Source organism: Taurulus bubalis (genome assembly GCF_910589615.1).
Source record: "Taurulus bubalis genome assembly, chromosome: 12".
Lineage (NCBI taxonomy): Eukaryota > Metazoa > Chordata > Actinopteri > Perciformes > Cottidae > Taurulus > Taurulus bubalis.
In genome coordinates this window covers 11,471,544-11,615,722 of record NC_136600.1, presented here as the reverse complement: position 1 = coordinate 11,615,722, position 144,179 = coordinate 11,471,544, and the positions used below count along the sequence as shown (strand labels likewise).

General features: G+C 42.1%; 4 protein-coding genes across 4 annotated transcripts; 3 read left to right on the top strand and 1 right to left on the bottom strand.

Moving 5' to 3' along the window:
* Window positions 1–5,288: 5,288 nt before the first annotated feature.
* Window positions 5,289–13,936, top strand: tap1 (transporter 1, ATP-binding cassette, sub-family B (MDR/TAP); the record flags this gene model as incomplete). Its single annotated transcript, XM_079226921.1, has 12 exons — window positions 5,289–5,609; window positions 6,192–6,444; window positions 7,429–7,543; window positions 8,211–8,341; window positions 8,974–9,179; window positions 9,609–9,806; window positions 10,291–10,419; window positions 10,549–10,728; window positions 10,842–11,015; window positions 11,862–12,021; window positions 12,715–12,851; window positions 12,939–13,936. The coding sequence occupies 12 exons, from the start codon at window positions 5,289–5,291 to the stop codon at window positions 13,167–13,169; spliced, it is 2,235 nt and encodes a 744-aa protein (XP_079083047.1). The 3' UTR covers window positions 13,170–13,936.
* A 7,329-nt stretch (window positions 13,937–21,265) lies between these two features.
* brd2b (bromodomain containing 2b) lies at window positions 21,266–31,853 on the top strand (the record flags this gene model as incomplete). Its single annotated transcript, XM_079227600.1, has 12 exons — window positions 21,266–21,377; window positions 24,217–24,505; window positions 25,196–25,333; window positions 26,111–26,255; window positions 26,532–26,692; window positions 27,546–28,043; window positions 28,315–28,443; window positions 28,565–28,813; window positions 28,902–29,155; window positions 29,336–29,652; window positions 31,024–31,158; window positions 31,723–31,853. Exons 1-12 carry the CDS (start codon window positions 21,346–21,348, stop codon window positions 31,851–31,853), a joined length of 2,478 nt encoding a protein of 825 aa, XP_079083726.1. The 5' UTR covers window positions 21,266–21,345.
* Window positions 31,854–42,385: 10,532 nt separating this feature from the next.
* LOC306745148 (vitelline membrane outer layer protein 1-like) lies at window positions 42,386–46,093 on the top strand (the record flags this gene model as incomplete). The annotated part of the gene is made up of 4 exons (XM_079227893.1): window positions 42,386–42,595; window positions 44,214–44,326; window positions 44,930–45,236; window positions 46,005–46,093. 4 exons carry the CDS (start codon window positions 42,386–42,388, stop codon window positions 46,023–46,025), a joined length of 651 nt encoding a protein of 216 aa, XP_079084019.1. The 3' UTR covers window positions 46,026–46,093.
* Window positions 46,094–54,744: 8,651 nt separating this feature from the next.
* On the bottom strand, window positions 54,745–136,388 carry rftn1b (raftlin, lipid raft linker 1b; the record flags this gene model as incomplete). Its single annotated transcript, XM_079228007.1, has 9 exons — window positions 54,745–55,401; window positions 56,149–56,224; window positions 60,820–60,923; window positions 73,560–73,678; window positions 82,490–82,693; window positions 90,306–90,783; window positions 94,668–94,776; window positions 103,732–103,909; window positions 136,241–136,388. The coding sequence occupies 9 exons, from the start codon at window positions 136,386–136,388 to the stop codon at window positions 54,745–54,747; spliced, it is 2,073 nt and encodes a 690-aa protein (XP_079084133.1).
* Between the last annotated feature and the right edge of the window lie 7,791 nt (window positions 136,389–144,179).

Genomic DNA, 144,179 nt, shown 5'->3' with positions numbered 1-144,179 from the left:
TTCCACGTTAGCGGCTTGGCGACTCTGGATTTCTTCCTGACTGTCCCCTCTGGCTCCGGTGGCCGGTCTTTGTCTTTGTCAGTGGCATTCACTTGCTCTGCAAAAACAAGGGAAATTATTATGAGAAATTTTTTAACTAGCAGCTATACCCCAAAAGGCAATCAACGTATAATGATAAATACCATAATTAAAGCATAAAATCCACACGTTTGAGGCATTTTCCCTCGATAAACTGATTATCACGTTGCAGCAGCTGCAGTCTCACAGCTTTCTTCAGTAAGTAGCTGACACTCACCCAGGTTCACATCAACAGTCGTACCTGCTGTGGAGGAAGCAAGGTTTTGTTGTGCACACTGAGGGACAGCCGGCCTCTTCTCTAATCGGGGTTCCTTTGACTCGTTCGTTGTTGTCTCTCCTTTCTGCGTCCAGTTGAGCACAGACCACTCTCCGACCCCCAGAGTGGACAGGAAAGTTTTTTTACACACCTGTTTCCTCTCGCCGTCCACCATCAAGTGATAACGGAGGGAAACGGACCTCCTCGACTGCGATCCTACCGCCCGGGATCTTTCCACATCGTCGCGGTCCACCTGTTTGGCTACATACAGTTTTCTCTGAGCCCAGTTCATGCGCTGCCAGAAATTGTCAAACACTTTCTTCCGGGCCTCCTCGTCGATCTCATTACAGAGGCGGTTCAATGCCTTCTTGCATGCGTTCGAGGTGCACTTCGGTCCGATGGCTCTTGGATGTTTTGTCACAACCTCGCCGTCTTTCTTGCGTTTGCTCATGTACGCTTTTCCCTCCATCCTCAGCTGTTTCTGCTTGTTCTGCTTCCACTTTGATGGATCTCCCAATCTGGCTTTGGGTTTTTTCCTTCCATTCCCGAACTTGTCCATATTAGTGTTTCCATTTTTGGCAGCTCTATTAAGGAGCACTGAAGAAAAAAATACACAAAAACGTTCTTAATTATTAAAGGTTCTTAAAAATTAAAAACTATGCTTAGTTGGACATTATATATTTGGTTTATCAAACAGAAAATTATGGTTAGGAATGGCAAGAGCCTGCAGAAATACAGGACATGTGGATCTACAGACTAAAAATGTTTTTTTTCTCATGATCACCTGTTTTCTTTTCTGCTTGTGATATATAAAATAATACTCTGTTGTGCACATACATGTGGTGAATCGACACATTTATCATATAAAAATATAGTGACATTGGTACATACTAATCATAAGCTATGTAGTTCACTTTTTTATAGGTTAACTTAATAAGGATCAAGATTATAAGATACAACTTTATTTATACCAAGTGGAATTGCTGTGCAGCATTTGAAGTATAATAATGCCAGATAACAATAACAATACGGTGCAAATCCAAATTATAAACAATACACACAATGCCAAAATCAGGTTAACGGTATGGATCATGAAACAATATACACAGGTTAATGGCAGAGGTTAGTCCATATAGGTGGAATTTACATTTCTGTGAGAGGATTTATTGTAATAATGTGTAAAAAAGCTAAAACAAATTATAATATTATGTTTCAACAGGTAAGCTATAGCATTCACAAAACACACACCTGGCAACAGTTTACAGTTACAACAGGATCAGCTTTAGTCTTTTACAAAAATGACGGTGCAGTTGTTAAAACCCTCTGTGTCTACGCTGCACTGGTGCACGCGGAGGACCAACACTCAGCGGAGGAAACTGGGGCACCATCTGCGGTTCTATCATCACAGAGAGGGACCTTCTTTTGGACGGCCCATCTTTGTGCAAGTCATCCAGATGTTCTGGATGAATCAGCACACACAAGCTTGTGAAGACATACTCCTTTACAGAGATGCTCATACTTAATGCACTTAAGAGAACAGTAATGTACAGAGCCATCGCATACAGGAATGTGCTCCCCTCATATCTGACTCAAACAAGAAATAAATGTGATTTTAAAAGGAAACTTATCAATAATCAGAAAGGAAATTAGTGTAGATTAGGTTACTTTAGGTATTTAGGCATTTTTATTATTTTCTTTTAATGTAAATGTTGTTCCTAAGTCTGTGTTTTTGTTTGATTGATCAGGCTGTACTGCATTTTATGATTTGTATTGTAATGCTTTTGCCTGGACCCCAGGAAGAATAGTCTCCACTACGGTGTAGACTAATGGGGATGCTTAATAAATAAATACACACCTGGCGGGGTGGGGTTTAGCCCAAACATCTCAGTGCCTGTGGGTCTGTGAACAGGGGGGTCATTGATGGGTTTGGGATGGAGACCAATATCCTCCATTGCTGCAATGGCTAAAAAACACACAAGAAGCAGGTTGTTAGTCTTTGCATCAAGCAAAAAAACACAATGCATGCCTTCTTTTTTATTTTTACATTCAGTGATTAGCACTTGTTTGTCCAGTCGACCCTTACAAAAAAAGCAATGCTCATGCATAAAGGTAGACAACAGAGCCATGTGTCTCAATCTGGATATTTTAGTAGCTCACGTAGAAGTAGGCGTTGCAGGCCTGACGTTCACAGAGAAGGGTGAGTCGAAACGTACTGTCACGGTGGTCATAGTGATATAGTCTTATTGTTATTACTATTTAACTTATTGTGCACCATACGCCGAGTCTAACTCTTCTTGCATGCTTGAACTTCGACAAAAGAATCCTTTAAAATTGACCCATCGGTGTCGGCTTTGCTCACAGTGTTATGCATCTGAAGACGTCTCGGAGAGCTGTCGGTTCCATCCAGAGCGGATCTCCGGCGGTTCACTCCGGCATGGCTCCGACAGCGAGACGCAAACATCTGTCAGCTCGGTTCGCTCCGGTTTGCCCACGTTTTATTTTGCTAAATATCTTCACTGACGGAACGGCGGAGTCTTCCTCCACTGGCAGCTGCCATGTCTGAGCATGCGCACTGGCTTTTAAGGCACAAATAGGAAGTTTGTGTTCTGAATGGATCAAATAAATACATAAATACCGTCACACAACAAAGACAACAACAATAATGATGATAATAATAATAATATTAATAATGATTGTTTTTTCCTAATGCAATTATTTCAGATGCGGTACTTCTTGTGTGTATCTTTTTTTGTGCTAATCTTTTTTTTTTAGAGATAGTTTGACCTAGTTGGGCCTCATACATTTATTCAAATTAAACCATTTGAGAAGTTTACGGAGGAAATCCTCGTTTTGTGAAACTACTAACAGCTTAAATTAATCTGAAACGTGAAAACGGCATCAACTACAACCTCCAGACTCCTTTTTTGTACGAAGTCACAAGCCAAGAGGGCCTCGAACCACTCTTTTCATCTTTAACAATGCATTGTATATTATAAACTAACTAACCAACACAATTTACTGATTACAAATCAGAGTTATGAGAACCTTTTCATGACAAACTTTACACTCAAATACTTTTCCGAGGGAAAGATCATACCGCAACTTGTAGAGCTACTATTTTGCAGATTAAGATTTTACACAAAAATGTAGTTCCATGTTGATCGACTGCAACTGTAAACGGCTACATATTTTTTCACATTAATAATAGTGAGGCCATAAAGCCTATTTTTATTAGGCTGGGCACTAAACATAGGGTGTATAAATAAAACAGGCTTACCTTCTATTAATCTGTCAACAATGTATGTTGTATTTTTTAAATATACAGGAAACATGTTCAAAGAGCAAGTGATGTATGACAGTTTCACACAGGCTGCTTAAAACAGTGAGAACGGATATAGCTTTGCTCATCCCATCCTACATACATGAAAGCAAAGGAAAGGAAGGAAGCTATCTGGGAGTTCAACGTTTCTGTTGGGGGTTTCTTTCCTAGTCGTCTTAACTGGGCAAAACCGCCAACCGTGTAAAGGAATGTGACCCACAAGAAACTCAGTGTGGAATTCAGCCACTATTCATTTTATTATTTAGACCAGTACTTTTCCTACTGTTATATATTAAATGTCTTCAATAAAAAAGGCATATCGGTTAGAGTCTAAACAACAAATGTTTGCCCCAAGGCGCAAGAAATATAGTAGGCCTATACTTACCATATACTATACTTTACTGTTCTATAGTCTACTATAAAGTAGTACAAATTGTACCGGCCTGATGAGGGATTGTTTGGCCCAAAAACCTTGAACAATGTTCATCTAACATATATAGACAAACAGAAAAATGTCCATGACAAAACAGGCAAGGAAAATTAGAAATACACCTATAATTCCTCAACCCATTAATAGAATAAAGGGGGCAATTGAATGTGTGGCACATAACGCTTGCAGTTCTATCTTCTCGTCGCATGGTGTTGCTGCTGGATTGTTTATAAATGGCACAGGTATATAATATCACCACCACGTGACTGTATTACGTGCAACAAACTCTTTTTTTAATTAAACTAAAGTTGATAAACTAAAGTTTATAAAAAGCAGGGCTAAATACGTCAACGTTATTTTTGTATTTCTTTGTCTCCTTCCGCCATTGTGGCAGACGTAAAAAAAAAGGGTCTTTCCAATGAGAGAGAGCGTCAATGACGAGTATAACTTTCGCTTTCAGTTTGACGCTTTGCAAATCGGTCGACGTATGAACGAGCAGCCGGTTAAGAACGTTTGTTCGGTAAACACGTCAACGTCGCTTTACTCAACCGACCCAATACACTTCGGCCTGTCGAAAAGGAAACGTAAGTTGAATTTAAGCAACTGTAATGCCACAAGCTAAGCTCGTGCTCAGTGCAGCACGTAGTTGTAAGTTGATCTCGCGCACATTTAGACTGAACGGTCATAACGCGGAGTGGTAATAATGTATATATATATATATACATTATTACCACTCCGCGTTATGTATCTATTTTGGGTGTTGCGTTAATTCGCTGGTATTTCTGTGGGTGTTTCTGTATTTGGCTCGCTTTCAAACCCGTTTCAAAGAAATCAGCTGTGGAGATGAAAACGAAAGTAATGCGGAAAAACGTCCGCAGCTAGTTCAAATAAAACAATTTAAGTAACAAGATACTTATTGGTTTATTTTATGTAGTTACAAGGGGATACGTTTGTGCTCTCCATGTTTCTGTCAACAGTTGATCAACATCTTTACATCAATGAAACCTGTCCGTGTGCTTTGACCCTAAAGCCATCTGCAGCAAGTTAAAGTAAAATTGTGTCTCTGTGTTTCTGCCAACAGTTAATGTCCATCTTTACTGTTTTGCAGGCTTCTGTGAGTCCCATCGATGAAACCTGACTGTGTGCTGAGACTTGATCCCCACTGACCCTCTCTGTCCCTTTTTATTCTGCAGAACCTGTGCGTGATGCAGAAGATGAGCTCCTTCTCCCCCCTGCTCTTCGTGTGCCTGGATATGTGCGTGGTGCACGCAGTCCGCTTGGCCCAGCTCTCGCCCGTCCTCCTCCGCCATCCGTTTCTCGCCCTCTGGGTGGGAGGGCTGACCAGGGCTGGCCTGCTCGCCCTCCTGGCCCTCGCCTCCCCGACAAGACTGCCGTGGATGAGCGGCTTCCAGGTGCTGCAGGGCCTGGGGGTCCTTTGCTTTCACGTCCCGGTGTACGCCACTCTGCTCTGCGCGCTGGGGACGCCCGCCACAGAGGAACTGTGGGGGTGGCACTCCTGGGAACGGGTGGGTGGCTGAGTTGTTTATGCTGATGTGTTTGAAAGTGATCTAGTTGCAGTGTGGATTCCATTGATATAATAGCAGGGACTTTTCTTAACACGGTTTTATACTTCAGAGCAGCTTCTTTCCTCTTTAATTCTTCCTCCACCCTCAAAATATGTTTTTCTTACGTAGCAAATGGGACTACAAATCTGCATTTTGTGGTACAACCATGTTGTACAATGACAGTACATAACCCTTGTGACCTTGGTATGTTAGAATAAGTATCTGGGTGGACATTTCAGAAGGATATATCTGCTGTCAAATCTGTACTAATGATAACATGTTATACAGTAAAACACTGACAGGGTCATTCTGCTGCGTAACAAATACTTTCACTTTTGATACTTCAAGTATATATTTTGTTGTCGTTTGTTTTTGTAATTGAGCTGTTGAGCTTGGAACAAGAACCAGAAACCAAAGCAAGACCAGTCTGACGAAAATGAGAAATCCACTATTTTAGAAATGGAATAATTTGAAGCAATGAAATATTTATTCCATTTTTTATTTTTCTATTTTGTGGTATTAAACCTGTGATTTGTCTTGCAGGTGTTACAAGGTTATGTTGTGACGGTAGTGGCGGGGCTCTACTGGAACCGATATGTGTCATCTTTTTTGCTCTCCTTGGGTCGATACATCTCATCTCTGCTGACGGGGACGTCCTCTGAGGAGCCCAAGGAGGAGCCCAAAAAGGAGTCCAAAGAGGACACCGGTGCCTCTCTGAAGAGGCTGATGGGATACATGCAGCCCTATCTCGGGCGCTTTGTTTCTGTGCTGTTTCTCGTGTTTCTGTCTTCTTACGGTAAGTGAGACAACAACTTAATTAATTTCTATGTCGTGTTCTTACGCAACTGCAAAGGTTTAGATTCATCCCCTGCAGCTCTTGATGTGTTGTTTGCAGCTTCACTCCCAAAGCAGATGGCGTTGATTTAGAATAACTGTTTGCCTCAGACATGAGATGAGCCACTTTACAAGCAGCACTCGGGGCTCAACACTTCTGGTTGCCATTTTATGGGCCTTATATTCTGAGAAATTAAGATTCTATTTAGCTAAAACGTCCGCTTAATAATACAAACCTTGCAAATGGCGGTGTTCATCGGCCTGTCAGCTCTTGCAGCCTTCACCTCATTGTGCCGCGGAGCTGCCCGCTCGTGTTGCTTGGCGCTCCAGGGCTTATCCAGTGAACTTGATGTGTCACTTATCTAGGGGGCGAACAAGCTTTGCAGTGTAATTTTCCATCCAGCTCAAATATGCTGGGATACAAATGTATTTAGTGTTTTTCATTGAGGTTCATCTGGTTCTTTGTCAGTTTAATCAAAGTGTACATTCGTTGAGGATGTTGACGAATTAGTGGAACTTTTCACCTCAGTCGCAACTTAATTGCTTTGCCATTGTCTCTTTTAGCGATGCCTCTGCATATGTGAGTAAATGCATCGAACCAAGTGCAACGGGACTGTAACAGCAATATTTAAATATCACTAATGCAACAAATATTAGAAAACATTTTTTATTTGGGATGCACGTTTTGCTATTTGCTATCCCTATTTTTAATCTAAAAAAAGTACTAAGGACACCCTAAGGCCAAGAATTGGATGCCAATTTCTCAAACGGGTTGCTAGTAGCAAGCTGGCAAATGCTTTCTGTCAAGCTCTTGAACTGTGATGATGCTCCTGTCTTTCAAGTAAAAGTGGAGTGTTTTGAAGCGTGGAAAGACCACAATTCATATTTTAGATTCACAGTTTTGTCTCCTCAAATATATTGTGATAGTGTGAACCTCTGACCTCAGGTGAAATGGCTATTCCTCAGTACACTGGTCGTGTGGCTGACTGGATCACAAATGAAGACGCGCCTGATGCATTCACAGAGGCCATCAGCATCATGACTCTGATGACTATTGCCAGGTAATGTCACCTTTTATAACAGCAAGACGAGGCAAGTTTATTTTTATTCAGCAACAGGGAAAGATAAGCACTTAACATAAAACATCAAACGTGTCAAGACAAAGGGGAAAATAAACACATTTTACATTCTTTTTAAAATACAAATGAAAACAGTCATTAAAAACTCAGAATGAAATAAAAAAATTGAATAAGACGGGTATAAACATGTTTATTGATGCAGCTCTCCAGTTGCTTTTGGAGGCAAACCTGTAAAGACACTGTTACAGTAGTAAAGTCTACTGGGGATAAATGTGTGGACACAAGTGCGGTTGTGCGAGGTAGTTATCATTAACAAAAGTGTGTCACCTACTGTAGAAAACCTACTGAAACCTCTTGAAAAGCCAACACAAAACAAGCGATAATGGAAATACTTTCACCAGTTAATCTTGCCGTTTACTGAAAGTAAAACGTATCTAAACGCTCTTCAAACCCACCAGACTCCATTAACAAAAACAGTTTACATAAGTTTTACTTTCAGTTTAGTTCCCCGTCGTAAAACATCCATAAACTTTCACTTTTACTTAATTTGAATGCAAGACTTTACTTGTAACAGAGTATTTCTTCACTGTGGTTTTACTACTTTTATTCAAGTAAACAATCTGAGTACTTTCTCCCCCTCTGGTTTCAGTGCTGTGCTTGAGTTAGTATGCGACCTCATGTACAACGTCACCATGAGCCGCATCCACACCTCGGTGCAGGGAGCCGTCTTCCAGGCCGTGCTGAAACAGGAGATCGCTTTCTTCGACGACACTAAGACAGGTAACTCATGTGAAAAAAGTGCATGTGACTGACTCAACAGCTATCTTTTTAGGAAAGAGTACTGATAATAGAGTCGGTCATCATAAAATCATGAATCATAAACCTACTTTTATCCTTTCACTTACGGCACACACTTTTTTTTTTTTTTTATCAAGGCAAAGCTCAGTTTTCTACAACGCAGTATTGGGGCCATTGTAGGTAAAACAAATTATAAATTGGGTGGCAATATTCTGAAGAAAAAAAAAAATTCTATTCAAATAACAAAACAAATTCACACATCTACACAAAATAAATCACGGATTTGCCAGATTATAAAGTCATACATTTACAAAAGGAAAACTTGGAAAATAGTATATTTATACTATTTTTCCAACTGTGTTTCTTGTAAATTCTCTACTTTAATATCAGGGAATGTCAGATTTCTTCTTTTATGTGAATTAATTACTTCTATGAAGTTCTTGGAAAGAGACACCCTTCCACTGGCTCATAATTATTTTTTAAATCTACATTTGCCCCATTTTGCTGTCCTAGTTTCCTTATGGCAATGAACTTCCAAACAGATATACTTGACATAATTTTTGGGGGCTGATAAAAAAACAACATATACGTCAACTGCACTACTCTTTTCTCAGGTGAACTGGTGTCCCGTGTTACCACGGATACCAACGAAATGAGCGAGGCGCTGAGTGAGAAGTTGAGTCTTCTGATGTGGTATACGGGACGATTTGGCTTCCTCTTGTTCTTCATGCTGAGTCAGTCTTGGAAAATGACCCTGCTCACTTGCATGGGACTGCCCATCATATGGGTCATACCTGAGCTCACTGGAGGCTTCCATAAGGTAAAGAGGACTTCCCCAAATGTCCCATCATCTTTAAAGCTGCTGGGGGTGTAATGTCCACCAGGACTGAGATGAAGATGAACTGATTCGATTTTGCCGGTCAAAGGTCACTCTGACTTCACATCGGTCCCATTCTTGTAAACGTGGCATCTCAAGAAACCCTTTGGCACAAATATCCACATTATACACTTAGATTTATTTTGTAGCAGTAATTAAATTAATTCTCGTGTGAGTTATATTCTTTATTCCTGATTTGCACGTTTAAGGAACCCCATCCCTCCAGGCGCTGGACGCTGTTGTACCTTCTACAATGTAACAACCTCATGTCAAGATATTTCCAGTGCAACTAAGATCACGGCCCATGTCCATCCGTCATGTTTGTAAAATATTTAAATAGTTTTTTTTAATTCATTTGCATCCGTGTTTCAGAACATTGCTGTAGAGGTTCAGGAGGCACTGGCTAAGGCCAACCAGGTGGCCACAGAGACTTTCTCCTGCATGAAGACAGTGAGGAGCTTTGCCAACGAGGAGGGCGAGACGGAGAGGTACAGTCGGCGGCTGGAGGACATTTACACCCTGAACAAAAAGGAAGCGGCAGCTTATGCAGCCTCGACCTGGGCGAACAGCGTGAGTTGAATCCAGATCTCGATTATTAAGTGTGCAATGATTTCTTAGCAAATGTAAGTCTGTGAGTGTGAGCCGGTGGGAGGGAACCTGAAGAATAAAGCAAAACATGCACGCAGTGTCTGCGATGTCACAGAGAGGTTGCCGACAGGACTTTTAACGCCTGAAGATTTGTTTATCAATCTCAATTTTTTTTTTACAGAAAAGAAAATGTAATAAAATACAGACAGAAAAGTAACGGGGCCAGAATTTAAGTTGGGCACACATACCCATGCTTATGCCAAAGGTTCCTCCAAATTAAGTACATTAGGATAATTTACATTTTCAATTGAGGCCATAAGATCTTGAGAAATAAAACCGAGAAATACACTAATAACCATAGTTAGTTTGCACCATGCCATGTCCAGTGATTTGGATGAAGAGCTGGGAATGAATGTTGAATATTATTTAATGCATTTCTTTAAATTTGTAAACCATTACTTCCCAGATGACCACCATGGCCCTGAAGGTGTGTATTCTGTACTATGGAGGAACTCTGGTGACCAGAGGGGACGTCAGCAGTGGAGACTTGGTGTCATTTGTCCTCTATGAGCTGCAGTTTGCCTCTGCTGTGGAGGTGAGTCACATGCCGAGGTGAAGGGTAGAAGCTTGAATATATTGCCCCAGAGGCAGGATTGCAAGCGGTTGATGTTTTGTTCAAAATCGAATAAGTAATTTAGCCCACATTCCACCACCTCTCTTCCAGACTGTCATGCGTTATTACCCGGAGGTGAAGAAAGCAATTGGGGCCTCTGAGAAGATTTTTGAATATTTGGAACGCAAACCGAAAATACCCCCAAATGGCTCTTTGGCCCCTAAAACTCTTGAGGGACACATTCAATTCAAAAACATTACATTTTCCTATTCTGGCAAACTTGTGCTTAAGGTATGTATGTTTTTTTTAATCTCCTGTGCATTTGTCGTATTTACAATTGAAATCTTTTTTTAGCGAATACAACTCTTTACTGGTTCACCCTTTTTATTCCTGTCTCCTACCAGGACGTGTCTCTGGAGATGAAGCCGGGCCAAGTCACTGCCATCGTGGGGCCTAACAGATCAGGGAAGTCCACCTGTGTCAAGCTGCTGGAGAGATTTTACCAGCCCCAAGACGGGGAGATCCTACTGGACGGGAAACCACTGCAAAGATACCAAGACCAGTACCTACATGACAAGGTGGGTGTTTTTATATTTAGTATTTGAATATTTTAAGCGTTTAGCTGACTAATTTGACTTGAAATCAGTCCTTCTAGCACAATGTTTCTATGAGTGGGTTCACATTTTATTTGTGTTTTGCACGAGGATGTGCAAGCACAAAGGCAACGCTATGTATTTTGGTGAGAGACACTGAATGTAAGAATAACTTTCACGTTTTAAAACATATATATTTGATAAGAAAACGCCACAGGGCACCTTTAACACTGCATTATGTGATTTTTGGCCACTAGATAGTAGAAGGGTTTACAAACAAAGTCACAGAAAAGGTCCACATATGCAGCTAAACTGTTGTCTAAAAGCACATCCTCAGTTGCAAGATAAAATAAAATACATTTATATCGCTAATAGATCAATTTGCCACCATGAAAAACAGCACATTATAAGTAAAAAATCCTGAATTGATATGAACAAAACCCAAAACATTATAGACTGCTAGGAGCTTTTTAGACTTTCAAGACATTTCCTTTGGGATGCTGAGGTTGAAGAAGCTTTAGCACGGCACACTTTATTTGGACTGAGTGAGTAAGTTACTGAAAGGGTTTCAGTTATTGTACCAAACAAATTGACTAAAATTCGAGATGTGAATTCTGCAGCTGAGACCATAAAACAAAAATTAAATTAAAGTAGCTGTATGATGATGATATAAGGATGGTGAATCCTCCTTTGCTCCTGTTTTATCTTCATCACAGGGGTGTTGTATTGACACCGACTAGCTATCCTTGCCTCATTGGAAACCATTCTCAAGAGTCAGCTGTGACAGTCACACGGCCGCTGATGTGTCCTCTTCACCCTCTTTCTTTATAGATTGCTGTCGTGAGCCAAGATTGTGTGCTGTTTGCTCGCTCCGTACGAGAGAACATCAAGTACGGCTACGAGGAGGCCTCTGATGAGGAGATGCACACGGCTGCCAAGCGGGCAAGTGCCCACGAGTTCATCATGCAGCTGTCGAGTGGCTACGACACAGGTTCGACCCACAAACCCAACCCATCGGAATGAATCCTAAAGTGGTGCTTCACATGGTTGCTTGCATTCTGCGGCACCAAACTGCATAATATGTTGTGTGGCCAGTTACAGCTGCATGCTCGAGGACCTTCTCTAGGGAAAAATAATTTGACGGGAATCCTAAATAAACAAGTCGTGGTTACGTGCGTGAGACAGAGCCAATCGTGGGTTGTAAGACTATAGACCATAAAATTTAGTTTGCTAAAATAAACACCTTAGACAGTATTGAAAAGTCTTCAAATTAACTTACAAGAGACTTCAATACCATCACTGCCAGCTAGAGTAGCAGGAAGCTCAGAGTAAATGTATTTAACATTATTAATGTGCTAATCCATCCATCTATTTTATATTTTTGTTACATGCTGCTGGCAAGTATTGAACAAATGTGATTCAGAAGCAAATATTGTCCCTCCTGGTTTTCCGTCATACTTTGTGAAACATACATTAAATTGCATTTTATGCATATATAAATAGAAAAAAAGAATCTGAAATTTAACCCTGCAAACCCCTGCTGACAGTAGTGAACGTGCAGGTGGATTTGATTAAGTGCTTTTGAAACAAACCACTTTGGCCTCGTGATGAAAAAAAAAAAACAGCTAATCATTCCCCAGAAATGTCCATAAAGTCAATAACAGTGTGTCCTTCTGTTGGACAGATGCTGGGGAGAAGGGAGGCCAGGTGGCTGGAGGCCAGAAGCAGCGCATTGCCATCGCGAGAGCTTTAATCCGACAACCTAAAATCCTGATACTTGACAACGCCACCAGTGACTTGGACTCTGAGAATGAATATCAGGTCGGTTATTCTGTTTGCGCTTCTCATATTTTGCTAATGACTTATTTCTGTATTCCGCATGTGACAGTCATAATTGTACTCAAACAGGTTCACCAAGCTTTGTTAAACCAAACCAACAACTGCTCCGTGCTGCTGATATCCAACAAGATGAATGTTGTAGAGAAGGCCGACCACATAGTTTACCTCAAGGAAGGGATGCTGATGGAGGAGGGCAGTCATGAGGAGCTGTTGCAGAAAGGCGGTCATTATGCCACAATGGTGAATAGGCAGAAAATGGGCTTTCACCATCAAGAAGAGGAGATCAACGATACACACTGATACAGGAGTTGCCCTAAAGGCCAGAGAAGCAGCTGAGTTGCTAGTTAAAAGGGTTAACATTTCCCACCATGGTCCACAACCAGAGATCCGGTATATAAAGGATAATCCCATGGTAGAAATGATATGGCAAAATCTCTGACAGTTGAAACATTTTAATCATTCCATGGTAATTAACATCAAATCACCCGACTAGCTCCCATATGCCGATAGATGTGAAGAGAGTTTATGAGAATGATCCACTATAATGCTTTATATACTTTGCAAACATAGATGTAGAAGAGTTCAGTCAGATAGATCAGTGGTTCTCAACCTTTTTCAGTGATGTACACTGGAAAGCATTTTTGGGGTGGAAAAAAGATGTAATACACAGCGCTGTGCCATCAGTGTCTGATTTAGAATATAAACAATTCAGTTTATGAACTTACACTTATATTTTATTGAATATTTATTAAGTAACTATTTTGAAAGGGTTTTTTTTAATGGATGCTCATTTTAAATATATATAAAAAAGGGGTGCACGTAACCCCATTAGAGAACCACTGCGATAGATTATAGATATTTTATTTTCAAATGTTTAAGATGAGTGTTTCAAAATGATCCGAGTGTATACATTTTTTTCACACTTGTCTTTGTATTATTGTTACTGTACTTTTTTCCTGTATTGATTCTTCTTTACAACCTCTTAGCAGCAAAACAGCAATGCTTTTCAGCGCTACTCTGTGTGAATTTCAAATGATGGAAAAACTCTTGTTTTCATGTACTGCAAGTTGTTTCAGGTGAGGTGATTGTTGGTTTGTTTCCACCTTTATTAAATTTGTTTTCTTTTTATTTAACGTTGTTTGTTATTTAAAGGTGTTTGTATTAACATTTGTTAGATTTTGTTTGCACTTAATTTCCCAAAGTTTGAAAGGGGAGTCTCAGTTTGGGCTTGAAACTCAAAATGTGTAATACACGGAGTCTCCCAGCTTTATGTGGTACAGTAATACGTTACTGGAGTGCTCCTTTAAATACTGTGACCTGCACCACATTACTACATTGTCAAAAGGGTATTTCCTGATAGCTTATCCCTGCAATACTTTTCAGGAGATGAAAGCTGTTGTATGGAAGCCCGTTTCCGCCACTGTGATACAAAACATTAAGATCCTGTAAGTCAACTTACTATCTCATAATTTGATAATAATGATGAGATACTATCTCATAATTTCGACTTAGATACTGACTAAGGGTGGGGCGTAACAAAGCAGAGCAGGGAAGCTATGGTGAAGAAACAGTGAACCAGGTGAAGAATAGTTACGGTTTGAGTTAACAGCAACTACTTGTCACTGTACCTGCAATACAACCTTCGCAGGTAAAAGCCAAAGAGAGGAGGCTAACGGCCGCTCAACAACATGTAGAATAGCGTCATTTTTACGCTTATTTGACCGCATTTTCGCTTCTGGCCTCCTGTCGCTGGTGCATTTCGCACCAGCGACAGGGAACAATGGCGCAGGAGAAAACACACATCAGAAAGTTGACATTTTCTGAATAGTACTATTGTTGAGTCACGAGAGAGAAAGGTTACAACGTAAGGATTTCCCATAACATTAAATATTTCCAGACTACATTGAGCAAGAATCAAAGTTTAAAATAGAAATAATGACAGCATATCCATAACAACAAAAATAAACAACAACAGAAAACACACAGGTGGCTGTGCCTTTAAACATTTAACAGTACCGTTTTGCCTCGGTTAGTTTAAACAAATGAGGGAATCAGAATCAATTAATGCTGCCTCTATGTGACACTTAATGATAAACATTGCTGTTATTACATTTTATTGAAAAAAACGTTTTCACAAAGATGGACATTTTGACTATATATATATATATATATGTGTATATGTATGAATGAGAGAGAGAGAGAGAGATTCCAATGCCAATAATTATTATTATTGGCAATATTGATATTGTCAACAGTATTATTTGTATATGTCCCAAACAACAATGTAGCGTTCATATTTAACAAGCTTAAATCTTGAATTGCGCAGACCAGTGCCCTATTTCTTGTACCTGGCTCAACAAAGTCGAGTAAATGTCCTATTATCCAGCTTAAATTAGCGAGATGATTGACGTCAGCAAATATATCAGAAAAGTTAAATGTGTCAGTGTTGGGAAAATGTATCGGCTAATTTTAAGTGCTTCATCACCCAAATCAATCAGTTTATATTCATTTAAATGCATCTGCTGGCAGTAGTATACAAATTAATATATACTTAAGGCGATATATGTACTGTATGTGCATATGTATCATGTACTATATATGTGTATATACATGTATGTGTAGATTACCATATAACTAGGAGTTTGAATATGTGTATGGGCGGATCAGTATGTATGTATTATTCATAATCAGAAATTCAATCAATTGAAGCAGTGAAAATAAATTGTGTGTGATTCTCTGTATTCTTATCACGATCACCTTAATCATGTTCTACAATAATGATATGTATGGTGTACTAATAACACTGTCATATAATTATGAGTGCTTTCAACACATCCATAAGTTACTTAAGAGCTAAATAAACTTAAGAACAGCATTGCATGCAGCAGGTGAGAGTCTCTGTCTGTGAGACGGGCAATCGATTGCTTCGAGAAACTGAAAAGCCAGACCTACGTCATCTTATCCTGAAAATTAGCCCGCTAAATCGCGTTGAGTGGCGTCCCCCTTTTTTTCACGAATTTACATATTTATCCAGTTTTAGCCCTATTCTTGTTCACATCCTGTTCCATGTCTTAACTTGCCGTATGGTGCTAGCCGGCACTGCATGAGACCAGCTGTCCCCACCCGGTTTAGTGCCACGGACTGGCCTTCAATGTGTGGGGGATTAATATGACGAAATAAAATGATACCGGCATAAAAAACAATATAAAGTGCATACAAAATACAACTTACCATTATGGTGAATTATCGCCATATTATGCAGAACGGGCATGGCGCGTGAGAAGCACCTGTAGCGATAAACACATATTTTAAGAAGGACTTCTGATATTGTCTTTGAAATTTCTTTTTCTTGGAAGATGACGGCTCTTCTTCATCTTCTGTCTCCTCATTGCGCCTTTCCCCATTTCCGAAGAAGCTCTCCAAAGTGACTGTTTGTTAATAATCTTTGCTAGCTTGATGTTTGGGTTAACGTATCACGTGACCGAGACGAGCACCTTGACATGTGTCAAGAGGCACAGACGCACAGACGGATGTATCTGGTCATTTAACAAAATAAAACATCTGTCAGACCTTGATAATCAAGCAAATATTTGTTTAATTCATTCTTTCTGTGCGGTCTTTTCTCTCTCTCTGTGTGTGTGTGTGTGTGTGTGTGTGTGTGTGTGTGTGTGTGTGTGTGTGTGTTTATGCTTAATTTGAGCTGGCAAAGTTACAGATAAGGTGTGCTCAATAAATGAATGTCACTAAAGTTTCAACCGTATGATCAGCATTTCCTGTGGAAACTGAGCTTATATTAACACACAGAGTAGGATAACTTTACTTACATAGACTTATACTCATAGAAAAAGAATAACAGGTATTAAAGGAACTTTTTAACGCAATATAACCTTACATAATTGCGGAGGTTGGGCCACATTTACAACACCTTGCAAAACATATATTAGTTAGTGCAAGTGTGGGGAAAAAAGCATTTTTGAATTTCTGGCACTGAAGTTGAAACTAAAATACAATTATCGAATTATTCATTTTGTCAAGGAAGATTGTTAATTGTTAGTGACCAACAAGTAACCTGGGGGACCTAAAGCCCTGTTGCTCAGTTTTACAGGAACAGCAAATTACCTCTATTCATATTTTGTTATTTATATAATCAGAATCAGTGTTATATATTAACGTGTCGTATACTAACTTATACGATCATTTTTATCAATATTACTTTATTAGAATGTTTGCTAAAACCTGTCCGGACCAGAACACAATTTTGTTCCACCGATCATGTGTACAGACACAAACTCCATCATGAGACTCAGCTGTTAAAGCCGACTGACAGCTGATCCAGATGTGATCAGCAGCCGCAGTCATCTGAAACCGATGTCGCTTCACGTGACGCTTCAGAAAAAGGACGTCTCATGTCTCTTAAAACATATATCCTTGTGTCCTCTCTCCTCGCTTGGAAATGATGCAAGTGAGGGAAACAGGGAGAAATTATTACCAAGCAAAGAATAATTCAATTTGAGCAAAGAATAATTCAATTTGAGCAAACAACAAGCCTTTCCATCCTTTTTGATCATTCACATTAGCATACCATAATAATCTGTCTCACTCTTTTGCCCTCTCAACCAACAATAAAAAACATTTAAATTACATTTCTGTTGATAATACTACCACAGGCCGAAGTAGCGCTGCCCTGCAACATAAGAACAACGCCGCTTCTTTATTTCCAGGTCTTGTGAGGATGCTAACTTTTTGATACTTTTTATGTGGCTTTAGCCTCAGACTTTGTGATTTCATATTTGTGTATCGGTGACGACTAGAACAGCAACATCTGTTTTGATTTCATAGTAGCTTTAATGATAATTAGCTAGCATGCTACAGTTTACAGTTCACAGTGATAAGTAATGCTCACTGAATTTGGTTTAAAAAGTCAGTACTTTCAATCACAAAGAAGCATTTTTTTCTCTGGAACATATAGCTTCACAAATTCAGAGGAAAAATGTTGACTGTTTTAACTGTAACTGAGTAAAACATTATATTGGGATTATTAGAAAAGGTCACCAAATTAGAAGGACCTGTAATGAAAATGTTTCCAGAAAGACCTCACATTCCATTTCCTTTAACAAACACGACACAAAATTATCTTAGGCCCGATCCAAATGTGCCCCCTAAAGCCTAAAACCCTGAACCCTCATGGACTTACTGACGTCACCTGTAAAAATGGTTGAGTGTGAGAGACTGTAGGGCACAAAATGGGTTTATTTGTAGATATATTTTGTGGGAGGAAACCGGATCATCCAGAGTAAACCCACGAATAGAATAATGATTTTAGCTAAATTAATTTAGCGGGAGGAAACCGGAGTACCCGGAGAAAACCCATGAACCGGAAAATGATCTAACCATGATCTAACCTGACATTTTGCGGACATCCATTGTGTTCTGTCACAGCATCGATGAAGTAACCTGCGATAATACGAGGGCTATTGTTGGTTTTGTATGCTTCTAGCCATATCATTTTTCTTGAGCAGCCATCAAAGCAACCATTTGGTTCCGGTAAGCTTGGTCTCATCCATTTGCTTCTGTTGCTTTGGCTCATATGAGGAAACAACACACATGCCTATGAAACGTTTCTCAATATTATGAGAGGTGATTTGCTGCTAGCTTAACCAGCGCTGTGGTAAAGCAAAACTTACAGAGACACTGCGGTCAAAATAGCGGAAAAATAACGCTATTCTTCATGTTGTTGAGCGACCGTTAGCCTCCTCTCTTGGGCTTTTACCTGCGAAGGTTATATTGGAGGTACAGTAGTTGCTGTTAACTCAAACCCTAACTTTACTTCACCTGGTTCAGTTTCTTTACCATAGCTTCCCTGCTCTGCTATGTTACGCCCCACCCCCAGTAGCAGAGGTGTCAAGTAACGAAGTACAAATACTTCGTTACCTTACTTAAGTAGAAATTTTGGGTATCTATACTTTACTGGAGTATTTATTTTTCAGACGACTTTTTACTTCTACTCCTTACATTTTCACGCAAATATCTGTACATTCTACTCCCTACATTTTAAAATTACCCTCGTTACTATTTCATTTTGGTTTGTTTTCATTCCGGCTTGTCATCGTTCAAAAACACACACAAAAAACCTCTCCGCCCCATTGCCCACAGATACGTGCGCGCGCACACAGGTGAGCACTGAGCACACACACCAGCAGACAGAGAGCGTCGAAAAATATGTCGCGTGAAAAGTAGACCGCTATATCTGCGTTTAAACGCTCCCAGGGTGAAGATGCAACAGCAGCTCTCATGTGAGGAGCACCGGAGTTCTCCTCGCACCGGAGCGGCTCTCTAAACCCGGAGCAGCTCTCTGAACCCGGAGCAGCTCTCTGCTCCAGGTGAAACGAGCCACGGTGCTCGTGTCTTCTACCAACAATGAGCTGCTGGCTTCACATATTACAAAAGTACAAAGTACACGGATATAAAACTAAGTCATTAATAAATACATGGACAAATGCCTGTACTTTCGGGTCAATGGTTATGGTACGCCGTTAACAGGTTACGCTTGCGCATGCGCGATTTGACGCGACGCCGTGAGCTCCGTGAGCTCGTCTTTTCCTGCTGTTGCGTTTCTCAAAATAAAAAAACAGATCTAAGCTCAATATTGAGCATGAATTGAGAGAGGCCGTATCAAATCTACAACCCCGTTTATAACATATGTGTTGAGGAAAGCAGTTCACTGCAGCCACTAATACTGATACAACGTGATGGTTCACATATCTGCACTCATTCTGTTTTGTTTGGCAAAAAAAATTAAAAGCTTATTGTTTTCCACAATGAGCTATTTAGTAGTAACTAAATATGAGTAATTTTTTGCACAGATAGAACTTACACAAAACATGGTCTGATGGGGCAATCTGATTTACTTGAAAGTGATTGCAATTTTCTTTATTCTGTTATTTATAAAAGCACAGATGAGTCACACAATTATGTTATTTACAGAAAAAGTTTGAGAACCACAGCTTTAAGTGTTTGTGTCGGAGTCGCCTCCGCCGCCGCCTATTTTGCACTATTACAATACTTATAGGCAACTAGTTATCATGTCTTCCGCTCCATGAAACGCATGTTAATGCTCAGTAGTATACATATGATACTTTAATGTATTTGCATTGTAATAAAATGTGATCATTTTAAATGGGCATATATGCAGCTGAAACGGGTAGCCTAGTGCATCCCACATTTCTCAACATAACATTTTAAAATATTATAGTCATTATGACCTTTATAAAAATGATTGTTTTGGGGGGAGGTGGGGTAGTGCACTATAGGCCCCTGACATGCGGCTTAAGAGTTTGTCCTTAATGGAAAAAAAACATTCCCCTTACATTACTTTTACTTTTATACTTTTAAGTAGTTTTTAAACCAGTACTTTTACACTTTTACTTAAGTAAAAAGCTTGAGTTGATACTTCAACTTTTACAGAAGTATTTTTAAACCCTAGTATCTATACTTCTACTTGAGTAATGAATGTGAATACTTTTGACACCTCTGCCCAGTAGTATCTAAATCGAAATGAAAGAGATAGTATCTCATAATTATGAGACAGTAAGTGGTAATTATGAGAAAGTTAAGTCATAATTATGAGACAGTTAAGTGGTAATTATGAGATAGTTAAGTCACAATTATGAGATAGTTAAGTCATAATAATGAGATAGTAAGTCGAAATGATGAGATAGTATCTCATAATTATGACTTACAATTTTTTTTTAATCACAGTGGCAGAAACGGGCTTCTAACATGCATGGTTAAAAGAGCCGTGGGGGTTCCTGCTGGCAGCTTGAGGAAAGTGTTGCTTTAAATACAGAATCTCAGTTTAAAAGCCTGAAATAAAAAAAAACCTCATGTATGTCTATTAGCATGCCACATAAAAGCACGTCCAGCTAAATGATTGCCCACACTCATATTCCAGGCCAAAACAATAATTAGTATTTTGTATAATCTCCTTACAAATGACGTTATATTTACCGCCAATGCAAATCCGAAATTGTTGTTTTTTGCAGAGGACCTACATCAGCAACCCCAGTTACTGCAGACAACATACAACAAAACATAATTCCCTGCAGACAGAAGGACGTGTGTCTGTAAAAGGAAAGCCGTAATTATGAATTCGTTGAAGCCCAAATCTAAAAACTGAATAAATCCATTGTTTTCAAACATGGCAGAGGACAATATGTACTGACCAGGGAGGTGCCGGGCGTGTGCTTAGTTTGACTGACGCGTGTTCGCAGCCTATAAGAGCGCAGAATCACCCCTCACGTAACCGGAACTACGCGTCACTGCCACGTTCCGGGTTTATATAGCGTCAGGCGGAAGCGGGTAGGCGCCATTTCACTGCGGAGTTGCACAGCGGTCTTTCGGTGGAAGTGCAGCGTCAACAGTCGTGGGACAAGAAAAAAAAAAAATCGGATTGTAATAACACCCCGCCTTCTGCCCGATGGAAGCGGCTGTCAACATGCATCACGACAGGTAAAGCCCGCCTGCCATTTTGCTCAATGCCCCCGATGAACTGACTACATTCGTTATCCGCGGAGACGGACCAACGTTAAATGTCATCCCAAAAACGTTAGCTAACGTGAGTTACCGTTAGCCGAACGGAAGATTTGTCTCGGAACACAGGCGTAGCTACACAGTGGTGTAGCTAACGGTAGCTTAACGCAGCAGTCACTCAGCATGCCTTGTTAGCTAAACTGACCGTCCAGGAAATTGCAGCTAAATGCGTAGCTTAGATTAGTAAGACTCGTAGCTTTTCGAGTGAGCCGATTCAACGGGAGGCACATGACAGTCGCTGCCCTACCGGCTGTTTCCCCGCCGGCTTTCTGTCATCGCTCCGCTAACCTCGAAGCTCGCGCGACTATCTCGCAAGGTAGGTAGCTAGCTAGCTAACTGGTAATAACTAGCTAGTTAACTAACTAACTTAGTGCCCTAGCGTGCTTATACACACAGAGTGTGCTATTAAAAATAAAAGCGGCTCTGAATGAACTGATTTAGTCGGTTATTGTTGCAGTCCGGTGACGCTGATTGTTAGAATAGCGTCAAGGCTACTGTGCCGGTGATTAACGCTAAACGTTGAACTAAATTGGCAGTTTGACCTTTTTTCCAAAAGCTAAATCGTTGACTAAAGATGTCTTGTTTTTGCTTTGTTTTGATATATCTAAAGATCTCTTTCCGTTATAGTGTCCGTCATTGTGAGGCAGTGTTTACAAACAGTGAAGGCGGGGCCTCCGAAACCACGCGATCACCGGCTATAGGGGTTAAAAATCCAAGACTTTTCTTTAGTTGTTTTCACTAAATTATAAAGAAGTCGCGTAGTCTCCGCTAAATGAGTAGCTAATTACGTCAATGCATCTTTTGTAGAAGTAGGACGTCGATTCAGTGCAGATTTCACACAACAAAGAGTCACATCAACACTTGCAAGTGTTAATAACGCAACGGGAGGTTAAGTAATAAAAAGAGTGCATTTCATCAATTTTGACAATTTAAAGACTTTATATTTCATTGAACATTATAGATATTCATAATTTCACAGTGTCATGTTTAAAAAATGTGTTGCATGTGCTTTTACGACTCTGTAGATGTTTGCCAGAGCGTGTTTCTTATCATCATGTTTATTTTGTTATTGTCGTGCTTAAGCCACATTGGTGACCTCTGTGGCTCAAAAGTAAAACTCCTTTTTTGTTTTGGCATATTGTGGTAAAAAAGTAATATAGAGTTACTACCTTTCTGTCTGGTGAACTGTCATCTGTATCTAATGATGATGGCTGTTTTGGACTTTGTTCGACTAAACATCTAAATCATGCATATCAGATCCTATGCCTTGGTGCACGAGCCAATGTTAACCTGTTTCAAAACAAACAAATGTATATAGTGTGTTTTGTGCTACAGGTGCATACTTATAGGGATCAAGATTTAGGGCATTTACAGTAAAATATCACAAAACATATAAGTTCCTATTATTTCTGTTAATTTGCAGCTACGTTACTTGATAAGTATTCCAAAAGGTTTAAGTAACTGGTCTTCAACTATATTTGTATGTAAGTTGATACTGAACTGTATTCACTGTGCGATGAGTCCAGATATTTGCTAAATACTGATGCAGTTCTGACGTTCTTTGTGTCGCTGGGATTCTGACCGATGTAGAAAATCAGCTCACAGGCTTTGCCAGCGTTTGTGTGTCAGTGGGACAAGTGTGTGTCCTAAACTCTGAGGTGAGATTTAACTCCTTCTGGTCCCTGTGTTTTGCTTAGAAGGAGCTGAAGTCGGGAGGACAGGGTTTATGGTGACATGGTGGCCTCACCAGACTTCAGACAGCAAAGACTGAAGATGCCAGTGAGTCGCAGAGCATTCTGAGATCTTTCTTTTCTTTTACTTAACTTTAGTAATTCATATTCTGAAATGTGTCCCTTTTTATTTGAAACAGTCCTTAATAGTAACTGTAGGAGTACTGGGAAGATGTACTGCAAAGGGACCAACTCCAATTTTGAGACCACAGTGCCTCAGTCAAGGGTATTTGCAGGAGCATCCCTGACATTCATTTCTTTGGAAATAGTTGGACATCAGAGCTCACAAATGTCATACATAAGAGAGCAAAGCAGAGTTGAGATTTCAACCCAGTTGCTCCATGCTTATCAGGCCCTGTCATTTAGTATTTGTGTATTAGTTATGAATTTTTAAGTGTTTATTTATTAGCACCATAGTTTTGATTATGTGTTTTTGCTGGTAGAAGCCATGCAATGGTGGTTCCCATGACTGTGCTAAATGTAGCAGCCTATTGATGGAATCCTTGTTTCCTAGATGACGGTTTTGCCGACTGGGAAGGCAGAACCATATTTTCACAGGTCAGGGGATGACGCATGTATAGCCTGGGCCTTTTAACATTAGCAGATTTCCACGAGTGTGTGCAGTCATGGGAGCGGGTGGAAGTTCGGTGAATCGGTGGTGGCATCAAAGGTGCAGGAAAAGGTCATACAGCACAGCACAGTCGACTTAGACTTGAGTGCCATTTTCTTTACCCGCGTGCGTGCGTGCGTGCGTGCGTGCGTGCGTGCGTGCGTGCGTGCGTGCGTGCGTGTGTGTGGACCTGGTGTTTTTAGACTTTCTTCCCTCACCAAAATGTGGTCACTGTTGTTTTTTTATGAATCTTTTATCATATAGTGTAAATAAGTGATTTGTTGTTTGTACTTTCATTCTCACCACTTTTATCGTGAGGTAGCGTTTCAGTTCCTGGAGTTTGTCTTTATCAATTCATGTCATATTTTCCCCATCCTCTCTCTGTCTCCTTCCCTCCTCTCTGTTTCCTCGCCTCCAGCTCCCTGGTCGGCTTGTCCGGTGGTGGAATGGACCAACACAGTAGTTCAGGCAAACGCATTCGCAAGCCCTCCCTGCTTTACGAGGACTTTGAGAGCCCGTCTCTGCCGCACGCGATGCCCCAGGGCCCTCCTGTCCCACCACAGCCCCCAGTGAAGGATGCCAGCCGGCCGGGCCGCATGACCAACCAGCTGCAGTTTCTCCAGAGGACCCTGATGAAGTACCTGTGGAGGCATCAGTTCTCCTGGCCTTTCCGTGAGCCAGTAGATGCCTACAGGCTTAATCTACCGGTGCGTTACAATAGGAAAAACGTTCACTTTCCACGTTCACTTTAATTTTTTGTTTGAGTTATGTTTCTGCAACTCATTGTTGTGCCTGTAGTTCCTTCCCTACTCCCCTGTATTATTCACTATACACAAGCAATAAATCCTTCTAAAGTGTGCCGACCACAACATTGGATGCAGTAAACAAAATAACTGCTCTTTCAAGTGGACCAGGCCTATGTGTTACGATGAAATAAGATGAAGTGATATAATTAATATATATTTATTTAGCTATTGAGTTGTAAAACCTTTTAATACCTCACAGTATAATTTTATAACTTTTAACTTCAAGCCTTCAAGGTGTTGAGGAGCTGCAGTGTTGATTCATGGACTAACTGAAAAGCTACACTGTACATTTACCGCTTGACAGCTTTACCTTTTGAATTCTAATCTGCACCGATCGCCACCAGCTGGCTGCTCTGAACGTCTCTCTGTCTGTCTCTGTCTCTTCTTGTCTCTCTAAACAAAAAAAACGTTCCTTATTGTGGCTTTTGCAATTTATAAATTGCATTTGCCACCATCACAATGTCGAATTGAATACAGTCAATAGCTCAGCCTGAGTTCAACATGCTCCACAAGTCATGGTTTCATTAAAATAAAAATAAAAAAGGATCTTCACATGTTTCACTTCTGTCTATTGTTCTGCATTTCTTTCAGGATTACCATAAAATAATCAAACAACCCATGGACATGGGGACCATCAAAAAGCGTCTGGAGAACAACTTCTACCGCAGTGCTTGTGAGTGCATACAGGACTTCAACACAATGTTCACCAACTGCTACATCTACAACAAGGTATGTTAAAAGGTAAAAAACAGATCTTTATCCATCGTGTTTTTGTCCCCTTTCAGTCCCCCTCCCGCTGCAACCTTAAACAGAAGGGACCACTCTAATGATTTCATTTCAGGTCGACCTCTCTCACAGCAGGAGTTATTCAGGGTTATGTAAAGCTCAAGGCTCTCGGGGCAGATCCAGACCCAGGTGTTCTCTCAGGGATTTTGTTAACATTGTGAGAGAGGGAAAAAAATGTCCACCTTTTCTTGATTGCCCACGAGAAAAAGGTCATTCAACACTTTGCAAACTGAAACTTGCCGGGGGATTCTACCTGGGAATGTTATCTCACGTATCAATAACAAAAGAGGGAAAATGAAAGTGCTGCCGTTGCAGATTTAGTGGAGATCCATTACCAAATATTTTTTTACAAATCGGGCAATATCTCTGGAGATGTAAATCAAGGTGTTTTTGGTCAATGGTAGTTGATTCTATCTTAGCATCAAGACATCGAAGATCATTTTCACCATAAGCTTCATCCATACATCACTGTTTTTACTTTTGTTATTCATTTAATTTGTAATATATCAGAAGCTATGACAGGCTGCAAGTATTTGTCAAATTTTGTCGAGCAAGGCATAACTATTGCTGTTTTCTCTCTGCTACTGAATTCATCAGCTAATCATCAAAACTAATAAAAGTATATTGAAATGAAATCAAATGAATGTCAAAAGAACTGTTTTTTATTTAGTATAATGGCATCTTTGCAGTGTGCTAATGTTTTTTTCTTTTCTTTACTAGCCAACGGATGACATTGTGCTGATGGCTCAGCCCTTAGAGAAGATCTTTCTCCAGAAGGTGGCCCAGATGCCCGAGGACGAAGTTGAGCTGCCTCCTCCAGTTCCTCGAAGCAAGAACAGCAGGGGACGAGGTCGCAAATCTCACTGTAAGTTGCAGAATCTGAATGAAGCTGTTTCTATATTTGTTGTTGTAGTTGTTATTTTTTGTTCACTAAGAAACCTTTTGTCGGACTTCCAGCCTCCCTATACAGCTCAGCGGTTCTACTAAATGTCTTCTTTTTGCAGAGAAGCATCATGCAAAAGTAACGTTTATAGTGGAAGCCACACAGAAAGCCATGTCTCCAGTGATTGACAGAACTTTTGTCACCTGTCATTCTGTAGCTGAATTCCATCACTAATGTTGAATATTCATCTCTCACCAGCGAGGGCTCAGCAGGTGCCAGCCGTGTCCCAGTCAGCTTACTCCCCGTCTTCCTCGGACACTGGGGAGTCCATGCTGGCCAACTCTCCCCAGACCGTGCTGACCAAAAGCCTGCCTCCGGCCAACATCATGGGCCTGCCCCCTACACAGCCCACAACCAAGGTAGATAGAACAGTCTAGTGCTGCACTGAATAGTTTGAAGCTTCATCCATAATGTTCACATTCGAATACTGCGCAGCTTCTTTTTTCTTTTTTTTTTTTTCTACAATTTATTTTATTCCCCCCCCCTTCTGTCTATTCATTCATTCATTCATTCTGCATCTAGTTGTTTTTATGTTGGCAAAACTGACGGATTTTATTCATTAAAGAAAGTTGATTTTGAAAAAAATAATAAAATAAAGACTATTTATTTTGTTGAGTCATTTTTTTCAAATTGAGGATTTCGTTCGAGGATTTTTTTTTAAAGGGTGATGATGTAATTATGACGACAGATATTCAAAGCTTCATTCGGAAACCTCAATAAAAGCTTTGTATGTAAAAAAAAAAGTAAAAGTAAAAAAAAAAGATGTTCGGTACAACCCCACAAAAAAAACATGATAATTTGCATAATTAGTGAAGCAATGTCTGAGCTGGATGTGTGTGTGTATGTATGTATGTATGTATGTATGTATGTATGTGTGTATATATATATGTTTTATATATATGTGTGTGTATGTATATATATATATATACACACACACATATATATGTGTATATATATATATATGTGTGTGTCAAACAAGACTAAGTGAGGATTTAGTATATTCAATTCATTTTGTTTAGAAAAACACATGTCTGGAAAGATTTAGGCATCTTGAAAAGCAGAATTAATACAGATTTGAGTGCCTATTGCAAAATATGTCCGCGTATTCACCATTTTTGTTGTAAGAAACAATGTGTTGAACTACAAAGTAAAGTGATTGGAATAAAGCCACAATATTGAGTTTATTGTGACTGCCAACCTCTTTATTTGAAGAAAAAAGGTGTAAAACGTAAGGCAGACACCACCACCCCCTCCACCATGGGCTTGACTGTGGGCATGTCGGGACCAACGCACATGGTGGGCTTGGGGAAAGGAGGCCACGGGGGCCAGGTCCACGACACCTCCATGCACACCATCTCCTCCATGGGGAACATGGGCTTGGAGACTCCACCTGGGATGGGCCTGGTCAGGAGCCCCGGAGGTCCTGTCCTGCTCCAGCCAATGATGGCAGGCGGCGGACGCCGAGTGGGCAGCGGACGCCCCATCAAACCCCCAAAGAAGGACTTGCCTGACTCTGTCCAGGCTCAGCCGTCTAAGAAGGGCAAGCTAAGCCCTCAGCTGAGGTACTGCAGTGGGTTGCTGAAGGACATGTTGTCAAAGAAACACGCTGCGTATGCCTGGCCTTTCTACACACCTGTGGACGCCGCTGCGCTGGGACTTCATGACTATCACGACATTATTAAGTGTCCCATGGACCTCAACAACATCAAGGTGACTCCTCATATGCTTCTAACTTGTGGAAAGAGTAGTAGACCATTGTTATAGCTCCTATTGTGTTGCTGATTACGCAGTAACGTTATGTTGTTTCAGATCTTTTAATGTCCTTTAAAATAATAATCTAACGCACTGCGATGAACACGAAGACATTGGGGCTGAAGATATGCAACGTATTGCAAATTATATACAAAAAATAAAACCCTTCTAAAACCTCCTAAAGGTGCGATTGAAGCTCTAAAATTGTCTCCTCCTATCTCTCTATCAGAGGAAGATGGACTGTCGTGAATACAGGGACGCTCAACAGTTTGCTAGCGACATCAGACTCATGTTCTCTAACTGCTACAAGTACAACCCACCTGACCACGATGTCGTGGGCATGGCACGAAAGCTGCAGGTGAGCCCAGCTGTCCAATCCTACTGAAACAAAAGTGCAGCAGACTGAAGAGACTCTTTTCTGTGACTGTTGATTTCTCTTTGATTTGGGCTTTTTTTCTTTGCGTCTGTGTGTGTCCCAGGATGTGTTTGAGTTCCGTTTTGCCAAGATGCCGGATGTACCACACATGGATCACACGGCCATGTCACTGAGTGGCCATCCAACATCCTCCTCGTCCTCTTCCTCCTCCTCCTCCTCCTCATCGTCCTCGTCCACCTCCGAGAGCGAGCCCAGCAGTGAGAGTGAGGAGAGCGAGAGCAGCCCCAACTCGGACAGCGAGGAAGAGCGAGCACATCGCCTGGCTGAGTTACAGGACCAGGTGTGCACACAAGTAAGTCCCCCGGTGCTTTTTATTCATCCAGGTCTCCAAAAAAAATTTCCCCCACAATGATCATCAATTAATTAATTTTTCCAAACAGCTCAGAGTCATGCACGAGCAGCTGGCGGCCCTCTCTAAAGGCCCCATCATCAAGGCCAAAAAGAAGAAAGAGAAGAAGGAGAAAAAGGAAAAGAAGAAAAAGAAGAAGCTGGAGAAGCGAAGTCGAGATGTCAAAAGCAGAGCTGACTCTGAGGAATGGAAGATGCCCGGCAAGATCCTGAAAACAAAGTCTGCCAGAGCAGGAGGCTTGCAACCCAAGAAGAGCCAGGGGAAGAAGAGTAACAAGAACAGCAAGTTAGTAGTAAAGCAGTTACCCAAAATCACCATCAAACTGTTTCTCCTCTTCACATCGAGAGTTTTTAAAGCTTCTCAATGTAAAATAACACGCAAACATAGTTGTTTATCTTTAATAGGAATATATAAAGCAGCCGACATTAATGGTCTTTTTCTTATCACTTCCTCTTGATTCTGCAGGGACGCAAAGAAGCCGTTCTACCCTCCTCCGCCCACCTCCATGCTGCCGCACTACGACTCCGAGGAAGAGGAGGAGATCGTGCCCATGTCTTACGACGAGAAGCGCCAGCTGAGCCTCGACATCAACAAGCTGCCGGGGGAGAAGCTGGGTCGCGTGGTCCACATCATTCAGTCCAGGGAGCCGTCGCTGCGGGACACCAACCCCGAGGAGATTGAGATTGACTTTGAAACGCTCAAGCCGTCGACACTGAAGGAGCTGGAGCGCTACGCGATGACCTGCCTGAGGAAGAAGCCCCGTAAGCCGTACACCGAACAAGGTGTGTTGCTTTGCTGCCATTGACGAGCTATTAGCATTGCTGCCATTTAAATCAATATCTAGCATGTGATGCAGCTGTGCTTTAGGCCGGTTTGGAGGGAAGACATTAACTTGGGTGCAGACTTTTGCAGCTAAAATGAATTCCTCTGCGATTGATTACCTTGTTTCGACCGTTGGAATGAAGTTAGCACCTTTCGTCTGCCAAATCCAGCATAAACATTGGCTGAGGCAGGTAAAGATTTCAGGTCACTTCAGGTCAGATATGTTCTCCTTATATTAATTCCACTGACTGAGTGTTCACAGTTCTAAAGTGTTCTACGTAGATTTCAGAAGTGAGTGGCCGATAGAAATGTTCAGTGACCCTTTCAGACCCTGGTTGCAACACAACATGGACGTTTGGTTCAGCTCAAGCAACAATGCAAATCAAAGCAGCGTTGTACGGTCATAGCTGTAAGACGCACAATAATGATCGACGCTTGGCTTTTGTTTGTTGGTTTACACAGAGCTCAGAGCTTTCCAACTATTTAGTTATTAATTCCAATCTCATGAAGGAAAATGTGGTCATGATTATGTAAAAGGATCATTCATAAATAACAACGTGACTATTTCATAATCAAAGAATAGGTCTACATTTAATAATCAGGACCCTCTCATAAGAACGTGGCACTACTCGATATATTTTTAATTTATCAACCATTCTCTAAAAGTCAGCCGGGGGAGGCGCAAAGGATGAGCAGACGGGAAGCCAAACGTAAGAGACAGAGGAGGCGAACATGCAACGGCTTGGCATGAAGGCAGCTCTGGTTACATGCAAAGGATATGCACTTTGATAAAAATGTTTGAATGTTTTTTTCTTCTTAAAAAAAACAAACGCCATTAGTGTTACAACAAATTGACAGGCATGCAATGTTTGTTTTTTGTCAGCCAGTTAATGCACCTGACTTGGTTTCCTCTGTGCATCTCAGTGACACACAGAAGGGAGAGAAGGAATGATTTTCCTCCTGAGTAAACACTGCTGGATAAGCTCCTTGAGGCAATACAGCGATGTGGAAAGTTGATTATGCATTTGCTAAGTCGGCATGTAGAGTATGGAGCACATCGCTCGATGCGCGAAGCGGTTAATGAATGACATGTCTGGGAGGTTGCTGTGATTTGGCGACTTGAACTCGGTGCTCTCTGAGGTTTGTTAAATCCAACGAGCAAGTGTTTGTCTGCTGTTTTTTCTTCTTCTTTTTTTCTGTACTTTATTATTGTCTGACAAATCTAATTTTAGTATATATGTTTAATGTTAATATATTTCAATTAATATAAATGTAAGTGAAAAAAAAAAGAAAAATTCCAACAAGCAACTGCATGACCGTCATCTTTTCAGGCGGGGCAGGAAAGAAAGGCGGTGCTGGGAAGTCCAAAGAGGAGCTGACTCTGGAGAAGAGGAGGGAGCTGGAGAAGAGGCTGCAAGATGTCAGCGGGCAACTCAATTCTGTCAAGAAACCTACGAAACCTAAAGGTGAGCCCATCCATCCTTATTCTTCTCATGCGCACCACATGCACCTTCAATGTCACTTTTTAGATGTCATTTATGTTGATTATTGTTTGTCGAATTATAAAATAGAAGAGAAAAAAAAGTCACTTTCTTTTGAGGATTACATTTTTGCAAAAATTAAAAAATATTTCATATTTTTACAAAACATGTTGCCAAGTGCCTCAAGTGTTAGCGATACTGAATAAAATGGACACTCCTCATGCTACACATATTGAACTATTTACATTTATACAAATTCTACTTAGAAATTCTCTCGTCCTCTCCTCTCCTCTCGGCAGCCTGCAGCTCAGTCGAAGTTTCACTGATTCTTTGTCACGTGACCATTGTTATCCGCAGAGTCATTCACGGCTTTCCAGTTGCGCTTGAGGAGTGCAGAATGTTTTATAGGATGTGGGTTGTGCATAAAATATAAATGCTTGCCTTTCTTACCTGCTGGGGATCACAGGGGTAATAGTTATATTCCTTTTTTTTTAATCTCTACCTGGTGTATGCGTATTTATTTACTCTTAGTTGTTGTTCTGTCCTCAGTGGAGAAGCCGAGCGCTGTGGAGACTCACACCCAGCCCTCGCGCCTCAGCGGCAGCAGCTCCAGCTCCGACTCCTCTTCCTCCTCGTCCTCCTCCTCGTCCTCAGACACCAGTGATTCAGACTCCGGTTGAGATCCTCACCACTAGCTAAGAGAGAACACACTAATATCTCAGGGACTTGGGCTGGCCCAGGACACAACACACCCTGCAACAATAGTGGGCTGAGATATTAGATGCCGTGGCGAAAAAAATACACTCCAAGTGGACTCGTAAACATTTTTGAATGTGGGACTGAGGGATGTGAAACCACATCTCTGTGGATAATTTAAGAAAAAAAAACACTAAATGCCTTGGTTTCCCCCTCCTCCCCTTTTGTAAATACGTGTACATATTTATGTTTCTTTTATAAAGAAGAATTTTATGGTGATCCCCCAAAGAGGGAAGCGAAAAAAAAAAAAAAAGGATATGGAAAGACGGGCCTTACTGCAGATCGGATTTGGCTGGCCTTACGCTGTGTCCTCTGTGGTGAGCGAAAGGAAGAGTGTGTATTTATTTTTGTTCTTCACCAACATTTCCTCGGACGTTACTGGAGTTTGAACCAGCAACCTTTTTGGTCACAAGCCTTGCTTTTCTATCATCTGGCCTCCTGCCACGCTTCATTTTTAGATCCACCCCTAAACTCGGCCTTAATCTTCCGGATTGTTGATAAGGGTTAGATTATTTGAAAAAATAATTTCAAGAAAAAAAAAAGAAGCCATTTAGAAAAGCAAACCTCTGGTATTTGCCATCTTCAGGTCAAAGTTTGAAGTCTGTTACAGTTTGAGTTCTGGATCATTCCTCTTTTTCTGTTTACACATGTTCTTGCAGTTAAATCTCAGTTTGAGCTTCATTCTGTTTTTACAGCATGTAGTTCTTGTGGTTTTGAAAACAAAGTGGGTTCATAGTACAGTATAGACGGCTTTACGTACTGTAATTATAAAGTTTGCAATGACGTAACATAATCATTCAGTTTGTAATGATTTGGTCGGCTGCACTGATCTTTAGAAGTCCAACAGCCAATCTTATAAATGTGACACTATTTGCAAGTCTTCAGTATTTTGAAATCAGCTCTGTACTGTTCAACTTGGATATTGCTCTCCACATTTTTCTTTAATATGTTGGACTGTAACTGAAGTGTGCGTTTGTTTCATGAGCGCTGAACACTTCTGGGCTTCTAAATGTTAGCAGATTGTCTTGCAGGGTTTTCTAATTTCCACATTAATCTTCTGATGGTGTGTCGTGTTGCATCTGTAGCACTTAGAAAACTCGGTGACGGTTGCTTGAGGAAATCTCTCGGCTGCTCTGCACTCACTGGAACAGATGGTGTCGACGGAGTAGCGCCACAAGTTTCCCCACAAAGAGACGACTGAGTCCTCTTAGCCCCATGCATAGTTGAAGCTATTGTTGAATGTTCAGTGAAAGAATATATGCTTGTATATACTTAAACTGTATTTGCTGTTGCACAAACTATTGTATTTCTGCTGTTCAGGCTTTTCTTTCCTCTTTCAATTCTCTTGTTTGCTTTTCTTTTCTCTTTTTTTTTTACACTTCTCATTCCAGTTTACTGTCTCTCAAGCATACCTTTCATTTGACAAGTGTGTTAATTAAAATATTCTCTTCTGTAGAAACCATTGGATTTTTGTCTGGCTGAAATGTGAAGATAATCTGGTTATATTTTTTGTTCACCTCTAATTTGAATATTTCCTTTTTTTTTCCTGAAAAGATGTGATTAATTGAAGAAAAATGTAAAGTTTGAAAAACTAATTTCTTTAATTCGACTGCTAAAAAAGAAAAAGTATTGCATGGCAATTACATGGTATGATATGACATAATTAACAAGGCTTGGATGCGTTTTGTAAAAAAGATGCACCCAACTTTTCTCCAGACAGGTGCACATATTGTGACTTTAGTTTCCCTCCACTAGATGGCAGCAGTTACTCGTGTCCTAAAGTCAGAGTTCGAAACATTGTTGTGACTGAGTGACACGCATTGATTGGCATGTGTTGTCAGGAAGTCATCTCAGCATGTGAATCCGGTCGATTTAATGTTTGGTAGGGAACCAGCTCTAACCGGCTCACTTTGGTGTTTGGAGGAACTGAAAGGCAACATGGCGATGGATCTGTTCCCAGAGCTGCTGCTTATTTGTCTCCCACAATACAGCCAAGGTAAGCTTTTATTAAAGACACTTTAGTTTCTAAATATCAAGCAAAGTGAGTTCACTACTACGTTGAGGATGCAGTATGTTATGAGAATAGTTTATAAAACTGTCTGCCTCTACATTATAAATCTCACGATTTTCTTCCAATATAGGAACTTTAGTTCACAATATAAATCCTCAGGGTCGGTCACCTGCCAGCTGATGGAGACATGGCCAACATATTGGGAGCAGCTTGGAGGACGTCTGGTGTTTATTATCTAAAGACACCAGGTTTTTATCATGTCGCATGTTTTCGATCAATTCCCACAAACTGCAGGAAACACCTGCTTCGCTTTCCCACCTTCTGTCAAAGGAACCTGATGGGATTAGTATGCTATTGAGTACGACTGCGATCAGCTCCTCTACGTTGACCCCACCCGCCACCTTTGAGACAGTTCAGCGTCCGCCAGTTTGCGGAGCAGTGGGTCCAGGGACTGGGTCCAAACGCGTACAACATCAGCTGCCAGTACAACATCCCGAGGGCCATGAAGGAAAAAAATGACCCTGAAGAGGTCATACCGTAGGTGAAGGGTGTTGAAACTGATTGTATGAGTGCCGAAAGGGATGTTAGAGCCTCATGCTGCGTTCACACTAAACGCGTTGCGAATTTCGTGCCGCGTTTACCGCGTCAGTTTCTTCGCTCGACAAAAAAGCTATGTTCACACCAAACGCGTTGCGAATGTTACTTGCGCCTGAAAGGAGGCGTGGCTTATCTCCGTGGCTTATCGCTGTAAAAACAGTTACCGTTTCCGCCATTCACCATGGAAATAACCACTAGTTCTGCTTTATACTTGGGTACTGTCTGGGTTCATAATATTATCCGTAGTCCCACAACAGCATCTGAATGACGGTCGCTACCAGCACTATTTCAGACGGACTCAGCGTCATGCGATTTTTTTTCGCCAGAGTTGGAAAATTTCAACTCGCGCAAATTCGCGCCGCATCAAATGCGTCATTCGCACTGCCCGGTGGAAAATTCGCTTTTTCGCAACATATCGCATCTGTACATTGACTTTGCATGTAATCTACTCCCGTCAAATTCGTGCCGCGTTTGGTGTGTACGCAGCGTAAGTAATACAATTTATTCAATTAAGTGAAAGTACCAATACAACTAGATAAATGCAAGAATACTGCATTTCAAATAAACGTCCTGCATTGTAAATCCTACTTATTATTAAATAGAAAAATCTAATCATAGTGTCAAAAATCTAAAAATACAATTTCTTTATAATGTCCCGTCATTGATATATTATCGACGGCAAGATAATGTTAACAATGAAGTGTCAATGTGAGTTTTACAGAATTAACTAATTGATATACTTAATTTCTGCCACACAATTTCATGTTTTCAATTTATATATATTTTTTGAAAATATTGGATAATTTGAGCTGGTTAGGCCCCCAGACAGTTTGATTTAAATGAAACTATGTGATGAGTTTCGCGGGTTAATGTCTCAACAACTCAAAACATCTGAATTGTAGCAAAGGGCCCCAACTTTGCTTTTTCTTGTGAGAGGCCACAAGCAAAGAAGGTTAGAAACCACTGGTTTAATATTTGTGTTTTTGTTCATGTAACATCTTAATCTGAAAAGCAACTAGTAACTGCAGCTATCAACTAAATGTAGGAGGGTAAAAAGTTTCCTTTAACATAAATTAGAAATACGTAAAATAAAAAATACCTCAATCATACTTAATTAAATCCACTTCCTTTAGTTCCTTCACAGGAATATTCAGATGATCTCTGTCTAAGCCTCAGAAGCTGCTAATAAAAGCTGTTAAATGCCAAAAAAACAACAACAAAAAAAGCGGCCAGTAAAGCGTCACTTTGCTGGGTTTGTCTTTCCCAAAAACTAGATCATAGCCTCATCACAAGAACAAAAGTCAGTGAAACAGCAGTAATGGGAGCGACAGTAAGCTGTGTTGTTAAACACAAGTTAATGAGACGAGTGCTCTGGTGTGTGTTCTTAAGAGGAGAACCGGGGAACCAGCAGAGACAATCTCTACGAGGTGCATTTAACCTCTCTGGGTGTTTAATCATGCTTGTATTGTCAGTGCAGGTTAAAGCCATTGTTTATTGTGTCGCTCTGCACTGGGGAGTTTTCCTTAATTAGCATTTCATGACACTGGTGTGTGTATCATGACAAATCTTCCTCCTTTTCAGGATGTAATTACACAAAATGAAAGCAAATGTGTGTATTCCTTTATGTCTATGATTTTAGTTAATTTAAGACTTTGTTGTGGAACAGAAATCCCCCCCCAATAAAATGTGGACCAGGAACGTGCAGCCGGTGGACCCCAGTTCGGTCAGCCGGACTCAGTACTACTCCAACAGCGACTTCAGCTTCCGCATCTCGTCCTGCCTGGACTTCACTCCGCAGGAGAGCGACATCTACTCCTGTAGCGTGGCCACATCAGCCTGCAGGAGCCTCTCACCAAGTTGTGGGGTAGGTCAGTCGTAATGCGACGAGCCAGTGGGTGTAAATAAATATGTATATTTAATAACCACTCCTTTCCATGGGTATTGCAGGTACTGATACTGATCTGTAATGGCTGCTATAGTATATAGATGAAGAAATGTATAGATACATATAGATGAGCACAAACTATGTCAAGTCAAATGTAGAAAAAGAGAAAATTAGAAGAAGAAAAAAAAAGGTCCATCAACGCCATCATCCACACATTTATCCATCCAATCCGTCCACTCATCTATCCAATGAGGAATTCACAAGTCAGAAAAATTACATTATTGGGTTTGTTAAACATCCTTTTACAATTATTCTTCATCTGTAGTAGAAAGTAAGGCTTCAGGTAACAGATGGTAACTTTTGTCGGATATCAAATATCAGTAAGTGATGTGTTGACGACAAGCATTTTTAGTAAAGACTGGAATCAGCTTGCAAGAACTCCCGATCAGTAAAAGTCTTATGCTTTCTGTGTGTGTTTCTTCGTCAGTGGTTAAGCTACACACAGACCAGCAGGGTGTGTGTGTTGGTGGGGTGATCCGGGGGCTGATTGGAGTTGTCACAGGGCTCGGGTTTAGCATAGAAGCTAACAAGTCCTGCCAGACGTGAAGCACATCAACACAAACACCTGATGTACGATGTCAGATGCGTGAATCACCTCGATCTTTCCCACCTTGTGTTTTTCCCCCTGAGAGTGAGATGTTCCCACCCAAATTTGATATGTTGTCTTTGTCCATTTCTGCAAAAACAATTAATCTAAACCTGGGCTAAAAACAGTTAATCAGTTAAATGCAACATTTTGGCTCTCGGGTATCTGTACTGTAAACTAAAGGCTACAATCAGGAGATGGTTAGCTTAGCTTAGCACAAAGACTGGGAACAGGTGCAAACTGCCTCTGTCCAACAGTGACAATCCACTGACCAGCACCTCTAAAACTCTCTAATTAAAAATAAATATTTTGGCACATTACCCCCCATAAAACAGCAAATAGCTGTATTTTTATGCTTTAGTTTTTATTTTGATTAAACAGAAGATATATAAAAGGTTTGTCAGTGAGCTAGTTGTTTATTATATTCCACAGACAGATATTACAGTGGTTTCATTTATTGGCATCAAAGTCTCTGCCACATAGCAAAAGTCCCAAAATGTCAAACTATTCCTTTAAGAAAAAGAAGAATCCATAGTTTAGGCTTCAGACACATTGTCTTTTATTTGAGGTGTCTTTCTAAATATATATACGAAAATGTCGGAGCTCTATCTAATCCCACATCTATCCCACATTGTACAACAAGTATCATGTTTGTAGCTTATTGAAGGGGAAGTTGAAGGTGGCCATTTAAGTGTAACATATTGCGTGTCAAAGTGCACGCAAACCACATTGAAATGAAAGGGAACAATTCTTTCACAGTGTTGCTCATGTGTTCATTAACCCTCCATCACAGCAGCCTGTGTGAGCACTGGCACGCTCACAAAGCCACCATCAATTATCAGCGCACCGCCTCAGCTTTTGGGCATATTGCAGCTCCTGCAGTGCTGCCTGACAGAAATAATCAGTCAATAATGTGTGTCACGTCTGCCTGCTTGTGTGTTAATGCGGACCCAGAGTGGCGACACTCCAAACTGCCTCTCTTTTTTCTCTGCTGGATTTATTTGGCTCGGCCCGGAATCTAATTATTTTCACAGTGATTGATAAGATAGCTGCCACATTATTTTTTCTTTTTTATATCAAAGTGTGTGGAGCTTCTGAAGGATGAATTTGAGACCTCAAAACGCACACAAAAATACTGCCTCTTTGATTTTGCAATAAAAAAAAAAGTATATATTCCGTGGGGAAGAAGCAGTTCATACCTCGGAGTGGAAGTGCTTCTTCATGTTTTACTTATTTAGTTTAGCTTATAGTTATGTATAACGATAATATTTGTAATAGTCACATTCTACTGTAAAACTGACTTGCTTACACTCAGTTCTGTTAAGACAGAAGTTGTCTTATGTTACTGTTAAACTACATTTTACCTTTAAAAACTATGGTGTCGTTGTTGTTGTTATTCAGCAGAAGTTACAGACTGTGGTCGGCTTTAACTCTGTTATGATAATTGTGACTGTCAAATGTGTATTTAAAGCTTAACATTAGTCAATTATTTTGACTCACCTGTATAGCCTCCTGTGTTATTGTGATTTACAGTAGTTAAAAATGAATCATAAAACAAACAAAAAAAGATTACTTGTGCCAAGACATGCTGAGCGCAAATATTAAGAATTAAGAAGGACAATTTCCTCTGTTGGCATAATGTTTCTTATAACCTGCAAAATGTATGTGATCACGTTAAATTGATTAAATGTTAAGATAAATTGTGCTAATGTTACAAGTGGTTTATGGATTATGGACGTTTTTTCCTTTTTTAATGAGAATGTTTTCACGAAATTGGCAGCACAGCAATCAAAGGCCAAGTTTACCAGTTTCTTTCACTAAACTAACTCAACTGGAAGCTATCTCAGCCTAGTTGCTAGCCGGTAAGTTGCTAGCCACTCTTTCCCGCCCGAAGAGACTCTGCTCCTCTCCGCATGCTTTTACCAGATCAGCTGCCCTGCTTGTTCACCTCCATGATGAGGAAATCAGCTCCAGGTGTGTCTCTTCCCACACTGGTGCGTTACTATCGGTGAGTCAAAGTTCACAGAGATTATAATATACTTTGATATAAGTGTAGATGGCATTCAGTGTTGTTTCTCAACCAAACACCAAGACTAAGAGTTTACAGTCTGGGAAGCAACGCAACTAAGCAGGTCTATTGTTTACCTTGATCACCAACTTCCTGTTGTCCTTTGGCATGCCGACGTTTGTTAATTTAGCTCTAAGCACAATGCACAGCAGAGGCTCATGGGAGGCCAATCATTTTGCAGGTATTTGGCCATAAACTAAAGTGTTGGACCTAAGTAGGATTTTGACCTGATGAAGCATGAAAAGTCAGGATCATTGTCACTATGTATTTTAGATGATATATGACTGTACAGTGACAACATCACAAATATGGTCTTCTTTGTGAAAAACCTATTCAACCAGAAGATGAACACCCTGTATATATGGTTGGCTTTGGAGAATACGGCATGAAGAACGCTGACCATTATAACAGCCAGGCTTGGAAAATGAAAGAAAGAAAAAGTAGAGACTCTTTGCAGAAACAACGCAGGATTATTCAGAATGAGCACACTGGATAGATCCGCTAAGCGTTTCTGTGACTCCTACTCTGTCTTTGGAGGAGGTTTTGAAACAGGATATTAAAGCCTAACAGTGCCAATTCATTTGGCTTAATTTCCTTCATTGGAAAACGGAAACAATTGTTCTGTCCCCGTTCTTTAATTAAATGGCCTGAAGAAAACTATTTAGCCCCGGCATCGCTCTCCTGCACTCTGCCTTGAAAGCAGCCTCCACATCCAGCAGGTCATTCAGCTAATCTTTCGCTCTAATCATTTCTACACTCCAGTGCCTCCGGTCGTCAAGGTCCATCCAGCCAAGTCGGCTGACTACGGGAAGCGGTCCGTGCTGGAGAGCAGCATCGTGTTTTTTTCCCCCCGGGAAGTGAGGGTGAGCTGGCGGAGGGACGGGGTCGAGGTCAACGGGGACGTGGACGTGTCGTCCACAGACGCCGTGGCCAACGGGGACTGACCGGAGCTTCCAGCTTCACTCTTACCTGGATCGCACGCATGTGGGATTTGACAATGGACCACAGCAGCCTGAGAACGAGCCTGGAGGTGGACTCCGGTAAGAAAACACAAAGCAGTGATAGCTTTTAGATCCCACAAGGATAGATTAATTTGAAATGAATAACGCTATTTATAGATTTGAGTTTCCTTTGCAAACAATGCAGCATGATGGAAAGAAGATGTAGCACAGCCTCCCCCTCCAGACTCTGGTGGTGGAGAAGAGCCAACAGGTTAAATCTCCTGGAACATCTGAAGATAATGCTGTGTTCATGTCTTATGGGATTACAGATGGGAAAGATTTTCACGTTCACAAAATTACAATACATCCATTCGGGTTTAATTATATTAAACGATAGACTTTGGCTCATGCGCGTTTGCATGGTTTTCAGGCACGACCATATTATTAAGCTCATTTAGAAGCTACATTTAATAACGGGTTCTGTTTTTTTCATATGATCTAACATTTTTACTGACTTGCCCAAAGAATGTCGGTACCAGATTTCAAGACTTTAGACCAATGAGAACAAATGTTTTGTCATTTAGCCTTATTATAGTATAGTACAGTATGTTTACTAAATATTACTCAAGCAGCTTATTGGCCATAAACAGAAATATTGGATTATAAAGCATTTCAACCTTTTTTTTAAAGGTTTCGTCCCTCAGCCTTTCTTTCAGATGGAGATAACTTTATCTTCATGTCACCCGACAACATTTGGCTCTTGAAAGGTATTGTATAAGTAGCTAAATGTGCTTAAATGCTCTGTGAGCAGATTCACTGTCATTATTTCTCTCACTTAGACACCTCTTCACTGGACGCTAAACACCTGAAGATGACCGTGGAGATCATCTTCTTCTTCGTCAAGCTTCACTGCAGCCGCTGGTGGAGCGGCTTACTACTGGTGGAAACAGAGGTGTGTTGACGTCAGTGTCTGTATTATGAAACTTCTCTTTTCTTTGTCAGACTGTCAAAATACCGCAGTGAAGTCGTGAAATGAAACAGGTCTTCAGGCTTTTATGAGACTTTAGTTTCCTGTTCCGGGTTTGACTTAGGCAGACAATGACAAACATCTCCAAGTCGCTCAGAATTATTGACTTTCTAACATAATAAGACATAATAAAGCTCAGCTGAGAACTATGTTTTGTTATAAATTATTGCCTAAAAAAAAGTCCCTCTCAACATGACCTACAGCTGAAGAAAAAAAACGGCATTATGGGAAGATGAAATGCTGTTAGTTTATTCTGGAACTCCCTCCTGACATGGCCGACTTTGACTTTATCACCCTTTATCATCTTTTGTCAACCAAGGACTCAACTGACATGTTATCCTTTACAACAAAAAGTACCATAAATTGTTCCAACGTTGTGTGATGATCATTTTGTAGGATTAAGGTGTCAGATCTGTCACTTACAATGACTGTCTCAGGTTGGGATAAGACTCGTGTGTATGTTATATATGTGTATAACAGGATACATTTTCTTTTATAGGATTAATAAAAAAAATGAAATGTTTAATTGAAAACTCAACTTAAACTCAACAACACAGACATTTAAAGGTACCATATTATAAGAAGCAGGTCCAAGTGCTAAATGAATAGTGTGAAAGTCTCGAAACGCTCAATCAATGGAATGAGCCGTAAAGATTTCTGTACAGTTGTGATGTCTATTCAAAACTGCACATAGACCATTTCTGGATCTACTGGTTGTGTAAACAATTGCTGTTTGCTAACAAGTGCTCCAAATCAAACAGAAAGGTGTTACTGCTGCCCCCAAGTTACCCACGAGCTACAGCCTCGTCAGATTCCAAACCGAGAACATGCACTCATGTGGGCCGCTATGACCCTGTTTGTGTACTGTGTGCTAATCAGAGTCGCATAATTTGTATTATTATCAATTTTTTCTGTATAGATGTATGGATCTCAATCTATAAACTGTTACTCTTGGACAACAGCAGTCTTTGCAACCTCAATTACAAGTGTGTAAGGTTATGTTGTGGCTGAATTTCTATATTTTTTTGTGATGTAGAAATGTTAAATCCCCATTAGATTCACTGCATGTTGTGATGCAACATGTTGTCAGTAGAATAACTTCGGTGAGAATAAACCCCTCTTTTTTTCTCCAACACCAGCTGTTCAATCCCACGCCACTCTGTCAATGATTCAGCCTGATACGAGTGGTCTATTTCCGAATTGACTGGGAGGCTATAAGAGCTTTGAGCCTGAACCCCCTCTGCACTTGTTAGCTGGCATCACTGACTCACTGCTATCAACATGGCGAGTCTCTTCACCGCGTTGGCTGTGCTGGCGGTGCTGTCCGGTGGGCTATGTGAGGAGAAAGTCTTCCTGCAGCGAGCCGGCGAGGCCTTCAGCAGCAGAGAGTACAGATCTCTGCTCACCGTGAGCAACGGAGAGATGTTTGGAAACTGGACCTGGCCCGAGATGTGCCCCGACAAGTTCTTTGCTGTTGGCTTCAGTCTCAGGGTAAAGACACGTATTACACACACACACACACACACACACACACACACACACACACACACACACACACACACACACACACACACACACACACATTGTATTTCAAAGAACAAAGGAGGGAAACGCACTGAAAAGACAGAATGGAGAGTGACACATTCATAACTCCAATGCATTGGTCAGCTGACCAGCATTTTTGCTAACGAGGACCACAATATCCACATAATTAATGGAGATAATGTTTTTCTATTTTCATATACAGGTAAAAGCCAGTGAATTAGAATATTTTGAAAAACTTGATTTATTTCAGTAATTGCATTCAAAAGGTGTAACTTGTACATTATATTTATTCATTGCACACAGACTGATGCATTCAAATGTTTATTTCATTTAATTTTGATGATTTGAAGTGGCAACAAATGAAAATCCAAAATTCCGTGTGTCACAAAATTAGAATATTACTTAAGGCTGATACAAAAAAGGGATTTTTAGAAATGTTGGCCAACTGAAAAGTATGAAAATGAAAAATATGAGCATGTACAATACTCAATACTTGGTTGGAGCTCCTTTTGCCTCAATTACTGCGTTAATGCGGCGTGGCATGGAGTCCATGAGTTTCTGGCACTGCTCAGGTGTTATGAGAGCCCAGGTTGCTCTGATAGTGGCCTTCAACTCTTCTGCGTTTTTGGGTCTGCCCAAAAAATCGCCACTTCAAATCATCAAAATTAAATGAAATAAACATTTGAATGCATCAGTCTGTGTGCAATGAATAAATATAATGTACAAGTTACACCTTTTGAATGCAATTACTGAAATAAATCAAGTTTTTCAAAATATTCTAATTCACTGGCTTTTACCTGTATATATTAGTTCTTGTTTATATACCAATGACTTTCTATCTTGTATATTTTTTCTCATTTCTAATTGTATCGGTCCTTTATTCAAACAGAAAGGTCCCATTAAGTTACAATATCTCTTCTGGGAGTCCTGGTCAAGATGGGCAGCAAGTAAAAAGTTTTAAATGCGAGTACAAACGTGGACAGATAGCATCGCAATGAAAACACTACTAAAATACAACAGACACAAACATATGGGAATAATGGCACTTGTTGAAATATAATATTGTAAATGTGGCTTGTATGATTAGAATTTTACTTTCTTCATTTGACCTTTTTTTTATATTGAATTAATTATTTTGTGTATATAGATTTGTCTTTTGTGAATTCTCTTAATGACTTGACTGTTGATATTTTGACTTTTGCCATGCTTCTGTTTTATTTGCGCTTGTGTTCTTGATAACGTGGATACTGTGATGGGCCGCATGCCTTTATGAACATTAGCTTTCTGTTGCTGCAGTTGTTCCTCCTATCTCTTGCTAAGAAGATTCAGTGTAAGAGATGGTGGTTTACTATTCCCAGTATTTGTTCTGTGCACAAATGCATTCTTGTATCTTCCAAAGTAGTATTCTTTAGAGTGTTTAAGTCCCTCAGCAGAGGCACCAACAGGAACACACACAGCTGGCACATATGAGCCTTCACACCAGATTTGGCAGCAGCTTCACCAGCGTAAGAAAACAAGCTGGTTTGGCCAGAACTGTTCTGGGAACTGTTCTCTGTTTCCCCAGGTGGAATCAAACCAGTACGCGTCGGACGACACCGCTCTGAATGGGATCCGCCTCATCTGCGCCCAGGACGACAAGCGAAGCTTCCTGTACTCAGTTGAATCCCACACGGGCTAGTAAGTAGCTTCTTCTAATGAAGAACCCTTTATAAAGGGCTGATTAATGGTTAAGAAATCATTGGTTAAAGCTTTATAGATCAGTTGTATGACAATAATAAATCCCATTGTTATCCTTTTTTGCGTTCATAAATATTAGGAACCCTTTAATAGATACTTATGGGTTTGTCACATTCTAATAAGCAAATAAGTCATCAGTTATAAATCATTGTTGCAGATTTTTGATCAGAGTCCAGATTATCTGTAGCTCTATTCTATAATAATAATACTACTCTACTAAGATGTTGGTTACAGATGTCTTTAAGCATGCAGCTGTGTGTTGCTGTGGCCAGAACTCTCTTCTTGTGAAAGAGATCCGTGATCCCAGTGGGAACTACCTGGCTGCACTATAATAATAATTCAATAAGAATTAGATAAATAAAGTAGGAAGCTGCTGGCAGTTTCACATCATGATCAGAGGGGAAATGAAAGCCTGGATTGCAAGTTAAGTGTTCAGATGTTGAAATGTCCTGACTTCCCTCCAGCTTTTGGCAGCAGCCATTGGATCTCATCCTGATATTTGTTTTGTCCTCTCCCCCACCGCTCTTCTACTCTCCTGTCCAGCTTCGGTGACTGGACCCAGCCCCAGTACTGCCCGAGTGGCGTGCTCACCTCCTTCCAGGTCCGTGTGGAGCCCCATCAGGGTCTGTTCGGCGATGACACGGCCGTCAACAACATCAAGTTCCGCTGCAGCAGCAACCCGACGCTGGAGGGGCCCGGCACGGACTGGGGGGAGTACGGCCTCTGGAGCCAGGAGTGTCGCAACGGAGGAATCTGTGGCATCGAGACCAAGGTGGAGGAATACCAGTACGGCCTGGACGACTCCAGCCTCAACGATGTGCGCTTCCATTGCTGTGCGAAGCCCCAGCAGGTAAGACAGAGGGTTGTACGTTAAAACAAAACCAAAGCACAGAAGTGGTTGAAGGGATAATGCCACATTCACACAATGAACAGCAGGATTTCTGGGTGGAATTCTTTTTGGTTTATTTGAAGAAGTAAGAACAATTTTGATTCCAGACAGGATTGCCATAACCCAATACTCTTACCCGAACCATAACCTACCGCAAGATGCAAGAATATTCAGCAGTAAAATGTTTTAGTCTGATCCCTTTTAAGGACTTTATGTCCATGTTGGCTTAACGGTTCTCAGGGTTTATTTGGTCATGAACAACCTGGAAAAGTCCTGGAATTTAAAATAGCAATTTCCAGGCCTGTAGAAGTTTGGGAAGAATAAATAAACCTAGAAAGTTTTGGAAAAGTTATGTTTATCTGCACCACAGACACCTATATAATAGATTATAGGTGGTTCAGTTCAGATCAATTTAGAAAAATCTTAAACAACAGATCAGCACTTGACGTTTGGTTGATCTCTGGGAAACGTCAGACGCCAACCTTTTATTCTCATTTTTAACACAGACGTTTCCGAGAATCTTTGGTCATGAACATTTTCATAAAGTCATTGGAAATGTATTGGTAGTAATGTGTTAACTCTGGTTACTGAACTGTTACTAAATGTTTTAGAGATTTTTATTTTCATTTTAAGTTATGGGAAGTTTGCAGGAATGTGAAACGATTCAAATCTAATATATTTGGTACATACAGAGCATTTCATGGCTGTTTATGAACTTGTGATTGGCAGGTGAACATCAATCCGGTCTGATCAGTTTGATTCAGTCCGTCTCCGACGCCCTCAAAGCTGACAAATAATAAAATGCTGGTTTGAACTGCTGCCGCCTCTCTCATGATTTGCCTGAACTTGAAGGTCTTGTTGTGTATTTTGTCAGTTCCCTCCTTTTCTTTCAGAAATCAAATACGACTGAGATCAGAGTTTAGAGCAGTAGTCTCCAATAAGTTATTTGTCAGGACATTCAGCTCTCGAAACAAAGTTGAGTGTCACCTTCAGCGGGGTGAAGGAGCGCCGCTTCAAAACCAAGCCCTCGTCTGAAAAGCCTCTTCTTACATCGTGTCGTCCCTCCTCACCTCACCAGCGCGAGAGCAGCGTGTTTTCACATCCTGTCTCATGAACCAATGAGCTCACAGCACAGTCGTAATAAGCGCGAGCACAAAACAGAGCGGCTGACGCAGGCCTTTCCCAGAATTCCTACTGGAACGTAGGTAATTAAGAAATGACAAGAGAGTGGATAATAATTAATTTACAGTTAAGGCCTGACAAAGGTTGATAAGACACACAGAGGTAATTGTGTTAATTAATCGGCGGGTAGTTAATCTGCTAACACAGAGTGTGCGGAGGGTTGGGGCGGGAACTGGAGGACGTTATCAAACACTGCGGTAATGGTTTTCAGAAGATTTTGCAAGTCAAGGAAAAGTGATTATAGTCTTTAACACACAGCTCCAGAGTGCTTCTCTGTTGTATTAATGAATCCACTCAAACTGACCTCATATCGGAAGTTCAAAGTGTGCTTACTGGAGTCGGATGCTCAAGTGCACTCAATTGGTTCCGCTTGAAAAAGCGAATATGGGGTTGACGAGGAAAACGTCTGTGTGAGGAGTGAACTTACTTCAAGTTTGAAATGTTAAAAACATCTCTGAAATAATACACAAGGAATTGAGGATATAGCCAGAAAAAAAAAAAACACATTAAAACATGGAGTCAGGGGTCAGATATATACATGTAATCTATATAGTCTTAATAGAGGGTTGGAATAAACTGGCACACTAAATATATGATACTGTCGACAGAAATAAATTGGTGTAAATCGAAACCGCAGAAGTGAAATATCCGTTACTTTCAGTATGGGTCGTACATTTCCCACAGTGCATCTTGTTTTTCTTTTGACCTTGCCTGTCTTTCACACTTTACAGTTTACACCACCGTTGGTTTGAGATCAGTCTCAACCCTAACTCGAGATAACCCTGATGACATCACTATGACATCATCAGGGTTACTTTCATTATACTGCTAGTTTCACAGTGAACCTCTCCATCACAAGTCAACTGACCTTCATTAAGAGGTGGATCTTTTTTCCAATTTTTATTGTATTTCTTCTATTCTATATTCATGTTTCTTGACTTCTTTGCAGTATTTTGCTTTTATTTCTATTTCTTTCTGCTATGTTTCTTGTATGCCCCAAACAACAAGGCAGATTCCTTGTGAACACCTTGTTATAATAAACATTATGATTACTGTATCACATGCTTTTTGTGTACTTGTACTGTTTTGTATTTATTCAACATTTTGTAATTTGACTTAGTTATAACAAGTATAGTAGTAGCCTACATTCAAGTAACATCTAGAGTAGGTCTATAACAAAAAGTCACATGACATAGTCATGCTAAAGTGTATGAGAGTGGAACAAAGTCATTTAATATAATAAAGTATTCAGTCATTATGGGTCAATTTTAACATTATTGTGCAATGTGTATAGCTTAAAAAATTAATTTGCATTTACTTTAATGAATCACTGTCTAAGAGACCCAACTCAAACACACCCAGTCACAGGTGCCTGCTGCGTGGGTCTAACATGCTGAATGCAAACATGCTCGTGATGAAGACTCCAGGTGACTCCACAGAGGAACTTTCACCTTGTGTGAGACTTTCTTGCTGCCGGCTCTAACTCGAGGACAGAGAGGCACGGTGGACTGGGCATACTTGGACAAAGAGGCCAAATGGACAGGTTTAGGATTAAGAATAAACAAGCTTTAGACGTTAACTGGAGCACGTTGTGGGGACTCTGCAGTGCAGGACTCGCAGGATGAGGTCCAGACAGGTGGGTACAACAACACACTTCTGTTGCAGCTACACACCGCACAGAGGAGGACATTTACATCCATTGCATTGCCTAGAAACACAGCAGTGTGTGTGTCTGTCGCAGTGCAAGGTGAGAACAAACTAACTGTGCAGGCTCTCCTTGTGATGTGTGTTTACGGCTGCAGCAGCTGGGGAGTTAATATTGTTTAAAGATCTGTGTGTTGTTTGCTTTGGCGATGCTTTATTCTACCGTTGGTTATGCAATATGTAGCCTAATATGCTTGTTGCTTTGTCTCTTTGTTGGTTCATTTTAAGGCTATAAAGAGAGGCGGCTGCATATTAAACAGTTAAAATCAGTTGTGTGGAATTGAAATTTATTGTTGTGTTTGGACATAAGGGCATTTTAGCTGACTTACTTTTTATTCTTATCTGAATACTTTTTACTCAAGTACTTTTAGAGCAGTACATTTTTATTAAAAGTGTGTTAGTTGTACTTTTACTTGTGTATAATATTCTAGTTTTTACATCCCTGCATTTACTCTATGTGTAAAATAGGCCGAGCCGGAGGTTCCACTTAAAGAGAATAAAGGGTAAAACCTAGTTATGAAAACTTTTTTTTAAAACCCAAAGGGATTGAGAAAAGTTGCAAATTGTCTCACTGGAGAAGCTTGATAAATTAAAGATGATGCACTAATGCAAGTCTACTGTATTTTGTGCACAAGGCCTTGGGCAGCCACTAGATGGCAGTGCAGCGTCAATGGGAACTTGCGCCTACATCTCTCCAGTAAAAGGCAAGAAAACATCTTAGATTTATTTCATGGGTGTAATGAATTCTGGATCAATCAATTCTCCGTTGAACACCTGGCACAGCCGTACAGCTCCCCCTCTTACTGAACCACAGAGGCCCTCTGGCACAGAGGGCCAAAACCTGCATTGAATCAACATCAAACCCGTTGCTAACCCTGAATGCTGTGATGACATCTTCTAGCCACAATCACAAAAAGCAACATTTTCTCCAACTCTCAAGAAGAACTTCATTATTCAAAAACATGCTGCAGTCTCAGCAAGTTTTTGCGTAACGTTACCTCTGGGTCCTATAGCGAGGAACCTCAAGGATGTAACGCCCCGGGTCACACGTCTACATCCAAATTGCAGCCTCAGAGTGGTCCTGACCAGCTTAGCGGCTCGCCAGCGGTCCCCAATCTGCCTCCAGAGCAATTAACGCCTCCTGTACTGAACAGAATAGAGCTGGTGGTTTTAGTCCAAGGCAAAGCCCTCCTCTTAATGACCTTAAGCTCCCCTGGGCTCCCTGCTCATGACTTATAGATCACACCGGCTGTGTTGACTCATTTGTAAGTATACTCTGTTCATAAAACACCGTAGGGTTATTATCACGGCTGCCGGCCTCGGCTTTTATGTGAAATATTGACGCATGAGGGACAGTTTTGGGGCAGAATGGCATTGTTTTGATGTAAGGGCATGACAAATGGTATTGCTGTGTCGTACTGTTTGGGTGAGGGTGTAATAACTATAAAGTTGATCTACTCTAAGGTCTCCACAGTAATGAAGGTAATAACCAGATGGAACAGATTTTAGCGCCCCCTCCAAAAAAAAAACACACAAAAAAAATATATGAATCTTCACTGTGAACTGAAGTTGCCTTTCCCCCCCAGTTTTCTTTCTCCCAGCACGGCGGGGACTGTCCTTGTGTGACACCAGAACACAGCATTTCTAGATTTTGATGGTTAATGGCACAGAGGTCACTTAAACACTATCCATTGTGTCTGCTGATTCTCAAGGTTTTAGGTAAAGCTGTAGTGCTCAGATCCGTGCTGTCTTCTCTTGATGTTTTATTATATTTTTGTTCTATAATCTCAGTCTCTGTATTGTAAGTGTCTCGCTGACTGGAGAGGCAGCTCTGTAGTCAGTCGCCCATAATAATGCAAAATAATTTTACTTACGTTAATGTCGCTTTGCTATGTAGCGACCTTATTCAAGCGCTGTAGTTTCATGCACAAATGTTTGTAAAAATATCTTACTTGCAGAAGAAAGTACTGCAAGGGTATTTATACTACTGAGGAACAACAAATTAGAACAACAGTATGGCAAACATTAAATGGCTCTTTTTTCTTTCTTTTTTTACTTGCAGGAGGTACTACATGAGTCTTCCAACTGGAAAAAAATTAAACGATATTTATAAATTCATGAATCAAACTTAGAGCCAAACTATAATTCCTGAGAATGCTTTGCCCTTGAGCACCTCTGTTGCTTTTATAGCTGCCTCAACAAACAGACGCTGCATTTAAAATGTACAAAAAGAAGCGACGACAAGTGTACACATTAAATATAAATCATTTTATAATATACAAATTGTACAGATGTCATGAACAATAGGAATGTGGACATACTCAGGATAGCAAAGATAAAGAGTACTTTTTCCTCCTTGATAGCAAACACTGCTCTGCAAGTGACAACAGCACATGATCAAAGATACTCAACATTCAAGATGGCAGCCGAGGTGATAAAAAAAACACACACATCAGAGACCAAAACCTAAGAATACATTTCCAGAGGCTGTGAGCAAGCTAAAGTGACGAAGAAGAAGAAGAAGATGAAGAAGATGAAGAAGATGAAGGCGTCCTATTGTATCATGTTCTGTCGTTTCTACTTTGCCCATTTCACATCATAGCAGCACACAGGAAATTAACCATTGCGTTTTTCTTTTTCTTTACAGCGTCACCAAGAACAATTGCACCAGCGCCACTATTGAGGCTCAGAGACAATTACGCTGATAGAAGACAGGAACACTGTATATTAGCATTTATATTTTTTTTACACAAATGAGCGGCTGCAAATGTATATTTAAGTCTAACATTAGTCAAAGGTCTCCTCCTTTTCACGAGCCCGGTTCAGCATCATTTAACTGATGAAGTGTGAGATCCGGCCTCGCTTTTCTCTCCCTGTCATCTGTGTTTTTCTTTTACAAGGAAAAAAAAGAAAATCACAATTACCCACAGTCCCTGAAGTGTACTCATGTCAGAGGTTAGACTGCACCGCCACCAATCAGCCTTTATCAGGGCCTCAGGTAGGACGGGCGGATGCAGGGTCGGTTGTAACTTGTGTCAAGGTTACGACCATCCTTGTTTTTGGGATGTCCAACTGGAACGTGGTGAGAGTGGAAAACACGGTCATGTCACATGCAATCACCTCGCCGCTTAACTGATTTGTTTTTCCAAACTCTGCTCTTCTAGATATAGTGGAATATGATCTGTCTGTTTTCACAGGATGCCAAAAGGGAATAAATGTCACAGTTTCAGATGTGTGAAAGTGACAGCTGAGTCTCATTTGCTCCCCCAGCAGCTCTGATGCAAGAGGGAGCATCAAATATTCCTTGAATATAATAAGTGCTTATTAAAGCTCACACAGCCGGAAGCTAAAAGCAGCTGAGAGAATGAAGTTTAGAAATCAACAAAGAAGAAAACAAAAACACCACAGAGAATATCATAGTATGACTTCATACCTTCATTCAATATCATCAAAGTGGTCATTTGTCACGTGCTCCTACAAACTCCTGTGCGCAGCTGTGGGAAATCCATTCTGGCTCAAATATGACCCTTGACCTTGTCTGCCATTAGCAATCCCACCCACGGGTCTGGACTCCGTCATAGTGGAGGGCGAGAGGGCAGGGAGCATATGTTTGTGGGGATCACGCGCACAGCGACCCCTGGGTTTAAAACCAACAACAGCCCACGAGAGGTAGCTCGACGTGTCAGTCAGAAATACATCTTTTAGCAAGCTTTAGCGGAACAGCAGAGGCAACACAAAGCCCACGATGAAATCTCTGGACTCAAAAACGGAACATTCACAATAATGATAAGAAAAAGAAAAAAAAAGAAATTCAAAACATCTTAAAGATAAATCCTATTACCTTCATATAGACCAATACTTTTTTATCCCCTCACTCTGAATTCCAGTAATAAAATAGGGAACAACAGCTTAAAAAATACCAACACGGACTGTAGCAGATCTTTCCTGTTCGACTATAACAAACATATAACACTTAAATCACTTGTGCCTCTAAAGGACATTTCTAAAAAGCAGTTTGTGGGGCATTTACAGTATAGTAATAAGGCTAAGCTGGTCACAGTTTTTATATTCTACTCTACACAAAATCACTTGCCATTTTACATTGAAAATCTCAGCGGCGGGTGTATTCGTTAATAAGGAGAGCACTTATTCAGCATAATCGATCTTACTTGTGTGTAACTGAGGAGTTTCATCTCCCAAACGGAGACGTTTTTCTTGACAAAAGTATCATCTATTCTCGTAAAACAAAAGATCCAAATTGTGACAAATGATACTCTGTGTGAAGCAGGACAGCAGGTAGTTTACGTTCTTGATTAACCGAAAGCTAACATTTTAATAAATAGGCTTTCTGGCATATTGTACGATGAAGTGTGCATGTGTGTGTGTGTGTGTGTGTGTGTGTGTGTGTGTAATTTCTTTTTGCAAACTTTTGAGCACACACTCTTCCTCCTCAGTGCACATGATTCCCTGTGACATCAGCATTAAATCTGAAGGCTATTTGCTTGACGTGTTGAGGTGGTTTGCTGTCAATACGTCCCCTGATAAGAGACCCGCATTATAAATGCATGATTCCTGACAGATACCCCACTGACAAAACCCATTAGTGAGCTAATGAGAGCTCCACACTGTGAACGTCATCACCTTCCACCACCCTCCCTGTCATCCCCCCACAATTTTTTAAATTGAAAGCTATAAGATGCAATGAAACAGCACATTATGACTTGGTTATTGTCAGAAATGATGTCGGGAAAGAGGTGCTTAAAGAGCTGGAGGTAAAATAATGAAGGAAGTCTCAACGGGGAAATGCCGTGCGCAAGCGGCCGTTACTTTTTAAATGAGCCTATTCATTTCTTTTATTCGACTCCCTTATCCTCTGTGGTCTTTCTCTCTCGCTCTCTTTCTGTGCGTCTCAGTTTCCCTCCCTCAAGCTTCAGTTTGTTTTGGTGCCTGTAAACGACAAGGCTCGGTCCTGACCACGCCGCTCAACCTCGTCCCCGCGCTGATGAGAGCTTTTGTTTGTGGCCGTTAACTGGAAATGTAATTAAAAAAATGCAACTTTTGCGTAGAAATGGATCCTCCCTCCTGAATATGAGTTCTGCCCCCCACCTCCCTCCCAAGGCTGCAAACATTCAGCTGAATTTCACATCCTTATCTAACTCTGCTCTGAATATGGAACATTCTGTATGCAAGGTGAGCTTAGCAACACCACACCAAAGAGTGATTATCGGCTCTCTTTGAAGCACTTGACGGCTTAGAGCTCAGCGTAAACAATTATCTCTTCACCCTACTTTGGATTGCCTGTCGCAACAAACGCCTTTCCCATCACCTCTACCAGCACTCTCCTCCCGAGTTTCCTCCGCATTACAACCGACTCCGGTGCACAGAGCGGAGGAAACAGTGACGCAGTCTGTGATCACACACAGTTGCCCTGTAATTGTCAGTGTGTGGATGTGACTCGTCAAGATTCTGTCTCTTGGATAGTTGGAGGTGACTTGTCTCTTCTCAGCTTCACAAACTGGAAAAGAGCTGCTCTCGGTATAAGTCCCTCTTGTAACAGGTGGTTTATATCTAGGTACAACTATTCGGACGAGAGAGCTTCCTCCGATCCACGGTCGCTGCTGTTCTCTCAGTTTGTGTAAATTCCCCCTTACAATTACATTTCATTGGGAATCATGTAACCATGATAACGGAGTAGGAGCAGAACGGACAACGAGCTGCTGGCCGTGGTCATTTGATGGTGATTAGGTAGTTGGTTGTCACGGTGACAACGCACGTCGGTTGGGGCCGTAAATTAAGACGCAATAGATGTGTGGGACAGACAGGATATCATGCTAGCACACACACTTGCCACAAGTCGGTTTATACCGAAGTAGCCCTGCTTTGCAGCGGTCTGCATAAAAAAATGGCCGCCCTCTCACCGTCCTGCTAAACTGATTGCAATGGGAATGTCCGTTCCACTCCTATTCTATTTCTACGCATGCAACGTTCCTCCATTCAAGGCCTGGTCGCATTAGAAAGTGGCACCGTGTAATTCAGGGTGTCGGGGATTATTGACAAAGTGGATGGCGCAACACAGCTAGGCTAAGCTACGATAGCGTCCTCCATTTTGGCTCTCCGAGTCTCGAGTACCTCAGAGTTTAACAGTCAGGTTGGCTTACTAAAATATTTACTTTGTACCCTGACAAACAAACCCAATAATTTCTGCAGTTCCATTGAAAGGAAATACATTTTGCCATCTTAAATGCTGGTACGACCAGGCCTTTTAAACTGTTTCACTCTTAGACAAAAAGAAAACGCGCCCAATCTGATCGCGGCATCCTTCTAGATTTTCAACCCTTTGTCAATCCTCATCCTGTTATTCCAGTGTCTCCACATTGGAAATCTGTTTTGGATATATACATTCAGTATGTGTGATTATACATGAGGCCTGAAAGTTGGTCGGTTTGGAGAATGCTGCAGCGATGGGGATCGAAGCCCCTTTTTAATCTGGATCGGGGACACCAACTGTGAACCAGTTCTTACGATGGGGAATTTGAGAGGTAGGGTATAGGGGAAAACAAATCTTGACTTGGACTACTTGCAGCTACTCTTCCTTATCTTGGCTTTTGATAGTCGGTGTGGGCTGCGACCCTGCCGTGATCTCCTTGGCGATGACCTCCACGCCTGCTGGCTCTTCTGCTTTTCGTTTGGTCGCGACCTCTTCGCCCTCGCCTTTCTCCTCGTCCGTCTCCACCCCATTTTCGATCACAACTTCTGCCACGCACTCGTCTTCTTTTTCTTTGGTCTCGCTCTGTGTTTCGACGGTCGCAACGATTTCCGTCACTTCCTGGACCTCCCCGTTTTCTAAAGGCTCTCCGTTCTCTTTTGATGCAGCTCCTTCCAGCGCTATCTTTTCTTCTCCCTCTCCCTCTGTGCCGCTTTCTGCTCCTTTGTCCTTCGTCTCTGCTCCCCTATCTTTCTCTTCAATGCTTATTTCAATCCCATCATCAATCATTCTATCTTCCTCACACCTCACCTCCGTTTCTTTGGATGTCTCACTTTCTCTTGCTCCCTCTATATCTGTTGCGTTCACCCTTTTTTCCCGACTTTGGTCTTCCTCTCTCTCAATCCTCTCTCTGTCGTCAAGAATCTTGGGATCGTCTGCATCCTTCTCTGTCTTTGTTTTCTTCTTCTTCTTGTTCTTTGCTGTGTCTTTGATGCAGTTCTTGTTGGACTTGCTTCGGGGCTTGAAGATCAATTTCTGAAACATTCAGAGTTTACATTAGTATGTTAGGGGAACGCATTGTGACTTTTTAAATATGCTTTTGGGCACAAAGCAGTGCGCTCAGACTTAATTAGGAATGGATCACAGAGGATCTAATATTGCACTGGGATAACGAGCTAATTCAAATGAGTCTCGTTGATGCCGAGAAGGAAATTGAGGCCACTTGGAGGGCAGTTATTGGGGGCCTCAAGGTCTGCAGTCTGACCAAACAAACGGGCAAGAATTCAACGCAATATGTCGTCAATTACTTGAACAACTTCTGCATGGTTCAACTCACTGCAGGGATATAGATAACTGAGATAGACTGCAAAGAAAATCGTGTTAACGCTAGCAATTCCCTGAGTCTTAAGGCCTATTAAATTTGTTGTTGTGATGGCAGTTTAAATTCGGGTCATAGAAAGCGCCAACATGGATTCATTCCACTGCGGACAAAGGTTAGCTTTAGACGTTATCGCCGCTAGTCGGGGTTGCTAAGAAAGCATTACTTCTCCAAACAACACATTCGTCTGTTGCTGAGGAGCTCCATATATCTCAAACAGAGAGGAGTCGTGTGTGTGTGTGTGTGTGTGTGTGTATTTGGCTACTTAAAACAAAAACAGCTATGGAATTCGCTAAAGGTGATGTTGGCCTTGGCTAAATGGTGAGCAGGTGACTAAACGATTGGTGGGAGACCCCACAGCCACATAAGCCAAGAAACACAGGGAGGAATGTGAGGTTGTGTACCTTGGATTCCTTCTTCTTTCGGCCCAAGATGGGTCTCTGCAGGAAAACAATCTGTTTGGTGGACAGACTTCCATCACTAGAGAGAGAAAGAGAGAGACAGAGAGAGAGGAGCAGCTGTAAATGTTGGCAATTCAATAAGTTTATTTCTATAATCAGAAAACTTTTTGGCACTAATTTATTTATAAGCGATTAAACATAAAATGAGTAGGAGGTTTGGAGCAAACGTTTCCCACTTGCTCTTCAACATTTTCAACATTTATTAACAAAAACACTGACAGATTCCTTGCTTGAAAGATCGCAGCGGAACTCTAAGATAAATATGTATAATTAATTTGCGTTAAATCCTGAGAAAACGCAGATTTGGTCGGCACTCTTTCTGACCTTCCATCAAGATAGTCGAACGATTGCTGGCCGCTGCTCATGCTTTACACTCTTATCTGACAGTTCAAGGATATAGGCTTGTGGCCCAATCTCTTCACCGCTGTCATCCATCATCTCCCACCAACATATTTATGTTTGAGTCTTGCAAGAAAACCGATTTTGCACACACAAAGTTGCAGATTAAAAAAAAAAAGTCTGATCATCTTCAACTTCTCAGAACATGCATTACTTCTCTTTTCCTCAATTCCCCGAATATAATCCTCCATCCCGTGCACTCCTGTGTCTCGAGCAGGATAATCTGCACAAGTACTCGCGCTGACAGATTAGTCGCGGCAGGAAATGCAGATTCATTTCTGAGTGGGCTTTCTTGTCTCACTCTCACTCGTTCGTCTGCTCGTCTTAGTCAACTCGCATCCCTTTTTATGTGCTCTCGCTCTCTCCAACTAGCTGACTGCTTACTTTTAGCACTCTGCTTTTATCTCCCCGTGACAGACTCCTTTTTGACAGTTTTATTGTTTGTTTGTGCTTTATTCCTTCTATTTATCTCGTGCTGTTATTGGACACGGCTTAAAAAGCAGATATGTTGTCCAGCGCCGCTATCTGACACAAGTTCAATAACGCGCACGCCCCCCCCCCCCCCCACACACACACAAAGGTTAGGTGCTGTCTAAAGTTAAGCTGGAAGCTCAACCTTGCACATGAAAAAAGATGGCAGGTTTATGATCGCTGCAGAACCCTAAAAGCCTGCTACAAATCTTCCCTTTCTCAACATCAAATGGACTTGAGGCTCCTCCAGCAGAAGGCTTACTATCTAACCATCCAAAGCCCACCACAACTTTTTTTCCATTACCTTCTTCCTCCCACCATTTATCCGTAAGCTATTTTCGAGGCTGTCAAGAATGCTGGACGGCTTCCTGGCGAATCAAAGCAGAAGACTAACAGGAGTTCCCAGCAAAAGCCCCGGCCCATTAAGCCAGAGAGAAGTGCATGGCTTAGAAAATTACAGGCCTTTACTGAACCTTCCCTCGGCTGTCAGTGTCAGCCGCACTATTATAACTTGAAGCCATATAGAACAGCAGTGACCTGTGTCTATTTACGGGTGAATGTACCTGATGGCAGCTTCATCTTTAAGGGGAAACAGTCTACTGCCCACCTCTGCTGCAAACTGCCACTTGAAAAACAAATCAAATGCTGCACAAAAAAAAGTTTTTTTTATTTAAAAAAGACTGTATAATATCTATGTTGATCACGATTGAGTCTCCAGCTAATTTAGATACCTGCATCGATGAACTAATTTGTCTGCATCTCGTTTGTTCCCTTGTTGTATGTTCTCTTGTTCCACACTTAATGTTGAGAAATTCACATTTACTGTAGTTAATGGCTCTAAAATGTAATTACCATCTGCATTAATTGAATGCGGGCAAACAGGAATGCATGCTCTGAGACAACTACATGAATTAATGTTGTGTGGAGAAGCTGCTGAGCACCAGTTAGCATTAATTTCAGACGCGGCTGAGATCCCTGACACTTATCCGACCCCTCTAGATGAAGCGCAGTCTGGAAACCCTCAGACAACAAAAAGCGTGCATTTGCAAATTTTCGCCGGAATAAAAAACAAAAAATGGAGGAGTCAACAGCACAAAAACAAGTGTAATGAGTATTGCTAATCTGAAATAGATCATCAACCATTGTTTCGCCATGCAAAATGTTTTCAAGGCAGGGAGAGAAATGAGCTCCGTCTTGTACTGTATCTAGGCCGACTCAGATTAATTAGCCATGTTGTGCTGTTGTGTTGTGGCATTTTGAGAGAGAGCAGAGAGGGGTGGAAACAAAGCATGAAAATAGAGAGGTAATTAATCAGCTACGCTGTGAAAGAGCAGTAAACATGACCAGCCGAGGTGGGTGCAGAGCACTGGGTCAGTGTACTGATGGAAATGCATGTACACTTCATCAGCTCGACGCAGCCTTATGTTAAATAATAGTTTTACATTTTTAAAGCCCTTCTTAGAATAACGCTAACGTGCCTGTATCTATATTCAAATTATTATTTGTTGCTGTGATCATTCCTCCTATCCATACTGTACAATAGGATAGTATAGTACAAAGGATCCCTTTCCAGTCCTCGTTCTTTGCAAGGAGAGTTTGAGTTCCTCCAAAATAAAATATAATTCCTTCTCGTACTTTCCTGGACGTTGTTTCCTTGCTGCAGCTCAACTTTAGCAGCCATTTTAGCTTCCATCACTGTACACCCAAATTGCTTTTACTGTACTTTGTGTCCATTATGGAAAACTGGAACCATTACAGTGACGAATTACCCTTCCAAAGTGTGTGTGAGTATTGGGAATGAATAAAATGTGAACCCATCTTTTTAATTTAAAATAATGGTTGCATACAAAGAATGGCATGTCCACTATGGCTTACTATATGTTATTACATTACAAGTATTTCAACTTAACTTGTAATTATCACTTAGCAGTTTGGTTTCAGTTGAACACTCTGTTGCCAAACAAGTGTGTTTCATACTCCACAGACTTGTTGGATTGTTATGTTAGCGGGAGAATTTAGTAGTGTTAATTGTTTACTGCTAATAAAGCTAGCAATTAGCAGTGCAGGGCTAATATTTTGCTAACACGACACATTACTGTTGGCCTTTGTGTTTACTTTGACCGTGTGAACCTTGTAGGCCTTCTTCATATGTTGATCTTGTACTGGAACATGGGACAATGCAACTAATGTGACTGCTAGCTAGACTGTACTTAGTAAGTACAGTCTCTTCACTTTGTTAATGTTCTTGTTGCAATACGTATGGTTTATCTATTTGTTTCCGTTATCTCCTTTTTGTATACCTCTGTGACAGCCGTGGCTGGAATCGTTATGTTTTACCGTCTCACCTCACAAGCATGAAGTGATTAGAATTTGGTGGTGAAATATCAAGATCACTGTGACCTCAAAACACACGTATTGCTTTTGTCCATTACTCAAGAATTAAAATGATAATTACGACAATTTCCGACAAATGGTCTACGAGGGGAAAATTATGAAAGCGCAACCCTGCCAGACAGTGAACGCTTTTTGGTACGTATACTATGAGGGGTTTGCAGAGACTTGACCATACTGCAGAGACATATTTGACTGGTGCGGTACATCATCAGCATGTTGAAGGACAAAATGTATCTGGAAATGAAGCTCCTCTGGGTGCCTGAAGAAACATGCAAGGCCTCTGACCATAAGCGGATGTGCACTCATATAGAAGCCATGAGTGATGAGTCAGCGCAGGAGGCTTAGCAGAGGAACCATTGCGTTTAAGTGGGGAGATTTTCCACCAACAGTCAGAGCTGCTGCTTTTACACTTGCACAGCTGCTGCTGCTTCTCAGCATGAAGCTCAGCCTAAATTGGCACAGATTTAGGTCAATTTCTTATAAAAGACGTCTTATTTCTTTGAACAATAACTTTAACAGATATGGTGTGCGGGCTACTACAGTTTTCACTGGAATACTGTGGCATACGGTCGATAGTGCCTGCTACAAGTTTATAATGTCTTTTGGATTTAAAGTTGTACGATATCTTTAGCTTCTCAAGAAACACTTTGTAGTTTTTTTTGGATAACTTCAGAGTTGCCTCCCAGAAACAAAACTAAAAGATGGCACTGGTGACATTTTCAATTTTTATTCACAGAAAAATAAATGATCAAAGTGTGTATTCGTTTTTAAACACTGCAGTGACAAAGAGCCGTTACTAATAAAAAACTACTTTATTGTTATCTTGAGAAAACTCCCAAATGTCAAATTTCTTATGTACTGAGAAACAAGTCTTGTTTTAAGCTCAACACCAATGCACTTTTGGGATGATGTTTTTTAAAATGATTCAGGAGCAGTAGATTTACTACTCAAGTAAAACCTTGAGGTTGGGCTATTTATTCAGTCATCTCACTGCATTCTATTTAAAATCATACTTTTTTGTCTCCATTATTTAAAAATCCTATTTCCAAGTATCTTTTATTTCATAACATAATCTTCTAAATTAGTAAAAAATATAAAATGCAAAGTAGACGTGCGAGTGCTCACCCCTTAGGTCAGAGGAGACGCATATATTATCAGTGGTGCAGCTAATTGGTTTAATAACTAACATGATCAGCTGTGTGTTCTGAATACTTAATAGTTGTTAATAATAAAAAAGTAACACACAGGCTTGTAATTGCTGCTGTTGCAATTCCTCCTGGTTGCCAACAGGGGTCGTTGGAGGTCACAGATTACCTCATGTCCCTTTAATGGCCAGGTGAGGGTCATTACCTGTTGGTCTTGATTACAGGAGTTGGCAGCACACAGGTGAGCCTCCATCCATACGTGGCCAAGGACTGTAGCAGTGGAACATAATCTGCCTTCACCTGCAAACCCTGCGGAGGAAACAAGACGTCCATTACAGCCTGCAATCAGCCCAAACCACCTTCAGGGTGCACACAATCCCCATCCTTCTCCCCTCAAACACACACACACACACACACACACACACACACACACACACACATTTTATGGAGCAGAGCGCATTCTCTGCTCTGATTACAGCTTTGAAGCATCCAGGTACGAGACGCAATCAAACGCCATCGGCGTCCCTTCAAATCTCTGTTAACAGAACCCTTCCTCTCGCACGTGATTGCTTTAATACACTGAATGTGTGCATTCATGGAGCTCGTTTTCAGAGCAATGTACACGGCAAATCATTTAAATAATCGAGACATAAACTGCTGCACAAACTCCCTGGTTGCCATGAGTCAACATGGCAACCATCTCTATTTAGGACGAGCGTTTGTCAGCACAGTGAGTCCTTGAGCAAATAGACTGCTCATGTGAAACTGCTCACTTTGTGGTGAACATTTAAACTCTGTTTGTGCTGTTGGAATGCTCGATAGAAATGAGCTGTTGTCTCAGTGACGGATTTAAACCAAGACTGGCCAAAACACAAACATGGATATGATTGTTTTGACTTAGGGGACAAGGAGCCTGTTAGTAATTCAAACTGAAATGCACACAGATTACTTCATGTACTTCCAGTAGACACACACACACAAACACGCCCTGTTCGGAGAGGAAGCGTGCGCGTCGTTTGCCATTCTTGTCATGTTAGGTAGGGCACCTGCCGAAAATGCAAAACCGCAACGCGTGTCAGTTGAGATTGCTCGAAACCAACAACGACATATGCACACACACACACACACACACACACACACACACACACACACACACACACACACACACACACACACACAGAGCTGACTGGCTCCAATAGGATGCCTGAAGTTATGGACTGTGCAAAATATATTAAAAGATAAGAGTAAAACAAAAGTCTCAGTATTCAGGCCGTTACCCTTTTTCCATTTTTATTTTTTTACATAAGTTTCAGACCGTTAGGCCCGGATGTGCAGCGCGGGGTACTGATATGAGTCAGGAAGGCGGCGAACATGAACGCAGAACCTCACAGAGTCTATTCATAGTGCACCGATCAACTGTAGAATACATGAGAATACATCACACCTACACACGCTACATTAGCCTTCACTGTACTGTGAAGAATCTTGTCTAATTAAAGCTGAACCAGGCAGGTTTTCATAAACGTAAATGTACATTCATCAGTGAACCACAGAGATGCTGCATTAGAAAAGTGTCCCTTTTGACCCTGAAAGAGTTGGTGCCACAAATTCATATACAATTTTTTTTATAAATCGGGTGACAGATTAATAACTTCAGATGGTGAAATTCAAAAGCAAAGCAGGACCCGTCCCCTTTTTTCCACTCTTTTCTGTCTTTTCAGAGAACGTATCGCAGATCAGAAACACTTTTATTGTGGTCGGTCTAACCAGTCTTACCAACTGTTTATATAATGTTTTAACATAAACGCCTTAATGCTCCCATAACCATGGCACAATTTTCTTTCACACATACTTCTGTATTTTTTACAGTATTAACGTTCTTGTTTGCTCGAATTACATGTGATATAATTACACATTGGAGCTAAATAATAGACTAGTGTGGGATAAACTACTACCATATTGTACTATTAAGAACTGTTCACCACAACTCACTAAACTACCATCACAACAGCATCTGCTTCAACAACAACTACAGGTACTACCATTGAGGCACAACAAATACTATGTGTATAATATACACATAGTATTTGTTGTAGCCTCAATGGTAGTAGTACTTTTGCTTCACACTTTGCCTATAACTTAGTATTTATCTGACTAAATGTGCAGTATATCACTAAATCTACTTGGTAACAACTACCACTATTATCATACTGTTACTATTATACTACTATTATACTACTGTTAATGCCTCTGGTACTTCCAGTAGTAACATTAAAGTAAATACTACTACAATTATAATTACTATACCCAGCTATAGCCAAGTAGTACAACTACATACTGCTATCCCTCAATCTGCAACTACTACCTCTAGTGTCGCTACTACTACAAGTATGATGACTACTACCATGACTGCAGTACTTTCCTGCTACTATTGCCTCTTCTAATTCTGTGTCAGGGTCCAGTTTGTGGTCACACAGAGAGAATAAAGGAGAGAGAGAGAGAGAGAGAGAGAGAGAGAGAGAGAGAGAGAGAGAGAGAGAGAGAGAGATCAGCATGCAGTGCTCATTGTCTGCCATCAGACAGACCTCAAGTCCAAACACTTAAACCCACTCCACCGCACATCGCCTCATTTTTCTCCCACAGATTCTTATTGATCAGGACGTCAGAACATGAACAAACTGACTGAAAGCCATCACATATCAAGTTGTAGGTTTTAGCGAAGAGCTAATCGTTAGGATACGAGACACTGCTCCTGACATTATTTACACAAGCATTAGTTTCTCAGTTCCTGCAGGGAGCGGCGCATCTACATTAGTTTTTCGGAGGTTTACGTTGGAATCACTCCCAGAAACGGGCTCTCTTTTCAAAGCCTTGCCCGGAAAGTAAATTGAGAAATATTTTTTTTCTGTAATGGCTTGCTGTTCTTCGGAGTAGGTGAGAGTTAATCACAGTCCCCGGAGTCTGGCTCCCCTCTCTCCCTGACTTATTATGCAGGGCCACCGCGCTGCATCAGCACTGCTCCGAGCCTAAAAAACAAAGCAATCACGGCGCCATCTTTGTCTCCGATGTTATCTGTGCGACTATAAAGAAGGACCACATGGCCAGAGGAGCGAGGAGCTGCAGTTATAAACCTCAGTTGAAGCTATACTTTAAATTAAATCCAGGTTGTTGTTTTTTCTTTTCTTTTTCTTTCCTGAGATCATCTCGTCATACAGAAACACATTTGTACCTTGGAGCGACGGGGCTCCAACCGCCTTGCTGAAGGGCATCTCAGCATGAAGAGCCGAATATGTCTCCTCCAGCTGATGATGGGAGCTAAAGCAACAAGCGCTAAGGCAATAACCCGCAGCTAACCTTCAACATTTTTCATGCTAAACCTCCATCTATCGTTTTTTATGAGATGGTGACATTATCCAGTGTTTCGGGACTTGCACCTGAGACAAAGTTTGTTTTTGTTTTCAGCCGTGTGGTCGGGGAGGAGGAAGCTGCAGGTCAACTGGAGGTTCAGAGCTGTCGCTTAACAAAAACACCAGAATATAGTCTTTCGTTAACCCCCCCCACCCCCTCCCCTCCACCCCCCCTTCACCGACTCGGCTAGGAAGACATAACAAACCATAATTCTGTTTTGCACCAGCTCTGAATGTGGCAGTAATTTTGCAGACAACTGGGGTTAACAGGTTTGCAGACACAGTCCAGTAATGATGAAGCAAATACCTTTTAAAAAAGGGCATCAGATATTGTTCCTGATGGAGCGTTGTCACAGCAACAGAAAATTCAGCATCCACCATGTTTTAAAGCACTGCAATATTTGTGCTTTTCCTCACTTTTACATGAGGATATGGTGTTGATCAGTTCTGCGTTTAGATTAGATATCATCTTATTGGCCATGTATTTTAATATGAGTCTGATTTGTGATTTGTGAACCCTCCGCACACAGTTGCAATTGCTGAAAATGTGCAATCCAGCCGTCTGCCCCAGTATGAATGCTAGATGCGTGAAACAAGTTTGATGGAACAAGCTCACTGCAAAGTCCACTCACGTACTGTTCTGTAGCTTTCAATCACATCACATGATCAACAGATGAATTTGTCCCTCTGTCACGTAATAATGTCCAAAGTTCCATTATTCTGAGCACGTTAAGGACTTCTTGTCCATGTTGGCTTAAAGGTTGAGACTGAAAGTGTATCCTTGACCTTGCTGACATTGGTAGCTGAGAGAAATCTCATCACCAGGTCCATCTTTGTAGCTGTTTTCTGTGAGCTGTTTTTCTTGCATGATTTTGTCAGATTTGTAAGCATAATTGACATGCATTCGGAATGACTGTGATTTTATTTAATGTTTTTTTAATTTATTCAGTCAGTTGTCAATTCGCGATTTAATTTTCCTCTAGGCGCCACCATGAGGTTGACATTTATGGGTCAGAGTGTCAATAAATATCTGATGGAATGCCCTGAAACTTGGACCTCTATGGTGCTCAGAATTGTAAAAATGTTGATCCCTCGACCATTCATCCATCATCAGGTCAACTTTTTTAATTTGTCCAATACTTTGGTTACACCTTTGCACCCTTTTCCATGCTTAAAATTGCATTGCTGCATAAGTAACACAGCTAAATAAATACCTCCAAAGTTTATCCAAACTTCAGAGTTTTACATGGTCTGCTGGTTGAGTCAAGACTAAACTATGCAGCCTGATAACAATATGAGTCAGCACACAGAGTTTCTTGTTCCTCCGCCGCTCTCAGTAAAAGCTTTTATTAAGTACTTTTGCACGGGGAAGAGAAATATTAGCATTTGATGTTTCAAACTGATGACTGAAATGTGGGTTCTGAGACAGATCAGCAGACAAATCATCCGCTTTAAAGCAACAGCCCTAATTACTTTATTTTATAAAGAGAGAGGGCCCGCAGCCAAATCGTGACAGAAGAGCCCAGAGTTCTTCCCGGTGTCTCTGTTTACTGCTTTGTTAAATTAGGTAAGAAACCAGATGTTTCATTTTTTAGCTGATCTGATTCTTTTCACCGTAACCTAGTTTGGTGAAGAGAGGAACAAGAGATAAAGAGACGGCAGTTTCTGTGTCATGTTAACCTCAATTTAAACTCAAATCTGCATCAGACGGTTAACTTTTGCTCATCACTCCACCCAATATGTTACATTGCATTATTATTTTGCTACTGATGCTTGAGCAGTGTTCTACTGCTGTAAAAGGTCAAGGTGGAGCAATTAGGCTACTTTACAGTATACAGGCATGCTATGTTATTCTCTTATTTACCTTTTTAGATATGTTCTCTTTGGTGCACTGTTTGTAATTTATAGACTTACTTCTTTGCACAATATTAAATCAGCTTATATATTTTTTTAATGTAAAATCTTTATCTGAAAATGACCTCTCAGTTTGGAAATGAAGGGTAATATTTCTCCCAGAAGTGCAGTGCAGTAGAAGTACAAAGTAACACTAAAGTAAATGTACTCAGTTACTTCTCGCCACTACTAAGCCTCTATTCCGTCACGTTGTTTCTGATACACCTGATAAACAACCTCACCCCCTGCAAACCAAAACCTCCGCCTCCAGCCCGGATCTATCAACATCATCGTCACGTTGTCGGACAGAGCGGGCTCGATCTCTCACTTGCAGGGACGGTGCAAATTACTCTCCTGCAATCTAGGTCACCTCTCCTCTCGCCTCAGTCAAAACGGATAGAGGTATCACGGACAGGCGACGCGCGGTAACGATCGGCCCTCTCATGCCCAGCATGCCCACGCAGCGAAACGGGACTCATAAGAAATGTATAATACTGTAAGAATATACTGTACGTTATAAATAATGCACCAGGCTTGATGTTGGGAGGGGGGGCGACTAATCTGCATCCTGCGCTCTTTGAAGTGACAGTGAACCCAGAGGAAGACACTACCTTTTTGTGTGAACCTGATTTTAAGCAGATCTGAGTGACAGAACACACACACGCTATGTTCATGTGAATATACATATATATATATATATATATATATATATATATATATATATATATATATATGACTGAGGTGTCCTTGTCTATGTCCTAAAGTATTTCTTCAAAGCGTCCTCCCTGCCACACCGATTCTGTGATGTGGGGCCCTAATCCCGTTTCTTTAGTTTCTTGAGAGTGTGAAGTGCTGCTCTTCAAAGCCGCGGATGCAAGTGAATTCTGGGGATGAGTGACAACAATGTCGGTGCTGTTAAGCTCCTTTCGCTTGCTTTGACTTTGGACTGCCATTTCTTAAATTTGAACTCCACTGATATTAACTTTAAGGGTGTCTTTTTTGCAGGAGTAGACACACACACACGCAAACACACACGCGCTCTAAACTCTCCTTGCAGTTTTTCCGGTGTGTCTTTTGGGTTACGAGTTGTCAAGATCAAGGAGTGACTGCCTGCCAGCATCGTCACAGTGCAGCGCTTGAAGTGGTTGAGAGAACATTTTACTTCCTGACAATCACGCTAGGATATCTAAAACTGTGTGCAGACGGTAAAGCACACACAGCGTCTTATTAAATCGACCTTTAGATCCTCTAGCCATCTGAAGTCAGAGAGAAAACTGTTATTTCAGCTGTAAATTATTTCGCGAACACCAAAGTCATAAAACAACAGTTATTTTTTATGTTCTAGCTACACTAATAATACCCATAAACACAGCTTGTCTGTTGGTAACAAGGGAGCGACTGAGCAATCTGTCTTGCTATCTGCCATTTTTCTAAGTTATGCATAAAGCACTGCAATCATTTTCTTGCAGGTTTGTTTTTAATATATATATTTTTTACTGGGAATATACGTTCAGTAGCAGAACCAAGGTGCATCGCTGCTGTACCTAATTAGTTTAATAAACACCCATGCCAGTTTTATTGCTCTGGAAAGGAATATTTTAAAGGGCTGGTAACAAAAATAACCCCAAAAAAACCTTTCTCATTTACCTCCAGTGGCCTTGCAGGATCATTTCTGTTTTATGTGCTGCGGTTGGGAGATTTATGCTGCTCCTGAAAATGGAGGTGAATTGACTTTTGTTTGTGCTGCTCAGAATTCCTTCCCCCTCTCTATTTTGGGGAGGTGGCACACTGAGATTTTGTGCACAGATGGATACCACTGGGTGGAAGTTTAAAAAGTCCCTTTTTAAGGGTGATGCTTTTCAGACCCATAGATAAATACACTGGCTGTACATTGATTTTTGACTTCTTTATCCCAGCTGATTTTCCTCTTGGGGGCACCTCACCAGGATTACATGTCAAAGTCAATTGACTAGTTGTAAGGAGTACTACACAACCCGTAGACATGTTGTATAATGTCCTCTGTGGCTTTGGAGGAGCTTTGTCAAGTCTGAGAACACTTGAGTTGTGTTATTTTTAAATAGAAAAAATTTAAAAAAACATGGGCCTAAAGAGTCAGAGAGGATCTAAGGAAAGACTTGGCATTACTAGATATAGAAGGGGCGAGACCACACGTAGAGAGGACTGTTTGAATGTTTACGTCCGTCTCCCAGCTGACTTGGCAAAGGTTTGATTGACTGACAGTTCTTTCAGTCACCTGCCAAGTACAGTATAAAAGTACTATCTTGTCACCTTGTGTCGCCAGAATCGCAGGAGTACGTGTACATTTTGCTCCTTGGAAACATCCACCGCGCTGCTGGAGTTCGTTCGTCCAACACGACTGCCGGTTACGGCCATGTTTCTCACCGCAGAACACACACGGCAGAAGTTGAAGTCGCACGTGAACACAAGAAGCAGTCGCTTTGTCGCTGGAAGCCGACACTCTTCACAGACGATAGAACGCCGACCATCTCGCTTTGGGGTTTAGACGTTGTTGACATTTTAGGCGAATGAATGTCATTTTTATTTTGTTAAGGGTCAAACTATGTTAATGTTTAATTATTTCTTGGATTATATCTCAAATTTACCTACCATTTTTGGTAATACAATATTATCATTTCATTAATATCTGTTCCTTTTTGTTTTTTGAGGACTGTAAATGGAAATGTAATACTAAATTGTTGATAGTACACTTTTTGGCTTTGCACTTCTACAACACTGTCAGATTTACAATGAACGGTTGAAAAAAAGAGGATAGAAATGGCCTCAACAGAACCAGAGATATTGTCTCCTTTGCTTCACACATTCTTCTTCCTTGTGTAATTCTGGCACCTACACTACCCACAATGCAACTTGATCGCAATGTTATGCTAGTAGTGGTTATTGTAGCCTCGAGCTGCCTGCCTCAAGCAGAGATGAGTAGCGTTCTAAAGAGGCCTGGTAAAATCAAAGAAGCCCTTTGAAGCTCATGATGTTACACTGAGTAAAATGTTCAAACTGGGGATGCAATGTTTTTTAAGGCTGCACCGTCAGATCAGATGCAAATATTCTACGTCTTATAAACGGTTTCCTTACAGAAGCATGCCATGTTAGATGTATTTCAAAACCTTTATTAGCATCTTGAGAATTTTAAAATACCGCTCGTTGCACAACAGTAGATTTGTCCCAATGGACTCTGGCTGAACTGAAGTGGATAATGGCGCTTTAAACAACATATAAGGAAGGTACGAAAAGACAGGATAAGAAGCTTCTAAGAAACATCAGACCCCTCACAGGTAGTGCAGGTGAAAATCAGTTCATTCTTCAATAAAACACCATTTTTGGTTATTTTCTTTTGAAGGATGAACTGATTTTCACCGCAGCACCTCAATAGGAGCAAACATATTAGGACCGACCCTAGCCGAGGTCTGAAGGAGGCCTTGTTTTTGTTTGGTTGTTGCTCCTTCAAAACTCAGTGAGAGGAAAGAGGCCTTTCAGTACATTAGTTTCAAGGCAGCTCCTGAATGGATTTTCCCTCTGGACACAAGTGATGCGAAGCTGGTCCTAATTGGAGTTTCGTAGCGGAGACCCTCGATGAGTTATTCATTTTGAGCGCTTCACCCCATCCATGTGGTTCCTATTGAGGTCATTGTCACGTCTTCAGATGTATTCAGAACATCTGTCAAAAATCGATGTTGTTTTGCTTTTCATGATGAAACTATTAAAGAATGTCTGTAGCGGCTCTTAAGCACTTTTACATGCTGGGCACGGTGCACGTACATATGACTATATGTTCAGGCTGCACTTTTGTGCACCTTGCACTCAGTCTTAATTTGTCAGTTCAAGGTTTTGGTTTTCTTCTTTCATTTCTCTCTATGGTTTTTTTTTTTAAGCCAGAACTTGTTGGCTTTTTATCACTGTACATTTTGATACCTTGTCACAGTAGAATTGCTAAACCCTAAATGACCTGATAAGATGAATGTATTTTTTATAATTTCATATGGAAGCCTCTTGGTGTCATTGTCACATTGTCGGTGTCAAGGTCGTTCTATTGTTATACTTATTTTAACTGTATAATCGACCGATGCTAAGTCCCGCTCCCCTTAGATACTGTCGCTAGGCCGGAGCTTGACAAAAAGAAACATGGAGAAGTCGGATCCGTTTAGCTGCAGTGTGTATCAGATTAGTCTCTGGGCATCAGGCAGTACAGCTCCAGGAAGCTGACCGCGTCTTGAAGGACCACAGTCTGCAATGGAAGGATATATTTATTGTGATAAACTTTCCTCGGGCAACTTTGCCCGTTGGGAAGCTAGACGTCGTAAATATCAAAATAAATGACACCGTAAGTTGATTAGGGGCCACGGCCGTGGCACATAGCCTTAAAGAGATAAAACAAAGGAATGAAATCATGCGGGTTCACCAGACGCCTCCGCCTTCGACCTGCACTTCCCGCTGGAAGCCGACACCGACCCCACGGCACTGGAGGCCCAGGTCGTATTGCCGGGCCCGCTAGAGGGAAGGGGGGCAGGCGAGAACCAGAACCAGGAAGAGACTCAACGGGGCCGACTGTTAGACCCAGCGGCAGGAAAATTAGAGGTTTTCTAAAGCGACTCTGGTGCTCGAAAACACTACCGTGTTTGTCCACAGGGACTGCCAGAATCAACACTAAATGAAAGTTCCTCATAGTATCTGACTGTATACAAAGTAATGTTAAAAAAGTAACGTTACCTTGAACAGATGTAGTGTGACAGGAAAGGGGAAAGGCTGCCAAGCTTGTTCAATTGGGCGGGACTTATTAAGGGTCAAATGTTGTTAAACCGTTTAGAATAATTGGGCCGTATATAGTCTTTGTTCACCAGTGTTGGAAAAGGTACTTGAAAAATATAATAAATTACTAATCACATATTACTCATTTGCACGGCAAAATAAATGTAATTACTTGTACTTATGTTATTCGGCACAACTCTGTAAAAGGTGCCTCTTAATGACTCGAGAGCCTCCACATAAATTATATTTGGGACTTGTCATTGTGAAGTAAAAACAACATTTTTATATCATTATTACAACCAGTATTCAATCATCCATATTCAGTCGTATTCTGGTGTACTGCATCTACTCACCACTCTGCTGCTCTGCAGACACCTGTAGATGTGACGCCATTAGAAACTTAGCTTTTTTCTTTCTCATGGAAATTCTCTTATTAGTTCTCCGTTATAAATGGAACAATTAAAAACAACTTTCATATGTTCAGTGATGAACAGCCTCGCTCCCTGAGACAATACACCCCCACTTGACGACAATATCAATAATTTCTGTCCTCAGTGAAACTGCTTCCTCTTCTTCTCTGAGCTTCATACATCCAACCACCTTTCAGACTTCTGGATAAATAAAACGCTCTAAGGGGGAAAACCAGATGACATTATATAAAGAAGAAGAGGAAGAAACCCCACGCAATCAATATTCTGTCTTATTTTTCATTGTAATTATCCCTGCACTGAAACAATAATGAGCTGGGAAGATACTTTGCATATCAATTTCAGGCGGTTTTCACAGTGAGTGGGGATGATGTGAAGCCCTGATCGCCCTTTGTGAAGGAGTGTGCTGTCAATCTGATTTGGCGTGGTGCAGATTGCTCGGGTGAAACAGTTTTTTTTGATAAAGTCCCAGTGGAGGAGTTGATTGGATCTCCTGGAACACAGGCTGTGGCTTCGGCGTCGTTCACTGTTGACGTTTCTGAGGAAGCCTTGAAATCCATTAGGCTGTAACAGTATTACCATTCATCTCGGAGGAGGGGAGGCTTTACTGCCGCCGCCAGACGACTGTAGGAGTCTTTTTTTATTTATTTTATTGGCACATGAGGCCGTCAGCGCCGGGCTGGACAATCACAGAGCCACATTTTTAGGGGACAAAAGTCTCCTTTCACACTTGGACAGCCACGGGCCACAAAAAAAGGTCTAAATTCAATTACAGTGATAGCATCGGCAAACACATACAGACACACAGAACCAAACTCAAACGCATGCACATGCAGCTGCATGCACACACACACACACACACACACACACACACACACACACACACACACACACACACACACACACACACACACGGTTGAAAGGCATTGAAATGGCCGCAAACCCTTCAACTCTAGACAGAAATCAATTTCCAACTTGGAACTTGTGCTGAGGAGAGACGGTAATCGGTGGGCAGATAAGGGCTTGTTTGCTCCTGATAAGACAAGCGACCACGACACATGTCCCATAAATTGAGATTTCACAGATTTGCCTTTGGGGTTGTAGGAGGGGCTGAAAGAGCACGATACCTGAGTGACAACTGATTTCAATAGAGGAGGTCCAAACTTTGTCAGAGGATTTGCGCTCTCAACAAGCCGAGGCAATGTGGCTTAATCATATTGTTGAATAAGATAGTATCAATGTGAATATTTTACTGATAATTATTGGTGACAGTGGTGAAAGACAAACACAGGACTTTTGTCCAGGAGATCGAGTTAATGCTCTTTTCCTAAACTTTGTAGTTGTGTTGCCTAAATCTAACTTTAGTCCATTTTGAAAAGACACTATGCATGCAACGGGTGCAGAACTGGCGCCATAGTTTGAACCCTCGGGCACGAGTTGTACTTAATGGCACATAAAGTATCAATATATATTTTTAACAACCGATATAAAGGAAATTACTTGAGTGACTGCCAATGAGAGTATTAGCAGCTTGGTTTTGAAAGTTTCTTTTGACATTTATTTTGTCAGTAGCAGCTGGTGGTTGCTCAGTAACTGTATCACTTACATAGCCCACTGAAGTCTAGATGTTAACTAACTCCTGAGGCTGCAGACGGCAACAGAGCTGAAGTTTCACGGCGCTCTGCTGCTTCCATAAACCGCCTTGTATTGCCCGTGACTCGAATGTCAGTGCAGGTGTATCCAGTAAAAAGATTACTTTCGCACCACATCTGTTACATCTTTAATGCAGCCTGACCGCTTTATCCAAATGAGAGTTATTCTATTGCAGTGTTGTGATGATATCTTTGGATTTAGCATGTATGGATTTTGAAAATAGGAAAAACACGACACTCTGTAATTTCAGAGATATTGCCTCATTTCTGTGTTTTGATGTTGACGTCATTTCAAAATGCCGCGTTCGTGTTCGTTTGGGTTGCCATGTGGTGACTGCAAAGGCCACAGTTTATGATTCACATAATTTTTTATACTCATCGAACCATGAAGCGAGCCCTTGTGCCTCACATGAAAGCATCTGAAGTCCTCATGTTTCTCTGTTCACTTATTCCGTTTTTTATCTTTAATTCGCAACAGTTTTATCAAAATATAACACATGTTGATTTCAGCAGGTATGTGGTGGGGCATAAACTCTGGTCGTCCGTAGGCTGTTACACAGCTATTCACCACCACCACTTACTCCCCCCCCCACCCTGCATTGAAACTGAACGTTGCCATTTGACGTAAATCCTGAGGTGTATAATCGCCCCATTACGTAAAGTGGATGTGTAATTCATTATGAGTTGTTTTTGCCAGTGACATTTTTTCAAACAACCTTCAAGAGAAGAGCACAAAACTTGCGCAAATCGAGGACAAACGAAGAATCCAATCCATCTACTCACGTTGATGACGGTCCACTGCTCCACGACGATGGCATCGTATGTCGGGGTTGCCGCGTTCGGCTCACCCTCGCTCGCCTCCTGGAAGATGAAGACGCTTTCCACCGACTTAGGCAGCATATCTGCAGAGAAGAAGAAGAAGGAGGAAAGAAATCGAGGCGTGAAGAGAGTATTTACTGGATGGAGCGTGGCTGTCTTGTCTCTGCGGCTCCTTTTTTAGGCCCTCCAGGCCAGAGGAAATGGAATGATATCACTCAGTCCCATTCACACACAACCCTTTATTACATAGCCAGTGGTGTGGGCCATTTGTATGAGCAATGTGCACATATACATTATGCAGGGAGACAGTGTAAAAGAAGTAGCAGGTATTCCCCTTCTGGGATGTTAAAAAAGAAGAGGAGACATAATGCGCTTGTGGTTTTCGGGGACCTGGAGCCCTGCTGGTTCTCGTGCTCGACAGCTAAACAAAGCCTAATCGCGGCTGAAAAACAAGGTGAAAGCAAAAGCGGATTCAGAGGATCAGATCAAAGCCACCGCTTTAAAAAAAAAAAGAAGAAAGATGGACAGATTTTAGCGCTGGCAAAATGTGGCCACTGATTTAATGAAGTCAGCCCGTAAGGCATTAAAGAATAAATCTTTTTGTGAAGCCTGAATAATTCACCTTTAGAAAGACTTGAACGAGTGAGATTGTGTGCCGCTAACCAAATAGATTTTCTAAGCGTCTCTCCTGTTGGAAGCTAACAATCGCAGGATTGGCACCCGAGATGGAAACGGTGCTCTGGCCCCCGAGAGCCTGAACCCCCACTCCTCCTAACGTCTCTTGTTATTCATTTGATGTACGTGCACGTTACATGCGGGCACACACACATGCACACGGACACAACACCATGGTCCAGTCTTCCCGGCTGGCCTGAGTACTTTCTCATTACTCCCACACCATTTACACACTAATGCAGTTTGCAGGGGCCCAGGCACCAATATGAGACACTCCACATTTCATTACTGGGCCCTAATAGTAGGGGGATGAGAGGCTGCTGGAGAAAGGGAAGAAAGAGAAGGAGGGAGGGAGCGGAGGGATGACAGGCTCTTTTATTACCCCCCTCCTCCCTGAAAACCTATTTAGGACCTGCGCACGCTCAATTGAAGACATCTCTCAGACATCTACCCTCTCAAATACGGACATTGTAGCTGTTCACCCCATCCACCTTTTCACCTTTTTTCCTCTTCCTTCACTCCCTCTATCTCCTCCTTCCACCCCCCCCCAGTCTAACGCTTCTCCGTCTCATTCCTCAATCTTTGGCATGTAATTGGAAGGAAGCCTTTTGCGGAGAAACGCGAGGCACCGAGGCCCACCATCGGTTCCCCCGCCGGCGCGACAGGGATCACTCGGGTGACATCGACACAGGGTTTCTGTCTCGCTGCTCTAGAGGGAGCAGCCTGTCTCTGGTGATAATGCAGACAGAGGCTGAGTAGAGGAGGGAGAGAAAGGGGGAGAAGTGGATGAGAAGGAGTCGGTTGCTGGGGGCGTCGAGTCCGTCTGGGGAATGCACCGGTTGCGTGCACGAATAAACATTATCTCGCGCCTATTGACTGAGAGCTGAGCCGAGCAGCCGGCAGGCCGACTGAGAATAAGTTGTTTACACTTGCAAAAAAAACAAAAAAAACACTGTGCGTGCGCCCTCAGTAAAATTGCTCTCCATTCCCCCCGTGACTCACACACTCAAGGTCGCGGGGCGAGGCATGCAAATACAGTCGCACTAAAAAACGGGGAGTGACAGCATTGGGACTAAGAAACACAGAGGCAAATGGAAGAGGAGAGTTGGATAGCTGGAGTGACAGCAAAGTGACACATAGCAGCTGAAATCAGCACCCAAATGACGGATTGTGTGTGTGTGTGGGGGGTGTCACCAACCAGTGTGCGTAAACTGACACACACAGAGGGAAACTTAAAGTTTCTGTGGTGTGTGGGTGTATGAATGTGGACGTGAGGTCCTTGGCTGCACATATCAAATGAGTTTGGAAGCAGTTTGTTCCTAATATTCATGGACATGTTCGCCAACCTGCTGTTGTGCATGGATTTCTAGCACACAGTGTTTCTGAAACGAGGAAACGCCAGAGCGAGTGTACAGGAAGTTGTTCCAACGAAGTGCATCTTTGCATCCACTACTGAAGTGTCTGGCCTCAGAATTAGTTATGATTCCAGCTGGGGCTGCAGCTCACGATTTTTTTCATAACCATTCTCGATTAATCATTCAGTCCATAAAACATCATAAACCAACGAGAAAAGTGCACATCAAAATGTCCAAAAGCGTGAGGTTGCAGTCCAGAAGCAAGATGTAATCTACTATCACGTTAAGATACCGTTGATCACATTTAAGAGGCTAAAACCATCAAGCGTCTATCGGTTTGGATTGAAAATGGTCTTTGACGATTAATTGATCTTCAGAATGTACTTGATGAATTTGTTGTCGATCAGTTGTGGTTCCAAGTAGCTAAAACCTTTTTTAAATAAACCAGCACTTGAGATTGAACCTACTAATATTTCATCTGTGAGTCCTGATATTTTTCTGTATATGACCCATAATAAAAAAATAAGCAGGCCACCTCAGAGCACCAGGTAGTGTTATTAACAATTTATTTTTACAATTACTATCACAAACATAAAAAAAGAAAGATATATGGATTTACTGCCACAGTGGAAGTTGATCTGGTTTCCATTTTCCCTACCTGGCAAACACGTTTTTAAAGACACTAAAACACACTGCAAAGCAATATGGGGCCTTTGACAGACATCTGCCTGTGTCAAGATGCCGGTTGCCTGGAAGAGGCAGGTCTGTGTGCTCAGACTGCAGACTGAAGCCGAGGGGATTCTCTCTGTGTCCTTAAATGCCCTCAAACTCACCTGAGCCTCTGCAGTGTGAAAGCTACAGCGACATTAGGTTAGTCCTAGAATATACAGCTCCCCTTCTGAGTATGAGAAGCAAAGATAAGAATAGTGATAATACATGATTTTATAGAAATGTACTCCTTATCCTTCTTGCAAGTTAATCGGAGCAGACTGGGCTTCATTGGAAGGGGGGCCTGAAAGATGTTTCTGTCAGGTATATCCAAACAGAGAAAAATAAAGTGTTTTTGAACATTAAAGCGTGTTGACATAATCTAGCAGAAATCCCAAATACATGAACCTGAAAATGAGCATAATATTCATTGAGTAATCTAGTGGAATCCAATAAAGCATTCCCAATGTGTGCATCTTCGCGCTCACAAGTCTATGCGCCTTCACATATCGCCGTGTATATGCGTTCAAGTCCAGCTGCCCGTCGCAGAGCCGGAAACTGACCCTACCCAAGGTCACGTCTGCTGACATGATTTAAACATGCGTGCCCGACGCTTCCTCAGAGAGCTGAAGACAGGCATCTGACAGCTTATATATATTTCAAGCAGGATGAGTGGACATCCAAAAAGGGAAAATAACCAGGGTCACGCGAGCGTGTGTGTGTGTGTGTGTGTGTGTGTGTGTGTGTGTGGATTGGATGTGGCTCTTTCTTGCAGAGCCAAAAGGTTTAGCAGCTGGCAGGCTGATACCTGTATGTTACCAGGCAGACTTTAGCTGATAGAGAGAGGACAGAGGATTCCATACCGTGGAGTGTTTGCAAATGTATTATCGGTTTGTTTTAATACAGCAGAAACAGGGGTGGACAACACCATTAATAATCTGTAGTAATATTCATTAATTTTCTTTTTCCACTAAGTTACAGCTGATCTGAGAAATTAGCTTTTGGGGATTCATCCTCCATCCACTCTGAAAAGACATGCTCTGGCAATTACACACCTAAGTTCTTACACTTTTAACATGGTGAAACGTCAATATAACTATATTTTTGTGTCGAAATAATTTAGTTCGAGCGTCATTTTCCTCCACGAGGCACAGAGGACTGGCTTTTAGTGTAAAAAATAAACGACATTGTTAACATTTGTGGATCATCCCCAATGCTGTCGAAACCCTTGGTTGGACTAGTGCCTGCCGAGGTACAGTATATGGATTGCCACAGTGCTCAAGGGAATCCCAATAAATAAATGGCACCTCCTTTCTTCACAGCACTCTTTTAAGCAATACAATCGGGAACATGATCTACTTTTTTATTCCACCAGTTTGTGCGATAGTGGTGCTCGTGTTTAGACCAGCTCTCACTCGAAACTGGTCAAGTCAACAGCTTGGCCCTACGTGTCACACTATGACGCTCTACTCGACCGCACTTATGGCGTTAGCAAAGTAGGAAGTCTGGTTCTGTATGAAGAGCGATGAAGTCTGCGTAGGGAACAGGACAACCAGACCGACGTTTGTGCCCTATGTGAGACCAAAAGTTGATGTTGACGTACACTGCTAACTATGAGACGAATGTTCTTATTTTCTCCAGATCACGATCTTTTCCCCAACACACCCAAGTACTTTTGCTGCCTAAACCTAGACAAGTTGCTTCCTGTGAACACGTAAGTTTATTTTTGAAAAGACGGTAACAAGCAGAAATTGACCTGAACTGAACTGCTTTGTTTAAATTCCAGTCTTAAATGAACACTGAAAAACATCTACACATAAACTACAACCGCATAGAAAGCCACATATGCATCCTGCACACATGCACATACATTGCAACTTTTGTTGCAGTTTATCTTTTCCGGAATTTCTTTTTCCGGAATAATAATAAAAAAATAAATCCTTATTGTAATTTCATTTTCCCTGTGTCTCTCTCGCTCTCCCTCTTTTAGACCCTCCCCCCCAGTTTGTATGCATATTTAATGCGCGCCTTATGACCTGCGTTGAGCCGAAGGATCCGTAAATTCAATATTGCTATAATATCGTACCCTGTGGCTCGGGCGAGGTCTCCACGCTTTGCAAACAATCCTGCCACACCAGACAGCACTTGCACCGTCTGAGCGATCCACAAACAAATACACATGTGAACGCAAATAATGTCCCCCGAATGCTTTCTTATCCGCCGTCACCATGGAAACTCATCTTTAGAAGGAGCACAGGGACCAACACGGTGCCTTTTTTGTGTGTAAATGTGCATCCCTTTGGATCGTGCTGCAGCCGACTGTCGGAGACGATAGAAAGGCAGCACAGTTTTTTAGGATGAGACCAGAGACCGACTGCAGGAACATGTGCAGCGATGTACATGCTAAAACAAAAGGCAGAGGTCAACAACAACAAACTTTTTGCATTTTCAGAGTAATATATTTTCTCATTGTTAATGTTACTGTGAGGAATTGAACGTATTGCAGGGTCCGCTGGAGGGAAGCAAGGCACGGGACCCAGCTGCAGTAAAATGAGAGGTTTTCAAAAGGGACTCTCATACTCAGAAACCTTATGCAGGGACCGTTGAATCTACACAACACTAAAGTTACCTTTAACTTGTATCAGTTTCATGGGATTTGTAACTCTACAAATGTGTTTTAGGTATAAAAAGTCTTCAAAATAGTGAATAAATCCTCTGAACTGTGCTTATTCTACTAATTAAGCAGGGTGAAAGCATAACGATCAGTGAGATGGAATTATATAGAAGCAGCAAACAATTTAGGAGAATAAACCGCTTTATATAGGATCACACACTATATGCTGATATCTATTAATATTGGATAATGTCTTTTCAGTCACCTTGCATTCCCTCTTCACACCCTCCATGATTAAAGTATGCAGCCCTTAAGTGCTTTCAAGTCGACTATAAGTCATGTTACTCTTTAGAATTCAGGCATCAGATGCTCAAAGTTGCATGGATACTTTATTTTAATCAATGACTGAACGATGGGCTTTCCTTCACAACAACGCATTCATGAACAATTGTTAATGTGGTTTATTTTGAATGGTTACTGTTGACTCACAGTGTTGGCTTTGAAATATATCTTTATTGTATTAGGGTGGATGAGTCATGGGTGATGGGAAATCTGTTGCACTTCCAAAATAGCCAAATTTAACTTTACAATCCATCTCAGATTACAGCATTACAACTGCTTAAAACTTTACAATCTAAAACGGGAGTCTCTGGTTCCAACGAGGACCAGCATTTTTCTGATCTCTCCCATTCTTCAGGCTATTTTATTTTGAGCACTTTGTCCTGCCCACGGCTCTTCAGAATAAAACGTAGACGTACATCCCTCAACAGGAATAAGAATCTCCAGCCATGCTTGAAGCTCTCTGAGGCCGTTTGAACTAAACACTAACACGAGCTTGCTAACATGCTCACAATGACAAAGCTAACATGCTGATGTTGAGCATGTTGGCTATTTTTTCCCCCCTATTTTATTCAACTAGAGTTTAACTGCAGCTGTTGGGAATGTATTGAGTTTTGCAGATAGTTTCGACTTAATGGCACAAGATAAAAGGGGCGGGACAACCACTGATATTACAATTCCTCTGGAGGGCAACAGGAATATCTGTACTGCATTTCATGGCTCTCTGTCGAATAGATGTGGAGGCATTTCACTCAAAAACCACAAATGTCAACCTCACGGTGGTGCAAGAGAAAATGTCAGGGGTCATCAGGAGTCACCTTCTTGGCACCAATTATATCTCCACCACATTCAATGGACAATCTGGCCAGCAGTTTGTTGTTGAGATATTTCAGTTTGGACCAAAGTAGTTAACTGACCTACCAACCATCAAACCATTGCCATCCATAATATAAAGCAGGCAGGCTCAGCAACACATCTTTCTCTTGGAGAAATAGTGGAAAATCAATATTAGTCCAACAGGATAAAAGCAAAAAAAAAGGCCCCAGGAAGGTCAGTCTTTAAAAAAAAAACACACACACACAATTGCGCTCATTAGACTGCACGTGTTTCTGTCGCTACATGAAAGCACGAAGCGCGGTGGTTTGCTCTTTATCTCAAAACAATGCCGTCACTGTGATCACCCGACTGTGGGCGTCTCTCGCTGTCAGTCCACGTCCTTTAGAGTGCCTGCTTTGCTGTCACACTTGTCCTTGATGTTCACGAGATTGAGATGCCCTCCTGCATCGCGTCGAGCGTCTCATCGCAAATTCAGAAAGTAGTCTCAAAGAAGAGTTGCTAAATATGGAAACAGGAAAGGATACGGATTCAAAAGCCGAGCCGCACGGATGTTTTATGTAATTAGCTGCGAACAACAAACGGGGTGCTGCCGCTTTGATGTCACACTGCCAGCTCCTCTCAAGAGACCAACATCCACAAAGTACAGCGTTCACCTATGTAAAGTTGTCTGTTTTCTAAAGTGGCTGAGCCCAAGCTGTCGGCTGAGTTCACGAAGGCAGACTGTTTCAAAATGCAGCCGATCTGCTTTCAATCCCACCCAGTAAATCCACTGTTCAAGAGACGCATATCTTAGCGACGCATGAAAAATGCAAAATATGTTAGAGGACCCTAATAAGCAGAAGAAAAAAAATGGAATCATAATAACACACTTCATTACTCCATTCTCACGACATGAAATATGCAGGGAGGCACTAATTTGTTATCAGGTTAATTATCTATGTTTCAGAGTTGCTGAGGCGTTCACTTTCCCAGATTAATGAATTTATGACTCTTATTTACTCTGGCTGGCTGATTTCTCTAGTGTCACAGTGAACTGCAGAGCCGCTGGGGTCTGATGGAAGAGGAAAACCCAAACAGGAAATAGTTTAAAAGAGGATACTAGACATGAACTCAAGCTTTTAAAGTGTCTTCCACTGGTGAAAACAGACTCCATCCTTCCACAATTTGGAAGACACCATCGTGGTGTGTCAGCTTCCCTTAAAACCTCGAGCATACAGTCACCAGATGTCCCGGTTTGCCCGGGATTGTTCCAGTTTCAAGCAACATGCCCCGAGTTCAGCGAAATATCTGTAAAATACTCAAATGTCCCAGTTTATAAAAGTCACTGCCAGTTTTCCCCAATAATAATATTATAACCCTTGTTTTCAGCACCTGCATAGTTGTTTCATGTCCCGTCCCTCTTGTTTACATACATGTGTCGATCTTTCAAGGCGTCGTGGTCAAGGCTGTTGCGATGACACTTGTCGTCAGTGCACTAATGGTTAGCTGTCATGCCGAAGAGGAAGTTTTCTAAAGAGCTCCATGAAGCTTGGTCCTTCCTTCGTAAAGTACCCGTTAACAAAAATGCTGCATTCTGGACACACTCCAAGAGTACATTTGCAAATGCAGATATGAAAGATAATATTAGGACGGACAGATAACAATATACAACAGCTGGAAAAGAATGTGTCGCAGCCGGCCCTTTAGCCGGCAGCCTGTTCACTGACAAATACTTTAATTATTAGTTTTAAAAGGTATCTGACAATCGATAATTCAATTACACCTATGCAATTCTGTGTTTTGTGTTTACTAGTTAAATTATACCCTTTTAAAATAAACTTTAAATTATATAACCACAGTGGGTTTGCCGGGACTTGAAAAAATGGTCCCCCATCCTGATGAAAATGCCATTGGTGTGAGCATAAGCGATTGTGTGAGTTGAAAATACGATCAACCTACTCTGGCAATTTGCTTACATTTTGTCTGAAACACACCAAGCAACAGCAGAGTGCAATAGCTACATTTCCTGCTGCCTGACGGTATCTTTGTGTGTCTCAAGCGGGAAGAATCCTTTCTAACATGGGCCAACATGTCACAGGAGACAAAAGTTAAACTAACCCTACCATTTCATTTGGCTGCAGAATCAAACGTCTGCAGCTCGCTGAGCTTGGAGCTTCCGCCGCAGCTTTTGGAAAGTTTTTTTAAATTGTAATTGTCAGAGCTTTGAGAGAACGTGGAGAGGAACAATTCAGGAGAATGTACGAAGCCAAGTCCAAAGTTTAAGGCTTATTGAATATTTTAGCTTGTGACTAATAAAATGTGGTTATGTTCTCCATGAGACTTTTCATCCCACATCCTTTGCTGGTAACAATCAGTGTATGGCTTACCGTTCCCATTGCCCAGGTGGAAGTATCCGTCGACCAGTGAGGCTCCATTGTTGAAGTGCTGAGTCATGTGATCCAGCCAGTTGGCCTCCACGCCTTTGACCCCCTCATCACAGTTTTGAACCCGCAGCGGCACCTTGACAGTGTAGTACTTCATCTGGCCCTCTCGCACCGGCGGGTGGTTGTACAAAGCCAGCAGTTCCGCGCCTGTTGAGAACAAAAAGAAAAAACGGCAATGGTTTAACTCCATATGGGCTGTGACAATACAGATGTAGCCTCTGTGGAAGTCCCACGTTTTACTGCATGATTATTGAACTACCGCTGTACATTGGTCACAATCCAAAGTGCAATTTGGCACCGTCTGCAGGAGCACTTTTCCTCTTCAGCTGCCAGAGGTTTTAAGAAATGGCCCAATAAACGGTTGGCGGAGAGACAGCAGTGCTTTGCTTTGAAATATACAACTTCTGTGGCAATGCAAACAACTACTTTCAGTATTTTATCATAAACTACTTCTTTAAAATCTTAAAAGACTTCTTTATTTGGGTGAACTTACTTTCCCGTGACTTTACATCGCTAACCACACAACCGCAATGTGGCAATAACCAATTGGAAGGACATTTATTTCCTATGAGATAAGGAAACTCGGCCAACGTGGGGACAGTCAAAAAGCTTCTTGGCCAAGAAAAAGTTGGCCACTGTGTTCCTGGTAGTCAACAGCCATTAACAATTTGTGTGCTTTCTTGTTTTCCAACCAGTTAGATTTTTGTTAAAAATGTGTCACTGCAGGAGACCCCTTGATTGACACATGAGACAGTCTGGAAGCATTAATTGCAACATTATGAGGGAGGGGTCTTTCAAATCATATGACAATGATTTGTCAATTGCAATTATCACTAAAATGTATTTTTAAAAGCGTACTAATGGCCAGCAGTTTGCGTTATTTAAACTGCAAAACATCTATTCACAAATATGAATAGTGAGCGTTGGAAACAATTATCCGCCCTAAATTACACAGCCGGCCACGTCTGTTTGTGGACCTGATTGGACCCCCTTTGAAATGTTTTTATCCAGTGCTTGTTATGAGAACCGGGATTGATGAAGGTCTCTCCTCTTCTTGGATACTAGGACAACAATGAGATATCGGGGGGAGACGGGAAATACCTGGTGTGGCCGCCAGGTATTTTGCACACTGAAAAAAAGGCCGCCTCGACACTGAAATTAGTCCACTTAATCCACTTTAAGCAAAAATACCCCAAAAGTAGCTGAGACCATCCTAACAAATTTGACCTTGATTTGTGGTTTTATTGGGATTTTATCATGTGATGTTTTCATTTGCTACCTTTTGTCTCGAAATGTCAAGATCTCCAATCTTGACTTTTCTTGTATCTTATTATTATCAACACATTATCACGTCACGCTTCAACGTAACTGCAGTTAGCAAAGTCTGAACATTAGGTAACACAATGCGGTAAAATAAGTCAACATGGACACGGTTTATAACAGTGGCCTCCTGAGTGAAAGTTCTTTGTTTGCGTGACACCTGCCTCCTTCAGATTTATTCTCTATTTAAACTACATCTGTTGCTCTGAAGTCTAATAATGATGTGGATGGGTTAGCAATGGAGTTAGTTGTCAGCCCGGAGCGTCTCATACAGATGTCACTGGGTGCCTCAAAGCCTTGGAATCAAACACGGAGGGGTGCTGATGAAGTTGCGGTATTTGACCCCTTTGAAAAGAGACCTCGTTGTGATCATACAATACATATGTGAAACTTGTGTTCTTTAATTATAGGACTTCTTGCATTTGAAGGTATTTAAATTGCATTCTGAAGCAGTTTTATGGCAATTTCTGGAGTTTTTGTAAACCCATGTGGGCAGGCCAAATTTGTATGCAAGATACTATAATACAAAGCTCAATATCATGAGCAAAACTCCACCTGACAGGTGCAAAATAGACGAAAAATGAAAAAGTAATACAAGATTAGATTTGTGTTGCCACAAGCTGGACTCACAAATACAGTGAAAATCTTTTTCAAGGTTGCTGCCTCCTTTTTTCACTTGCTTATTTTTCAACAACAAACGTGAAGTGAATCAAAAGCAATTTGATCACATTTATGCTACAAGTTCTTCTCATTTTCTTTTTAATGCTTTCCAGAAGTGATGTTACCCTGCTGACGCAGAACTTGAAAGGCACCATTCCATTGTAACTGAGTTAATTCGTAGTATAACCTTGAATAATGCATTAAAAGCACTCCAGCTAGCTGTTGTTTACATCAAGCAGAAATATACATAATGCAGGACGGGGGAAACGGGCTTGGTAATATGCCCACAATACGTATGTCGCTGCTCCTCGCTCGTACTGTATCATACTACATCAAAGTGGAAAGAGTTTTATTTGTTATGATGTGAGGGAGTGAAATATTGGCTCTTTGAAAAAAACACAAAACGTGAGAGGAGAGTGGGGTTTCAATCTGGCAATTCAAACTGAGTCCAGTCACATTTTCCCCCTTTTCTTTTGAATGCAAATGTCCGACTGTCAATCCACAAGTGAACCAGATGGATGAGCAGAATGTGAGGAACTGCCACCCACCCGTCCACCCACACACTGTGACGTGTGTGTGTGTGTGTGTGTGTGTGTGTGTGTGTGTGTGTGTGTGTGTGTGTGTCGGTGGCAAGGGGAGTCATGGCTCAGTCGCTTTGGTTCTTCCGTCCATCCATCCGTCCGGCAGACACCCAGGAAGTATGAATCATTTATAACCATTTCTTGTCTGGCTCGTCTGACTGATGTGACAGCTGGCCACCAAATTCCCTAAATCTTGTCATTTGCCACTCTTGAGAAAAGTTGAATCACAGCAGAGTATCCGCCCGTTCTCTCCTCGTCCCTCCCCTATGTTACTTCCATGTTCCAACGAGGACAATATGGCAAACCAAGTCTTGGACGACATACAACAACGAAATGACTTCCCATTCAACGAGCCTCCGACCTGCCAAAACGGCACTTTGTGAATGATTTTTGTAGCGATCTGCATCACATAAACTGGTTTACGGTCCTGAGTTGATGCATCGCTACAGTTTTGTCCCATGAATCCTTTCTGTGTGTCGGTGAGCTTTGGGCAAGTCATGAAGATGAGTGCTTTTTGAAAAATTGGGTCATGCTTTGGGTCACGGCTCTTATTTTCTGTAATTGTGGTGTAATTAGACACATGGCAACATCAAGCCACATTAGAAACAGATGACTCCTTCGCTAGTGATCATTTACAACAACTTGACACAAAATAACAGCCACTAGCAAGAAACATGGTGCCTGGCCTCCTTCGCTCACAATATTGGATGTTTTCTGTATCATGGCTGAGAGTTTTCCATGCATTATATTCCGTTACTGTCTAATAACGCTGTGATTATGGCAAGTAGCTAATCTTTTAAATGTGATGTGCTCAGGAAATAGCACAAACATCTTTTTAGCTGAGCTGTGTTCAAAACTTCAGCAGGGCAAAACAGAGCGGGGGGTAGTACCATAAGATATGGGAACTATTTTATATTTATATGTAGGCATCAACAAAGAAATCTATCCTGCTGATATCCATCACTGTGGACTGCAGGATAATAATAATTAGATTTGGAGACCTGCAGACCTAGAAATCTGACTCTCGATGATCTCTGTGATGGAAGAGTTGCATCGATGCAATGAATCATATTGGGAAAAGAAACAGATTTTGCTATTTTTCAGCTGCAAATTTAAATATAAAGGTGCAGAGCTTCACAAGTTAAATCTGCAATGTGTTAAATGTCTGCAAGTACTAGAAATGGCTTTTGTGGCATTCATTTATTCAACAAAATCGTGGCTGAGAATTCCATGAAATTGTATTAAAAGGCTTTTAGATTGATTTTCTCCCTCTGTGATTTAACCAGCCAGGACTCAAACCCGTGACCCAGCAGTTACATATTAACTATGACGGGCTTTAGCCACAACAACAACATCCTATAATTCCTGTGAGGAGAGCAGATACTTTATTGTGAGGAAGAACACGAGGTTACGGTTCTTTGATCTTTACTAAACTCCATTAGTGACCAACATAAATCTCTAAAACGAGTCTGTTGCCAAGCTCGCCGCTCCCCTTTCTCCCTGTTCTACCGTGGCCTTTAAATGACACGAGCAAACATTACCGTGTTATGTGTACATACGAGTGTATAAATAATAGAAACGGTGGTGCAGCCTCGTTTGCTTTTTTGGCCGTGTAACAAGAACAAGATTTGAAAGCCAGACGCTGTCCCGATCAATAACTTTATTGCTTTTTCTGAGAATTATTATGTTCATTTTTGTGCTATAGGGCAGTAAAATCTTACCTAATGCCCAAATGATTTGATATTTATAGCTATACTTGCGCACCACATACACACACACCAAAGAATATGACTCAAAGAGTCCTTTGTACCTAATCGAGCGAATTAATTACATCAACAGATGACCGCTGAGCCTTTCGGGATAAAGTCTGTGCAGCCAACCTGACTCTGGCAGTCCGTCTCACAAGAAAAGAAGAGTGCATGATTTGCATTGGGACGTTGAAAGCCTGTCGTTCAAAAGCTTATCTGACGGCGGCCCCGCTGTCCAAATGACGAGGTTGGACCGCAGTAACTCTGCAAGTGATCTCCGCTGTGTGTCTTTGCTGCCTGACATGTTGTCATTCCAACATCTGAGAAGCTGGACACTGATCCCCTCAGAGCAGAGATAACGCTGATCTCGGGGGTAAAAGCAAGCAGCTGAAAAGACTTGCTGAGCACGTTGACTAAGATGATTTTAGACTGATATTCCTCAGGATTACACACTCATGATAAAGCTCTTAATTTGTTTTCATTTTACGCTGTGTTTGAAGCTTGTTATATGTGTGTGTGCAGCTGATAAACTAATAGCATGCCAAGAAACTCAATCAATGCAACAGAGGAACAGGAATCTCAATTAAACACAGTTTTTTTTGGAGGAGGGTGGGGGGTTTCTCACTTCAGTAGCGTGATTTCCTGCAGAACTTTTTATCCCAACTCTTCCTACAAAATACATTTAAATATACTGCTGATTTGCAATGCAGCTTATGTTTTTTGGAGTCTATGGAAGATGACCTTATTGTAATGCGCAGAAGTCTGGAAAAGAGATCAAATATGGTAAATTGAAATGTTCCCTCAGTATGTTTGTAAAAAATAACAAATAAACAACCCAGGTGGCATTTAATTCCCTACAAAATGTTTTCACTCATGCAAATTAGCCGCATCTGAAAGCAGACGCAGGGTTGTCTTATCCAGACATAATTGTACAGCTGTCTCTACCATGTTATGCTTTCCGTGTGTCTTTACACCAGAATCCCTTTCCTTCAAACCTTCCAAGCGTTTCATTCCTAAAACGTACGGGCTCAGTTTCTATCCAGAGCTCCAGTCTCGGGGAAGGCGATCGTCTTTTAAGCCACAGACTTTCGCCAACACTTCGGCGTTCACCTCGAGATCTGAGGATTAGCGAGGGACAAGCCAGCGGTAGCCGAGACTCTTGGGCCTCCTCGGCAGACTGGGCATTAGTAGAAAGAGGGACATGGGAGCTTGGCAGGCTCCCCGTGCCACCCCGGCTGGCAGCGACAGCAGAGCTGCTGGCGTTGTCGCAGGGATTCAGGGTGGGGGGGATGGAGAGAGAGCTGTGAAGCTGAGGGAGGTAGAGGACGAGGCAGTGGGGGATTATCTCACAGCAAAATGCACTATAGGGAGGCCCAGATGGACCAGTGGGCTGTGGTCTGCTGCGATGCCAATTTTGTTTTACCGCACACATACGCACATGAAGACACACGCAGGAAGCTCAAAGCATGTGCATTCATTATACGACACCCGGTATCAGGTGCTTTGAACCTTTAATCGGTTTTACATACAAATATACAGTATTTACACAAACACACAGGCGTTAACACTCCCGCTGGGATGTGTGTCCAAAGCACAGTTTGCACATTGCGCCGACTCAAATCAAAAATAGGTTCGGCGAGAGGAGGAGAGGCTGTAGGAGGGAGGAAGAGGGGGGGACTAGAGAGGGGGGCAGTGGTGGGAGTCTCCATCTGTCAACACGAAATTCTCAAATAAAGCCCAAACTATAAATGTCTGTGTTAATTTCAACAGCGTTCCCACAGAAAAAAAAGGGGGGCTGCCGTGAATAACTCGGCTACGCAGCCCTCACTTTCTGGGAAGACGGAAAAGCGGGCCGTGAAATGTGCGTTTTCCCGGGAAGAAAACTAAAAAACCCAGACGAAGCTCCTGCTGGTGAATTTCATAGACTTGGCTTCATCAGCTGAGCGTGAGTGTGAATTTGTATGCGCCACACGCCATAAGACGATTCCCTTTGTGTAACGGAGAGAGAGGATTATATCCCAAGGCAGCACATTGTTGTGTAACATTGAGGCAACACCAAGAAATGACACCTCCGCGGTTGCCAAGTGTTTCAAGAGGGATCTGGGGCGCCACGCTGTTCTTTAGTCAAACAGCCAAAAGGTACGGCTTCAAACAAGACCGAAACACCAAATTTGCAAAGTTGTCGAGACCGATATTGGCCGAAGATTTGAAGCTACCAATTTGAATATCTGTGAATGTGCTACAAAGTAGCTCCAGTTTATAGTTGCTCACCTCCAGTGTGCAGGATTTAACCCCCACCTGCTTCAGCTGCTCTGGGACCAGCAGAGGAAGGAGCTCGCAGGTGTGAATGTGTAGAAACATGCAGCTTAAAAAGTTACACTGGAATGCATGCAGTTAAGTTAAGACAACATTCAGCTGATGTCCAAACAGAAACACTGAGCCTTTCAGTTTTGACCTTTTTAATTATCTTCATTGCCATCCCTTAACAGTTCTGTCTGTGTGCATTGGGATGGCTGTGTGGCAGGTCTTGCGCCATTTAAAGCTTTGTTTGTACAATTTTGACACTTACTTATAGAGGCCTCCCGCTGGGCCAATGAGTTATTATAATAACTTATTGTAATTTGTAACGAGATAACATATTTACTCACCACTCATCCCCAGTGATATTTAGCCATACAAAGGTCTTGAGGTCTTATACGCCCACATTTTTAAATATCAGCCTCCACCCCAGAGCATTGGCGCTGATCCAAATTTAGTTTGTGGCGCTCACTGCAAAAACAGCACTTCAGGTGCGACATGTCTGCACTTGTGCGACAACTTGCAGGTCAACGTGTCCTCAGACAACGGTTCGTATGATATCCGAGGCAAAGCTCCGCCTCATTTGTTGTGCATTTTCCTACAAAAGCCAGCAACATGCGTCCATTTCGGCTCGTTACACGCGTACAGCCTTTTTTTAATAAACTTCTGCCTTCACAGGAAACGTCACAGGACGCAATTTACCTGACAAATAAATCAACGATGGCTCTTCGTTTCACACGTGGCCTCCTGGCTTGCTGAACCCACCGGCATGTGTGAGCTTTTGCGGCCTTTAAACAGCCTCGTTCATGATTACGTGGATAACATCCGAAATGATTCTTTGGAATATCCACAAATTGAGACTCATCATTTGTCGTAGGTGTAGCTACGAATGCTGGACGAGACCAACCTGTGCAGGTATATTCATGCCTGCCTCTTGATATTTTTATAAAGTTGCTCTTGATATTTTTAAGTGTAACTGCATTACCAAACATTTGTCAACACGTCATTCACTTCCTGTTGCGATAACTTTGTCTTCTCTTCCCGCAGATTAATAGCACGGTAGAACTATTATAGTCCTAATTTTCACGTTTTTTTTGCTTCACACATCCTGTTTAGTTTGAGTTTATGATGGTAACCATAGCGACCACTCACCGTCGCCCCTCCGCAGGCGGTATCTCGGCCTCTCATTTGCGTCTTTGTTGTTGTTGTGACACGGCGACTCCTCCTCCGTCACCTCCTCCGTCAGCTCCTCACTGTGCTCCAGATCTCCCTCCGGTGTTGGAGACGCCACGGGCGAGACTCCGGCCTGACTGCCCTCCACTGAATGGTTCCCAGTGTTCCCACTGTGACTCTTCTCCCCACTCGGTGCTCCTCCCCCGGCCTCGCAGGAAGCCTCCTCGTTCCCGTCTTTGTCCACTGCGTCCGCTTGAGCTCTTGGTGCTGCATGGTTTTTGGGGCTCGAGGGGTTCGAGGGGCTGCAGCTGCCCAGAGAACCGAGCACAGAGCTGGGGCTAGAGTGCAGGGAGAGGGAGGGGGTGTCTGGTTGTCGGATCCTGGTGCACGGGGCCCCGTAGGGCTCCTGGACAAATCCCACGAACATCACGCCCTGGTCAGCAGCATCCTGGATCTGCTGTTTGGAGGAGAAAAACAAAAAAAAGTTAGAATGATAAAGATAAATGCTACAAATATAAGTGATGTCAATGTTGCTACTTTGCATTCACTGACTTTGACTTTAGTCAAAACAATTAGTCGGCTGACAGACTATTTTGATGATTGATGAAATTGATGAAATGTTTATCAAATATGAATCAATTATGATAGTATTTTGATTAGCTTTGTTTTGGACTGTTGCTACAACATACAGAGTAAACAATGAATCGATGAATAATCTGATCGGCAGACTAATCGATCATGAAAGTAATAATTGCAGTTGTAGCCTCAGACTCTTGTTATGTGAAGCTTCTGCTGTTGCACTCGAAGGTTTGGAAAATCAGCAATATGCCTAAATTGTAAATCCAGGATGCAAAATTAAACCAACCTATGAAGCAGAACATAAAGAACAAGTTATTTCCCAAGAGATCTCAAACTGAAACCAAACTTTTAGAATGACTTTGAGATCAATTATCTTGAAACAGAATTGTTTTCCCCGCAATAATCTGCATGAAGTCCCCTGCATCTGTTTGGTGTTTTGTTTTTTCTTCACCCTTTCTTTCTCTCTTCATCCCAGCAGCTTGTCCAATCACTCAGTTGTTGATTAGATTGGAGCGACCGCAACCCCAGACAGGCACGGGCCGCATCACAAATCCAGCGCTCCACTGTCTTTTTCTGTCTTTTTGTCATCTGGCATTTTTTGTCAATATTGGGATTCTGCCACGCAGCAAAATAGAAACTTTAACTGTCAGAGAATGTTAATGATGCCATTTTCCATTTCTGCACCCCTCCATCATCCCCCTCAACCTCCCCCAGAAAAGGCGGTGCCCGTCTCTATCTGGAGCCACAGTGAGGGAAGAGAATAGAAATCAAATAAAATCGCAGGTTATTCACTATGAAATTAAATTGGAAAACAGTCACATTGTTTCCAGCCATATTGTTATATCACTGAACGCTCTCTGGCTGCTTCCACATTATATTCCCCATACCAATATGTTGAAATGGAATTGCTGAGATAAAAGGGAACTGTTGTATCTCATTTAACGGTAATGCAGGCAGTCAGAGAGAGAAAGAGAGGGGGGAGAGAGAGAGGGAGAGAGACAGAGAGAGAGAGAGAGAGATGAATGGCTTTGACTGTTCAATGTTGGTGCAGTTGATTGCAAAGTAGATTCGAACAGTGTGCTATAATGATTTAATTTATTTTTAGCACCATTATCATTATAATTTGATCAAATTCTGTGTTTGACTAAGTAGAACCATTCAGATTAGATATGTGGCACATATCCATATTTCAGAAGAATTCAATGAAAAAGAGTAAATAACTAGCTGGATAGATATAATAATCTGATTACATTCATTGATTAGGTGTCCAAACTAAATTAATGGACAATCATTTTGATAATTGATCTGTCTTTGAAGTAATTTACTGATGCAGGCATAACATAATTTTGTCTTGAGTTTGCGAGTTTCCCTCAGTTGGCAAACTCCGGGTCCGTAAACTGAAGCCAGCATGTAACTTCTTTAAAGCTGGATTCTTTCTAATGGCCATCAGGGGGCGACTCCTCTGTTTGTATAGAAGTCTATGAGAAATTTACTCTACTTATCTCTTGATTTATTCCCTCAGTAAACATTGTCAACATGAGTTTATGGTCTCAATCTCTAGTTTCAAGTCTTCAATACAGCATGATGTTCATTTAATAGATTATGGTCCATTTAGAGTCAAATAGACCTTCCGCAGGGTATGCTTTAGGGCGGGGCTACCTTGTGATTGACAGGTCACTACCACAGTGTTCTCCGCTCTTGGTGTTGTCTGTGTTTTCATTTACAACTTAAAGCCTAAACATGTCTTATTTGTCTCAGTGGCACTTTGCTCCACCCTCTCGTGTCACTTCTGGTTCCAAAAAGACAAGATGGCAAAGGTTAAAATCCCAACTCTACACTTCAAAACGGAAATTCACAAACCAAACGTCACAGTATGTCGACTTCTCATGTACAGTCGATGATTTTCCTTATAAAGCATGAATTGAAAGGTGGAACAAGATGATACAGGTTAGGGTTAGGGGTAGGGACATTTAAAATAAACTTAAAGATGCTAAACGGAAACAATTGGTGGTTAATTGAATATGAGAATCATTTTTAGTTGCAGCCTTTTGAAATGTCACACTACTATAATACAAAATACATGGGGTATTTACAGGGTAAAATCAAAAAACATTCATTCTTCTTAACTTCTTAATCTAAGTGAACAGACAGCACGGTCTTCGATGGAACCACCTCATGTCAAGAAAATGAGGTTTCGAGGTCACAAAGGAAACTTTGCATCGCATCATTTCTCTTCATTAACCGAAATGATGCCGAGCGCAAACTTGATAAAAAATAGTCTGGAAGCAGCTTCCCTTATTCTGCCACCAGAATATCAACAGCCTGCAGAGGAAAAACTCATTTCAATTTTGACTTGAGACCACATTTCCCATTTCCCCCGTAAGTTATTAAAGTGGCACCAGGAGGAGGTGTCTGAAGGTCAAGATGAAAAACCGTGGAGAGAGAGATTGAGCGGGGCTGAGAGATGACGGAAAGAGAGGCAGAGGGATAACGACAGAGATTGAGACACCGAGGAAGAGAAAGCAAATGAGAGGAGAGGACAGAAAAAAGAAGATGAAGATAGAAAAAAACCCAGAAGGAAACAGAGAGTCTGAAGGGAATGAACTTCTCCGCTCACTCCTCCACCACTCATCCATGTCCACTTCCCTTTTTTAATAGATTTCTAGCGTGGCCTCCTTCTCCTCCAGCAAGCCTGTAGCAGCTCAGTAGATTAAAATGATAACCAACAGTAATGAGGTCCTACAGGACTGTGGTTGCATGACTAATCGAAGGGCAAAATGTACAGAAAGGTTCACGAGCGAGGCTTCAAAGGCCGACATGACGCTCGGTAATATACAGATTAAGCAGACGAGGGGGAGGTTGAATCATGATGACGCGGCATAACCTGCTCACAGGAGAGGAGGGTGTGTTTGAATATATGTATCATCTGAAGTGCCATTTCCACAGCAGCGCAGTCGTAACGGTGACATCCGCTCCAGAGCCAATATTCATGATCAGATCAGTGGATGTGATTCTTGCTCCTGTTCGCCGCTTTCATCTCTCGATGGGAAAGACAGAAATGTTAAGCTATAGGGTGTGCAATATGCATTAGCCTTGACCCATTAAGGAAACACAGCTTTTATTATATTACATACATGCTGCCTGAATTGGACTCTGGATAAACTGCAGCACGGCACAACTGTCTTATCAGCTGAAGCCTGTCGAAGTGGCTCATAATTTAGTCGCGTTGCACCACAATCATAGTTGTAAAGTTCCCACTAATTCATACCTGACAACTCCTGAAATACACACGTGTCACCCTGTGTTTTCTTTGTTATCTTTTGAAGTAGCAATTATGTCAAAAAAGAGAAAAAAAAAACTTTTTTTATTGTCGCTCCTCTAACATCGTGTAATTCACTGGCACCTGCCTCTAAGCATTCTGTGACAGGCAGCGGTGGAATGCCTTCAGCCTGACAGCGGCGTGCTTGCAAGCAGTTTCAGCCATGAAAACACATCCGTAAACACACAGACATTATGTCCAGACAGGACGGCGTGCTGAGGAGAGTAGTTTGAGTTTTGATTGCAGACTGGGTTTCTAGTCTGGATTTGTGCCTGCTTTGGATCTCCGACTCAATATTTGATCAGCCAACGAAAGCCACTACCATTCCTCTCCAGTCAGACCTCCCTATCTCTCGCTCCCTCCCTTTCTTCCTGCATCGCTCCTTCCAGCTGGGCACAATCTGACAAAACCCCCTTAGTTTGGCATTTGTAAAGCAGCCCTACCTTCTTGACGTAGCCCTGGATGAGCTCTGGGGTGGGCACCTGCTCGGCTGTCAGACACTCTTCCAGCTGCAGTTTGTACGATGGGCAGACCGACTGGCTCCTTTCCACCCTGCAGGCGCCACAGTGGGGGGAGAAAGGACAATGAGTGTCAGCCCCTCAGCCGGCCAGCCAGCATGCTGGGCAACATGACACATAAGGGCACCCATGCGTTCACACAAATGCAAACCAACATTCACAAGCAAGCTAATTTTTACAACACAATTACAGCCATAAGACATCCTCAAACAGGGTGCTAGTATAGGCCCCGCCATTAAATCTGTGATACAAAAATACCCCCTCCCCATCAACAAATTACACTGCATCAATAGGCTTTGTTAACGTTATTATTGCTCTTGCGGTGCCTTCATTCCTCCCCGCTGAGGCCGTATCTGTGAGCGGGGAGAATCTATTTATATGGTGTTGCATTTTCCTATTCTGTCCTTTGGAGGAAATCCCAGAGCCAGCCCTGAGGAGAGTAATGCCCCGGCTTCCATCTCCCTGCTTCTCATCCTGTTGACAAAGGGGAAGAAGCCCTTCTTCCTCCGCGTGCTCCAGAGTCTTTGTACATATACAGTATGTGCGTGTGCGTGTGCGTGTGTGTGTGTGTAAGCACGCTGCGAGGGCTCTGGCTTTACACGGACATGTTGTGTAGGAGGGTGAAAGATGCATGCGTGCATACTGGTTAGTGTGTTAGAGCCTCCCGGTCCACGCAAAGGCTCCCTCTGAGTGCACATACATGTCACCGTGTGTGTCACGGGTCGTTTTTCTGTCAGCTCCGCCTCCCCGCCCCCATGCAGATTGAGCTGTTTAATGTATCAATTATAAATAACATTTGGGAAAATCAATGGTTTTAAGGAATATTTTATGGCAAATATGCATAGTTGCTGTCTAGTAACTGCCCAAGATGTAGTTAAAGGCCTCATTTCCCTCTTTTCATTTGTATTATTGTATGTAAACAAAGAAGATGTCAATCAATCAGTCAAGTATTATTTATATAGCACCTTTCAATCTAATCAAATGCATTTCAAAGTGCTTTAAAAAATAACTGACAGGACGAAAATGGAGAGATAAAGAGACTATTAAGTCAAGAAAAAATCAGAAGTAAAAAACAAAAACTGAATAAAGTGATTATGATAAAACAGCAAAATGTTATTAAAGTAAAAATATGGACATAAATAGAATAACAAGTAAAATATGTTTAAATACTAAAACGATACAGTGTAAATATGCACAAGACACAAAAATCTGACTAAATAATAAGCAATAATGTAAAAATAATTACAGAACACTACATAAATGCCAAATGGAAGAGAAAACAACTATTTCTACGATCTGATTTGACTGAAAGTGTAACTATTTGTCCTTTTATCTTATGCTATAGTTGTTTTCATGAAAATAAAAAGCAAATCAAAGGGGCACGGCAGCTATTTAGTAATAAACTTACATAAAGTTAGGGACTTTGTAAAAGACGGCGACAAAAAGTCACAGATTTGAACCATTCCTTTTCAAAAACACTGGATCCTTCACTTCCCATAATGAAGCTTAATAGCCTCTTTTTCGGGCCCTCCTTGCCTGGTAAAACACAGTTTGTCATCGAGGCTTACTGTGGAAAAAAATGTGTCGTCTCCAAGAGCGAGATGAGATAACTTTTGTAACAAAGCTCCTTCCAGAGCTACAGAAGACATTATACAACTTTTTCCACATTATACTACCCGTGACTAGTAAATTCACTTTGAGGTTGAGGAGTGCCCCTGTAAAGTTTTCCAGGGCTGGTATACAAGCCTCTCCTTCCATATTCTCAGGGAACCCGAGCGCAATATACTCTTCTTTATATTCTCCAAGCGTTTGCTTTTGAGCCTCACCTGCTGTTTCTTTTCTACGCTGTCAAAAGGAACCTATATTTCCCTTCACATGTCCTTTTACTGTTTGTATAAATGCTGCTAACCTGAATCTTCACAGGCTCGTAGGAGCAAAGGTACTCTTGTATTTTTCCCAATTGAATCAGAGTCACACAGTTTTGAAAATCACAGCGTTATCACTCTGTCTGCCAGCCTAAGTCTTTCTGTTAGACTCCACGGCACATCCAATGGCCCTCGCTTATGTCATCCATCCACCTCCCTCCCCCCCAAAAAAAACACAACAAAAAACTAAACACCACACTTCCACTCCACTGTCACTGACACCCGTCGCTTTGCGTCTACATCGCTGTCGCAGCACACAGAGGAGCAGAAACTGGGCCGGCTGACTCGTTAAGTACGAACTTCACACGCTCTGTGAAACATTCATTACGACGAGCCGAGACGCGCCTCTCGGTTTTTTCCCACAGCATCCAAAGGCGCGATGGCAGAAGCCTGGTGGCGCTGTCAAAAAAAGGTGGATGTATCCCCCGCGGGGTTGCGACATACATCACAACCAACCAGCTCGGCGCTCCAGGCGCAACTTCAGGGAAGGAAAGGAAGATGCAGACAGACAGCAGTGCAGTGTAGTTAAGTGCAAACCGTTTGCTGTACTTCCTTCCTCACATTCTAAATCATTATACTCTTTATACACTATAGACCTTACATAACATGTTTTTGCTGTACTGTATTGAGAAGTCTTCCGGTGCCGGTGAGGTATTTTTTTTTTCATAGTGATATAAATTATTTTGGAGAGGAATTCATCATTTGAGAATCTATCAAGAAAATAAAAAAAAGTATTCAGTGCTTCTGAAATGCGTTGCGGTGAGGAGGTGTCGCTTTCTTTCAAGCGGTGAATGACTCATTTTGGAGCACAACTCTGAATGGGAAGGAGCTTCTTCAGGCAGAGCGTCGGAGAGGGAGAGCGAGGGACAGAGAGAGAGAGAGAGAGAGAGAGAGAGAGAGAGAGAGAGAGAGAGAGAGAGAGAGAGAGAGAGAAAGGTGCACTCGGTTCTGGAGGGAGGCCTCAGGTTAAAAATAGCAGCTGGATCACCTGCAGTCCATCTTCTCTGTGTGACGCCATGAGTTTTTCATGCAGCGTGCAGCCCCGGCTGTCAAGCCTCCGAGGTCTCGTGTGGTTAGACGGGTGTCAAACGCCCGCTCGCTCGCCTACCCGGAGCACCCCCTCCTGGACGAACACACCAACTGAACCCCCTCCTCCCTGCCCCTGGTCCGCCCCGCAGATGGGTCACGCGCTTTGTTTCGCCGCACAACATCTTGCGTCGGGCTAATCACTCCCACCGGAGACGAACATTCACACGGTTACTAATTGCGAATTACCTGTTAATGGCATGCTTTGGGATTTGTTTTTTTGCAGTGTAGTGGCCACACCATTTGTAAATGTGCGGTTTCCAATTACGCGCTGTTCACTGGGGTATGAAAAGGCATTGTGTTGACATTTTATTGTTTTCCAAACTGGAAAAATATCCCCATCTACAACCAGTTTAGTCTTTCTTTGTTTCAAATTGAATCAAACCTGCACTGAACTGGATTTCATTTTCTTTTTTAATTATCGATTGGCTCCATTTGCGGCAATAAGTGCTAATTTATTTGGCGTTTCGGTAAATGGAGTTTTCTCTCATTTGTTTGCTAAGCTATAGTCACTATTGCCACGCTTTCCAACTACCATTGATTGTACTGAAACAAAGTTTAGAGTTAGACTCTAGCCACAAACATAAGGACTTCATTAACGTAAGATTTGAAAGCAAAACATTTGATCGTAAACCAAAGTATTGAACAAAGTAACATTTTGACCGGATGGTGAAGTCGGGGGAATTGTGAATGTCTGTACGAAGTTTTGTGCCAATCCACCTCTTAGATGTTGTGAACTTTGACCTGCTGGTGGGTCTAGATTTATCCTCTGGGGACCTTGAATAGCTTCAGCAATTTAACAGCAATCCATGCAATAGTTGGAAAAGTTATTCCAATCAAAATCCCCAAAATGTCAGCCTCATGGTGGCGTGAGTGAGGAAGTCAGTAGGCTGCATCCTCTGGACACCATGAGCCAGCTAGCATCGCTTAAGCACAATTAACACAGTTTGGAAAGATAAAGGTTCAAATGTTGGGTAATTTAAATGAGACCTAAATAATTTGCGATGTTCTGTGGACGACACACTCGACTGCAGAGACCTGAAGCCCCGCCCCACCGCTGTTTGCACGTTTATTCAAAGTTTATTAATATTGAGCGTGCATGTCCAAGGTTCCCTAGGCAACATATCGTCCAAGTGTGAAGTAGATCCGATCAAAGGCTCTTGAGATATGCGAAGGACACACAGGTGTACAGACGGCGTGACCCAGTGCATTCTGTATAAAGTCTATAGTCACATGATCAAATAGAGACTTGACATACATCAGCATGCATATCATCAAGAAAATAAGACATTGTTTATTTAATTGAACTGTTTTTGTATAGTTCATTCATAATATTTATAGTTTATGTAAATTATAATATCTCTCACAAATATGAAAACCTTGACAGAGATGGGGTTTCTCTTCGAAATAGCAAATGGCAGCTTAAAGCTTAAATGTGAAATTATCTTTTTACTCTGCGTATTTCTGAGATGTCAATCTGACCCGCTGACACATCACATTGTCGTAGATCTTTGCTTTATAGTTAAATGCCACTTGTTTGAGAAAATAGCTTGAGGGGAGTCGAATGGCAATTACTGTCCAGCAAAAGCTTTTTGCACGCTACCGAAACCATTATCACCCCAAAGTCAGAGAATGTGAGGGGGGTTCATTCACTTCTTTCTGCATCAGACCTCCATCACCCACCGCTCATCTATCGCTATGACGACACAGTGAGGGAGCAACTGAACCCATGTTTAGCGCTCTGCCGATGTGGAGGCTTTAATAACAGAGCATACTTCTCCTAATGTCACATGTTCACGCATTTGTGAATAATTTCACCGGAGCAAATCCCCTCTAATGTTTTTTTTTCTTTTTGTAGGTACCTCTTTATTTTTCCTCCTCTCCACCCTCTCAACCCACCTCTCTCTCTCTCTCTCTCTGAGCACGCCGGAGCTCCTTGTAATTACCCAATAATGATGAATATATCCCATCAGACATTGCCTGCTGAACTGTAACCCTATTCCATCGCAATCAAATTGAACACTGGAAAATTTGACAGTTGACATTTTAAATTTCCAAACGGTCCAATCCATTCTGTCTGCATTGCAGGTTTTCTTTTCACCTTATTTCCCCGTAGCAGCTTGTATCAAGGGGGGCGGGTTTCGGGTTACTGCTGGTGACAAATTGCCTTTTAAGGTTTCTAAAGTTATGAGCCACTTAACCAGACATGCCATTTAGGTGACAGTGTCGAACATCTACAGATGACACGGCGCTGTGCGCACACAACCTTTGTGTACTCCCTGGTTGAGCTATGGGTTCCTGCAGCATCACCTCCGCCCGTGTAAAGTGTTGGCTGAGCCTTTCACACTGGGGCTAATACTGTAGAGTCCTGACCGGGATTGTGTCCTCAGACATACTGTGCATGCTAAATAAAGACGCTTATACAGCTGCTGTACGCCAGGCAGCTCCTCCACCTTGACTTTTGCTTTATTGGCAGTGCAGTCGTGAACAAAAAGAAAAGCTGTTCGTTTTTGGAGCGACGGATGAATGGCTGCTCGCTGTCATGCTTTTTCAATCCCATTCACTGTATTCCCCCATTCCTCCTCCTCCTCCTCCTCCTCCTCCTCCTCCTCCTCCTCCTCCTCCCCTTCCCTTCCCTGTCTTCTTCTTCTTCTTTTTGAGAGGGGAGGGGGTTCTGGGTCTGACAGCGAAAGGAAACTGGAGAAGAGATGCTCTGCTTTTTGGGGTTTCTCTTATTCCTCCTCTCTCACTTTCCCCCGCTGGAGGTTTGGATTCCCCTGGGTTGCTGCTGACTTGATCAGCTGTCTCCACGGTGACAGACGCTGGAAATAAAGCTTGGGCCTCACTTTCGTACGGGGCCATCAAAGGATGGCAGACTCCTCTGCCCTTTTCACTCAATATCTGTCTCTCTCCTTTAAAAAAAAATCCCATTCAGCCTCCTCCGGTCTTCCTCTTTCTACTTCTTCACATTCCAGCTGTGAATTTATTTTTCTTCCCCTCCCCATGGTGTTTTTTCTTTTCTTTTCTCCAGAGGAAGGCAAACATGTCTACTTTCTTCATTTTCAAAAAGAGAAATGCAGTCCATTCAGCTATAACCTTTTCATATAGACACAATATTCTTGTTGTCCAGTTTTGTAGCGGTGAAGAGCTGCTGGACTGAATGTCTGGACATGCAGAAAGTGAACCTGAGGTGTTTTACACAACAGCATGGGAGGGGATTACTAATGGCCACAATCTGCAGGAAGGGAGGGCAGATAAGCCGCCGTGCATTTTAACTATATGACCTTCTAAAATGTGGCTGGGTGCCATGTTTTCACCCCACAATATGTGCCTTAAAGTTTCTTTTCTTTATCGGCATTTTGAGTTATTGTCGTAGGTTCCAAAAGTATCACAGACAGTGGTATGTTCCAAGACTTGGGCGGGCTTGAAACCCTCTTGGTTGAATCAACAGTATTAAAGATGAGTTACTGAGTTATAAAGTATTTCATTTTTTTATTTAAAAAGTAAGGACAAGTTTTTCAGTAGGAAAACATCCAATTACTGAGCTTAACATTCTGTTACGTGCACAGCTAAAATGATAAAACATTTAGCAGTTTAAATCCATTCATGTTCATATACTAGGTCAATTTGGGATTAATTCAGCAATTGTTGCGTCATATTTTTCCCAATTTTAACAACAAAGCTGAATTTGTGTTTGACTTTTGGGTCATATCTACTTCTAGCAATCTTGGTGGCTTTTGACGATGATCACAATAAATACGTTTGTGATCTGCTGCTACCTTATGAACCATCCCGACCCCTCAGGTCGTCTGGGACGCGTCTACTTTCTGTTCCAAGAGTCAGAACTAAACATGGAGAAGCAGCGTTCAGCTTTTCTGCTCCACATATCTGGAACAAGGTCCCTGAAAGCTGCAGGTCTGCTGAGACCCTCAGCTCCTTTAAATCCAGATTGAAGACTGTTCTGTTTGCTGCTGCCTTTAATTGAACCAGATTCAAGGATATTAATCAATTCCTGCATCTCACTGCTGCATTTTAGTTCTTAATCTGCACTGCAACTTGTATTCTATTTTTTGCTTTTTTACTGTTTTTTAATGTTTTAAAATGAATGTTCTTAATTGTTTTTAAATCTTGTTATCTTCTGCATTATGTTTTGATGCTTTTAATGCTTTTATGTGAAGCACTTTGAATCGCCTTGTTGTTGAAATGTGCTATACAAATAAACTTGCCTTGCCTTACTTTTATCATGTTGTCTTCTTCATTGACTCCCTACATGTTCTGTAGCTATCTAGCTCTCCCATGAGGATTAAAGAAGTTCTAATTTTATATATACATCCTTTTCACCATATCCCCCCGGTCATCTTCCTTCTCTCTTCTGAATTGCTTCCATGATGCTCTATTAATTATGTTTTCCAAAAAAAAGTGTCTTTAGTTTTTATTTTGTTAGTTTTTTCTTCCTCCATGATCAGTCTGTGGTTGCAGCAAAACTGTCGGGGCACAGCGGCTCTGATTATTACACTCCTTACTCTTGGTTGCTTCTAATATCAGCGTATTGGTTTTTCTGCAGTTATTGTGCTGTCGCTGTGGGTGAGAGCGTTAGCTAAATGACTGAAATGTCAACGTAGATTAGTAGCAGAGGTGTTGTGTTTATGCTCAGCAGTGAGGAAATTACAGAAATGGTTTGTCAGCGTTTGGGGTTGCGTTTGAAGCCGTCAGGAGTCTGTGGCGGATTCTGCTCGAGAGCAGCAGCGAGTGATGAGATTTATGCTGAACAGTGTCGTGCATTCACATGAAGCGACACACTGCATGCAACAAGAGTCACTGTGGGAAGCTCATTAATGTCTGGACGTTTGCTGGACTTCAGAGCCAGACTGCCAGTCCGCATGTCACGGCTGCCAGGGAAGAAAAACAAAAACTTTTCTCGTAGCTTCAATCTTTTTGATTGTCATGTTTTTACTTGAACTGACTCTACAGTACATGGTCTTGAATAAGATGATCGGGTTTCATGAACCCTGGGGCCCATTCAAAACCAAGCGGGGGTTTTCGCCAAAGCTTTTTTATGAGAAGGATTCTGACCAGACTAAAAGCCGTCTCCGCCCTCTACCGTCCATCACTCCGCCCACATGCCCTTCAGCCACCATTGGAGCTGCTCCCTGAGGGGTTCGGACCAAAGGGCTGGAGGGCATGTGTAGGGGGCGGCGGTGACTTTGGGCCATGCAGCCGGTTTTGGCCAGAGCATCGAAAGGGCCGGAGGTGGAGGATTGAGATTGTTGCTGACTCCTGTCCAAATTCGGCTGCCCACAGGACAGCTTGCTGAGCCACAAACAGATGCTGTGATGCTCTGGTGTCGATACTGAAGCTACTGAAAGGTTGTACGTCTGATAAGAAATGCAAAACCAACCCCATCATTGAAATCTTTCTGCTTGCATGCATCCCACATTACTAACATAGAAAAATAGTTCTGAAGCATCAAATGTAGCTATGGACATTATATAAACCTCAATGTCACTTCCCAACACCATTTATATACCATGGAACACATGCATGAAGATAAAGCAAAATCTGATTCCCATTAAGTGTTTTTCTGCGTAATGACACCAATTGAGGTGCATTAGCGATCTCAAGCTATGTTCTTAAGTGACTGTAATGGCGGCATTATTGTGTAATGAAAAAGGTCTTATTCTCAGGGGTGTAGCATAGAGGTCTGAGGCCCCTGCAAGATGATTTCCTCAGGCCCAGCCCCCCACCGTTGTTATATCTACTCGGGGAGCTTGTCCTCTTCAGAGAGTTAACTGAAGGCCACCGTTGGTAAAGAGATGAGCGGAAGGGTATTCAGTTTCACATTATTTCACTGGAAACCTTTAACCACTAAATCGTCCATTAGCTTAGGCTGGGTAGAAACTTAAGGTTCGGTCCCTTTGACCCTTATTATATAATTATACAATTAATGGTCAAAGAAATCCCTCTCATGTGTCTCTTACCCGTCGTTGAGTCGGATCAGGATGGCCCGGTAGAGCTGGTGCTGTGGGCTGTTGGACTCCGGACCACATGGGTGGATGAACGGGTGAACGGACGCCAGAACAAAGCCCTGCTGGTAGAGCTCCTGCAGCTGGCCGGGCAGCTCCCGCACCGACGAGAGACGCAGCGTGGACGTCCCACCTGAGAGACAGCGAACAGGGAGGCAATGTGTGAGACAAAACTATTTGTACATCGAATGACACAAATTCATTTTTGTTGAATTTATTTGGACACAGCACCAGCTCTGTCATTTTTGCATTCGGTCTTCTGTAGAAAGTTTCCTGCAGGGCTGCGACTTGGGATTTCTGTTTGAGTTTTCTTGTTCTTTGACTGTCAGTCATGGTGACGGTCACTGCGCATGTTCAAAATGCGATTTATTTTTCATTCGCGAGTCATAATGTCCCTTCGTCCTGTTGGCTTTTCTTCCCCTTTATCCTCAAACCTCCCTCGACCCCCGTCCTTTACGTGGACCTTTCCAGACCTGCTCGTTCCCCACCTGTCCATCAGCTGCCCTCAGACTTTCATCACCTGATCCCGCTCTTCTTCTCTCTCCACTGACCTCACTGCCTCTTTGCCTATGAATATCCTTCGGCCCTTTAATCCAGTGTCTGAATTTGTGTTTTCTTCCCTGTTGACCTTTAAAAAAATGGCGGTGAGAAGGAATTAGCATCGATTTAGTTGTTGTTCCAGTCTTCTTGCAGCTCAGCGAAGAAACATCCAGTGTGAATAGTTTCAGGTGATTCTAAAGTAAACTGATCAAAGGAAAGAATATAGTTGTTCTCCTGCAGTTCTTCGTATCTGGACTATTTCTATCACACTATGCAAATTATGTAAATCACAGTCTTTTTTCACAGCAGTTAGCTCTTTTTGATTTATGTGAGAGGATTTTATTAATGTAGAAATGTGCCCGACAGCACAACAGAGCTGAGCAACCCAAAAAAATTATAATAACTCACCACGTGAAGATTTGTAAATCAGATACCAACACTGATTTTCAGAGTCAATCTCAGTTTGTTTTGACAATTAGTATCACGCTTTTCGCTCTATCCCATCAATCTGGGAGTTAATAAGAGTAGCTGAAAATCCAATCAAAGCTGATTGCTTAGGCTTTGTATTACAAAAGCTCTTTAAAATTTGACACTTACTTTGATTCCCTCTCAGCTCAACTTAACTGTCCACGAACAGCGGACAGGGGCCTGACATTAAATAGCTGCAATCAGTGAGTGGCCAGCTGTTTAAAAAAAAAAAAGTTGGGTATGAAGCTGCTGCGCAGAGCTATTTCTCAGCATTATTTCCTCCTAGCCGCCTTCCTCACACTTCCCTGAGGGACAAAAACCTGCAGCAGACCGCCGCTGGTGACTTCCTGTTTCGGGGCGCAACCACGCTGTGTTACAACAAGCCACATGCAACTTCTGTTAGGCAACATCAGCCAATCAGGATGTATGGTAATGAGTGCGGAAAGGGGGAAGCGGTTCAGAGGTCAGGAATGGGAGCAATTAGCCTAAAAAAAGGAGAGTGTGATGGAGGGAAGGAGATGAGGACGAACAGGAAAGATGGAGGAAGAGAGGTAAAAAAACGTAGAGGAAGAGAGGGAAAGCTTGAGAGACCATGATCGAGACAACTCTTGGCCCCGGATGCATGACGGCTGGGATCCCAGCAGTGTGCCGTACGAGGCGACATTTACTGCAGGCCAAACAGCTGGGGCGTGTGGGAGAGCGCCAACACAAAGAGCTGGATGCAAAACGAGAGACCAGGGAGAGGAGAGGTGGGAGGGAGGGGAGGTCTGGTCGTCTGTACAAGCTGTCACAAGATGAGGGAAATTCCGCTATGGCTAATTAGAGTCAATGAGACTATACAGAAAGAAACGTTCAGATCCATGGGAAAAGTCAAAGTACAGGAGTTCAATGGGAGGGCAGAGAGAGGGACTGGTGAGACGATGCCAGCCCGGCTTTGTGTGTTTGGTTTCAGGTGGAGTCAGCAACGCTAACAAGACTCCCACATAATAGCAGTAGTGTGTATGACAAGACTGGAAAAGCCCTTTTTAAGGTTTATTTGTATACAGATTAATCAATATTTGAAAGCCCGTAAACTGTAATTGGTCAGGACTCCCGCTTTCTTTCCCTTATTGGAAATATTAAATAAATGTGGAATAATTATCTTGTATAAATAAACGGTTTTCATATCACACACATGGTGAACTTTTTCCCACCATGCAAACACCGGGGCATCGGGGACCAAATTGCGGTCAGTCGGTCAGTCATCCCACATTTAAACTCCTGACACCAAACCGCACGCTCTCACACATGCCGAGTGTTTGTTTGATGTTGAGTCTTGTTAATGTGTGCGAAGCAGCTCTGCACAACATCTGCACAAAAGCTGAGGAGCGCCCGCGTCGCTGTGACGCTAACGTTTGGGATCTGTTGTTCCTAATATCACAGTGAGTGATTTATTTAACTGCACATAAAGTGCTGCTAATGTGTAATTCAACATGCTTTTCCATTGTCGATTGTTCTGCGTGTCTTTACATTCGCAGTGGCATTTCATACATTATTTATCAAAGAAGCCATCAAAGGGTTTTATTGGACATGCACTTGGTATGATTGTGGATGTGCGATATGAATTAGAATTTGCTATCTTGGAAGCATAATTATATGCACATCACTTACAGGCTGCTGGAAGCCAACATCAGACAGAGAATGTTGCGTTCCCGTTGAGTCCACTATATTAACATATATGATATTTTAGATGTGTTTTTGGTCCAATGCTTTCAATGTTAACATGCATGTGTAGATAAACCAATGCAAAACCCTGGGCACAGATGCATCCATGCAAGGTAGAAATGTATCAGCTTGAGATACACAATTTCACTAATCCAACACTTAATTACTCTAATTCAAGAATAAACAGAGATAAGGAGATGCGGCCAAAAGATGCAAGATCTTAAACTTGTATTCTCTCTACTGGCCATCAGGGAGCGACTCCTCTGGTTGCAAAAAGAAGTCTATGAGAAAATGACTCTACTTCTCTCTTGATTCATTACCTCATTAAACATTGTAAAAATGACTTTATGGTCTCAATCTCTAGTTTCAAATCTTCAATACAGCACGATGTTCATTTAGTAAATTATGGTCCATGTAGCATTAAATAGACCATGAAGCATGGTATGCTTTAGGGTGGGGCTACTGTGATTGGCATCTGTCAATCCTCCGCAGTCCTAATATGATCACTTCCATTCTCTAGTTGCAAAAAAACCCCAAGATGGCGACAGCCAAGACACCAAAATCGAGTCTTCAAAACGTCAGTCCACAAAACAGTATGTGTGTCATCGTTAGACCACTTCATGCAGGTTGTGTAACACGATGATGCGGCGTGCCTTCAGCGTGCCACACTACATTGTTGGGACTGCAATACAGGGCGGATTCAAACAAAAAAGGGATTTCTGGAACAAGCCTGGTAGCGCCAATCAGGAGGCAGCTCCTGTGATGTAGGTAGAGGGAGCTGATTCAGTTTGGATCCTGCCTTTTCCTCCTGGGCACAAATCCATAGGTCCATTGTGAAACCACGAAAGAAGCATGAGAGGAGGAAGAGGGAGGAGAAAAATAAATAAAAAAGCATATGCTGTCCCCTGAGGGCAAGCCAGTGCTTTGGCTAAAAATACTCCTCCAAATTTCTCAATCACACTCTGTCCTACTATGCAGGAGCTTGGGAAGTTAAAAGGCGTGGAGGAATTAACAAAAAGAAATAGGCCGCCATCGCAAACCCCCACTCCACCTTCTGCTCCTCCTCCCTCCTTTCTCCACCGCTGGCTCTCCTTTAGAAATGGAATTAATCCTTCTGTGATTTTGTTTCTCTCCCCCATCCTTCCTCCCCCCTTCATTTTGATGCGACGTGAACACCCTGTCCTCTCCCCAGAGGGACGCTATTGCGTGCGTGCACGGTTCACAGGGCGGTGGATATTAAGTGAAAAAGGAAACCGTCTCTGCTTGCTCTCCGATCCCCTTAGTTGAGATGAGTAAATAAGGAATGGTTTCAATTAGGCAGTGGGAACACAGCCGCCGGCGACTTCTTAAGTTGGCTTTAATCGCTGTGTGAGCTGCTAATAATCTCATCCAGAGGCCTTTAAATACACAGGCTCTACATTTATTTATCAGCGCACATTTTATTTATCCTGCTGTCCCCAGAGCAAAGTGTGTCCCAGTGAGAAGTTTCACTGAATCTCGTGCCGTAAAAAGGACGTCTACGATGCCCCAAAATCATGTTATCCAAGGAGAATCTCTTTGTTTGTGTGGATGAAAGCAAATTAGCTGCCGTATAACCGCTGTACGCACGTGTCAGTGTTGATGTCTCATACTGCGAAGATTTAGGCCTTTGAAGGAGTCTGTGGTCGATCACACAGGCAATCTGTAAACCTTACATGGCAAACTGGCAGCCAATTACTCCACTCAGTCTTTTTGTTTACCCTGGAAGAACATTCTCTCTCTCATATCAACACAGAGGGGCCTTAAACTCACAGAAACAAATCGCTTCTTGACAAATAATGAGAAAAAAAGGGGCCTTCTGGCTGACAACCAACAAATTGGTTTTTCTGGAAAACTGTGTTAGCGCAGAGCCGTCAAACAGACACTGGCATTACATGCAGACGAGGAAACACAAGTGTGTGTGTGTGTGTGTGTGTGTGTGTGTGTGTGTGTGTGTGTGTGTGTGTGTTTGTACGTCTGCGTGGATATGTAAAGTCTTCAGGCTAGTGGAAAGATCACTTGCTTACTGATCATGTTGGGTGATGGGTCAGGGGTCCGAAAACCTTAATGCTGTATTGAGTATCAATAACACAGCTCCCACAGATGACTTGTGCTGTCGACCTTTCCACTTTAACCTGTGTGTTTTGTCTTTATTTATCTATCATGTCAGCATTTACACTGAGGGTTAAGATTCATTCTTGACCGCTTGCCACAAGTTTTGGATCACATCACATAACCAAACACACAAGACCAACAGTAACTCTCAGCTTTTAGGAGCCTTTCACGTGGTGCGGCTAAAAACCAGCCGGGCCTCTGTCATCCTTTTATCCAAGGTGCTTAGGCTAATGTCTCCTGACGTTACCAAGCAACCAAAATCTACGCAGTGCAATGACTAAGATGATGAAGTTGCGGTTATTTACCAGAAAGCCTCACTAACGAAGCCAAACAAGATAAAAAAAACAAGATAAATTCATTTCCAGGACTGTAAAACCCACACAGTCACTCTACTGCTTGCTTTGTCTGTTGTCTCCTCGTCACATGACATGTGACACAGTGTGCGCTGCGCCGTTCCAAAAGTTTAAATATATGAATCTCGGGGTGTAGCCGCCAAGAACGATTGCGACGCTCTTGCTCCTGAACCACGCCTCTACGTTGTCTTTGAGGGCGCAAGTGAACGGCCCCTCGAAGGGGTACGAACCCATGCCAACTGAGCAAACCATCTGCTGATGAAGAGGATGAGATAGGATCAAAAAGCTCAAGAGCGGCTTCTAGCTCAAGCTCTGCTCAGATATTCCGAACAACGATCAGATTGAACCATTTGATCAATCATTTGCGAAAATGTGAAAAGATTTAAATAAGACTGTGGTTGAGAAAAGCCCAAAATAAAAGGAGAGAGAAGAAATGGATGACGAAGAAGAATAAGGTAATTTATTTAAAAAACAAACAACACAATTAAAAAGGGAAAGTTGCCAGAAAATGGTTTGCATATGTTTCTGCAAACCACAGAATATGTTGCTGTGGACTTTTACAATCGGCCTCGTATCACGCTTGCAAAAATAATCTCGAGAAAAAATCATAGTTTCTGTTAAAATGATATCGTAATAACCGGAAATAAACAACAACCGCCCTTTGCGAACTGTCTTATCTAACGTCACGTAACCAGCATAACAACATTTCATTAAAGAAGAAAGAAAATGTTTACCTCTGGTTTCACACGGGACACGAACAGCGGTCTCCTGGGTAAAAGTCCTGCATTAGTTTTGGGTTAGGGGTGGAGTTTATTAGTGAGAGGTCATGGTTGTGTGTGTTCAAAAAGAGAGGATTGAAGGAGTGTGTGGGAACAAGTCTTGTCTGCCTTCAGTTCAGAGTGAGGATGTAAACATACAGTTTGAATATGCATTCATGAGAGAGTTCATCTGAGAGCAGAGTAAATAATAAACACCGTTCAGTTTGTTTCTCTGACGCTGACCTTGCGCACATGCATATTTCACTGACTCATCGCTAGGATTTAGCAGAGGATTAAATGTGTCTTACGTCTGAACACAATCCAAAACATTTCATACTCATATAGAGCAGGAGATGGAGAAAATGATAGAAGAATAAGAAAGCTGGGGAGGAGACGTACTTGGAGAAGGAAGAGAACAAGGAGATACAGAAGAGGGAAGAGAAGAAGGAAAAGGAGGAGAAATGTTTATTTTAATTTCTTGGTAAATTGTGCTAAAACATTCAACAACTGACTCTTGGTGCATTTGTTTATGTATCTGTGCATAGAAAAACCTGAGTGGACATGATGCAAATTTAAAAAGAAAATCTTGAAATACCAGAAATAGGTTTTTTAAACTCGGCCTAGGTGGAAAAGTTGTTTGTATTGATGAAAGCACAATGCGACAAAGTGAATAACTGATGACGCAAAATAAACAAGTGACTTCAACGTCCACTCCGCTGAATACACCCACATGTCTCCTCCTCTCTCCACACATTACTTATATTGCAACACGAAACAAACAGAAACGTCATATTTCCATCAAGTTTTTTTCACATTGCCTTGAGTTCAACTGGCTCTCTTTTTAGTTACATCATCGTTGTGTGGAAACAGTGGAAATCCAGAGTTCATATTTCAAAGTCAAATACTACGAATGGGTGCCCGGCCCTCATTTGATTGTCCTCCACAGCGCTCAAAAAGTTGAGCAGGGTTTCGCAGACTGTGTCAACGAACTAGCTTCATTGTCTTATATATCGATAGATATAGATACAAATATCAGACAGCTACTTGATCTGCCCCAAGACACAGGAAGTGGCTCAGTATAAATTAATTCAAGTACCTTAAATCTGGATAGGCCACACTTAATTGCCTGGTCTTGCCTGCAAGTTGTCACGTGCACCAGTGAGTGGCACACTGCCAAGAAAGACCATTTCAACATTAAGCAATCTGAACGCCTCCCAACGCCTCCTTGGTTGCATTTACTCTTGGATAGCTAGCTGGTCTGAGATGCATGGCGTAAATAGAGGCTTTGCTATGGTAAAGCTGCCCGTTTAGATCCTTCAAAAGGCTTAGAAAAAAACATACATTGGACTAATTTTTTACTCAAAGGACGTCGTCGGTGTGCCTTTGATCAGGACATTTGAGCTCAAAGTGTAGCGTTTGTGTTGAACAAGACGCACAGTAGAACGCCATGTATGCTCGGTCAACTTTCAGTTGATAATTCTATCTTCCCATGAATAATAAAAGAGAGAAGAAAAAAAGAAAACTCAACTTTGAATTGAAATCTTGCCTCTGACACTGGCTCACTTCCCCCTTTTAAACCCATCTGCCATGTAAGCACCTCTGAGCTCCAGCCTGCCGCATTTCCATCACTCAACAAATTTAAAAATAAATGAGTAAATATGAAATTAATAAGCTGAAAGATTGGAGCGCCGGGGCTCTGCACACACGCGCACCATGCACCGCCTCTGGGAGAAATGGTTCGACCGCATTTGCATCGGGGAGAAAATAGCCCGGCATATATTATCCGCCCGCTGTAGCTGATTTCTGATCCTGCTGCTCGTATCCACCGCATCTCTCATTCGGGAGATATTGCCTCGTCTTATCGTGATTAGAGAATTGTTTGTTTCTGCTAATAATAATGGCTCAATTAGCAGCTGACGTGTTCATAATGGCGCACAGCATCTTAGAGGACGGAGTGTTTTTATTTTCTCTCTGATGAAAAGAAGTTGAGGAAAATGCTGCCGTGCCACTGGAGACGGGAGGGATTTATTTCTGATATGACGCAACACGACTCTCAGTACCAACGCGCGGATGAAACGAGCATAGCCAAGTCCTGCACTTACGCATCAATGTATTTACGATCATTATTTATATTTTCACAATAGATTACAGGGCTGCTTGTATGTGAAAGGGGTTGATTTTAGTAATAAACCCACTGAGCATTAACCAATGACGCTGCGGCTTACCTCAGCTCTTGTTTTGCTTTTTTTAGCGCACAACTTAACTGTTTTTACTTCCCTTTAGGCTACAGGAGGGGACTGATTTCATCGCTTCCACACTATACTCACTCATCTGCTCAGCACCAAACAGCAGTTAGAAATTAGCTGGTGGACATAGACAAATACCTGGCTCTTTAGCTGCTAGATGCTTCACTCAGTAGAGTTGGTGGAGGCCAAAACTGAGCAAAAAGAGACTATTGACGAGATTCTATTGTTGTAGAATGAGGAAACGGAGCAGAGAACAGATGAAGTGATGGATATGGCTCATTCACACGATGTGATTAAGTTCTACATGCTGAGATTCTGCTGTTAATGAGCATGGTGGATGAGTACACTAAGATGGGTGTTAAAATGCACGTGGCTGTACAGAAGCAAGAATGAGTCCGACCCTCTGGAGGGAGCATTTTTCATTAATCCGCTGGAAGGGCTCGGAGGTGTTGTTCTGTTTTTGGTCTCTCCCAACTCCTAAAGGAAATATCAGATTTTTTCAGCTACTGTTAACTTTGTCTCTCAGTCTGTAGCTTCCAGCGGGTTTTATTAGCGCTGCTTGGATGAAAATATCTGCCTTCTACAGCTGGAAATGAGGGCGATGAGGGTGAACCAACGCAGTTCAGTTGAGGCGGTTAAACCAAAAAAAGCTGTGCTGGAAGACTGAGGGAAATTGCAGAGTCAGGTGATACTCCACTGTCACTTTTTGTAACATTGCACATTTTTACTATAATAATTGATTTATTCATCTTTAATACTTCTATTCACTGCAGTAAACATTGCATTGCGCATTTGGTCACTTGGGTGCTTGTGCACGTATATGTACTTCCCAATGCTTATGCAGATAGTGAGGCAGATAGATTATAGATTATTTATTGTCCCTTTTCCAAGGAAATTTGACTCAAAACCTCATACGACCTCATTTATACACGCTTACCTACATACATATAGCACATGAACACGTGACAGTTGTGACTGGTCTGTTTTGTTGAATAATGCTGTGGCAGACGTCCCTGTCTGATCTGTATCTAGGTACAAACAACACAGGAAAAAAAAATCACCCCTGGGTGAAGGCTATTTATAATCTTAATCTGCCTCTAATTGTTTTCATTCCCAAAGCAAAAATTTCTGCAATGCCACAAACTACGTTTCCCATATAAACCTGTGCACCTTCATAAAGTCTTGATATAAGCAATGCAACATGAATATGCTGTAATTGGCCTTTTGGAACTGAAAGCACCACCCGACTATTCTCTCTGTGAAGCAGTCATATCGTTATTCAGTGTCCAATTAAAATGGCCTTGGTCTCCTCAGGAGCTCCCCACTCTTGTGAGGACCACCTGCAGAACCCTCGCTCGGGTCTCAGCAGCCCGCCTTGAGTCATTAGCCTTCACGCAGGCTCAAAATGGAAATGCCAGTAACTCCTCTGTCCTCCCCGCCGCCACCGCCTTTATTTTTTCTCTACTCTCCCTCAACTCCGGTTTCTCTCACCCCTTTGCCACCGGAGGGGGAAGCTTCTCTGCTTGGCTCTTCAGCACATTTAGCCTATTTTTTTGACTCTGCTCTCTGCAGGGAATCTGCCCCTTCCTATTCAACTCTCCTCCTCTCTCCGTCTTGCTTTTACCACTGCTGCTTTCTGCTACCACCCCCCCCCCCCCCCCCACCACCACCAGCACCACCCCAACAAAGCCCCCTCCATTTATTCCCTGCACTGTGTGGAGGAGAGCAACATCTTTGAAGGGTCTCTCCTGCTCTTAACCTCTTTTTCTGCCTCTACATGTGAGAGTCTATTTTCTGTATTTTACTGCCAGCTCTTCTCCTCAGTGTCAAGACAGTGGAGCAAGCTAGGACAAGATATGAAGAAAAAAATCCCCAGCTGGTCAAACATTGGCCATTTTCAATAGGTTATTCAGTTCTTGTTACTAAACAATATAGTGTATCTTGTGCCATGAAGTCATCAGACTTTTATCCTGCAAAACATACTTCCCAATCTGTACATGCAGTGTTAATGCGATGACGAGTCGGCAGTCCTGCTAGTGTCTCTGTGAGGCTGTGCTTGGGTACGGTGATCAGCACGCGAATGCGCTCCCAACAACAATGCTAATGTGTGTTGTTGAGCAGGTTTAACTTTATATTCTTATTTTATCACGTTAGCATGCTAACATTTTACTCCCAGACCAAACAACGGCGTGGTAGCAACCTGTCACTCACAAGGTAGCCCGCCCTAAAGCACACCCTGCTTTAAGGTATATTTTACTCCAATTGGACCATAATTTACGCACAATAATAATTTATCACACTGTTATTGAAGAAGACTTGAAACTAGAGATTGAGACCATAAACTCATGTTTACAATGTTTACTGAGGTAGTAAATCAAGAGATAAGTAGTCATTTTCTTGTATACTTATATACAACCAGAGAGTCACCCCCTGGTGGTCATTAGAGAGAATGCAGCAGTAAGACATGAATCATATACTTATACAACCAGAGGAGTACCCCATTGGTGGTCAGTAGAGAGAATGCAGCGTTAGCACAAGAAACATATACTTCTATACAACCATAGCAGGCACCATCAGCAGTTTAAGGCACTTTCGCATTAGCTTCACTTGACGCCACATGACGTAACGTCGGTATTTAAATGCAACAAGTAGCTTGCATTTATAGAATTTACTCTTGTTTATAAGTTACAAAGGTGAGGCTACTCAACTGTATTCTTTAGTTGAGTTTACTGTCCATTATTTCCCAGCAGGGTGTGAACCGTATCGACCCCTCCGTCTTTTCAAGTCTCTGTGTGAGGAGCAGTCGGGGCACCTACTGTGCGGACTAAGCTATGTCTCTCTGCGTATATCTTTGTTTCTCTCTCTCCCTCCCTCCATCTCTCTGAGGTCCAGGGCGGCGTCATTAGCAGTCGGGCTCAGAGTGCAGCTCGGTGGAGCCCTAGGGCCGAAGCTTTGTGCCTTAATTACCCACCTAATGAGTCACTGGGAAAGTCACTGGGTTTATTGGTGCCTCCCTCCCTCGCTTTCCTTTTCTCTCACTCTCAATCAATCTCTCTCTCTCTCTCTCTCTCTCTCTCACGCACACACGTACACACACACACACACACACACACATGTACTGTATTCACTTCATTCCCTTTGACTTATATGGTAATTACACATTCACACACTTGCACTTGCCACATCCACCTAATGACTGCAGTTGTATTCACTCACTCACTTATTCACTCGCTTTCTCATTCGTTCCCTGATTTACACACACACACACACACACACACACACACACACACACGCACACACACACACACACACACACACACACACACACACACACACACACACACACACACACACACACACACACACACACACACAACGCACGTATTTATTTGCTTGCTTAGTTGCTTGTTTGGTCCCTCAGTCTTCATCCACACTAAGCCGGCTAAATCTGACAAAGCTGTTTAAGTGTGAAACGGAGAGAGAGATCCATAGGGTTTTTACAAAGATCTCTGTCCACGTTGAAACACTTTGACGGTTACTGTGGCACAACTTGCTTTCAATCCTTCCTCCTCTTTCAATGGGCAACACGTGCATGACAACATATGATACAAAGCTGAATAAACCTCTGTTCTCTCCCCCATTCTGCTCTCTCTGTGATCACCGGCAGTGTTTTAAATAAAACATCCAGTATAATCATATATATTCTTCTGTTTATGTTGTCGGGGTAGCGAAAAATTGCAGCTCACAGATGCTACCTGTTAACCAGGAAAACTCATTTAAAATCAAACCTGTATCAAATGATGGACTTAACGGACATTTATGTTGAAATATGCTATAAGTTGCATGCGTATAACAGGAGTGAAACCGGAGCCGTCAAGCAGCCTCTGTAGACAGCTGGATTGATTAAAATAGAATCTGTTCCGCCGGACACGCTTCAGACAGAAGACTGAAACACCCAAACCTCCTGTGTAGACTCACTCACTCACTCACTCACTCACTCATGTTCCAACAGAAATCCTTATGCAAAAATTAAAAAAAGCTAATGGTGTAACTGTATTTCTACTGTTTACCTCCCTATCTTTGCAACGGAAGATAAGACTGTCGCTGTGATAACTTTCAACATAGTTGTGAAGTCCTTTCTCTTATGAAACACTGTGCAGTGTTTTTTTTTTTTGTTCTTTAGGTTTTGAAGCCTTGAGTTTGGCATTTTTGCCGCCTCTGTCTTGTTTTCATTGAAACCAGAAGTGACACGAGAGGGTGGAGCTACCAAACGCTGAATAACGCGATCAAAATGTTACAACTTACTTTCATGAACTAAAAAAACCAACTGTGAAAGTGGTGAAGTTCAAAGACGAAAACAAACTCCCAGACCGGCCAACGCTGTGGTAGGCGACCTGTCAATCACAAGGTAGCCCCGCTCTAAAGCATACCCTTGTTTATGGTCTATCATGTTGTATTGAAGAAGACTTGAAACTAGAGATTGAGACCATAAACTCATGTTTACAATGTTTACTGAGGGAATAAATCAAGTAAGAATTAAAGTCATCTTCTTATATACTTCCTTTATACAACCCCCTGATGGCCAATAGAGAGAATGCAGGTTTAAGTACTAGCTGTTGCCTCCTGGTGTTCACTCAGTTTCTTTTGTACATCTTCCTTAATCACTCACTCAATCTCTCTCTTGCTTCAGCTCACACGTAGAGAAGCAAATACTGTTTGAGTTTTTTCAGTCTTTTCAAATGAAACTATATCTTATTATAGAGCACAACGTCTTGCACACACACACACACACACACACACACACACACACACACACACACACACACACACACACACAGACTGTAGACGCACACTCTCTATCTGTTCCATTCACACCTCCTGCGCTCTCTCCCACCACAAATTCACACAGTAACACTCAGCCCGATGGCATCACACCTGCATGGAGAGCCGAACAGTCTGCTCCTGTTCACCTCCCAGATGCTGCGAGCGGACATGATGACACTTGCTGCGCTTATATTGTAGGATTGAGCGGCTGCCAGGGGTCGAATCCCACGGCCATGAAGCGCTTTAATTAAGCGGGTTCAACTGTGAACGTTCAATTAAAAAAAAAAAGTGTCGTCTTTCAGAGTGGTGTTGATTTTCACATCAGTCAGACGGTATTTCAGAAAATCATTGCCAGAATGAAAATTAAGTTGTGGGTATATATTGAGATTAACGACTTATTGCTCTAATGAACACACTGAAGTGCTTCATACTGAACTGGATGTACTTTTTTTTTGACTGAAGTTTGTTCCAAAACCCCACTTCTGCTGTTTGGGATGTTGACAACATGTACATTAACATTGCCAGCTTACTATTAGGGTGATGTGCACCAAAGGATGAAAATGGGAACTAGAAAATTGGTGGAGCATCTGCCCCGAGGCAAAAATTCAAAAAGCAAACTCGTGACCAGAGGAGCGAGGGAAATCTGGACGCGGGAAGCGAATGAGACACGGTTCTTTGCTCCTTCAACAACTCCCGTTAAGATGCCCTTGAGCAAGGCGCTTAACAGCCAACTGCTCAGATGGAGCTGCTGACTGGCACCAGACTGTGGTTGTACTGGGCAGCTACAAGGCCTTAATGTCTGTAACTGAGCGAGTGTGAAGGGCAATGCTGGATAAAAGTACACAGCAGAGCTTTTCTGGGTAAATAAAGAGAAAAACAAATAAGGCTGGATGGCCGGCTAAATGCTAATGCAATTGCTTCCTCTTTGTCTAGACAGAGCATTTAGACTTCCTGTGCAAATTTCTAAATACATATGCATCTCCCAATCTGTGTCCAGAACTCCGGCGGAAGCTTTCACTGGAGATGGGGAGAAAAGCAAGCCAAATGCATCTGCTGTTCCCGTCGCTAAATGACTGGAACACTGCATTGTCAAGGCTCACGGCTAAATGAAAAGGCGCCGGACATCTTGATAGCGGAAAACTACCTGTAATTTGTTCGGGCAGTAAAAGGGTTTATATATAGAAAGTAAAAAGGGTCCGTAGCTTGCTTTCTTTCATTCTCTCTCTCTCTCTCTCTCTCTCTCTCTCTCTCTCTCAGGGATTAAATGGTGCCTCTATCGCTGGTCTCCAGGCTGACAGAAGGCCTCCAGAGTGCGTTTTGTCCGCTCGGCGCCACCTCCTCCGCTGACAGCCCTCAGTTGCCTGGAGACGCCGCTTGAGAGACAAGCTGTGGTAAATGAGCAGGTTGTTGATCAAAGCCCACGACGGCTCCACTGCTGCGTCTTCAGCAGCGCGCCGCTCAGGCGCCGTACACCACTTTGACTTCCTGTTCTCTGCTGACTAGCTTTTCTCTGCTGAAAGTTGTTTTCCCTCCCCCTCCATACAGTACACCCTGACATTAACCGCCTGTCGAAAATCACATTTGAAGCATTTCTGTGGAGACGTGCCAGCTTGATTGGGGGGTTTTCTGCCATTAGCATTGCAAAAGAGTGCAAATTAGAATTTTAAAATATGGGGTTCTGCGATGATTAAGTTCCCTGAAAGGCTCAGGGTGTTTTGGTGGCACCGTGGATCTGCCATTAGATGTTTTGTGTCGCTGATTGTGATGCATAATTTGCTCCGAAGACTCTGAAGACTGCAACCATAGCAAACAAGTGGTGCTATTATTGTTGGCAAAAAAAAATCAGACAAAGAAGAAAAATCCTGAGTTCATGAGTGTTTTATACATTCTGAAATAAATTGAGGACTTTCTTTCTTTTACTGTGGAATGCTTCAGATGATTATCTAAAGTGCTGTTATAGAATAAGTATTCAGGTTCTTTACTAAAGTAGAAAACCACAATGTAAAACTCTTTTCTTCTTTTCCAGTTACTTTTAGACATTTAACACTTCCCACTGTATCCATTGCACAGCGGCGTCTTTGCAGTGTGAAACCTGAGGCTCAAATATGGTTCTTTTTTTTACGTCTTTATTTTATTCAAGTAGTCGTATGAACCCCAAATGAGTTATATTACTTGTAATATTTTATATCATTTTTTTCAGAATTTATTTGTGAATAAAATGTAAATTTTCAAAAAAAACACTTTTTTAACATATTTTGATCATAACTATTAATGTCCAGCATGATCTATGCTAGATTTCCGCCCAAAAAAGTAGCCGAACTTTTACAAACTCCATGGTTCAGGCCCTTACCAACATCCAAAATACTAATAGGTCACCTTTTTGGAAAGCTTAGGACCTAAATAATCAGAATATGCAACAAAAACCACTGTAAAACCAAGCTTTGATATATTGGGAAGGTGTTTTAGTAAAAAAAACGTGTCGTTCGGTTCAAAAATAGAAAGGTTACTTGTTTTATGACAAAACATTGTCTCACCAGAGGCTGCTGGGTATTAAAATTTGCATAAGCCTTCCCTCTTGCTGGTTGAGGTGTTTCTAGAAATGGGGAGGTACACGTAAGTCACAGGAAGTGGATTTGTGAGACAGAGAAGAAGAAAAAGAAACCTCCGGCCGATTTGTGATTTTACAGATACTAATATTGAGTTTGTAAGGATTTTGATTACTTTGTTAGACTCCTACAAGCCTGTACAATTACTGAGATGTGTTTGTTAGGGAAATCCGACTTTGTAAAGGGTATTTATCATGGATTTAGTGAAACCTTACGCCCGCCGCGGCAAGCTGACGGAGCAGCAGTATAGTCGGCAGAGTTTACGTAAATACTTAAACTTAACAGTTACTTTAATTATGTTTTACACCATATGTATCTTCTCACAAGGGTTGTGAAACTGTAGAACTTTAAATTAAGTTAAACAACGATGTGGTTCTAGAGATAATTAAGGAAACGTTCAAACAAAATAAAATAAAAATTGTCCGAAAACAGGCACAGCGGCGCTGCTTTGCCTTGCCGTGCTCAAAAGGTTACGGCGGTGGCCGCTCACTGCATCCAGTCTTAACGACCTGCGTTTAACACCACAGGCTGCTATCCTGCTCCAATCTCATCGTCGCATTTGCCAAATAGTGCCTTAAAATAGAGGAAATGCTTCGAAATATGACACTAATCTAAAATACATTTTAGATTAATAATCAAACTAAAATTAAAACTAAAATCAGCATCTGCAGGCAGAAACAATTAGCTGTGGACATTCATGAGAGTGGCAGCCTACCTCTCCCTCGTTGGCACTGCTGCCTGCCTTGTTTTTTTACACTGGAAACAACAACCTCTCGCAGTCTGAAAGTACCTTTAATGTACATAAGTATTATCAGGAAGACGTAGCCGACATATCTGCATCACAGCAGGTAACTGCAGCTGACAAATACATGTGAAGGAGAGGTTTAACGAAGCATAAAAGTGGAACGCAAGCATCTGAGGTCCCTAATTCAATGCTTGGGTAACTGTACTTATTTTCTGTCATCCTCTGTGTGTTGGTTTGCAGTGATGTAATTGTGTGCATATTATCAAGGGTTGCATGCAGTGTGCAAAATAAGGCGGGTCTGAGACTCCTTGATTTGACTGCTCAGACCCTCTGAAAGCCTCAATAGCTAAATTTCGAGGGGGTTTGCTACTGTGACTAAAATGCCTTACTAAGCTTGCTAACGCCCTGCAGTTCTCAATATTCAAACTGCAAACATTTATTCACAAATGTGAGTGCGAGCGATGGTTTTCCGCTGTAAAGCGCAGAGCGTAGTTGTGTGAGCGGCCTTATTGTCATCGATATAAGCATGTGTGGTTAACGTCAATACAGGCGTTACGAAGCAATGCAGACTCAACCCTCTTACAGCCGGCCACGAGCCCTTGACATTCCTCCAGTTCACCCGTTGAAACGTCTGCCGTGAGAGCTGTGCTTGCCTCTTCAGTTACTACAGGAGCCCTGATGGGAGAAGAACCCGACATGTCACTTCTTATACTCTGCTGGCAGGATAGCTTGTCCAAACTACCTGCTGGGAGAAATGCGGTGTCGGGTGAAGGCGGGCGTGGGTGTGATCAGGAGTGTCAAATGTAGCTTTGGGACATTCAGGTTTACTGCTGGATGTGTTGTGATCTAGATTCAAGGAAACATCTGGGAGCTTGGTACATGTCAGAGCTCAGTTGTCACATTCCCCTTTTACCTTTGACATCTGAGTCAGACATTTACAACATTGGGTTATAACTGTGGATACTGTCTACAGGGGATGCTTTTCTGTTGAGCATGTGGACAAAGATGATGCAAAAGAAGAGAAATAAGTCGGATTGGTGTGGACATTTTTAAGAATGTAGGTTTAGCCCAAGCACCTCTTTTCACTGCGCAATGAGCGCAAATAATAATAATAATAATACAAATAATAATAATAAACATTTGAATAACAATAGGTCCTCCGCTCTGACTACGTCAGTGCTCGGGCCCGAATTAGAGTGTTTGTAACCTGTTTGCCAAACTTGCTGTCCGAAAAGTCACGTGTTCTTGATGAGAAGACACCAGAGTCGAACAAAACCTCGATAATATGTTGGCAGCAGCAGAAGAAAAAGCCAACCCTGCACAGACAAATTGCATCAAGATAAGTAAAACGACCAATATTGGGCTGCTTGGGCACAGAGAGCAACATGTCTTTTTATCAATGTGCATGGATCAGTCAATAAGTCTGCCAAAAAGTGCAACTGAAAATCGAATCAAAGGCGCCAATAACCCTCAATGTAACACTAAATATGTTTCTCCTTTAAAGGCTCTAGCAAGCAACTGTTAGCCAGCCTGCTCCACACTTACAAGATGAGCAGTCGCCCTAAAAATAACAACAAAGTGTGAAATGGTTTGAGGCTTGCAAATTGCTCTTGACTGTGAAACTGTAGAAGCGCTCTGGTGACCTGTTTTTTAGAGCGACGCAGTTGATATCTGGGCCTGTTGATCCTGGAGTCTCTGAACACAAGCCAAGACTAAGATCAGGATTATGTTCCTCTTATATTCAACAACTTCAAACTCTCGGAACGTGAAACATTGAGGGTTTTCCTGTTATTCGGGCTACCTCTGATCCTTCGTTGTGTTTAATTTTTGTTGCAGCAAGCCTAAAGCAACTCCTGTTGTTGTTACTCCGTTGCAGTGAGGGGGGGGGGGTGGATGGTCTCGGCAGATGGTCAGTTGATATGCCAACAAATGAGATAGCTGTTGCTCATTACTATAGTATTTACTGCTAAAGCTCGTCGTTGCAATGTAAATTGATTATTTGTGCTGTTGTTTAGAATGAGCTATAGCAATTAGAAAATCCACTTCTCTATCCAGAAGTGTTATGCTAAATGAAATGGAACACCTGCCACATAGTGCACTGAAATCAAATAATTCACATTGTACAGACTCGGATGAGGTGTTGATGCTTAGAATGAATAAAGTCCTTGAAAAGTCAGCGCCATAAGCTACAGGGTAAAGCAAGGCTCGAGCACCAAATCCCTTTTGGATTGAACAAGGCTGAGCTTCATTGCCTTTGAATTCAATTTTCATTTGTGAGCGAAAGATTGTGTTTTCATTTGTTCCTTCAAATGTCAGATATTCTCACTCTAACCTTCAAATAAAAAAACCCCCTCTAAAGCTGATTAAATTCTTTTAGAGTTGGCGTCTCTTAAAAGTCAGGGACATCCATCCAATGGAAACCTTGGGATATGGGTTTAAAGAGTAGCACTGCACATATAACAGATATTTGGGAGAAATGAAATGAATTAAATATGGAAATTGAATTCCCTGATAATATCAGCTCTGTAGCATGGATGTGTAAAGAGAGAGGGATGCAGCGCTAGAGGTGACGTCCGTTCATTTCTATGAATGTTGCTCAGTGGCGCATAACATGTTTGACTTACAAGTATAAAATTCAGATAATAACTCTGGATTTCCTGCATTTAACCGCGTTTAGGACCTATTGATTTAAATGAAGGCTAATCAAGTGTTCTTACTGGGAAATTGGGAAAAATATCCGCAGTGTTACAGAAGTCTCTTTTCCAATGTAAGTGTATGGTAATAAGACTTTTTGAGCCCAAAGGCATCGCATGATGGACTCTGAAGTTGTAATTCCACCATTTGGCCACTATGTAATATCTGCTTTGCATGCTAACATGGATGACACTGCAAACATATGTTTAATAGGTGGGATGTTTACTATAGTGACATCTTAGTTAAGTGTTAGCACGCTAACGTTGGTCGAGGCGACGTCTCTCAACATGGCGAAGGTCAGCCGGCGGCTAACAGCGCAAACTACTGCAAAAGTGCTCCGCTTCTACAACAACGCTGTCAGTCGGGACAGCGTTATCAGCTGTGACCGCGGCATAAGCACTAAAAGCCTGCATGGCCGGCCCGGATGTCAACAAAGCAAGGAGTGAGACTCCATTCGCTGCTCAGGTAGACATTTCTCCACTATCTTAACATAGCAACCATTTGCTGCTATAGTAATGCTCTGAGTCTCTACATTTCACCTTAAAGGAGCATCAAAGTTATTAAGCTACAATTCATCCACATATTTCCATCCTCTATTTGTTGAGATATTTTTTGCTAGACATTCATTTTCCTTACATACAAGCAAAACGGCACATCATCTGATCCTTATTCAGAGTTCGAGATGAAGGGAAGATTGATTGCTGATTTTAGAAAATTGAGAGTTTCACAGGGCGACACTGCAGGGCCAAGGGGAACCAGAGGGCCGTGCGTATGCTAATGAGAAGACAGTGCATATCCATCACCAGGGCTCTTCAGAAGTAATTAAGTCAAATTATAGACGGCCCCCGCACCTTAATCTCTCACCAGATGGAGACCGAGCTGAGCAACAGGTGGCCTCTCTTCATACGAACCTGCGTCCCACCATTGTCATTTGACTCCTTGGAAACAATGGTGGACCCAAAGACAGCCAGACAACCGAGTGAAATATGAGAATGATGTGTAATCATGACGGAGCGAGTACATGTGTGCGGTATCCATTCCATAATGAGTTACCTGCTGTGACACCTGTCTCTGTCTCTTGTCTATGATTATAACAATAGACTGAAAAAGAGATGCAGTTGTTGCACACAAATGGCTGCCTTTTGTTTTTCATGCCTTAGAAAGTCATCTTTTTGAAATAGTGAAACAAAGCAAAACAAAAGCCAACACTGGTTTATCAAGCAAACTTTTTTGTGTGTTTGTTTTTCATATCTAAAAAGTCTGGGAATATAAAAAGAAGCTCATTTTTATTCAAACTAAGAACATTTTCTCAGTTGTGCTAGTAGGCTCTAGTAAGACTAGTAGGCTCAGGATGTTGTCGGCTTGTCGATTAAAGCTAGTTGGCACCAGAAATACTAGTCGGTTAAAACATATTATTACTTTATGAATGTACATAATTAAACTACATATTGACATGAGCTGTCTTAGCTTTTGCTATGGAGGGATAGGCGATATCCCTCCATATCACTTTTTGGGGTTACCGATACATTTTGGTATAGTTTTAGCGATACCGAAACCAACCTCTGGTTCGGAAAAGTTAAGTCAATGCGGAAGTACCTCACAATGCATTCTCTCCATTGGCCATCAGGGGGCGACTCCTCTGGTTGTATAGAAGTCTATGAGAAAATGACTCTACTTCTCTCTTGATTTATTCCCTCAGTAAACATTGTAAACACAAGTTTATTTAGTCTCAATCTCTAGTTTCAAGTCTTCTTCAACATAGCATGATGTTCATTTAGTAGATGATGGTCCATTTAGAGTAAAATACACAATGAAGTAGGGTATGCTTCAGGATAGGACCTTGTGATAGACACTCCCCATGTAATTTTAAAATGTGGTTAACATTTTCAAATGCTCTTGTAGTATAAACAGTGTCTTCTTGGTCTATATGTAATATTAAATTAAACTGTGCTGGATTTTTCATGTTTTCTGATTTGTTTTTGTACTTTTATACTAATTGACTATTTTAAACTTCTTCTAAACGTCAGGAAAATTAGTCGTTAGCAACATCCCCAGTGAGCAGTGCACGTTAATTCCACAGCAGGCGATAGTGTTTGCACAGTGTGCTTACACATATCATCTCGCAGTGTAAACTCTACCGATCAGGGTGCTTTCACAAGCCATCACGGAACAATAGAGAATTATACGTCTATGTTGCAGCTGGGGATGAACTCTGATTACTTTTCCCTCATCTCTCTTCCGTGACGGCAAATTCATCACACCGGCGAGCCCGCTCCGCTCTCGTCATCCCACGTGGGTGCAAGTGCAATCAAACCGTAACGTGCACACAAATTGTCCCCAATCAGCTCGCTATTTTTGAATGCCACCCCTTGATGCGATGGGTTGAAAACACAAGCAGGTTCGAAGCGTCTCCATTCCCGTTTGACAACGGCCTCGGGCAAATTGTTAGTCCGTGCTTGCAAGAATGAAATCACATTAAAGGTCTGCGAGGCCACAGTGTGTACGCAGCTAGTCGAAGCATGACTCACGGTGCTGTCTAAAGATGCTGCTCAACTCAGTTTTGCTTAACAAATGTTTTCCATGAGTTGCTCACCCCGTTTGTCAAATGCACTTACATAAAACAGCTGCTTTTTTCACTTATTAATGTCGTGAGTTTCTGTAGGCCTCGCCGGAGAGCCAGTTTCTGAGTAGGAAAGGTCTGAGGAGCGTAAAGAGACGCACTGCTTCTGCCATTTCATACTAACAAGCTGAGTTTCTTCAAATGTGCTTTTGAAAAATGCTCAGTTTCCAACTCTCTAACACGTCCAGAGCGGTGGGAGAGGTTCACATAACTTCAGAAGCTCTGTAAGTCTCAGCTGGAGCTGCTTAATGGGAGTGGGAATAGATTTGGCAGAAGGAGAAAGACAACCAAAACTGTCTGCAAAAGGACTGTTTGGATATCTCTAAGTAGCAGTTTCATGCTCTCTCATCTATGCAGGAGATCCAACGCTCACAGAAACTGACTAACCCAAAGTGTTGAAGCAAAACACGAGATCATTTAGCAAAAGAGGACGAGAATTCTGCATCAGATCTTGGATCAGTGCACCAATCACTGGTTGGTTGTATGTATTTTTACATTTTTTAGTGGCAATTTTATAGATGCGAAATGCAAGATCTCCTAATTAAATCATGTATAGTCACTATAGTTCATAATTGCTGGTCAATAACCAACATTTGTTTGCAGTCATGTATTATACTTCCCATAGTTGATTATTGATATGAAGCATTATTAATCATTATGACTGCTTATTACATAATCACACAGTGCTATAAACAGAATATAAGTATGTGTATAATCTATTAGACATGGATGTTAATGCATTATAGAGATGAGCGCCATAGAAAGTGTTGCACACTTCTGTATTAAATGTGTTGCAGCCTGCAGAGCCAATACGACACGTAAACAGTGTTGTCATCTCAAGTCCTAATGGAAAAGCTCCTGCATACTAAACCTCATCAAAGTAAACCTTTGTTATGTTGTCAGCGTCTATTATACAGGAAGACTTTCATTTCACATTCAGAAAACTGAAAAATGACACCTATTCTCACAAAATGATTGATGGCAGCTAAAAAGAAGAAGCAATATTAATGCTATAAGTCATCGTTGCTTACAAATATGTTGTGTTTTTGAGGACAGAAAGATTGGTTGTTTGTTTGGTCGTTGGTCGTTTCTTTTAGTTACTGCTGAATTTCAGGCAGCGACATGTTCCCTGAAATGAATTCATTGCATTGTAAAACGTATCTAACACATTATTAAACATTGTAGCCTCTCCCACCTGTGTGTAAATTGATTTGAAAAGGACACAGAGTTTTTCTGGAGGTGTAATATATAACAGAATTTCATTTTCAAGCTGACACATCATAATTATTCACCGTGTTCGCAGCCATTCCTTCCTCTCAAGGAAAAGTATGGAAATGTTGAGAGTGTGCCTCGTAATGTCATCGTGCGAATACTTGTCGCTGTTTGTTTGCACTTCAGCCAAGAGATCACGTTGTGCCTTCAATGAGCGGAGAAAATTGTCAGACCTGAGCTCCAAAAAAAATAGATTTCACAACCCCTGAAGAAATGCCAAGTATGCATTTTCCTAAAGCTCAAACCGAGCCATCAGCAGGTCACCAAGCAGAGGGAATATCCGAGTTTGTACACACAAGTTTCATTTTTTTGCCTAGAAGTTGGTCCGCTAACTGACTTCTGACATTCTGACGTTGAAAACCCCCCAAAAAACATTGTTTTGCTTTGACAACACACTGTAAACGCCCACACGGCAGGAAGTGAGGTCAAGGCTGAGGTCACTTCCTGCACATTCTGCTTGTGCGGCCTCACAGGCTTCTTAAGAGAGTGTCTAACAATAGCTGCGACCGCGTAGAGGAGCCTCTGATTCTCTCCACACACAATAAATACATTTGTTCCTCTTTGGGACGTGCTTATCGGGGCCGGGGCTGAAGGCCGGCGGAGGTGTTTTGTTAAATTTAGATTGTTTGCTCCTCTGCTGTGGAGACCCTGATTGCATTTCAACACAATCAATACTGGCATATTGGATCTGAGTGGGATGGCAATAAGAGCCAATAAAGCTTCGAGGGGGAGCTCGGGCCGTATTGTCTGTCAGGCGGACAGGAAAACAGCCACGCAACAAAAGGCAATAAGCGGGCAGGCGGGATAAAACACAGCAGCGCACACACACACGGAAATACAAGACAAACCAACACGGAGCCAGACGCGGAGGTTCCCAGACTGAAAACACAGACTACACGTGTACATGCTGACATACAAGCTGTACAAGTCATACACACCACACACACAAACACACATTCGCAATCTTGGTTTCTCCCCTCATTTCCTCTCTTCGAGATGCTCACACTCACTCATCTAATGACGCACGCTGGTTCCCCGCCCACATTCGTCAAAATAAAACCCAGAGAGCCTCGGGATGTGTTGCTTTGCCGAAGCGCCCTCTGTGATTTAGCAAGCTTTAAAAAAATGGCTCTGAATACAACTTGGTGTCGCACGTCTGCTTTCCTTTTTCTTTTCTTTTCTTTTCCTCTCCTTCACTGACCCCCGATCCCCAGTCTTATATTAGTGACATCCCCGTAGCACCCTTCCTGCAGGCCTGGACAGCCTGAATCGAATCATGACGAGAATATTTCTCTTGAGCGGGGGAAATTGAATTTTCCGCAACACCGGCGTACACAAATGTCTGCACACACACACACACACACACACACACACACACACACACATTGGAAACTGAGTTCAGTTAACTGCAATATACCAAAGCATTCAGACACAGGAAATAGTCTGCACAGAATACGAAGCATTACAAGGAGAGCTAATCTTAAACATACTGCTAAGCGAGAGACAGGGTGGGAGGGAGGGAGGGGAAGGAACCGAGCAGAAATCTGCGTTTCCTGTTGCTGAAAACTTTTGTCAGCAGTTGCAGCCGTTTGAAGCTCGCTGAATGGAACCTGCTGAGCTCTGGCTCTGTCACACGCCTAAAACGCTGCTCTGACATCTTTGTCTCAGCAAACGATTGGTTTGACATTTTTCTGCCTGACTGCCTCGAAACAATACAAGTAGCAGCCACTTACTGTAGCGCGCCGCTGACTGCGAGTGGGGGCAGGAACGAGAAGCGGCGTCTCGAATCTGAATTGTGTACTGTCGGACTTGAACGGCAGCCGATGCATATTTCATGCACATTTCTAAGAGATTCCACAATTTACCGGTAATCACAGTGAACGCATTCATCAGGAGCGCACTGTGTGCAAAGAACCGGGCCTGTTCTAAAGGAGGTCCAGATTATTAATAAACATCCTATTTTTAGGCCCTTTCCTTGAAAATTGCATACCCAAAATCTCACATGTGTAAAAAGGGTGCATCTCTGCAACCACTAGGGCTATTTGAATAATTTGGGTGTTATAATAAAAGGTACACATGTGAGATTTTGTTCAGATGTGTAAATATCTGTCTATATGATGCATTTTGCATTGGGGTACATTTGTGCACTTTTGCGCAAATTTGCGCACATCTGTGACGTTTGAATTTTTTCACTTATGGTGCTGAATACATCGAAATACAGCAGTTTGGGCCATTTTTTCATAATACAAGCTATGATTTATAGTTTTATATAACAATCGCTCAGTCTTCCCCTCTAAAAGGTTCAGTAATATTCCGAAAAAGCAATCACCCCTTGCCTATTTTTTTTTATTTCTCACGCCATCAGAAACACATTCTACTCACATCCGCCTGCATCTAATTTACAATTGTGTTGTGATTTGAGCTGCGCGGCCACACCCTGGGCAGCGGGGAATATAATGGAAATATAATGTAAAAAGCAGATGACCGTGAATTCAGTCCTCAATGTCATTCTCCCCTCCAATAACTGCGATTCAATTCCACCTCTCGAGCGCAGGAGCCAGGGGATAAATCCCTGCTCCCCCACCATCCTTGGACTAATCTCCCCTTGGAAAGCCACTCCGGCATGCAGCGTTCTTGCTGACCTCTCCTGCAGCTCGGTCTTGTATCTGAGTGGTGGTGATGGGGGGGTTCTCCTGCGTGTCACTCACCTGCCGCCACTGCTACAGCTCGTATTAACAAGGGGACTTGGGGACTCTGGGGGTTTTGCATATAAATTATCTGTCTAGCTCCCGAGATGATATCAAACGCTGTCTGGGCCTGTGTGTGTGCATGTGTGTGTGTGTGTGTGTGTGTGTGTGTGTGTGTGTGTGTATGTGTGTGTGTGTGTGTGTGTGTGTGTGTGTGTGTGTGTGTGTGTGTGTGTGTGTGTGTGTGCAGGCTTCACATGTCTGCTCGCCTGGCTTTGATGTCAAGGGGCGACATCTTTATATTTCTTGTATTCCCAACCTGCCCGCCGAGAAAACGCCTTTGAGCCTGTTTAAAAGAAAAGAAATCCATTCCTCCCGACGTTTTAAACATTTTAAAAATCACATTTCGGGAAATGAGACTCATCCCGTCTGTTGCGCTCGTGTTTACGATGAAATGGCTTTTTTCCACACCATCTAACACAGCAACAGCAAAGCGCTTTTTCTGCTCCCCGCAGGGTCATGATCTCAATATCAAACAGACTCTCCGTTTTTGTTTTTTTTCGCAACAGCTGAACGGTGGCAGAGTGACCATGAAGCTGAACGCGTGATCCAAAATGATACAGTGACTCGAGGCAGCGACTCATTGCTGGGCTGACGCTGATGTTCCGTGCAGAGGAGGTTTATTACCTGCAGCTTCCCACCGCTTTACTCCTCCTTTCATCACCGTTTCTGCAGTGAAGTTACATTTTGTGGCTGGTTCGGAGCCCGCGGGGCCATTGTGGTGACACTGTGGCAAGAAATTATTGCAGTCATTATTCACGGTGCAGTAGTTCCAGTGAAGTGAACGTAACGTCATCAGGGCATATTTCCCAGACAAGAGAGAGGTGGAGGGGAAGCAAGAAGTCAGCCTTAATTTTGTCCCCAGTTAAAAATGCTGAACATTCTTTCTGCAGCTTCTGGTACATTAACTTGTTTTAAAGAGAGGCTTCTATTATGCAAAATTACACAGTGACAGCGATAATGATGCCAGAATTAGAAGTTAACAAGAAAAACAACTCCCTCTCACACTTGCTCCTGTTTTTAATACGACAATGGAATTGTTTTGATGTCGCCTGCAACAATCGAAGATCTTTTTAGTTTTTGTGTGTCTGTCACAACATAACTACAAAGTAAATAATACAATTGTATTACTTGTTCCTGTAACATAATGGAATATAACATAACTTTTTTCGTTGCATAAGATAAGTTATGCTTTGAGTCAGTCCTCGTCTGATCCTCAAGACATGACAAGAATATATGAGGCCAGCAAGGCCTGAATTTAAAGTTCACTTCAACATTATTTTCAGAATCAAAGTGGATACAAGCTGCATGATCATTTTAACACAAAAGTTAAAACGAGACTTGTGGCCATGAATGGCCTTAACAGGATAATGGCACATTGAATTTCCCTTCAAACTTTGCGTAATTGCACCATGCATTTTTTATTTTACATTAGCCACCAGTACTAAAAGTGTATGAGTGTTACTTATTTTTTCCAAAGACACAGTCTTGCCTTAAAGGTGCAACATGGCGTTTTTGACCATGTAGCACTGTGGCGCAACATTTTCATGTTTTCACGAGGACGCGAATGATGCGATATGCGTTCCTGCCAAAGGCTTCAAACTATTCCACTGGTCAACAGGTAGTAATGTGTTGTCAAAAGTGCGGGCAGGAAGAACACTGCTAGCTAGCAAATATAGATGTAGGAATTTCCCCAGCGGCCATGGCCTTCACAGCCTCTCTGTCTGGCCTTGATGCCATTCTAAAAAATATTTTGCCTGCTGCCACGTGGCCTTGATGACCGCACTTTGCAGTTTTCTCCTCCTGTCTCTTTTCTGGCTACACGGCTTTTAGAAATCAGCGTCTTTTGTTGAGATTCTGAATTCTTATCCAGCTTCATCAAGTGAAAAGCTGCACACATGACCAGAGGTGGGTTGAATTTTGAGCCTGGTATGAACTACTGCAAAAAATGGGATATTCATGACAGTAGATGACAGACAGCTGAGCCGCGGCCACCGGAGACAATGCCTTTGATTCCAACAGTGGTGTTTCTCCGCTCTGCTAAAAATATTTGCCGTGTCTATTTTTGATAGAGCAATGCATAGAGAGTCTTCTTTGCTATTTGAGGGGATGCACCCAAACCCCTCCTTCTTTCAAGCAGGAGAAGCAATGCGGGCGTTCTCCTCCTACTAACATGCACGCCGTGTGAAGTGTAAACCCACAATGATTATGAGGAGCAATGCCTTTTTAACTAAAACACAGTCACACTTCTTTGATTTATGTCGTTTATAACAGGACTTGTAATGTTTAATTGGTCAAAACAGCTGAGAATAATAATTTATTGCAGTGAAAGTACTATTATGTGTCGAAAATAAAATAATTCTTCAACCTGAAGTTAAGTTAATAATGTTCATCGACTTACTGGAAAGTTATTTTAAGTAATTAAGTTGTATTTGATGTCCTTGCTGCCCTGGTTGTGCCCTCGACACAAAAGGTCAAGTGGCCTCTAAAATGATTACATTCCAGGTTTGGGTGGAACCAATGCAGGTTTTCTTTTTTTTCTTTTTTATTGAGCTTTCCAATGGTTTTATGAACGAGGAAATACATACAGTGCAATGTGTTTAGTTGAGTACCTTTTAAGGAACAAGTAGAGGAACTGGTTAATTGTCAAGTAACACAATTAACTATCTTTACATGTCAGCTGTGAGCCAATTATTTTTAGGTAATAATCCCTGATTTATTTTTATTTTTAGCGCTTCACACTAAGTATTGAATGTATGTGCACGCCCTACAGCTCTACCAGAGAGAATATTTTCATATTCATAATCTTTGACGGTCTTAAATATTTTACAGGTTTCCTGTAGAAAAAGACGCGACACATGAATCATTGCCTACACTTACATACCTAGTTCAAAGTAATTACGACACACTAACCCTTCAACCCCCCTAAAAAAAACCTGCTGACGCAGTGAAATGATTCAGCCACTTGGGCAACACAGACGCACTCTGATTCCTCAAACTTAATGTTCTCCTCTGGGAAACACGCGCACACACACACACACACACACACACACACACACACACACACACACACACACACACACACACACACACACACACACACACAAGATGAACAACAGGGAAACACAGAGGCGTACTGACAGCGACAGAGAGACAGAATAAGAGGAAACTGATTACAGTAAGTAGCAACCCCCACCATTACAGGGAATGCTTGAAGATAACAAGCATGGCCATGAACCAAAGAAACACACACACACACACACACACACACACACACACACATACACAGTTCAACAAAAGGGAGGCACCCGCCCACCTCCGGCCTCCTCTTCCAGCCCCGCCCTGATGTCAGGTCCCATATGAGGGGGGCGAGACGGCCACGCTCCCTGGCTCCTCCATCCATCCAGTCTACTCAGGCTGACAAACTAATGGAGACTAATCAACTGTCATTGCGAACACGGCGCACACTACATCTCCCGGCTTCCCGTACCCCCCCCCCCCACCGCCACCAAACTCCCCTCCCACCATCATTTCAGCGATAACTGTCATGAGCAGAAATTACAGAGCGATGGCTATATATAGCCCCCCGACTGCTCCTCCCTGCCCTGGAGCACACACAAACACGCACAGAGTCGTCCCTGAGCACATTAATTTCCCATTTGCTCACCTGAATGACCCCCATTATATATTCAACCTTAATCTAATCCTAATTCTACACCCACCCTTAAATTTACCTTGACCTCAACCCCAGTGCTGATGTCTGTCATCTGAGCAGCTATCGACTGCTCAAAGATTCTGCAGAAGTTTGCAGATGACATTACACTTTACTTTGTAAATCAATATATCTGACGGCTCTCTTCTCCCGGCAGAAGAACGTGTGAATTGCAGGACGGTGTAATAGTTTCATTATAATTAGCGTAACAACAGTGCTTTGATTATTGCAACTGTCATTTAAACACCAGGTTATTTTAAGAAATAGTTTAATAATGATGTTGGATTATTCTTTAAAATGACTCTGGTCATCGATATGCTTTAATCTGGTCTCTTTCTTTACTTTGATTCTTCGTTCAAGCTGCAAAATGTCATGGGAGTCAGCTGGAGGTTTAGCAGTGTGTCTGAAAAATTTGTGGTACGCTCAGCAGTATAGGAAGACAAAGTGGATCTACTTCATGGGGAATTAGCAGAATGGCTTTTCTGTTACGACAACCATCAGGAATAGTGCATGTGTTGAAGTGCGTTGTGAGTTCATTAGTATTACACACTTAATCTCGATATTCAAGGCAAACAACCTATTTGTATGCAAGGACACATATTGACTGTGTCTCCTCAGACAAACAGAACATGTCATATATGTGTCAGAATGAAGCCAATTTGCTCCAAATGCTTTGGGAGTCGATATATAAACAGAGTTCCAGATGTCCCGAAAATGCTGACATTCATTATTTTCTCTTTTTTATTTTTTTGTCTGTAAATCACATTTCTTAAACATACAATAACAGATTTTTGCGGCCTCTGAGGGACAGTAGAAACAAGTTGTTAACACAGCGTTGACATATTGTCGTCTTTTACGAGCTTGTTAGCAGGCAGTTGTAAAACATAACTATGTTTTTAGAACTCGACATGCCGACACGCAAAGAAAACAATGCTGAAGTCCAAATAAAAAGTGGAATCCACAGCCCCCTGTGTTTGCTCGGGAAATCTGGTGTTTTCTTCTAAGAACTAGTCAGTGCCTCTTGGCGACTGGATGAGACGCACCAGCCTTTTAACCACCTCCAATGTAAACTCATCTGCGTCATCATTAGACGGGTAGAGTAACTGCAAGAGTAAAGAACAAGAAGGTCTTGAGTAGGATGGGTGGAAGGGGAGGTTCAAAAACAGGACTTTCACTGCATGTGAAACCAGGTCAACAAAACAAACAGAGTTATATTACATAAGAAATGTATTTTAACCTGACCCACAGTCTTCTTCTAAACCTAACCACGTAGTTTTGTTGCGTAAATAAAACAAAAAAGTAAACTACATTGGAACTGTATGAATGAAACAAGCAGAAACTGTACGTCTCCTGTGAACATGGAAGTTTACTTTACGATGTTTAGAGGGGGAATATGCCGCTGCCCCTGATGCGTCCAAATCAGCCGAGCTGGAAGCATCAGGCGACTGGCCAAGCTGTCATGTTTGACAAGCTGGTAGTGAGAATGTTTAATGTACGTACATAATCGTCCTAAAAATACGAATTACAGCCAATAAAATCTTGAGTTAGATTTTTTTTAAATGCCAATGTTTCTCAATTAATTTAACCTAAAATGCCTAACTCTGGATCTTATTTCATCACCTTTTAAAATATCTAAATATAATGTTCGAGCATAACAACACAAACACACAGGAATATTGCTAATTGCACATGAACACACACACACACACACACACACACACACACACACACCCACACACACACACACAACAAAGTTCACAAGCCGTTGCTTTAGGTCTCAGCATCTCAGGAAGCTATCTTTGAAAAGGGAACTGATTCATTTCCATGTTTCCATGTACAGCACAGGAAGACTTAGATCCCGTTTGACTGTCAGCAAAATCTTCATCGTTGACTTATTGACCTGTTTACGACTGGTTTCGAGCGAAAAGCCAGTCAGGCCAGTATCTCCTCAACTAAAACAAACTGAAAATAGGTGAAGCTAAAGCAGGATCAAACCTGTGTCCTTGAACAAAATAGTTTCATTACCCAGCAGCCACCTTTTACTTTGTTTGAATCCCCTGCTAACCGCTTGGATTCGGTGCCACACATAAGTGATTGCCACCAGCAGGATGTTTGGCGTGGCTTGCGCTGGAAAATTCTATATCATTAGCACAACGTGAAAGCATGAATTGTGAGAAAATAAATTAGAACAGTGGCGGCTATACAGGGAGCAGGCACTAATTAACACTCAATCATTACAAGAAAATCCTTCTGAAAATTACAGCCAGTGTGCTGTAATTCCATATACATGAGTGATAGATTTCTTCTGCATCTGAATCCTTAATGCTTTCATACTGGAGACACGCAGGTGTAATGGCATTTTCAGAGGGGGTGTAGACAGATTAATCACACTGGAGGTAGCATTATTCAGTAAAAAATACTGCACACCGCACAAAGAGTTGCAGATTGCGGTGCAGATCGGCCTCTTGCAAAACCTGTGAGGCATATCGCCTTCTTATCACGTTGAGGTATGATGCAGCAAAACGCCTCAGGCCTTGAGCTATTCATACCATTTCAACTGTGCCTGTGCAAGGGGCAATAATTTAGATTTTTACGACCCGGCAGCACAAAATGACCATAACATGGCTGCAAAAAGGGAGCTGTGGGGATTATTGATTGATGGTGACTACTACTATGCTGAGATTTTTAGTGCTCAACTGGGTGGGTTATATTTAGGGATGCACTGATACGGAGATCGGGCCAAAACTGACTCAAATAGCAGAATCAGATATCCATGACAATGGGGCCGATCTATGCAATTAAATTATATGTAAACTATGTACATTTTACAATTGAATGGCAAGTATTTATTTCACCAAGTCACTGCTGTATGCTTTATTGTGTTGTTATCTGGACTGGTGCATCCCTAGTTATATAATAAAAACTATAAAACTAAAAGGATTGGGCACATATGACAGTAGTTGCATTTCCTGTCAAAAACAATAAAGGTCACTGGTTATTCAACGCCGCGTGGGAGCAGATTAATAGAAATCCATGTCTCACCGTCTTTGCCGATGAGGAAGTCCAGGTATCGGTAGGTGTAGGCCACGCCCACCTTGGTCTCCACCTGCGGTCTCTTCAGGGTGGAGTAAATCTTCCCCGGACTGTTCTCCTCCGACGTCGACTTCATCTTACGTAGCCCGCAGCCCATGGCTGTCTCTCTGTGTGCGCGGACCTCTGCCAACCAGAGAAAAACAGAGTTAGTGTTTCATTGTGTGTGTAGCAAGCAAATTAATTTGTGTGTATGTGTGGTGTTTAAACATTGGAGTTAACCTGTGGTGAGAGAAGTGCTCAGATCCTTTTCTTTGAGTAACACCACAATGTACAGTTCATTCCTGCTGTTTGTAAGTTTTAGCTCTTTAACCAGAAACCATTTCCAAATGCTTTTTTGTTTGTTTTTCCACCATCGCAGGCAACCAAAGGTTTACATTCATATCCATATGATATGAAAGTCACATATTGATAATAGTTCAAAAGGAAAAAGAAAACAGGACAATATTTGGGTAAATGTCGGCCTACTTATTCACTTTCCCCCACTGGCTACGACTGACAGATTCACACATATGAAGGCAAACATTCATGCACTCTGATATCCGTGATTCCTCCGGGATGTCAGGAAAAACCACTAAAGCAGAACATGTTGGATTGAGCATCTGTAAATAAATAAATGAACACGACTAAATGGGCTTGATATTTCACGGGTTCCCTCTCTCTCGTTCCCAGGGAGACCAAATTAGCAGAGACAAGTGTGGAAGAAGAGGAGCCCTTGAAGAGCCGGCACCGTGGACGCCGCCTCACCCCAAATGGTTTGTGACAGCATCACCGCCACTCTCCAGCGGCTGCGTCTGGGAGCAGGTGACATCCCATTGTGTGCTGCTGATTAAACTCAAGGATGGATGGATGGAAGGCGGTGGTGCCCTCCCTCTCTCCCCTCCCACCTCGGCTGATGAGGAACCCTCTCTATTATGCTCCCTACTAATTACAGAACGACGCAGGGCTTTGACTGGAAACCACAAATCCGAGCTGGCCGTCGCTTCAGAGACAGGGCAGGAAGTGAGGGGGAAGGCGGTAGGAAGGAGTGGGAGACGAAAAAGGAAACGAGCAGACGGGGGCTCCATTAATGAGGTGAACGGCAAGAATGGAAAAGGTGAGAATCAATCAAGGGAGAGAGAGGAAATGGGGGTGGCCGGGTTGCAGATTGTTAGTCAGAAAAGGAAGGGGGGGAGAGGACGGCGGGCAATGCATGGCAAGTAGAGTCTGATGGAAAAAAAAGACAATTAGATTCGGTTGAAAAGGGGTGATCGTCGACACACAGAGAGGGAGACTGCAGAGTGAAAGATGAGGCCGGTGATTCATTACGGTTCCTGTGAAAGCCAGTGTTTCCAGCGGCACTTACATTTAATGTCTTTGTTGGACTTTATGAATCACAAAGTGCATCACAATCATATTTCCTCAAGCCTCAGAACGGCTCCCTGAAACGGACGGACTTGTGATTAATACCGGAAACGCAGGTCTGCAGTCGCTCTGCAAGCCTGTCTCCTGTTTGCCACCTCAGAAGCCTTCTAAGCGCTTTGTAGCGTCTCAGATGTGCTGTGGAGTTGTGTCTTTGCCTCTCTGCACTTGCCAGGAAGGACTGACATCTTGCTTCCTTTTTCAAGAACACCCCAAAAAAAAGCCAAACGCAATCTGCAGAAGCTGGCATAGTCAAAGTCCCTAAAAGCGCTTCAGTCCGCCCTTAAATTGTCACTCAGGACTGCGTTGCAGTTCACCATGCAGCTTCACAAATGGCTTTGCCATCAAAGAAAACAGGGAAAGAAAAAAATAAGCTAGAATTGTTTCCACTGTTGCCTACAGTTACTTGTAAATAGCTTTTATCATTTCTCCCCCTACCCTGGAGAGAGTAGGAAAAAACAAGAGGGAAGGCGAGGTTCTGTCATGTAGTCTACAAGAGCAGGAAAAGAGGTACTCAGAACAATAGGATGGGGGGGCTTTGAGGGAGAGCTGGAAGGAAAACAAAGTGGATGAGAGGGAAAAAAATGGAGGTGCTTGTATTTGCATAGCTCCTTGAGACCGGGGAGGAGGAGATGTGAGGCGAAGGCGAACAGGAGTATTTTTAGAGCTGAACTGACAGAGGAAATTTGAGATGTTAATGATTTTTTTTTTTTTGTCACTGTTTCTTGCTTCCAACCCTCTCCTCTGAGGTGGAAGCTTCGGGCGGTTGCAGCCCCCACAAAGCCCCTCAGCTCCTCCACAACCTTGTGTTTTTTCTTTTCTTTTTTGGGAGATTGGCAGGCGGGGAGTCAGGGATGCTTGACAGGGTAGACAGACTCTGTGTAGCTACAGAATAGAAGGAGGGGAAAAAAAGTAACAGGAAGGAGGGCCATTGATTTCTCTTTTTGCTGAATTAGCAACGATCCTCTTGCCATATCGTTCTTTCTTTTGTCTCTTGCTAATGGCATTTAGAGGTTTTATATGATAAGAGGTTTTATTCGATAGGATTCTCTCTTCGTGAGCCGGGATTGACGTTCAGATGCTTTGTTGTAGCTGGGATGCACTTAGCTTTGGCCCCTACAACCAAAACATCCCGCAGCACTTTGCATTGTGTTGAATGCGAAGGGTAACATCAGGGAGGGGATTGTCTTTCACTGCCATGTTTTGTATCCGTCAGTCAAAAACAATTTGTCAGTTCACGGTTTGCTTTGTCTTCTGCGTTAGCATTGATCATCCAAGTCACCTGTTGCTTCTCTGGGGGATTTGGCACGCTATTAAAGCTGAAATAAATGATTGTTTTGACAATTTTTTGGGGCAGAAATACTCTACTGTAAGCACAAAAGCAACATAATAACACCTCATACAGTTGTTATTTCGAACATCCAGAAGACAGAGCGACGTTAGCAATCATTCAGAGCTGTATTCTGGCCTTCTAACAGAATTAAATCTAACATTCACACTCACCTTCTAGCTCCGTTTTGGTGACTAACTAAAGCTCGTCGCTAATCTTGTCTGTCTCCAGTCTGGTGCTCAGCCGGTAGCATACAGAATGATACCTTTAACGACAGCTATAAATATATTGTCACAAATATTGATCCAAACCCAAAATCTAGCAACGACGAGATTGGGGCGGGATATTGTTGGGATCACTTTCTGAGCAATGTGATAAAAGATAGATACGCTGACAGCCAATGAACATCCATCCGAATAAACGGGGCGCGACATTCAGCATTGAGGAGAGACTCATCATTTAGGTTTAAAAAACAAAGAAAACTCTGCTTGATAACAAAAATTAAGAAGAACATTTGGGAAGCAATCCGGCTGATTATGATTACTAACGCTAGTTAATAGGCTAACTAGCATTACCTCAGTTAGCCCAATGACAACTGTACGTTGCCTCCTTCAGATCAATAATCAATGAATCATCCGGGCAAGATCTGACGCAGCTTGGTGCCACCGTTTACAGAACGCTATCGTTCATCAGTGTGGATGATTCTCATCATCATGTAGTTATTGTTCTCAGTGTGGGCGGCCGTTTATAACAAAAATAACAAGCTAAAAGACGCTAAAAAGCCCTGCAGAGCTGCAGACTTTGGCGATAATTCCCTGTTGCTTGAAACAATAGCGTCCACATTATTATTAATTTGATCTGAAATCCTTGGAAATTGAGCTTTAAATTATTATAATGAGGAATTGGAACTTCATTCTTTGGATTTTTACATTACTGTAAGAGATGATGGTACAAATCGCCACCTGATGTCTGCACTTACAGTAATCACAGCACCAGCCACGAGAAGCAACTTCCCTGACTGAATGTAATGCTGCCTGACGGAGATCTCCCCCGTACAACAAGACCACGCTACAAGGCTTTGATAGCAACATCGCTGAGATCAAACCCAGCAGCATGGGAAGCTTCAGAGTGGATTATTGGAGGAGGACATTAATTAGGACACTGTGTTCTTGTGTTCTTCTCCATGTAGTCTCCCTTTTAAGCCCGCTCTCTTCCTCTCTCGCGCTGTCTCTGCCTCGCCCCTCTTTGCCTTTTTCTGACTTTTGATCTTTTTAAGCTGACAAGTGAAGCGGAGCACTTGCAAGGCTGCATTTGGCGGCGGCTGCTGTTTTTAGTATCATTTGTAGTTCATTGCGAGGAGAAGAGTCGAGGGCTCTCCAAGGCGGAGTGGTTGGAGAGACCATCACGTTTAAAAGAGAGAAGACTGACCACGCATGAGGAAAAGAACACAGCAGTTTGAAATGCTTCAAAGTACAGTGTGTTTTCCTGACAAGTATATTGCAATATGTAAATATTTCTTTTAGAAATGAATTAAGAACTGCTAGGTAACTATTTTTTTGGATAATTTTGGTGTCTGCTCTTTGGCTTCATCTATATACTATATGGATTCAGACACTGACAGTAAGTCGTGGTGCCCGGAACCTTATCTTCTCGGATGAGCTCACGAAAAGAAAGAAGTAATTGATCATAACCATTATTAGTCAAGATTGCAACTGGACCTCATATATTGAATTGTTTGTAAATAGTGACAAAGACATGCTTGGTCACTACCTTTCACTCACTTTTTGTTGGGGAACTGCTAAATGAGACAAGTAAGACACACACATAACACACTTCTTCAAATATTTCTACTTTTTGGTGTATCGGGGAAAACCCTGCACTGATGTGCTGACACGCGTGGGAGTTACCATGGTTACAAAATTACCTTGCATGAACATGGGCTCACCATCAGCAGATCGGGAATTTGTGCTAAAAATGACACATCTACATAAAATCCTGTTTTTGGTCTGCTTTGATTGATTGACAGCTGTCACACCAGTTGAAACTAAACTGGGAAACACACCAGATTTTGATTGAACTGAACCAGCGATGTTTGAAAGCACCAGTTGCCTAAATTTAATTGGTTTCCAAACTGGGGTGGGGGCGGAATTTAAAAAGTGAAAAGTATAAATGATGCATGGTTCTGCAGTGTCCTAGGGGGGACTTGACAATATTGTATTTGCTAAAGGATGCCCCTGCAGAATATGAAACCATTGCAAATAAGGAAAAGTCCATATGGGTAGTTTTTCCAGAACAAGCACTTAGAGCCTATTTTGACAAAAGGTCACAGAACACACAGCTGATATGTCCAATAGTCTGATGTCCGGTCAAAATATCCTTCAAAAACCCTCTGAGCTTCACCCTCAATCTCTGCTGCTTTGGGTGATGCCGTCAGCTGAAAAAATGTTAACACGCTGCCTTTGGAAATCCCCCACTCTTCCATTTTCTTCCTTCCTTACCACCTTGAATCCTCGTCTAAGTGGGACAGAGAGGGTTGAAAAAAGAGGGACTCAAGAGAGAAAAACAATAGACACTGAGGCAGGAAGTTAATGCTGCAACCTTTAGTGCCCTTTTAAGAGAGGGACCTACAGTGTGTAGCTAAATATACTGTACATGACCTTTGTATCCAAACTGTTAAAATCCACTAAAATCCTACAGTACTGTTTATAATACAACATTGTCTGCTTAATGCTGCATTCACACCGAACGCGGCGCGAATTTGACGCGCGACCAGATTACATGCAAAGTCAATGCACAGACGCGTTTGACGAGGGGCGAACAGAGCGAAGGACGCGGCGCAAATTCGCGCGAGTTGAATTATCCCAACTCCAGCGGAGAAAAAGTTGCGTCAGCCAATCAGCATTGAGAATCAGCGTTGAGAAGCTCCGCCCGTCATCACCGCCATCTTGCCGTTCCTGAATGAAACTGCTGCTGTTCCGCCTGAACCAGCGCTGGAAGCGGCCGTCATTGAGACGCTGTTGTGGGACTACGGATAATATTATGAACCCAGACACCATTTGATGTTCCGACGCATGTGGAGTTTACACAACAAGTATAAAGCAGAGCTAGTGGTTATTTCCATGATGGATGAAGGAAACGGTATCCGTTTTACGGAGATAAGCCAGACGCAGTTCCTGGAGGAGCTATGTGCGGCTACGGATGGTGTTATGAACCCAAATACGAGGGCATTTGATGTTCCGACATGTTTGGGACTTCCACAACAAGTATAAAGCAGAACTAGTGGTTATTTATTCCATGGTCGATAGCGGAAATGAAAGCTCTTTTCATGGCAACGAAGCAACGGAGATAAGCCACGCCCCCTTTGACGTGGCGCGGATATTCGCACCACCTTCGGTGTGAACACCCTTTTATTGTCGAGCGAGTAAACTCCCACGTTTGGTGTGAACGCAGCATTAGAGGTGGCTAACTACACAGTTGGCTGTTTAGCTACTTTACACATGCTTATACTTCCAGTGGGCGTCAGACCTAAAGAGCTAAGCTAGCAACAACCATTATACATTTAGCAAATGTTGTTATATTTTAGTATAAATATGCCTTTTTAGACCATAAGCACAGAAACGGACAGAGAAGAAGTGGGTTTTGCTGCATGAGAAGCTTAAGAAGTTTCTTTAGGTGCTTTTAAACTCATTTTCACCATGAAACTCGGTCGCTGTTGGAATCTATGCGTCATATTGTAATCGTTGCGATTACGTTGCTTCAGTTTACCAGCTTTATTGCTTTACTTGCGGAAAGAAACTGTTTTTAAGCTTTCAAAAAGAAATCCTAGAAAGTTATACCATTTAGATTCCCTATGTGTGATCAGTTTATCCAAATAACACATATTTGGAAATGTACACTGAGGTTTTTGGCGCTGTGAGGAGCTGCTAGCTGTGTAATACCGGCCGATTGGCTAGTAACTAGCTAGCTAGCTAGTGGACCGTTGTATTTTTTTTTTTGGTTCCTCAAAGAGGAGCCATCTACACCAAGAGACACAACGTTAGATATGAATTTAGGCCATTTTCAAATGTTGTCCCCCCAGTCACTGATGTAATACAAATATGTTCGAACCGGAAGTAGGGAAATAGGCGGGGCAGCATGAGGTGAACCCTGGGCATAAGGTCACACTTGATGGCGCTCACTCAAAAACGACTAATTTCTGTTTCTTATGACAAATAAATTCAAAATCTCACAAAGCTTTGAGTATTGTGAGTGAATGCATTATAATGTATTAAACATTTCTACTTTGAAGATCCCACAGAAAAGATTGAAATACATTTTTTTGGGGGCGACGTCTCCACATCCAAACCATTATGCACCGCCTAACAAGGAGGCCACGGGTGCCAAAGGTGGAATTGTTTTTTTTCTCAACTCGCTGAATTAGTTTTATTTGCTTTGAATGCCTAAGGACGATGCATAACAGCAACGCAAAAAAAAAGAAAAAGGAAGATGAGGTTGTGATGAGTGATACGGAGAGAACAGGCGAGTAAACAATAGTGTCTGTCTGAGATTCTCCGCCTTTTCGAGGCTCCGGGTGGCTCCGTGGTTCGCTATGGCCTCGACCAACCTTGTCTCAAGGCCCGGCTGCAGTCCCTCCACACACACACACACAAATACACTCATACACGCATGCATCGAGAGAGCGATTGCCATGGGAACCAACCCCTCTATGACTATTCCCTCCTCCGGAGAATAATAGGCACCAATCTTTCTCAACCTCTCTCTTTCATTGTCAGTTTCTCTCTTTTTTTTCTCCTCTCTTTTTTCTGGTCACTGTAAGCCCCACACCCCTCCTCATCACCAGGATCGGCTCCCCACTCCTCCTCCTTTTTCCCACTCCTCCATGTGCAGGAGCAAACACTGGCATCCTCCTGTTCCCCTTCTCTCCTCTCCGCATGTCTTCGACAGTCATGAGTTTGATTTGTTTTGCATAATCTATCCACGCTGGGATTTGTACAGTGCTCACAAGTGAAAAGCAAAACATTATCTCGACTCAACCCGCACAAATGTTTTCAAGCTGCAGCCAAAGAAACACTGTGAAAGAGGGATTGTTTGTCATTTCAAGAAAGCAGGAGAGGGAGAAAAAGACTTGGTTAAAAATAGAAAACTCTTCGGTTGCCCTCT